The sequence below is a fragment of the Rhamphochromis longiceps genome, linkage group LG17 (assembly GCF_057381845.1).
Source record: "Rhamphochromis longiceps isolate RC_006_pf linkage group LG17, R_longiceps_female_GT1.1, whole genome shotgun sequence".
Classification (NCBI taxonomy): Eukaryota; Metazoa; Chordata; class Actinopteri; order Cichliformes; family Cichlidae; genus Rhamphochromis; species Rhamphochromis longiceps.
Window position 1 is genome coordinate 3,525,838 of NC_140573.1, and position 136,947 is coordinate 3,662,784.

Here is a 136,947-nt window from a genome sequence, read left to right on the forward strand (position 1 = left end):
CAGCAGAGTCACACACCGAGACACAGAGAGAAAGTCCCTGTTTTACATTTCTGGTAGAGGTGCTTGTTGCTGTTAATTAAAATGCTCTAACGTGTATGAAATGCAGTGTGCAGACAGGGCCGGCTATATTAGATAAGCTTCATGTGAGTATTTTTCGAATTACCAGGGACAGCTTTTATCTTTGACTTTGAAAACAGATGAGCTTTTTGTTTTTTGTATCTTTTTGAAGCACACTGCTTTTGGTAATAAGGCAGCAGTAAACGTGGTTTCCCAAGGGAATGATAGATTCCCCCAGTGAGCCAGTCAGTGACAAATATGTCACCTTGTTTTTGTTTGTTCTGCACTGCATGCTTGAAGGCTAGAACAGAGGAAGGCAGGATCTCAGCGCCTACTATATGCATAAATTTACCAAAATGTGTAGTTCTGATTCAATTTAGATGTTACAGGTTTTGCATTACACTACTCGACTGTTGAGATTTAGACATTCTTACAACCTGCTAGTAGAAGGAAGATGATGGGTGGAAGTTTTTTGGGTGACCCAGCCTGATTGATTCTGATATATATATATATATACATACATACATATAGATATATATATTTATATATTTATATATATATATATATATATATATATATATATATATATATATATATATATATATATATATATATATTAGGGGTGCAACGATATTCGTATCGATATTGAACCGTTCGATACAGTGCTTTCGGTTCGGTACGCATATGTATCGAACAATACAACATTTGTAATTTATTTTATCAACTTTCCTTCTGACGATGCTGTCTGTGTTGAGCGCTCAGTGAATCTGTGTTCGACTACTCCGCCTAGGCTGCACTGTCGAGCGCAGATCCACTGAGCGCTCAACACAGACAGCATAGTCAGAAGGAAGAGCGCAGGGCAAGCTAGCGAGACAGAAGTTAAGCTCTCTTTGCAACATGGACCTCCCCCACCCTCATTCAGATCTGGCGTTTGGAATTATTTTGGTTTTCATGTGACGTATGACCCTGAAGGTAAGCGAGTCATGGACTAAAGTAAAACAGTATGTTGGATGTGCCATGCAATGCTCAATTACATTGGTGTGAACTAGTGTGTTAGCGCAGTTAGCTTGTTAACGTGTTGGCCGTCTAGCCCCATGCACGGAGCGATCGGCGGTAGCTCGTTAACGGAGATTTGCCGTGTTGTGGCGTTAAGGTCATTTCAACGAGATTAACCTGAAAGCACTAGTGGGAACACAACGAATATGACTGCACATTTACGCCGACATCATCCTAGTGCAAAGACAAGTGGAAGCAGACAAAAAAAAGCAAGCATGCTACTAACTTTAGCCGAGTCATTTAGACCGCTGTTAGCACATGATTCTCCTTATGCTGCTGAGAATATAGCCCAGAAGAAGCTATAGTATAGCTTTTATTTTGGAAAGAGCCATTTCTCTGTAATAAACTCTCTTTTCCAAAGATGAGTGATTCCTCAATCAGATACAGGGCTCGCAATATCGCTAGCCCGACGTCCCGGAGCTAGCGATTTTTTTCAGTCGGGCTACCAAAATCTATCTCTGCCCTGCCCGTCGGGCTATTGTAGGAAAAATATATGTCAATGCTTTTGCATTCTTTCAGAAATGTAGCTGGGTAATTATGTCATTGGCATCGGTGAGCCACTGTCAATATGTGACATATTGAAATCGCATTTGAATTTGTGCTTGTTTTTTTGCTTTCACTTTGCAATCGTGCAAACTGTGTATAGAGAGCGACAGCACTGATCTGTGAGTGATGATAATTTGTGCACCAATTCCTCTGACATCGTCTTATTAATCGTTAGCTTACTATGCAAACATGACAAGTGAAATCTCCCGCAGCTTAAACATGTGAGAGGTTGATCGCGCAGAGAATCGCTGAGCTTATGTGAGTGCCTGTGTAAAAGCAGCAGGATATATATTTGACTACGATGACCTTCACAGACAGATATATATTTCAGTTCTGCTGAGCCAAATAAGACAGGTCAGGGTGAAGAAGTGACAGCCAAAGAAAAGCTTACCGCAAAACGGAAAAGTTATGACAAATCAGACTATAAGGCAAAAAGAAAGTGCAGCTTTATGGTTTCATGGACAAAAGAATTTCTGTGGCTGCAATATGACGAGCTAAATAACCAGGGCTGCACATAAGTGGTCCGCAGGTGCGCATTCGCTGTCAAAATAAAAAACACGCACAAGGGTTAGGGTTAAATTTAAAAACTGTACTTTTGAGTTAAAATATATATTTATAATTTTAATAAACGACAAATTAAAAATGCATGAACATTTTTTTGTATCGAAAAAATATCGAACCGTGACACCAAAGTATCGAACCGAACCGTGAATTTTGTGTATCGTTGCACCCCTAATATATATATATATATATATATATATATATATATATATATATATATATACACATATATAGGCTGCAATATGACGAGCTAAAAAACAACACGCACAAGGGTTAGGGTTAAATTTAAAAACTGTACTTTTGTGTTAAAATATATATTTATAATTTTAATAAATGACAAATTAAAAAGGCATGAACATTTTTTTTGTATCGAAAAAATATCGAACCGTGACACCAAAGTATCGAACCGAACCGAACCGTGAATTTTGTGTATCGTTGCACCCCTAATATATATATATATATATACAGGGAGTGCAGAATTATTAGGCAAGTTGTATTTTTGAGGAATAATTTTATTATTGAACAACAACCATGTTCTCAATGAACCCAAAAAACTCATTAATATCAAAGCTGAATGTTTTTGGAAGTAGTTTTTAGTTTGTTTGTAGTTTTAGCTATTTTAGGGGGATATCTGTGTGTGCAGGTGACTATTACTGTGCATAATTATTAGGCAACTTAACAAAAAACAAATATATACCCATTTCAATTATTTATGTTAACCAGTGACACCAATATAACATCTCCACATTCACAAATATACATTTCTGACATTCAAAAACAAAACAAAAACAAATCAGCGACCAATATAGCCACCTTTCTTTGCAAGGACACTCAAAAGCCTGCCATCCATGGATTCTGTCAGTGTTTTGATCTGTTCACCACCAACATTGCGTGCAGCAGCAACCACAGCCTCCCAGACACTGTTCAGAGAGGTGTGCTGTTTTCCCTCCTCGTAAATCTCACATTTGATGATGGACCACAGGTTCTCAATGGGGTTCAGATCAGGTGAACAAGGAGGCCATGTCATTAGTTTTTCTTCTTTTATACCCTTTCTTGCCAGCCACGCTGTGGAGTACTTGGACGCGTGTGATGGAGCATTGTCCTGCATGAAAATCATGTTTTTCTTGAAGGATGCAGACTTCTTCCTGTACCACTGCTTGAAGAAGGTGTCTTCCAGAAACTGGCAGTAGGACTGGGAGTTGAGCTTGACTCCATCCTCAACCCGAAAAGGCCCCACAAGCTCATCTTTGATGATACCAGCCCAAACCAGTACTCCACCTCCACCTTGCTGGCGTCTGAGTCGGACTGGAGCTCTCTGCCCTTTACCAATCCAGCCACGGGCCCATCCATCTGGCCCATCAAGACTCACTCTCATTTCATCAGTCCATAAAACCTTAGAAAAACCAGTCTTGAGATATTTCTTGGCCCAGTCTTGACGTTTCAGCTTGTGTGTCTTGTTCAGTGGTGGTCGTCTTTCAGCCTTTCTTACCTTGGCCATGTCTCTGAGTATTGCACACCTTGTGCTTTTGGGCACTCCAGTGATGTTGCAGCTCTGAAATATGGCCAAACTGGTGGCAAGTGGCATCTTGGCAGCTGCACGCTTGACTTTTCTCAGTTCATGGGCAGTTATTTTGCGCCTTGGTTTTTCCACACGCTTCTTGCGACCCTGTTGACTATTTTGAATGAAACGCTTGATTGTTCGATGATCACGCTTCAGAAGCTTTGCAATTTTGAGACTGCTGCATCCCTCTGCAAGATATCTCACTATTTTTGACTTTTCTGAGCCTGTCAAGTCCTTCTTTTGACCCATTTTGCCAAAGGAAAGGACGTTGCCTAATAATAATGCACACCTGATATCTGCCTATACAGAAGCCTATACAGCTTGGAGTAAGACAACATGCATGAAGAGGATGATGTGGACAAAATACTCATTTGCCTAATAATTCTGCACTCCCTGTATATATATATATATATATATATATATATATATATATATATATATATATATATATATATACACACATACATATTAGGGGTGCAACGATACTCGTATCGATATTGAACCGTTCGATGCAGTGCTTTCGGTTCGGTACGCATGTGTATCGAACAATACAAAATTTTTAATTCATTTTATCAACTTTTCTGGCGTTTGGAATTATTTTGGTTTTCATGTGACGTATGACCCTGAAGGTAAGCACGTCATGGACTAAAGTAAAACAGTATGTTGGATGTGCCACGCAATGCTCAATTACATGGGTGGGAACTAGTGTGTTAGCGCAATTTGCTCGTTAACGTGTTGGCCGTCCAGCCCATGCACGGGGCGATCCGCGGTAGCTCGTTAACGGAGATTTAACGTGTTGTGGCGTTAAGGTCATTTCAGATTTACGCTGACAGCACCAGTGGGAACACAACGAATATGACTGCACATTTATGCCGGCATCATCCTAGTGCAAAGACAAGTGGAACAACAAGCATGCATGCTACAAACTTTACCCGAGTCATTTAGACCACTGTTAGCACATGATTCTCCTTATGCTGCTGAGAATATAGCCCAGAAGAAGCGCATAGTATAGCTTTTATTTTGGAAAGAGACATTTCTCTGTAATAAACTCTCTTTTCCAAAGATCAGTGATTTCTCGATCAGATAGATTTATTATTTTATCGCTTTGTTGTTTCAGCAACATTAAATTTAAAAACTGTACGTTTGAGTTAAAATATATATTTATAATTTTAATAAATGACAAATTAAAAAAGCATGAACATTTTTTGTATCGAAAATATGTATAAAAAATATCGAACCGTGACACCAAAGTATCGAACCGAACCGTGAATTTTGTGTATCGTTTGCACCCCTAATATATATATATGTGTGTGGTGTTCCAGAGGTCGAGAGAGGGAGTGTGGAGAAGGGAAATTATTTTACTGCTATTGTTAAATAATTGTCATCAGTACCATTGCATTAAGAATATAATCTGGAGTTTATATTGCATTCAGGGGTTGAACAGTGTGTGTCTTTCAGAAAGACTAAGTTGCAGGCTGACAGGAAGTTGCAGGTTTGCAGAGTGTGCCTTTTGCAGAACTGAAACCGAAAGCAGAGTCTAAGTGTAGGTTATTTTGAGGAGCATTTGAGGACGAGACACAGACAGTTAAGAGGTGACACAAAGAGCATGTGAGGTCAACACATACACACATATTAGTTAGACTTATTTAGAGGAGAGATCAGTTATGTCTAGACAAGAAAGAGGAACAATTCACTTTGAGACAAGAACGGAAAGTACCAAGCCATGAAAATAGAAGATGATTTTCTGGGTGAAAAGTCATTCTGGTGTTGATCTGATCTATGTATAAAATGTACCGGTGACGCATGAAGGGGCGTCAGTAAACAAACCCTGATGCTATAAAATATCTGTTCATGCTTTGATTAAGTCGAGGACTACTGGCTGTCTGCGTACAGAGTGTCTTCCCACACGTGTGTTCATTAAAATCATTGTTTGACCAAAGAGCTTCTGGACCAAGGCTAGTTTGTACTCTCCTTCCTCAATTTTGAACCTTAACATTTGGTTGCTCGCTCTATTTTTCCCTTATCTGATCATCAACATCCTGTGCACAAATTGTCGCTGCTGCAAGTTCCTCTACTCCAAAAGATCCAAAAGAAAACAACCACTTTAATCAATTAAGTTTAAGCATATAAGCAATCACTCCTGTATACATTTCATCATAGCTAAATGCTGCCTTGAAACAACTCCTATGTGTTAACTTCATTTTAACCTCACATTTCCTATATTATAACCCGTTTTAGTATAGCCTTTTTATTTCATTTTGCTCCTTTAATGTAACCATACCCCCTAATTCTAGTTTATCAGACTTAACCAAAATATATGCTTTCCTTCCTCTTAGGTCCTTCTTTAAGTTCAGTTAAAAACTAAATGAATTTAAGGCCTTTTGCCTGGAATCAATACTGTCATGTGTGTTTCTTAACTCTGTGTCTGTAAGCGTGTGCAATCCTTCATGAACTCATATTATCCTCACAGTAGATTGGCTAATCATAGCGCTAGCCAAAGGCTCGTGACCCTCCAGAGACAAATTTGAGCCACAACTCCTTTAAAAGCACAAAATGCAATATGTATAAAAATCATTTCTCCGTATAAGCTCCCCCTTTATCCTAAAAATACCTCCTATGTAATATCTGTATGTGTAAGCCTACATTATAACCACTACTTCTAGAAATCAAAAAGAAATCAAAGCTGTTCTACCCCTTCAACCCTCACTAATTTTCCCTCTAAGAATTATTCACAGCTTTGAAAAACTGGCATTGTATCTTCTAAACAGGATTCAGTTCTGTCATGGTCCTGGGCCATGTTGGCTCAGTATTCTTGGTTCCTTGTATTTTCGCTCCTTATTTAGGCCAGGTTTTCTGAGGTGTCCTGTTGTGGTGTTCCCTAAGTGTTTTTTCCCTTTGTGACTCTTACCCCCTTGTGCCCCTCTGTCTATTTATGAGCTCTCGTCTCTCTTTGTGTTTATTCCATGTTTCCCCCAGCCTGTTATGTCTGTGTTCTCCCCGTGCTTTCTCTCCTCCTGTCTGAACCTCTGTGTACTTCCTGTTTTACTTTGACAGTCTCTCGTCAGTATGCGTAATGTTGTGTTCACTCCTGCCCTGTCTCGTTATGTTTATCAGTATCCCCTGTGTTCCCCACCTGTGTGTAATCTCCCTGTGTTCTCTGGGTGTATTTAAGTTGTGTCTTCTGTTATGGTAGTTGCTGGTTCGTCTGTGTCGTTTCCCCTCGGTCTCCCTGCGTCTCTTGTGTATTTCCCCGGACCTCCCTGCATCCTCGTTTCTGGTTTGTGTTATTAGCTTACCCAGTTTAGGTTTCCGGTTTCTTGTTTTTCCACCAGTGCTGTTTTGTGCCCACCGTTGTAAATAAATATTCACCTGCACCAGAGCTGCCGCCTTTTGGGTCCTTTTCTACAACTCCACACGGCTTGCCTCGCAAACCGTGACAAGTTCACTTTTAATCCTTTAACCTTAACTTAAAAATAACAGTTTCAGTTTTACCATATCCAAATGATCAAAAACCCAAAAGGTCCTAAAATGATCCTAAATTATTAAACAATTAAATTATTAAACCCTAAACCCCCCTTTATCTTGATACATTTCATGTGTCAAGATACTATACAAAACTTAAAAATGCTCAGTTTTCCCCACTCATGATCCAATCTATGTCATAAAAATAAACTTAAAACAGAACAGTTATCAGTCATGTGTTTCTTCAATTAATGGTAACTGAGTTACATCAAAAAATATTTCCCCTTTAGCATTTGGCATTCTCCCAACAATATACTATAATCCCATAATCTAACCCCAGTCAACAAATTTTCTCTGGTAAAAACAAATTGTTTGTCCACATTAATTCATCCTCACTCACATGCAGTCACACATTCACTCACATGCAGTCACACCATGTATTTGCTGATAGTGGAGCTTCCCGCACGATCAGATACTCCACCCTCAGCAAAATGAGCTCAGTCATTTTTTATTTTCCATAGGAAAATATTTCTTTATGCTTTTGGACTGGATTGACTCGCATAAAATCCTTTTTACAGGGACTTACGACCTTGATCAGTCCCCACAGGTAGCTCTCCTCAGCCAATTGTAATCTGGAGAGCCCCCTTATATTTTCAGCGCCGTTATTCACTGTTGCAGGCCTGCTTAAAACAGAAATGAAAAAATAGAGCTAATTGTTAGCTCATAAAAACAAAACAAAATCACCCGACAGGTTTTCTTTAAGTGCACTGTTACAAAATAATGGGCCCCTCCCAGACATGTCCATGTTTCCTAAAACTCCCTCTATTAAAACAAAAATAACAACAACAACCTAACTGACAGAATCAACCCCTCACCACAACAACCTCAACAACCTTAAACACACAAGTCTTGCCACCACATAATTTCACCTCCTCAATACACCGAAAGTCTCATTAAAACCACACAATTTGCACACAAAAATCACCCCCTTATGCTCTGTAACATACTTCAATTCAGCATAAAACATAACCCCCTTACAACAACATATCACTAAACTATAAATTTCCTACCCAAATCTGCACTTCTCTTGTCTGCCATGCTTCCTCTCCTGAAAGTCACTTCCTCAGTCACACACATACAGGAAGCTCCTACGTCACCACTCACTCCAGCTAATTTGCATACTGAGTCATCTCTCAAGAAGCTGTAACAACAGAAACATATGTTTAAACATTCCCAACTCATTAAATCATTTTATTTCTTTCTACAGTGATCACTGGTTTTGATCACTCAGTACGAGAGAGCACTCCTAAGTCACTCTTTTTAAAACTACTTTAATCACTTTTTGTTTTCATAACTCCCTTTGTCATATGGCTTCTTCTATTCCTCAATTACAAACTCAAATGTATTTTATTAAACATTCACACCATTCTATCATTCATACAAAATAGCAAGCTGTTCTTCATTGCATATGTTTGTGTTCTTAGCCAGGTTTAATCTGTATCTCTGCATTAAACTCCATGAGCTTGTCTTGTCTTTATAAGGTTAATGCATTTTCTGTTTGTGTATGTGAATTTGCATATGTTGCTTTTGCAGTGTGTCAGACTCCTGCACAATTCTCCACCTAAGCCGTCAGTTCTCTTTCCCAAATTTGCTAACCCAAATTTTAAGTTCCCACCTTATTCCTGCTCCTCAGCCAGAAGCTAGGGCCCACTTGTCAGGTTTATGGAGACATGGCGCTGTGAACAATTCAACCAGAAACTTGCCTTGGCATGTCCAGTCAAGTTAACCTACAGGTTTCTTCCGACCGCTGCACGTGGAAAATTGATCCAGATCTGTTTCGCCCCTATAGAAACACAACTGAGACATTTTCATTATTTTCATATGTACTTAAACTACCCGTTTCCCTTTCTCTGGTCAGAAATCCCAACTTATGTCATGTATATACGTGTAAGCAGGTCTTCATTGCTTTTCCTATGTATTTTGTTAATGTTCAGTAAGTGTAAGCTGCTTTCTTCATTGCCTCTATATGTTATAGTCAGGTTTAATTCATGCATCTTTTCCCTGATTTCTTAATTCAAAACTGTCTCACTTCTGATCCTTTCCAGAAATAATTTCACATGTAACACTTTGTCTATGTGTGTTTTCTATTCTTGTTTACCTCTTTGTTTGTGACGGTGGACATCTCTAAACCATCATGAGTTCAAGCTTCACTTTCAGTCCAATTACACCCTCTATTCTCACTGGTCACCGTCCTCTTCTCTCAGTGTCCTTTTGTTGTCTTGAATTCCAGCAAACACAGTCTGTTTCTTCTCTGTTTCTCTTCAGTATTTTCCTTTTGGATCAAGTCCCAGCCTGGCAAAATACCACATTCAGTGCCTTTAAACAGTCATGTCACACTGTTCTTACCAGCCTGCTGTCCACCGTGCATGTTTCATCACGTGGTTTCTTCTTTCCTGTTGATCCTCTCAGTCATCTCTTTCAAGATTACTCCAAGCATGGCAAATCTGACAATCAGTGTCCAGTGCTTTACCACCGTTCATTATCCCACTGTTCAACTACCCAGCCTGTAATTTACAGTACATGTTTCCACCTCGTGGTTCCTTACATGCTGCTGCTGGTGTCGTCAGTGTGGTTTCAGTTGCACTGTCTTTTGCCTGCTATTAATTCTTCTCAAGTCCACGATGTTCTGTTGGTCTTCATCAGGAGATTAACTGTCCTTTGAGCTTCTTCTCAGGATGGGGACAAGTGTGAGGTCAAGCTGTAAGATTTTAAGCCAAAATCTGGCCTGTTTTCTCCCAATTATGCTACTCTACTGGTTTTGACGCCGTACTCAAAATTCCAGGTTGAGAGAAGTCCACCTTTATTTATCTGTAATCTGTGTTAACACACTAAAGCATACGATTACTATCCTTTTCATTTCTTTTCTCAAAACCTCCATTCGCTTTATCTGCCTAGAGTTTAGCTCATCTGTTTCTCTCTCTGGGTGCTCACTCGTCACCTTATATGGGCATGCAAACTTCCTGTCACCCAAGGCAGCATTTAGCTATGATGAAATGTATACAGGAGTAATTGCTTATATGCTTAAACTTAATTGATTAAAGTGGTTGTTTTCTTTTGGATCTTTTAGAGTAGAGGAACTTGCAGCAGCGACAATTTGTGCACAGGATGTTGATGATCAGATAAGGGAAAAATAGAGCGAGCAACCGGACGTGAAAGCAGGGCTTAAAGAGTTTTAAAGGGATGAGTAATGTTGAAGAATATATATAAATACAAGTCAATAAGTTAAGAAGATAATTAGGATCAGGCTTTTGATTAAAGAGTCCCAGATAGGATAAGTTAGGGAGGTGCAGGAAAAGGTGTTTTGTTTCCTTTGCAGAAGATCTCGGCGACCACAGGAGGGGCGAGGATCCTGGAGATCTCGAGGTCCGACACCACCAGAGAGGGTCTGAGCGAGGACACAATGTATTGCGACCTCTGGTGTTCCAGAGGTCGAGAGAGGGAGTGTGGAGCAGGGAAATTATTTTACTGCTATTGTTAAATAATTGTCATCATTACCATTGCATTAATAATATAATCTGGAGTTTATATTGCATTCAGATGTTTAAACAGTGTGTGTCTTTCAGAGAGACTAAGTTGCAGGCTGACAGGAAGTTGCAGGTTTGCAGAGTGTGCCTTTTGCAGAACTGAAACCGAAAGCAGAGTCTAAGTGTAGGTTATTTTGAGGAGCATTTGAGGACGAGACACAGACAGTTAAGAGGTGACACAAAGAGCATGTGAGGTCAACACATACACACATATTAGTTAGACTTATTTAGAGGAGAGATCAGTTATGTCTAGACAAGAAAGAGGAACAATTCACTTTGAGACAAGAACGGAAAGTACCAAGCCATGAAAATAGAAGATGATTTTCTGGGTGAAAAGTCATGATGATGTTGATCTGATCTATGTATAAAATGTACCGGTGACGCATGAAGGGGCGTCAGTAAACAAACCCTGATGCTATAAAATATCTGTTCATGCTTTGATTAAGTCGAGGACTACTGGCTGTCTGCGTACAGAGTGTCTTCCCACACGTGTGTTCATTAAAATCATTGTTTGACCAAAGACCTTCTGGACCAAGAGTGGTTTGTACTCTCCCTCCTCAATTTTGAACCTTAACATTGTGTGTGTGTGTGTGTGCGTGTGTGTGTGTGTTTGTGTGTGCGTGTGTGTGCGTGTGGAGGGACAGAGAGAGAGGAAGAAAAATGGCCAAGTCCCTTTAACTGCCAGCTTGGAGACTGAAAAATGATCCCCTCAGCTGACTGGCTGATAAGAACAGAAACTGCAAGGGGAGGTCACCTTCAGATAAACTAACCTCTGCTGAATCATTTATCACAGAATATGATGGATGGAAAACTGAGACCTGGACATCAGAAATCACGGCACGCGACTAGGAAAACTAATGAGTGCTCTAACCCTGTTGGAGCTCCCTGCCAAAACCAAACAAACAGCCTGCAGTCAGAAAAGTGAGATGACTGAGCAAATTGAGGTAAAGTGAGTTGATGTAGAATCTGATTACTCCCAGTGAGGAATTAATTTGTGGATCAGTTATTAGCCCAGAGGGACGTGGAATGAAGAATAACTTGAATAAATATGAATTAACTTCTGGAACTGAAACCAAATGAACAAGGATGCTTTACTATTCAGACAAATGGTATTGGAAGCTGTTTGTGTTTAATGTTCACTAAAGGAAAAAAAATATTCCAAAGCCTGGTTTTCTGGATAAGAGGGTGCAGGATGGAAATGTGTGCACAAGACAGACTGCTGGGTTTTCTTTGGTGTGAAGGCATGAGGTATAAATTTCATTGTTATGGTTTATTCGTTCTTCTACTTTTATTATTCTGCATACTTAGAGTTTTAGGGAAGGTTCAGGTTAGCATAATATAAACAGTGAAGCTGGAGGATGAACGCTAACTTTTTTCCCACTTGATAAAAGTTAACGTGAGGGTTCCTGATGGTTAGGGACAAATGCAATCGCATGGCAGGATGCTGTAAACGGACCAAACATCAGTCAGGAGAACAACTGAGATAATCCATCCACAATACGAGGTTAGTGATTCATATACTGCTGCATGGGCTGGGCTGTAGTCAGTGTTGCCAACTCCTCAGTAAGGACAATCGCTATTGGTTGTCCTAAAAGTCGCTAGAAGTCGCTAAATGACGTCATCGCCTAATTTGCATAATTGGTCATGCTAATCTAATTGTAACCTATGTTGTTGGAGAGAGCAATAACATTGTGGAAGAGACATAAAGGGAGTAAAAAACGTCCTAAATGCATTTAGAGTTTATTTAGAACTACAAATTAAATTTCTTTTAGCAATTATTGTTTTTTTTAATGTCACAATTCCAACCCTGCTCCTTTACCCGGGCTTGGACCGGCAAAAGTGACCCGAAATAGGCGCTCTGGTGAAGTTACTTTGTGTGTGTGTTTATAAGTAGTTTTAAACCTTGTGATCCACAAAACAGCATAAGAGTAAAAGAAGAACTGACTGTGTTACAGCACCCGCTGCTTGTTGAGAGTTATGCGATACGCGCTTTCACGTCTTTTTTTAGCGACTTTTTTTTAGGAAAAAAGTCGCTAAGGGGTCTGAAAACTCGCTAAATATAGCGACAAAGTCGCTAAATTGGCAACACTGGCTGTAGCTACATCGTAAGGTTTTAAAAACTGAGCCTTAGAATAAATAGCGGTAATACAAACCGAGAGAGAGACAGTGATCACTGACTGTTTTTAGGGGCCTGGAAGCAGGACTCGTCACATCATCACTTAAAGACTGGATTATGGAATTTATTTATGGGCATTTCCAAAAGTGTTAAATGGTAAAATTCAATGTGTGGTTAAAAAAAAACATAAGATGGAAAACTCCTGCATTTGAAAACAATACACTGTACTGTATTTTTACAGATTTGTTTTGTTTTGTTTTACTCTAATGGTTACATGTTGATTAGAGTATCTAAATGATCCTGGTTAGGAAAACTTGTTGTATTTTTCTCCAAGTGATTCGGTTGGCTTATAAGTTCACCCTGTCATTCACTTATTTGCACTGGAAATCATACTGAGAAAACTGCTCAAAAGGCTGATACCATGAAGTAAGTTCCTACTGCTATTTTCTAGGATTACATTTTTGTGGATACCTTCCTGTTGGAATACTTAGCATACTGTAGGTGATTTTCATTAGAGATTTCTCTTTATCTGCTTCAACTTTCATTTTTGTCAGTGAAGAAGTGTATAGGGTTCACTAGAGTTTTCGGGAGGTCTCTGTGGATCATTTTAGCCCTGAGCACTAGCCGCTGATGCTAGGGAAATCTTAATTACCATGCAGCAAGATTCAGCATTCAGACCGTCCTTTTTCTCTCTCACACACACACATGGGGACACACTTTTCAGGGCTGCTGCCTCTGTCTCTGCTTCCTTCTCCAACGGTGGATTTTGGAGGTAGTGATATACCAGCAGGACACACCACGGTGCGTCCCACAGGCACAAAATGTTCTAGAAACTTCCACCGTCTCTCATCGTGGCTTCATTTACTAGAATGTACCGGTGTTCAGCTGCTAAAATAGGAACTACATAAACAGCATCCTTTTGGAATATTTGTAGAGCTAAACTGTCACTTTAAAAAAAGTGTACAAAGACGTGTGAATACAGAATTCTGAGTATTACCATTAGAACTTTATGCTAGAATGTTGATATTGATTTGTGGATTTAAAAGAAGTATAACCGGAATGATTACTGGGCCATCTCTGTCTGTCTGTCTGTCTGCAGCTAAAGTTGATAATAATAAGATGTGGTTTGTGGAAATGAAGTGTGTTATTGCTATGAAAAAGCTGCAGTAACAGTATTATGAGGGAGGTTCTATCAGTTTTTAAATATATGGTGTTGGGGGTCTCCTACAGAGCAACAGCATTTGATTGATTACTAACATTTCCATAAAATTTCTCATGTCCAAAGACATTCATAAACGGAGCCAACGGCCAGTTGAACTGATTCCTCTCTCACCTTGAATAATTTTTTCCAAATCTTTCTCTCGGACTCATCTCCAGACTGCCTCTTGGAGTTCATCATCTATGACAGCTGTAATCTGTTTCTTTTTTAGTTCATTTACATTTGCTTCATGGTTTATCTGTATTTAAAGATGTCAAGAAAAGATTTGAACCAATTTCTGAAGAAAATAGTTTTCAGGGCAATTAACTCACAATAAGCTGATGTCAGAATACCAGCTAGCCTTGCAAAATTAAGGCTACAAATACCTCTTAATGCATCAGAGATTTTGACCATAATTAGACTGGAATTCCATTTAGTAACAACAACTGACTAAGCAGTTACCTAGTCTCCAAATATGGTAACCAGTGTGCATAAATTCCACCTACTAAATGTTAAACACGTGCAACAGCTGCCACAGTAGACAGAGATGGTAGAAATCTGAAAGTAATTTGATACTAGGCTGGTCATTAGCTAGACATTAACTAAAGGAGAGAGAGGGAGAGCTTAACCCTCTAAAATCTGAAAACAGAACAGCAGCTGTTGAACTGAACGCCATCATCTTTGGATCAAAGCACAGTGGTAAGTCGCACAATGATGCCTCTTGTTTCCTTCTTTCTACTGAGAGCGAAGGACTCAAACCCTCACATCAACACACTGCCTCAAATAATGACAGCAAAATTGAAGGGCTGGCAGTGAATGAGAGAAAAGCACACATGGCGTAAACAGACTTTAAAGGCAGGCATTGATGGGCTGTGACATAACTGGACACTGAAACCAGATGAATCTTTTTTTAAGGTTCCTTTTTATTTCAGGACACAGTGATCCATGCTTTTTAAAGGAAACTGAAGAAAGTGTTCCAGGTTTCACATGCTAACACTTTTGGTGTATGTTTGCCAAGCTAGTGTTTTCAAACCGCAACATAGTCTCTATAATTTCTTTAATTATATTTTTTTCCATTGTTTGCCTGTAAAAACTAACCGTAGATTGCTCCCACACTGCTTGAGACACAACAACAACATAAAGTTACATAGTTACATATTATTTAAAAAATCTACAAAAAAGAAGGATGTGAAACATCTTTCACAACAACAACATATTTCGCAACAAGAAAGACTGGTGTGATCAAGCACAGATCAAAGATTCTGGAACCATCAGCTGTGGAATCACAAATACCTGCAAAAAAAGAGGGAAAAGACAGAAAAACCATCAAACGTGAGAGAGAAGACAATTATTGGCATATAAAGACCGAAAGAGAAGAGGTGCTCAGTGCATCATGGAAAGTTGCTTGGCACCCTGACAACAGCATAACTAAGGGATGCTTCAAAGACACCTGATAGTCCTCCATTATCTGTACCACTAGCAAAAAATTTTATTAACAAGAAAAGTTTGAAGTCTAATCTTGAAATGTAGAGACAGTGTCTACCTCATAAACTTGAATCTGGCTTACAAGAGAGGGACCTGATCACTGATCTCTGGATAGTATGAGGTCTTTAAGGTGTGGAAGAGCTTTGTCATTAAGAATCAGAATCAGAAAGGGTTTTATTGCCAAATGTTGAGCGGGTTTACAACATTAGGAAATTGCTGCGGTGCTTCAGTGCAAACATACTGTTATAAATACTGTTATAAATACTGTTATTAAGGGCTCATTATGTGAGGAAAATCATTGTTAATTCTGTATCAGAGGCAGCCAGTGAAGAGTAGCTAATATAGACGAAGAACTATAATTTCTCTCTCTAAGTACTTTCACTGCAGCATTTTTAGATCAACAATGGGCTTTCTGGAGACTTTTCTAAAAATGTGGATATTCACTAATTACAACCCTATTTAGTATGAACTACTTTTTTATCATTGCTGTAGACATGATGTTCCTAAATCTGACAATACAGTGCATGCAAGCAAAGACAGACTAAGATACTTGTTTTATGTGTGAGTTAAGAAAGAAATCCTAATCAAAAAATAATTCCAAGGTTTCTCACAGCAGTACTAAAATCAAAAATCCATTTTTTAAGTGTGTTTTGGAGCTTTTAGGGGGAAGTTCCATAGCTTCAGAAGTAGAAAATCCTGGGTCATCAAAGCCTTTATGTTTTAAGCCATCCCAGTTATTTGCATCACCTAGCAACATAGATAAATAAACTTGGTTATCATCTGCATAGCAGTGGAGGACTGTAACAGATGAAAAGTATCAGTCCTAAAACATGTCCATGTGGAACTCCGCGGGTAACCTTTGTGTCTGAGGAAGACACATCATTCAACAAACTGAAATCTATCACATAAATATGACTTTAGCCTCTAATCTCACTGATTTTTTGCATCTTTAGCAAAATGTTGGTTTCAAACACAGTTGTGAGATTTGATAGAAGAGAGAAACTTAAATTAAGTAAGGCATTTGGAGACACTTGTGCTTTTTGTACACTTTTTCATGTACTTTAAATCCTGGCTGAAATTAATTAACCAAAATTCATTTTTAAGGATTTTGCAAATATTTAAGAGGTTCGTTGCAGTTAAATGTAAAGTTTGCTATATGCAGCATATCAACAATATTGGATCAATGGTAAAACATCCTTGAGCAGTCCAGTTAGGGTGGGTTTAGACCAGCGGTCCCCAACCCCCGGGCCTCGTACCGGTCCGTGAGTCGTTTGGTACCAGGCCGCGAGAGGTGAGGCTCAGGCGTGAAATGTTTCGTTTTCAGGGTTTTTATCGGTTTTCAGCGTTATTTTGTTATCGTTTTTATCGTTAACTCGGTTTTCCTGGGTCTTTTCACGTGTGTTATGAATAAATCTTCTTTTTTCGGTACCGGTACTAGTTTTATTTTGTTGTATTTATCCGTGACACCTTAAAGGCCGGTCCGTGAAAATATTGTCGGGCATAAACCGGTCCGTGGCGCAAAAAAGGTTGGAGACCGCTGGTCTAAGCAATCGGCTTGAGTAATGGGCAGAACAATTACATTAACTTCCACTAGAGGGGAGTACAACTACCTGCTCTAATTAAATTGGTTGCCGACTGCCAGTAAAACAGAAGAACATGAAGAAGAAATTATATAATAGTCATGCTGTGAGTGAGACGACGCAGCACGTAATAGCAATAAATAAATATTTGAAAAGAAAAATAGTGAGTCTGACCTGGGTCCTTGAGAAAATTCCGACCCAGACGAAGGCCCTAGCATTAGTAGTGGTCAGAAGAAAGCAAAAAAAGGGTAGATTGGGGACAAACTTGTTAGTCCAATAATCACACAACTGCTATGTTAACTCCAACTTGAATGGTTGCCTTCTTTCGTTCCTCCACACAAGAAAAAACTGACACTCCAAAAAACTCCTACTTCCCCTTCCTGCCTGCGCGTAGCCATGCCCCCCCTTCACTGGACACTTGCGCAGTGGGACAGATACATCTAAACAAACTGAACCAATTCTGCTATACATGGTGCGCGGGGAAAAATTATCAATATGCTTTTTGTGACATTTTTGTTTGGTAGTATGTTGTGTTATTTTTCTAACGTGAAATATGTACCGTGGCTCCAAAAGATTGGGAAACACTGGTTTAAACTACAGAACCCAACACTGCCACCTTCAGAGCGATTGGCGCAGCATCTGTGAAAGTGACACTGCTGGTAGTTCTCTTTTCAATGATAGAAATGTAAGGAGACAGACGCTATGTTCACACTGCAGTCGAAAGCGCATCAAATCCGATTTTTTTTTTTGACCCTATGCGACCCATATCCAACCATGGTATGACAGTGTGAACGGAACAAATCCGATATTTTCAAATCTGATCTGGGTCACTTTCGTATGTGGTACTGAATCCAATACATATCCGATGTTTTAGAATGCGACTGCTGTTTGATGGTCACGTCGCATTAAATCCGTCTTGTACGTCACTGACACAAGACAGACGCCAATTATCAGTGCCGCAGAAGCACCCGAGAAGACATCGCGAACGCTTCTGGCCATCCAGTGTAGATGTTAGTGAAACTGTTGGGAACAACGTTGGAGAAACGTGAACATTTTATTTGTACTGTATAATCTGCAGATTCTGACAGAAATCTGCAACTATCCTTTGAAGCAGCGCTCCTCTAAAACAGCAATAAGGATAATTATTAGGTTATCTACATTATTATGTAAATAACAAAATAACTTAAAGCAAAATTGGGAAACGTAAAGTCCGAAGTCTTTATATTAAGGGCCATCAGTCAAACAATATTATTTGCTCTGGGTCTAAACAGAGCGCGTTGTGGGTGACGTCTTCTTTTGCGCATGCGGCCGCTTCGAGGGTTCACACTAGAGCACGTTTGCTGTCCCATTTTATTTGTAGTGTGAACGAGCAGACAAAAAAATCGGATTTGATCAAAAAATTGGAATTGAGCATTAACACCTGCAGTGTGAACGTAGCCAAAATAACCTGTCCTGACCCTCTCTGCGTTCAGGTGTCCAGCCATCCATCCTCCGTGCAGCTGCTGTCCATCCTTCAGGCCTTGTTGCTGGTGGGTCCGGACAGAGCTGAGGTCTGGTGTGCTCTGGAGCTGCTGATGGATCGAGCCACCCTGCTGGCTCAGGATGGTAAGTATGAGGGTGCATCCAACATCAGATCACTGGGTCCAGCTCTGATTCCGCCTCTTTGTAGAAGTGTCCTCTCTATATAAAAGATGACCCCTGTAAAGAGTCCCTTAAGGTTCAGATGCAGGCCCTGTTTTATGTCAGTTTGTATAAATGACAGCAGGCAGAGTATGATCAAAGCTGAGGGCATTTCACAGGATCAGGCGAAGGTGAATTCATCGGCTCTGTTTTTCTTGATCGCAGCTGAGGTAGACTCTGCAGATCACCTGCTGGAGAAGCTCCTCCCCTGAAAGACTTACTCAGCCAATCTTACCATCGACAGGGCGGTCCAGACTAGACTACCAGACAGTCCTCCCAGCCAATCAGAGGCACTCACCAAAGATGCTCCGACAGCCCCCACTGCAGCAGCACTGCCTCCGGCTCTTCCCACTTCCTATGCCCCCCTCTTCCTCCTCCCTTACCCGGTGCTATGACTCTTCCCCTTCCACCCCCTCCACTGCCGCCCACACCCTTGCCTGGTGCTATGGCTCCTCTCCCTCCACCCCCTCCACCCCCACCCTTACCTGGTGCTATGGCTCCTCCCCCTCCACCCCCACCCTTACCCGGTGCTGGACCTCCACTCCCCCCCTCTCCTCCAGGTGACATCAGAGCTGAGACAGTTCAAAGTCTGGGCAGGTTATATAGCAGCTCCGCTCCTAATTCAAGCCACACCCCCTGCCCAACACTGCGGATGAAGAAGCTGAACTGGCAGAAACTTCCATCCAGACTGGTGTCAGGTGAGGCCTGGTATTGGCCCAGGTCAGGTGCAGGATTCATCCAAGCTGACGTCACTCTGTGTCCACAGGCCACGAGTCTCTGTGGACGTCAACATCTTTGGACTCCATGGAGCCAGATTACTGCAGCATCGAGCACCTCTTCAGTCTCCCTCCGACTGAGACCAAGACCAGAACCAGAACCAAGTCAAAGACGGAGCCCAAAGAGGTGCCGCAGCTTTCTCTGCCTTCACCTTACAGGTGTGGCGTTACACGTTTTACCTTTTTCACATCCACATGTTCAATTCTGTCCACAGGTGTCCTTCATCGACGCCAAGAAGAGCCTTAACCTCAACATCTTCCTCAAGCACTTCAAATGGTGACTGTTCTTTTTCTGAGTCTTGCAGCCAATAAAAACACCTGTGCTGTGACATCACCATCCCTGTATCACCTGACCTGTCTCACCTGCAGTTCCCACGAGGACTTTGTGGATCTCATCCGAAGAGGAGACCGATCAAAGTTTGATGTTGAGGCCCTGAAACAGTTCATCAAACTCCTCCCAGAGAAACATGAGGTCACCTGCGCTTCACCTGTTCTCCACCTGTCTCTCACCTGCCCCTCACCTGTGCTTCAGTTGTCCTTCACCTGTACTTGACCTGTATCTCATCTTTCCCTCCTCAGGTAGGGAACCTGAAGTCTCATCTGGCAGAGCAGGACAAGTTGGCATCAGCAGATCAGTTTTACCTGCAGCTCATTGATCTGCTCAGGTGTGAGGACAGCGCCAGCTGCAGCACACATCAAGCACAGATAAATAAGCACAGCTCACCACAGATCCACTCACTCGCAGTGTGTGTGTGTGTGTGTGTGTGTGTGTGTGTGTGTGTGTGTGTGTGTGTGTGTGTGTGTGTGTGTGTGTTGCAGTTACTCTCTGAGGATTGAGTGTATGTTGCTGTGTGAGGAGAGCAGCTGTGTGTTGGAGACTATGAGGCTCAGACCTGAGCTGCTGGACCGCGCCTGCCAGAGTGTGTATATACATGACAAACACACAGCAGCTACACAACAAACACGCTGGCTGCACACGCACGTTTGGCTGCTGTGGTGGTGTTCTTGTTTCTGTTTGTGTGTGTTGTTTTGTGTGCAGGTGTGAAGGAGAGCGCTCGGCTGCCAGTCTTCTGTAAACTAATCCTGAGTGTCGGAAACTTTCTCAACTATGTGAGAATCTTTTTTTTACTCCTTGTAATCTGATTACTTTGTGTGGCATGCTCAGTGACGGTCCTAAAGCAGTTCTCTTCCCGAAGACTCAAACCACACAAACAAACTCTTCCATCTATATGAATGAGCGATATTTTTTTTTTATTAAAAATTTGAACATAATTCAACACAAACTCTTGTGAAGGACACAAAGTCAAAGACTTCCAAGCAGAGCGCATCGGCCAGCACAACACAGAGTTTGGGTCCTTTACGCTAAGCGAGACAGGTGGAGAACAAGCTAGCGGTCAGTGTGCCGCATCCTATGCGAAAGGGCCTTAAGTTCTTGGCTAGTTTAGCATCAACATGCTGTCTGTGCAGATGTTAGCAGTATAATGCAGCTGTTTATGTCCTGGATGCTGGTTCCACTGCACCATGATGCTTGTCCTTTCGTACAAGAAAAATAAGTCATGTCCGTGTCTCTGCTGTGGAGTGGGCCTCTAGCAACTGCTGGACTTCACCTCAGCTAACTGGAGCCTCTGATGAAGTTTTTATGAAGTTATCTAAGCAGTAATATCACAGCTGTGAGGTTGATTGCACTAACAGTTCATCCGAGGATTGTTTTGTTTTGTTTTTTTGTTTTTATTTGTTTGCACATTCAGGCAGGTGTGACTCAGCACCAACTATTAGCTCAGCACAAATCTACCAACAGACTGTCTACCAAGACAGTTCATTTAGTTGCCAAATCATAAATCAGTCTGTTATTTAGCTGAAATAAAATGTAAAGGCTGGTAGTCTGATTTAGTCATGTGATGTATGGTCCATCAGGGAACTCACACGGGGAATGCTGAAGGCTTTAAGATCAGCACTCTGCTCAAACTGACCGAAACCAAAGCCAACAAGTCGAGAGTCACGCTGCTGCACCACATCCTGCAGGTAATGCTGGGAATACTACGAATACTGGGGAATACTGCAGTATTGGGGCAGGGATAGCTCAGTAGGTAAAGTGGTCGCCCCATGATCGGAAGGTCGGCGGTTCGAATCCACTTAACGGCTACCCTGAGGTACCCCTGAGCAAGGTACCGTCCCTACACACTGCTCCCCGGGCGCCTGCTTAGTGGGCTGCCCACTGCTTCACTGAGTGAATGGGTCAAATGCAGAGAAAAACAAGTAATTTCCCCATGGGGATCAATAAAGTATCCATTATCATTATTATTATTATTCTCATAATAATTCAGTTGCTGCTGTTTGTGACCCTTAGGAGGCTGAAGAGAATCACCCCGACCTGCTCAACCTGCCCGATGACCTGGAGATCTGTGCAAAGGCTGCTGGGTAAACACATATAGGAGTTCAGTCACGTACAGACTGCTGGGTGGAGTCTGTGACGTGGTAGCTCAGGTGTTTCGCCTGCAGCGGTGTTAAATGTTGCCCTCTGACTCCACCTGCAGGCTCAGCTTGGACTCTATTCAGTCTGAAACAAACACTCTAAACAAACGGCTGAAAAACTCAGAGAGGAGCGTTTCCTCCTCATCTGACAACATGAAGGAGCAGTACCTGTCCACCATACAGGTGAGTCACTCAGGATGAGGCTGTCACCTTTACGGGCAGATAAATCCAGTCTGTACACTCACTGACACCGTTTTAGTGGGACAGACCTGCTGCTCCAGGTGAACTTACCTGTTGTTCTTATGTGGTGTTACCAGGAGAGCCTGCAGGCTGTTGAGCAGCTGCAACTCCTGCTGTCATCTGTGGAGGAGCAGAGGAAGCACCTGTCCGCCTACCTCTGTGAGGACAGCAGCAGCTTCTCCCTCGAAGAGCTCTTCAGCACCATCAAGGCATTCAGAGACCTCTTCCTTCGAACCCTCAAGGTCAGCGCCAATCGCAGTGCGGCTCAGTCTGCAGGACTCATACCCTGCCGCACGTTTGCATGTGTCATTTAAACTATGTCTCAGCCAGCCAATCGGCTCTGACTTTAACCGTGACAAAGTGTGGTAGCTGCCACACATTAGTCCTGTTTCCCTGTAAATGTTAAGCTCCGCCCTCTCTGGGGGGCCGGTTAGCCTGCTGAAGTTTGAACTGTGTGTTCCTTTTATTCTTCGATCAGGAGAACGAAGGTCACAGGGAGCAGGAGAAGAGGAGGAAGAGGTTGGAGGAAGGGAGGAAACTGAGAGAAGAAGCCCCCACCAGAAAGATCAGTAAGTCAGACACCATTATTTCACCTTATATCCTCCCTCCTTAAATGGAGAGACAGGTGAGGGACACCTGTCTCTCCAGGTGTGGCAGGTGAAGGACAGGTCAAGTACAAGTGGAGGGCAAGTGGAGAACAGGTGAGACATGTGAAGGGCCGGTGACGGACAGGTCGAGAATCAATAGCTGACATCAGCAACATCGTCGACAACCTGCTGGCCGAGATCAGGAAGGGCTGCAGGCTGAGGAAGACAAGGCCACGGGCAGAGCCGGACGGTGGGGTCGAAGGTGAGAGCCCGGCAGGACTTCTGCAGACTTTCTTGTCACTACTGCTCGTTTGATCAAGTTCTCCTTTTCAGGTCACCCCGGGGTCACGCAGATGTCACCGGCCCAAGACAAGCCAGATTTTCCCGAGAAGCCTCGGGAGGAGGTCCGGACTCCCACACATCCACCTGCTGGAACCAGACCAGAACCAGAGCCAGCAGAGCCAGACAGAGCTGCCTCAGAGCTCCAGGCCCTCGGTGAACGCCCCGCAGCTGAGGTCCAGGGTCCGGAGTCTGAAGTGGACACCAGACCAGCGCAGCAGGAAGTCCAGCACACAGCTAGTCAGCAGGATGTGACCCAGGTCAACAGGAGCAAAGATCCTAACCCGGAAGATTCTGCTCCCCAGAACGCATCAAACACCTTAGACACCAGCCCAGCAGGTAGAGTGAGGCGCTGTGCTCTCTGCTTCAGGCTTTGAGCACGCTCAGTGCTGCTGTTTGTTTCTGAAACATGGAAATTTTAATGCTTCCTGTCCCACAGCCCACCCACACAGATCAAGTTGTGTTCAGTGTTTGCAGCAGAGTGACGGAGACTCGGCCGCAGATTACAGTTGAGTCGAGTCGAGATTGCCATACCATGGTGATGTAGCCGGGTCAGTCTGGCTGTTGTGATGTAGCTCTGAGTCTATGAGGTCACTTCCTGTTCCTGAACATTAGTGTTTCCTGTGACATGGTGAGCTGAGGCTCAGGCTGTAAGGTCTCATCAAGACGATGATAGAACATCCTTTAGTGTTGATGATGAAATAAGCTTTATATCTAGAAACCGACCAATCGTATCCTCTCTTTGATCTCCAGAAGGCAGTGGTCACACAGGAAGAAAGCGTTTGAAGAAAAAGAAAAAATGCATCCTTCAGTGAGGTGAGCTCACCTGCAGCTGTGCATAAATCCACGTCAGCGGCGATTCACTGCTGTCCTTCACTCTAAAGCATTTCATTGGTCGAAATGTTTTTATGTTGTGGGATTTAAGGTCTTTTTTTAAATATCATTTATTATTTTATTCTTCTATGGTTCCAGGTACATGGGTCAGGACTTGTTTCTGTGGCGACAGGACTGGACCCGCAGGAGAACAAAGTGTTTAAAAGGGAAACACAATCATAAAGAACGAGGAAGCAGCAAGGATTCTGGGCGGAGCTTCCTGTGACTGACTGATCTAACCCTCGCTCACCTCTCAGTGGCGCCGAAGTAACTGCGTCCATTTGTGATGTCAGCAAGGTTTCTGTGTGCACTTCCTGTCAGGTCGAGGCGCTGCACTGTCTCTGAGCTCAGGTGGTCTGATGTGGGTGGGGCTCAGAAAGCACAGCAAATAAACTCTTTCCAGGTTAATGCCACCTGCCTGCTCACCTGGTTTCTTGCAAAAGACCTTTTAGATTAAAAGCCTCGCATTGTTCCCGTGCAGGTGTTCAGGTTTTAGACTTTTCTGTTCTTATTGTTGATTAAAGTTCGCTGAGACTTTTACTGTTAGAATAAATGTTGTTCTAGCTCTTTGATGAGTCCTGTTTTTTGTTTGTTTGTTTGCTAAAGTACCGAACGGGACAGAAAAACAATCAGAATTGTCTGAGGGCCAGGAAAGATGCCCAACGGGTTTATTTCTTCAAGTGGAGAAAACGTGTCAATGTGATATTGGTCCACTTGATTGATCTTTATCATTATTATTATTTATTTATTTTAAGTTACTAAAATTGGACAGACAATTAGACAGAAAAGGGGGAAAGAAAAACAGAGGGGATCGGGGGACAGTAAGAGAAGACACTGAGAAAATCCATTGGGTCACCTGTTAACAGAAGAAAAAAGAAAACAAACAACAAGAGAACAACACAAAACAGAGGTCAAAGCAACAACCTATCTACGTGTAAGTAACAGTAAATACTAAATATTGAATGTTGAGCAGCACGCAAGATCAACAGCGCACGATATGCTTTAAGGTAGCAGCCAAGGAAGATATAGTTTGTGTCTGTGAGCACCCATGTGTACAACCCCCAGACCCAGGAGATGTTACCCTTTTCCCTGGGGTGGAGGCAAGCAGCCCGCAGCCACAGGGAGGCCAAGCGTCCTGATGGTGTACAGAGAACAGGGGTTGTGAAGACCCCATACCTCACTCCGCTTGCTCATATGTCGTGTTGCTGCGTGCTCTTCTAAGCGAGCAGCTCCTGTGCTCACCTGACGGTCACCTGCACCAAGGAGCTGCTGTGATTGACGGAGCAGCAGCTCTCCGAGAACCAACATGTTGGACTTTCAGTTCCAGGTTTTGAGCCACAAAGTACTCATTGCCATATGCAGTAATCTGATTGGTCAAATCTGAGCCTGTTTAGAAAAAATAACTCCCAGATGCATCCACCCATGATGGATGTTTCTTTTTCAATCACTATGTGCTAAAAGACCTCCCTGCACTGAATCATACTTGTTATCAATCTCTGGCTCTCTTTCACAGCATGTCTTTTGTACGGTCTTCCTTCTCTCACCCTAACCAGTCGCGGCAGATGGCCGCCCTCTCACTGAGCCTGGTTCTGCTGGAGGTTTCTTCCTGTTAAAAGGGAGTTTTTCCCTCCCACTGTCGCTAAAGTGCTTGCTCATAGGAGGTCATATGACTGCTGGGTTATTGTAAGGTCTACCTTACAATATGAAGCGCCTTGAGCTTGTATAAATAAAACTGAATTAGTGTACACCCCCCCAACATACACACACACACGCACACAGCGCAGGTAAGCAGCTGAGTCACATGTGAGGTAGACTCTTCATCTGCAGCTCACAGACGGTCACACGCAGAGCCATGAACCGGAGACGTGCACGTGCTTATTCACGCGTTTACTTTTTTTCTTTTCTTTTTTTTACAATAGATGACGTCATCATCCTCATCCCCGTGTCAGCGTTGCGGTGACGTCACGCAAAACCGGCGCTTCCCGTACTGAAGCGACGGCGCTCCAAATCATGTGACCTCTGCCCGGCGCACGCTGAGCTGATCGATCAGAAGAATCTGTGCTGATTACCGATGAGCGGGTCTTCCGAAAACCCTCACACTGCCGAGCGCGCGACCGGAAACCGACCCGCCTTCACAATAAGAGTAGGCCGAGGGCAGCCGTTCCGTCACGGTCACACCTGCAGTCAGGTGTGCTGTGACGAAGTTACTCGCGTGGTCACACTTTTTACTCGTACATGAGTTATCCTCCATCATCGCTCCTCAGCAGACCAACGCTGAGGGGGCCGTGCTTTTCCGTGCTCAAGTCTTACAGTATGTAAAAGGGACTCTGAGCTGCTCTCCGGTTTAAGTCTTGCTGGATCATGCAGGTCTGACTTGCCACTTACACAGCCATTCGACTCAGTCGTGTGAGGTGTGCACCGCTGGATTGGCTCAGCACACACCATCCCCATCGGTACAATCTGCAGAATCCTGCCTACCACGTGACTTTAGCCAGCAGGTGAACCACTGTTTCATTTTAATCAATGGCTAGTTTTGTGTGAACAAAAACAACATGAAAATTCAGTCTGACTCACCGAAATTACAACATAGTGCCTCTGAGTCTAACTACTGACCACTGCCAAGCCAAATGTATGATAACAGAGCTCCACAGCGCCCTCTGCTGTGGCAGTACCAGGTAATTTGACAGCCAGCCCCGGTGTGCCTGCCTCAGACTCGGTCAGTGCTGCAGTGGACTGTAATATTCTATTTTTTCTAATAAAACCTGTTCGAACCTCACTGGGCATGTTATCAGGTGCGGGCTTTAATTGTGAAGGTCTCGGCAGCTCTTCCGGTGCGGTGGTCGCTGTCGCGGTGCGTGTTGACGCAGCGGGTGCGTCAGGAGGAGATGTTGTAGAGCATCATCGGAGCCGAGCCCCCTACGGTGGCCCCTAGAGACAAAGCACGTACAAACTCCAAAACACGTACAAAATAAAAAACACATGCAAAAGACAAAACACGTACAAAATACAAAACACGTGCAAACTCCAAAGCACTTACAAAATCCAAAACACGTGCAAACTCCAAAACACTTACAAAATAAAAAACACATGCAAAAGACAAAACACGTACAAAATACAAAAAACATGCAAAATCCAAAACACGTACAAAATACAAAACACGTGCAAACTCCAAAACACGTACAAAATACAAAACACATGCAAAAGACAAAACACGTACAAAATACAAAAAACATGCAAACTCCAAAGCACTTACAAAATCCAAAACACGTGCAAACTCCAAAACACTTACAAAATAAAAAACACATGCAAAAGACAAAACACGTACAAAATACAAAAAACATGCAAACTCCAAAGCACTTACAAAATCCAAAACACGTGCAAACTCCAAAACACGTACAAAATCCAAAACACGTGCAAACTCCAAAACACGTACAAAATACAAAACACGTGCAAACTCCAAAACACGTGCAAACTCCAAAACACATGCAAAATACAAAACACGTGCAAACTCCAAAACACGTGCAAACTCCAAAACACATGCAAAATACAAAACACGTGCAAAATACAAAACACGTGCAAAATACAAAACACATGCAAAATACAAAACACGTACAAAATACAAAACACGTGCAAACTCCAAAACACGTGCAAACTCCAAAACACATGCAAAATACAAAACACGTGCAAAATACAAAACACGTGCAAAATACAAAACACATGCAAAATACAAAACACGTACAAAATACAAAACACGTGCAAACTCCAAAACACGTGCAAACCCCAAAACACGCGCAAACTCCAAAACACATGCAAAATCCAAAACACAACGGAAGTGCTCCAGGACGCTAGGGGCAGTGTTGAGCTTTTGTTACCTAGTAACTACACAAGCCAGGAAGTACCAATGACCGGATTTGGGGTCTGCAGCCTTAAAGGCCGCATTTTAAGGCCGATTATGTCACAGCGACACGACAAAGACTGTCCCAATTCAAAGGCTGCTCGAAATGCGGCCCTCAAATGCGTCCTTAATTTCCCTGAATTTTAAGGATGGGTCTGTGTAGCCTTCATGGCCCAACATATCCCAGACTTCATAGCGCGGCGGTGGTTTGGATAATTTTGCCGAAAAAAAACGGCGGAAGCGGAGCGGACGAAGAGTAAACTTCCAGAAGTAAGTACTGAATATTATGTCACTTATTTATGCGCAAATGTTTTTATAATGAAGAACATTAAAACATTACTGTTGGCAACATGTCGGGAAAGTTATGTGACATTAGCGACGTTTGTACTAACTTGGTTTTAAAGCCTTTACTTCAAAATATTCGCCGTTCAATAGCTGACTTTAATCTTACAGAGAATGTGATGATTTTATGCGTAATTAAAGTCAGTCATGTCAGTCAGCTGACGGTTCACTCCTTAAGCTGAAAGAAAGATGCTTTAATCACAGGAGTCACACATGTGTCCACTGTACCATCTGGGAACTCTTCTTGTTTAGCACTCGTAATGACACAAACACTAAATCCTCCTTCTCTGGTGCTGTTTTGTAGCAGTGTGTACACCTGAGACTGTCACCTGTCTGTCTGTCCTGCACTCTCTCTCTGTTTCTTTCTCTCTGATTGTGGAATAAAAGTATGAACATGTGTTTATAAGTTACACTTGTGTTTGAATCCTGCAGCTTATCACACATTTGATTTCTATGTGTGACACCTGCAAGTGTCCAGAGTGAGGACAGGCTGAGGGACCCACTGCTGCACATCATCTGTGAGGCTTTGCAGCCCTGATGATCCACCAGGACAATCTCAGCAGTATGTGAGGAAGAGGAGGAGGAAGAGCCAGCAGCAGCTGACAGATGGAGAGAATAGACAGACTGTTCCCTGTTTGTGAAGGACTGCTAGAAAAGTTTAAAATAACTAATTGTCTGTCCTGAATCAGTCTTATTAGGTAATGTTCAAATAATTTTATCATTCCAGTGTTTCCAGTGTGGGAGAAAGTACTCAGGGCCTTCAAGTTACACACTATGAAAGGCAGCAACAAGTTTGATGTTCAGAAACCTAAAGTCTGTATCAGCAGCAGAATGGAGCTAAAAATAAATGTTGGTTTCAGTTCTATGAAGCTTTGAGTATTTTGGATCAGTAGCACTGCTGTGTTTGTTGCATCATATTGCTGTGATTGTTTATATGCTTTATATATTCTGAGCTAAGTTGATCTATAGTGTTACATCATATTCTATAAGGATGTTATGTGTTTGTAGACTTTCTGCCCAGTTTGACCCATTTAGCAGACGTCAGCCTGTTTAAGGCTCTGATATCTATTCTGTATGACTTAAAGCAGTTATGACATGGTCTGATTTTCTCACCCAATACAGGAATATTTAATACATCAGTCTACTCTTCATTTTATCAGAAACATATATATACTATTATATGTAGTATAATATGTATATATCTCATGTATATCTCATGCACATATCTTTCCACGTAGCACTTTTAATTCTTATCCCTACTTTTATTTTTTTCCATGTCTATTTAAGTGCTATTTATGACACTATGTTTGCACTGTAGCACCGCAGCAATTTCCTAATGTTGTAAACCTGCTCAACATTTGGCAATAAACCCCATTCTGATTCTGATTCTGATATATTGTACATATATTTATTAGTTTCAGATGTAGCCATTCTTGTATTTTGCTTGTTTACATTATTGTATTTTGCACAACTCTGTTGCTTGTGAAGTATGGAAGAAATATAGTATCATCAGAATTCAAGTATTTTTAGACATTGAATTTATGACACTGAATTTTTATCCTCCAAATTCACCTGCAAAAATTCACCTGCAAAAAATTCACCTGCAAAAATTCACCTGCAAAAAATTCACCTGCAAAAATTCACCTGAAAAAAATTCACCTGCAAAAATTCACCTGCAAAAAATTCACCTGCAAAAATTCACCTGAAAAAAATTCACCTGCAAAAAATTCAGCTGAAAAAAATTCACCTGAAAAAATTCACCTGCAAAAATTCACCTGCAAAAAATTCACCTGCAAAAATTCACCTGAAAAAAATTCACCTGCAAAAATTCACCTGCAAAAAATTCACCTGCAAAAATTCACCTGCAAAAAATTCAGCTGAAAAAAATTCACCTGAAAAAATTCACCTGCAAAAATTCAACTGCAAAAGTGATGAACTTTAATGACCCAAGCCAGAGCAATCAGCACCAGATCGAGTCGAGTGGCTCTCAGCCAATTAAATTACGCTGTTTGATCACATGACACCGTTAGCCAGCAGTGTGTCTCCTAAAAGAGAGCTGTTTAAAGGTGAGTGATTAAGTTTTTCTCCTAAATAGAGATCATTACAGAACGCCTAGTCCTACTTAAAATCCCATTTATTTTTATTTTATCATCTACTCGAACTAAGGAAAACGTTTGACTAACTCAAAGACAATTTCCACGCCTCCCCTGCCTGACTGCAGAGGCAGTTTTGAATTTAGGAGCGCCAAGATGGCAGCGGCAAACCCTGGCGGCTCTCCGGTGAGTATATATATTTTTTTATCTTCAAGTTTGTCTTTTGAAACCTTAATTTTATTTAAATCCGTTGCTCACGTATAAAGTACACAGACGGGGTCTTTGCTCAACTCGTCTGAGGCGTGTCTCACTAAGCGCTACATGCTAGCATCCTGCTAACCGAGCTACCCTTTACATGCTGTGCTTTAGAAAATAGGATACTCGTTAAAAAAAATACTCCGCAGATATTGATAGATAGACGAACACTGCAAATATAATGTTGGAAAAGAGAACGGCCTTTGGTGAAGGGGTAAAATACACCATGAATAGAGCCATAGAGTGAATGGCTGCCATGGTTGCAGAACAGCCTGATTTAATGACAAGAATGGGGAAGAGTGAGGTGAAGTGAACCACAGCCACAAAACACGGTCAGACAAGGCGGCAAAAGGGCAGTGATCTGTCCGTCAGTATGAAGTTGGTGTGTGCTTTGGTGAACAAAAACTCCAGACTGGTAGCAGGAAGATGGGAGACTCGTGTTTCACTGGAATAGTGGTGAATTAAAACATCCTTTGTTGGGGACATTTCGGTGTAAATGCATCCATACAGGCAAGACAGAGGCAGACTAGACAGTGAAGAAAACAAGGCAAACATTAGAAATATAAAAACGGAAATATAGGATGAGTCGGGGATGAGTTCCTGCCCCAAGTGGAGGAGTTCAAGTATCTCGGGGTCTTGTTCGCGAGTGATGGGAGAAGGGAGCCGGAGATCGACAGACGGATTGGGGCTGCAGCTGCAGTAATGCGGACGCTGCACCGGTCCGTCGTGGTGAAGAGGGAGCTGAGTGTAAAAGCGAAGCTCTCAATTTACCGGTCGATCTACGTCCCTACCCTCACCTATGGCCACGAGCTGTGGGTAGTGACCGAAAGAACGAGATCGCGGATACAAGCGGCAGAAATGAGCTTCCTCCGAAGGGTGGCTGGCCTCTCCCTTAGAGATAGGGTGAGATGTTCGGCCATCCGGGAGGGGCTCAGAGTAGAGCAGCTGCTGCTCCACATCGAAAGGAGCCAGCTGAGGTGGTTCGGGCATCTGACAAGGATGTCTCCTGGGCGCCTCCTGGGTGAGGTGTTCCAGGCATGTCCCACCGGGAGGAGGCCCCGGGGAAGACCCAGGACACGCTGGAGAGATTATATCTCTCGGCTGGCCTGGGAACGCCTTGGTATTCCCCCGGATAAGCTGGAGGAGGTGGCTGGGGAGAGGGAGGTCTGGGCCTCTTTGCTTAGGCTGCTGCCCCCGCGACCCGGCCTCGGATAAAGCGGATGAAGATGGATGGATGGAAATATAGGATTAATATAACATACAATTAGGGAAAATGTAAGGAACACAATGTAAATGATATTGTAAAGTCATTAAAACAGCATACTCTGATTAAAAGAAACACATAATTGGGTAGGATAATAACAATAATAATGTTAAAAAACATGTGCAAGATGGGTATGTATACTTGTAGCCAGAATACTATAAAGTTGTAGCATGCCAGACCATCTTGATTGAATGTAACTTCGCTCCACACAAGTTTTATGGTAGACATATTCATATTGGTATCTAATAAATGATTAATTCTTAGATTTTATCGAACGTTAATTTATAAATTGTTTCTGTCTTTATGTGTTTGTTTCAGATTATGCAAGATGAAATTATTCAGTCAGCAAGACACTTGCTGCAGTTGCTGACATCATCCAACTGAACTGCTGCTGTGATGAATCAGAATACAAGGTTTACTTTAGCAAGACTTATGAGTTAATGCTACATTTAACTAAATTGTTATATATTTTTTGTGTCCAATATTGTCTCCATATGATTTTGTTTTTTGCAACATCTTGCAGAGAACAGAGTCAAGGTACCAGCTTGGTCAACCCTAAAAGACCATCTGTTCAATGACCAGGTGAAAAAGTCATAAACTAAACACTCTGCATGAGCATGGAATTTAGGATGCAACTTTATATCTTACCTGCTCTACACTCAGGGCTTGAATTACAACAACAGTCAATCACATAAAAAAAAATACTTTTGGTAGTTCTGTGTCTCTGTCTCTCTCCTCCAAACCCAGATGGCTGCTGGTACTGAACCGGGTTCTGGTTCTGCTGGAGGTTTCTTCTTGTTAAAGGGGAGTTTTTCCTCTGCACTGTCACTTCATGCTGCTCAGTGTGAGGGATTGTTGAGGTTGAGTCCATATGTCCTGCGAACAACTGCTGGGCAATGACACCATGCAATCTTCTGGGATTCCTTGGATAGAAAACCTGTGAACTGCACTTGTCCTTGGTCTTCACAGCTCACCTTTTTACTGTTTATTGAATCAAAATTCTCCAGTGACATGGATTCTACATTGTAACTGATGTGATGTTCTATAAAGTGGTTTTAATAAAAAAAAGGCAAAAATTAGTTTGTTTCTTTATTCAATTTTTGAACAGTGATACTCATTCAGTAAATGCAAATTATTTACATGGCAGTGCACTATAGGCATAAATCTAGACCCCTAGATAAAACATGATGGCATTATAGCAGTGACGACTCCTCCACAGCAGCAGGTGGGGTTTTTCTTTTTTGAGGACGGCTCCTTTTACCTGTCACTACAGATGGTCTGTTTATGTTTTGATCAAGAGCCTTTTTTGGGCAGCTGAAGAGGAGAAGTCTATCTTATGGCCAACCTCTGACTGTATCTTGGTCACATTACCCAGCAAAACCCAGTATGCAGGTTCACCTGTAACAGTCCTTGTGCCACAGATCAACACTGTTGCTTCTACATTAAACAGAAGAGCAGTGACATGGGTGCAGGTCTCCGTGACTCCGGCCTTACAGCTGGAGTGGGCGGCTTCAACCTTCCCTGTGATGCTCACAGTGACCCATGGCTGCAATGCTGGTTCATTCAGTCTTTGAGAGTGCAGTACCTGAAACACACACACAAAGTTCTTGTCTTTAAATGAACTATGAGCCAAGGCTGACATAAATGTTTTATCTACTTAATCATTAATGTAACAGTGTTTAGAAAGTTAGCACATGTAATTTTTCATTTCTTTATGTGTCCATCTATAGCATGTTACATTCTAAATCTGCCTGTTCTGTCAGAAACCTGCCTGCAGAAAATGAACCTAAAGGATGTAATCACTTTCAAGATGGAGAAAGCATAAAGTGACAATTATGAATCACTTAATATGATAAGGAGATTCTGCAGGTCATTAATCAATGTATAAAATTAAAATAAAATGCATTTTTAGTGACACAAGATACAAATATGGAAGCAAGATGTATAATCGCTCAGTTTGGGGAAATTGTGGGTAGCCTGCAAGAGCCTCAACTTCTCCATACCCACAATGTGCAACAAATGGGCACAGCTGATCTTCAACAGTGGAACATCGGCCAGTTACTTCCAACTTTAACGCAGCTTGTAGTCTTGGAGAGCAGCACACCAAAACTGCATGCACAACTTCTGCTAACAGTGGAAACGGATTAAGAAATCCATGCAAACAGATTCATAAACCGAAAGAATATTATTTTACAGGATTAATGATCATATCAGCCGCTGGCTGATCACAAACCTTGAGGGTGTATACGAGAAGCAGAAGAAGCAGAGGGAATATCCCGTTTAAGTTTAGAAAGTATTTGTAAAGATATTGACCATATCCTTTTCTGAAAGTGTGGATATAATGGATGGGGTAAGGTACTGACATGCTACAACTTTATAGTTGTTAAATTCTGGCTACAAGTATACATACCCATCTTGTACATGTTTTTTTTTATTATTATTATTGTTATTATTATTATTATTATCCTACCCAATTATGTGTTTCTTTTAATCAGAGTATGCTGTTTTAATGACTTTACAATATCATTTACATTGTGTTCCTTACATTTTCCCTAATTGTATGTTATATAGGGATGGGTATTGATAAGATTTTAACGATTCCGATTCCATTTTCGATTCTGTTTAACGATTCGATTCCTTATCGATTCTCTTATCGATTCGTTTTTTTAAAAGGAGAACACTAAAGTCGATTAGCTTAGAACTGTGTTTTATATCTTCTCTTTGAACAAGATAGAAATTTAGGAGTAACATGGCCTTACAAACCCAACAGTGAGATCTTAAGAGATCCACAGCCTACGGCTCTTCAATGGGGTGTCACAGGGTCCCCAGGAAAAAAAATGTATATGTAAAATAATAAAATAAATATTCTCCTGTAGCAATAACAAAGTTTAACATAAATTATTCTGTAGCAATTACACAAGAATATCCAGTAATGTCCCTGCCTACAATTAAACACATGCACTTACCAAAGTGAAATCGGGGGCATCTGCTGTGGCAAATGGGTGCAAGCCTTTGACCACAAACTTAGACACTGCTCGGTGACATTCGTCTATCTTGGCCTGAAAGGAGACGCTACCGGTAGACTGCAGCGAGAACTGCCAGCATCTGAGCCAGACTCTGTCTCTCTCATCATGGTTATCTAAATGCAACGCACAGTAATAGCAGGTTTTGTAATAAGGTAAATCGCGCTAACATAATGTGCAATGCTAATTGATTAGTTACCTGCAGTATTAACGGGAGAGGACGTGGAAACGCTACCGCTGCTGCTGGGTTGAGCTTCGCTAGTCCGGAGCGGATCAAAAACACGACATTCGTTGAACGCAATCGCGTGTTTTTTGAGCAAATGCTTTTGCATGTTCGTAGTGTTTCCTCCCTTTGATGAAATCTCTACTTTGCAAGTATTGCACGTTGCCCTGTTGTCATCCTTTCTCATAAAGTGTAACCAAACTTTTGAGCGTTTGTGCCGCTCAGGCGCCGTGTTTCCTACTGGGTAAAAGACGCTACTCAACGTGATGACGTCATTCGGGGCGACTGGAATCGATAAGGGAATCGTTTATAAAAGTGGCAAACGATTCCAAGGAATTGAAACAGTGGGAACCGGTTCTCAACAAGAACCGGTTTTCGATACCCATCCCTAATGTTATATTAATCCTATATTTCCATCCATCCATCTTCATCCGCTTTATCCGAGGCCGGGTCGCGGGGGCAGCAGCCTAAGCAAAGAGGCCCAGACCTCCCTCTCCCCAGCCACCTCCTCCAGCTTATCCGGGGGAATACCAAGGCGTTCCCAGGCCAGCCGAGAGATATAATCTCTCCAGCGTGTCCTGGGTCTTCCCCGGGGCCTCCTCCCGGTGGGACATGCCTGGAACACCTCACCCAGGAGGCGCCCAGGAGACATCCTTGTCAGATGCCCGAACCACCTCAGCTGGCTCCTTTCGATGTGGAGCAGCAGCTGCTCTACTCTGAGCCCCTCCCGGATGGCCGAACTTCTCACCCTATCTCTAAGGGAGAGGCCAGCCACCCTTCGGAGGAAGCTCATTTCTGCCGCTTGTATCCGCGATCTCGTTCTTTCGGTCACTACCCACAGCTCGTGGCCATAGGTGAGGGTAGGGACGTAGATCGACCGGTAAATTGAGAGCTTCGCTTTTACACTCAGCTCCCTCTTCACCACGACGGACCGGTGCAGCGTCCGCATTACTGCAGCTGCAGCCCCAATCCGTCTGTCGATCTCCGGCTCCCTTCTCCCATCACTCGCGAACAAGACCCCGAGATACTTGAACTCCTCCACTTGGGGCAGGAACTCATCCCCGACTCATCCTATATTTCCGTTTTTATATTTCTAATGTTTGCCTTGTTTTCTTCACTGTCTAGTCTGCCTCTGTCTTGCCTGTATGGATGCATTTACACCGAAATGTCCCCAACAAAGGATGTTTTAATTCACCACTATTCCAGTGAAACACGAGTCTCCCATCTTCCTGCTACCAGTCTGGAGTTTTTGTTCACCAAAGCACACACCAACTTCATACTGACGGACAGATCACTGCCCTTTTGCCGCCTTGTCTGACCGTGTTTTGTGGCTGTGGTTCACTTCACCTCACTCTTCCCCATTCTTGTCATTAAATCAGGCTGTTCTGCAACCATGGCAGCCATTCACTCTATGGCTTTATTCATGGTGTATTTTACCCCTTCACCAAAGGCCGTTCTCTTTTCCAACATTATATTTGCAGTGTTCGTCTATCTATCAATATCTGCGGAGTATTTTTTTTAACGAGTATCCTATTTTCTAAAGCACAGCATGTAAAGGGTAGCTCGATTAGCAGGATGCTAGCATGTAGCGCTTAGTGAGACACGCCTCAGACGAGTTGAGCAAAGACCCCGTCTGTGTACTTTATACGTGAGCAACGGATTTAAATAAAATTAAGGTTTCAAAAGACAAACTTGAAGATAAAAAAATATATATACTCACCGGAGAGCCGCCAGGGTTTGCCGCTGCCATCTTGGCGCTCCTAAATTCAAAACTGCCTCTGCAGTCAGGCAGGGGAGGCGTGGAAATTGTCTTTGAGTTAGTCAAACGTTTTCCTTAGTTCGAGTAGATGATAAAAAAATAATAATAATAAATGGGATTTTAAGTAGGACTAGGCGTTCTGTAATGATCTCTATTTAGGAGAAAAACTTAATCACTCACCTTTAAACAGCTCTCTTTTAGGAGACACACTGCTGGCTAACGGTGTCATGTGATCAAACAGCATAATTTAATTGGCTGAGAGCCACTCGACTCGATCTGGTGCTGATTGCTCTGGCTTGGGTCATTAAAGTTCATCACTTTTGCAGTTGAATTTTTGCAGGTGAATTTTTTTCAGGTGAATTTTTGCAGGTGAATTTTTTTCAGGTGAATTTTTTTCAGGTGAATTTTTGCAGGTGAATTTTTTTTCAGGTGAATTTTTGCAGGTGAACTTTTTTGCAGGTGAATTTTTGCAGGGAAATTTGGAGGATAAAAATTCAGTGTCATAAATTCAATGTCTAAAAATACTTGAATTCTGATGATACTATATTTCTTCCATAGTGAAGCTCGCACACAATAATTTCACTCACATGTGCTGTACCAATGTACCTGCACATGTGATGTGACAATAAAAGTGATTTGATTTGAAACGGTTATCACAGCTTGTACATTTTCTTTTTACACATGTATGTAAGCATTTGAGCCAAATTTAGTAATGCCAACATACTGAAGGAACAACATTTGTCTCTTATATATGATACACCTATATATGCACTGTCAATATACATTTTGAACCAGCTGCAGATGTCAGAGTAACAACTGACTGACCCCCACATAAAGTGCGTTACAGTAGTCCACAGGGGAAGAAATAAAAGCATGGATCACGGTTTCAAAGTGCTGCCTAGAAAGAAAAGATTTCATTCTTGCCAGTCGCCTTAAATGATAAAAATGGACTGGTCCAACTTAAAACCAAGGGCAGTAACAACAGGTTTAAAATAAACCTCCAGCGGTTCCAAATGAAAAGAAGAGGACTCACAGGGGCCACTGGGTCCAAACACCAACAAATCTGTTTTCTTTTCATTCAAATTTAAAAAGTTTAGAGCCAACCAAGCTTTAATGTCATCTAGGCATGTCAAGAGAGGTTTTATTCAGATGCCATCCTTCGGCTTCAGTGGCAAATAAATTTGGCAGTCATTCCTATATACTTGTCTTTGAGTGAAGATTTAAGGTGGTAAGACATGTAAATAACTGCAACTTGAATCTGTACTGAAGCTCAGTATTTGACACAGAGTTCATGTTCACTGCTATAATGCCTAATAATGACTAATATAATAACCATAATATTGGCCATATTATATTTACATTACCAAAGTGATATGACTTTAGTCTCATGAACAACATTAGCTAATTGTTATTTACTAGCTAATCTTAAATGACTGTTCAGTACAGAAATGAAGCCCAAAAATCATGTTTTACTGTCCTGTGGTCTCAGCCTCAAATACTTATCAAATCACACAAAGCTCTTGTAGAAACAAACAAACAAATGAAAAAAAATATGTTCTCCTTCATTTCTGTCAAAAAAAGTTGTATGACACGTTTCCAGCTGTTAGTATCATAGTTGCTAGGCAACCTGGGAAGCGCAACGGAGACTAGAGCCCATGTGTTTGCAACAAACTTGCCGTTTATTTTACAAATCGAGCTCAACACTGCCCCTAGCGTCCTGGAGCACTTCCGTTGTGATTTGGATTTTGCATGTGTTTTGGATTTTGTATGTGTTTTGGAGTTTGCATGTGTTTTGAATTTTGTACGTGTTTTGGATTTTGCATGTGTTTTGGATTTTGCATGTGTTTTGGAGTTTGCACGTGTTTTGAATTTTGCACGTGTCTTGGATTTTGCACGTGTTTTGGATTTTGTACGTGTTTTGGATTTTGCACGTGTTTTGGATTTTGTACGTGTTTTGGATTTTGTACGTGTTTTGAATTTTGTACGTGTTTTGGAGTTTGCACGTGTTTTGGATTTTGCACGTGTTTTGGATTTTGTACGTGTTTTGGATTTTGTACGTGTTTTGGATTTTGCATGTGTTTTGAATTTTGTATGTGTTTTGGATTTTGTACGTGTTTTGGATTTTGTACGCCTTTTGGATTTTGCATGTGTTTTGAATTTTGTATGTGTTTTGGAGCTTGTACGTGTCTTGGATTTTGTACGTGTTTTGGATTTTGTACGTGTTTTGGATTTTGCATGTGTTTTGAATTTTGTATGTGTTTTGGATTTTGTACGTGTTTTGGATTTTGTACGCCTTTTGGATTTTGCATGTGTTTTGTATTTTGTACGTGTTTTGGATTTTGTATGTGTTTTGGAGCTTGTACGTGTCTTGGATTTTGTACGTGTCTTGGATTTTGTACGTGTTTTGGATTTTCTACGTGTTTTGGATTTTGCATGTGTTTTGGAGTTTGCATGTGTTTTGGATTTTGTATGTGTTGAGGAGTTTGTGCGTGCTATTTGGAATTTGTAAGTGTTTTGGAGTTTATACATGCTTTGTCTCTAGGGGCCACCGTAGTCGGAACCGGACAGGAGGAGCAGCTCTGGGCAGCAGCCGCCGAGAGGCGCTGAGGCCTGGAGAGATGCTGCTGAAGAGCCGCTCCTCTCCTCCAGCATCAGCTCAGTGTCTGTGGTTGTCTGTGTGTATGTGCATCTGAGTGTGTGTTGTGCACACTTGTCCACATCATGAGCAGTTTTCTTCACTGGTTCTATGCCGTGATGAAAAACAGGAAGATCCCCCCCTCCCTTCCCCAGACTTTTTACCTATGGAACCCTTTGGAGTGAGCTGTCCAATCACCTCTGACCTCCTGAGAAGGGCAGAGCTTCACAGAGTGAGCTCCAGAGTGGATGTGAAGTCTCAGTGACTGATGGAGGAGCTGATCTACTCCATGTGTGCCCGTGTGTCAGCCTCTGATTGGACAGAGCGTCTGTGGCACTGCTGTCTGTGCTGCAGAGGAGCTTCATCTATCCTTCAGCTGTGTCTGCAAGAGCTCCTGCATACAAAACCCAGTGCTCAAACTCCAAACTCTCACTTCATCTGTTCGTGTGGTTCACACAAAAGTATTGACAGTACTGATGATACTGCAGTATATGTGCAGAAAAACACTAAAACTGAAGTTTTAATGTCAGTGACTCTCACCTGTGCGAGTGTGTGTGTGAGATCATGTGGTCATTTGACAGTTGGATATTTCCTGTTAGAAATAGGAAATATCTTTAACCCGTTCCCAGGAAACAGAATCATCTCTGAGCCGTTATTTCAAATTAGAAGTTTTATAAAGCGCTCGTGTTTTATTTTCTGCTGGTCAGTGCTTTAGTTCAACTTTTAACTCTAAAGATGAAATGAACAGTTGATTTGCTCATGCTCTGTGTTTTTAATAAATATCACATATTTGACTGCATGACCCCGTTTCTGTGCCGAACCTCTGTAATCAGAGCACTGTGAATAAAAATGTCTGTAGGAGTTCATTCAGTGCTTAATTGAAAGTTGAAGGTGTTTGAACCTCAGACTCAGGCTGGTGTGGACAACCTGCAGGTCCTTTTGGACCTGACTACACACCTGCAGGTGCCTCAGCTGTCAGGATTCAAACACACACAAATCAGTAAGAGCAGGATCGTCTGAAATTACTCATTTTGTCTGATTAAATATTTAAAATCTGTCACGGTGGCACAACAGGCCCGCACAAACCCACCTGTATCACCTGCCTCTGTCTTCATTTCCCAGGATGCTCTGGGGTTTCTCAGCAGGCCTGTGAAGATGAGTGTGACATCATGGTTCCTGGTAAGCAGTTCGGGGACTCGACACTGCCTCCCCCGAGAGATGATTTTTGTGGGCCGAGAGGACTGCGAGCTGATGCTTCAGGTGAGGCTGACCTGTGCAGGTGTTCGGGTTAGTAGAAATTGCCTCCCTCTAGGTTGGTCTGAAAAAGGAAGTTGTAATGGTGTCTTGTTTGAGTCGCAGTGAAAGTAAGCAAAAAGAGTTGTATGTGTGTGTGTCTCAGTCTCGCAGTGTGGACAAACAGCACGCTGTCATCAACTACAACCCGACCACTGATGAACACCTGGTGAAGGACCTGGGCAGCCTCAATGGGGTGAGCCATACACAACATATCAGTACATTATCATAGGTATCCACCAATCAGCAGCAAACACAGGTGGGGGGTGGTGATGCCTAAAGTCACAGGTCACAGGGTGGCTGTAGCTCAGGTGGCAGAGCAGGTCAGCCCCTAATCAGAAGGTCGGTGGTTCGATCCCAGGCTGCATCCTGGCTGCTTGCCAAATATCCTTGGGCAAGATACTAACCCCGTGTTTGCCTACTGGTGGTGGTCAGAGGGCCCGGTGGCGCCTGTGTCCGGCAGCCTCGCCTCTGTCAGTGCGCCCCAGGGCAGCTGTGGCTACAATGTAGCTTGCTATCACCAGTGTGTGAATGTGTGTGTGAATGGGTGAATGACTGAATGTAGTGTAAAGCACTTTGGGGTCCTATGGACTAGAAAAGCGCTATACAAATGCAGGCCATTTACAGTACAAAGATTTTTTTTTTTTTTATTAACTTAAAAAAATTTAATTCCACTTTAATTTAAACAGGCAAGAACTGTAAAATCACAAAAGAGTGAAAACCTTCAGAGTGGACTTCAGGATCATAATCAGAAACTTTCACCTGGACGTTTGTTTGTTTGTTTCCTGCAGACAACGACCTTCGGATTCCTGATCAGACCTACATCACCCTCAAACTGTCCGACATCATCCGCTTCGGATACGATATCCTTCAGACGCACACACGCACTGTTTGTGTGTGTGTCTGTGCGCGCGTGTGTGTTTCTGTGCGTGTGTGTGTGTGTGTGATAATTTTAATATTTTTCTGAGCTGTTGTTCACATTCTCACGTCTATGTTCTGGAGAAAAGTCAACACAAAGTCCCAGAGGAGGCCCTAAAGGTTGGTGTTTGTGGGTGTGTGTTTTCTATTGTACAAATTACTGCATAGAGGGTGTTATTTAATTTCCTTGTTTAACTGCATTTAGTTTGCATTTCCAAAACTACTCAGAGCGTCATGAATTTCTCATGACTACACACAGCATGTACAGTACCGTGAGCACATGCAGTACCGTGAGTACATGCAATTTGCAGTACCTTGAGTACGTTTGCCTCATTCTTCTGTTTCAGCATGAGAAGTACAGCAGTCAGCTGCAGATGAGCCTAAAGCCTTCAGAGGGGAAGAAGAGTGACGTGGATGAGCGGGCGAGAGGCGAGAAAGCGCAGAGTACCAAGAGCCTCGCACAGGGTAACAATAATACAGCAACAGTACTGGCAGTAAATATACTGTGTATCAAATGTACTCCTAACAATACTGGGCGTAATACAAGCAATAACACAAAATTTTGACATCACACAGGGTCAAAAATATACTGCACTGTACAAAACATAATGTATCACAAAACCCTGCACCAGACCTAGACAAACCACAATACACAATTGAAGGCATGTGCTTGTATTATTTTGGCCAATCTTAGTAGTGTTTCAGCCTCACTGGATGGAATGCTAAGCAATTTTCCTCTCATTCATACACATGTGCTAACATGCATGTCTTGCCTGCAGAGCTGCTTGGGCGGCTGAATGTCTTGCTCAAGGCAATGTGGACTGGAGGAACCAAGGACTTAAACTGCCATCTACTACTGTCTACTGCTCTACCTGCTGAGCCACAGCTGCTGAAAGACAGCAGGAGAGGCAGGTGGAGCCACAGGAGTGTTACAGCGTACAACAAACACACACAAGCTCAGGCACACTCAACCAGCCAATATACAAGAAGGGCCTCCAGTACACTAGATCTTCATTTCCCTCTGCTTTTAATTTAAATTCCTGTACTCTAAATATTTCCTGTCATACCACAAAAATAAAGATCCAGTGCTTTGGCCTGTAGGGCTGTCCATCACATCGCATCATATCACATCACAGTTTTGTCAAATATCTCCTTCCAGCACCATCTGTCCTTGATGCCCAGACAAGCAAACGTGGCTCCATAGGAGCTTTCTCTTCACTGAGACCAGAATATGATCAGAATAGGATAGCTATGCTCTCGCTGTCCACAGCCTTCAGTCACAAATTGTTACTGTCACTCACTTCTGAGGAATTTACCACCGGAGAATCAGAATCACCACATCCCCATAAGTCATCATCTTCTCTGTAATTCTGTTTGTGGATTTATTGGCTGTGTGTGTGTGTGTGTGTGTGTGTGTGTGTGTGTGTGTGTGTGTGTGTGTGTGTGTGTGTGTGTGTGTGTGTGTGTGTGAGAGAGAGAGAGATTAATGAGGGTGATAAAGGAACTGTAGGCCTCCATATTTCCTGAGTGATCAAAGGAGCTGCTCTGATGAGTCAGAAGGAGCCACCGTCCCCACTGTGCAGCATACTCAGCGTTTCCATACATCTGACATCCAGCTGTGTTTTTGTCATTTATTTTGGGGGAGTTTATCTCATTAAAACAGGTCTCAGGAAGAGTCAGCACTGATAACAGAAGGACTCTGTCACACACACACATGCAAACAAATATATTTGTACATGAGTGATGCAAAAATTGTTCTACAACTCTCCGCTTTAAAACAGAACTCACAAGGCCTCGGTCAAAGTTTAGTTCATGTTAAACAAAAGGCTGCAATGCTCACAAATACACAGGACACAAAGGTTTCAGCAATGTTGCGCACAGTCCTCGGCCTCCTGTGATGTGTGGTGCAGTCTTGCGGTGTAAACACCCGGTGTCCACATGTTTTATGACTGTAGCTGACAGTAACTGTAAACACATGCTGCTGCTTTCTTTTATGGAGTCAGAGACAGGCTGACTGGTAGTGGGAGGAATAAGTACAAGCTTCCACCTTTAGCTTCCGTCCAGCTTCTCATTATGTTCTCAGGTGTCTTCTCTGCATATAAACTCCTCACACTGCACTGATGGCAGGACAAATCGTCTATCTCCAGCTGAGAGCGAAAAGTTCAGCTTCACGGTGCTGCGAAAAAGTATTTGCCCACTTCTCAATGTTCTTTTTTGTTTGTTTGTTTTTTGTTTTGGGGTTTGTTTGTTTTTTTTTGGCATATTTGTGACTCTTACATGTAAAAAGGAGCATTAGGTTCACAGTAAGAGAAAAAAGCTGAAATATGGAGATTTTAGATTTTATTTTAGATCATTAAATCAAAGTTACTATTAGACAAAAATAGCCTGAGTAAATACCAAAGGCAGTGTTTTTGTTAACTCATAAATGAACCCTGAATGACGTTTGTTTGGATCCCTGAGTTCAGTTTCAGTAGCCACACCCAGATAAACGAGACACGCCTGACAAAGCTAAGTAGGTTAGAAGAGCTCATAAAACATCACAGCACAATCGAAAGAAACAACCGAGAAACAAAGTAACTTCTCTCGGCCTGGAAAGGGTCACAAAGCCATTTCCTCGAGGTCATTACTATCATTTCTGCTCCTGACAACAGAAGTTATTTACAAATGTTGTTATTAACAGTTTCATTACTAGTCATTTCCTACAACTGCTGGAGACTGTTACTCAAATATGAAGAATGTTGTATCACAGTTTTGTTTTTCCTTGAAGTATTTTTAGCTGCAGGTCCGTGTATTTCAGTGTGGTTTATTATACTGAATGACTAAAAATAAACTACACTGTGTTTTTCTGATACACATCCAATTAAACAGCTAGCTCATTAATATTTTTTTAATTTTTTCCGGGTACAAGAGATACCTGGTGCGCAGATGTGGGATTTTTGAATTTAGGATTGTTTCACACATTTCCAGAGATAAGAAACATTTTGTCAAACTGGACTGTCAAGCACAAACAATTCCATGCCAGCTACAAACAGACTCTTGGCAAATGCAAATACAGTCAAGGCTTTCGTTTTTGATGCTTTTTATAGTCCCACTGTTGCAAAGTGCAAATGGTAAATGGACTGATTCTTATATAGCACTCCTGGAGCAGTCAAAACGCTTTATGCAATATGCCTCATTGACATAAGCTCTTCTTCTTATGCTTGAGTGATTCCTAACATTCACACACATTTATACTCCAGTGGATGCATCGGAGAGCAACTTGGTGTTAGTATCTTGCCCTAGGATATTTGGCACACAGACTGGACAACAACAACAAATGCTTGCTCAAAGAAGCTCCTTTGATTGTTGGGGTTTTCTCCAGTGTAAGGTCTTTACAATATGAAGCATCTTAAGTGTTCTGTGTTGTTGTGATTTGATGCAAAATATGTATTGCCTGGACCCTTCTTCTATGAAGCCCTACTGTTTTAACAGGTCCAGCATGAGGTTTAGGGTTGTCTTGTTGAAATATAGAAGGCCTTCCCTAAAAAGGAGCTGTCTGTGCTGGAGCATGTGTTTCTCTGAAACCCATGTGTATTTTTCAGCATTTTGCTGGTGACGTTCCACATGTGCAAGCTGCCAGTTCTATAAACACTGATACACCATCAGAGCTGCTGGCTATTTAGCTGAGTGCTAATAACAAGCCAGATGGTCACTTTACTTTTCAGTCCGGAAGATGAGGTATCTATGTTTTCCAAAACAAATTTCAAACTTTGGTTTGTTTGAACAGTTATCCATTTTGCTTCAGTGTTCCTGAGTCCATGCAGTGATTTCCATTACAGAATCATATCTATCATTACCAAACTGATTCTCATTTTGTCCTGTACGCACAGAGATTCCTCCAGGTGCTCTGAATTTTTGATAATATTATGTAGTGTAGTTAACACGGCATTCAGAGTCTTCCCAGTTTTATACTGACAAACATTATGCTCGCATTTTTCACAGACTGATGAACCTCTGTCTCTCTAAGATGCGCTTTTTTATATCCAATTATTTTGCTGTCCTAATGTAAGTAGTAAGTACTGATTATGTCTGTGAAGGTTCTTAGTCATCCAGGTCATCGTAGTCAAAGGAGCTTGCAAAGAAAAGCGTCTGGACTTCTTTAAGTTACTTTAAGATGTTTCACCTCTCATCCGAGAAGCTTCTTCAGTTCTAAGGTCAAATGGTGGAGAGTCCCAGATATAAACCTAGTGGGAGTAACCCCCCACAGAGGGACAAAAGGACCCCCTGATGATCCTCTAATCGCCTGAGCCAAGGTGTGAGTAAGTAGTTATTTTATTAATTAGTTACATTTTAAAAACATGACGCACAACCTGAATACGTAATAACGCAACAGACATTTCAGCTCAATTCAATTTTTTCTGCTTAATCCATCATATAAAATTTAATCAAATAAAAAAGTCTCTTTTTAAAGCTTGTTTTATTAGTTTGAACCTTTTGGCTTTATGCAATATGCATAAAGCCAAAAGAACAGCAGTGATCAGTGAGATGCTACAAGTTGAACAGCCACAAGGGGCAGTATCCTCCATGGAGAAGGAGGCTAGAGGCTAAGATCAAGGTAGCACGGAGGGAGGTTAGCCAGCTATCGGAGTTGCAGAAAGGCGCGATGAGGATGGTGCCTAAGAAGTACAGGAAGCTGTCCACACCTGAGGCCCTGGAAACTGCCAAGCAACGACTTACAGCCTTGGCCAGACGCTTGAAGAGGTACACCAGAGAGATAGAAGGCAGGAGAATAAACCAGCTGTTCTCCACAGAACCAGCCAAGCTGTACTCTCACTGGCAGGGGAACAATATGAGAACAGCACCACCAAGGCTGTAGACAGAACAATACTGGAAGAGCATATGGGAGAAGGACACAACCCATAACACAGAAAGGGATGGGCAAGAATACCAGAGGCGCAAAACACCAGCTACTGGCAGACCAAGCAGTCAGCCGAGACTGCAGGACCAGACTGACCAACCTGTGCACTGCCTGGATTGATTACAATGCCCCACACCTGGATCCTGGAATGCCTAGAACTATATAAGATCAACAGGACCCTGAGAGCCTTCATCAGGAACTCAATGGGGATGTGGCGGACAACACTGGAGGCCAACCTCAAGCCCATAGCACAAGTCACCATCAAGTGCGGGATCTACCACGGAGATGCTCTGTCCCCACTGCTGTTCTGCATAGGCCTGAACCCCCTCAGTGAGATCATTAACAAGATACCGACGACGGAATGGAGAAGTTGTCAGCCACCTCCTGTACATGGATGACATCAAGCTGTATGCCAAGAGTGAACGAGACATCGATTCACTGATCCACACTACCAGGCTATACAGCAATGACATTGGAATGTCGTTCGGACTGGAGAAGTGTAGTCAAATGGTAACAAAGAGAGGGAAGGTAGTCAGAACTGAGGGGATTGAACTACCAGAAGGCAACATTGCAGACATAGAGGACAGTTACAAGTACTTGGGGATCCCACAGGCGAATGGGAACCATGAAGAGGCCGCTAGAAAAGCTGCAACCACCAAGTACCTGCAGAGGGTCAGGCAAGTCCTGAGGAGTCAGCTGAACGGGAGGGAGGGAGGGAGAGCCTTCAGTTTTCAGGCCCCTCTTCTGTGGAACCAGCTTCCAGTTTGGATTCAGGAGACAGACACTATCTCTACTTTCAAGATTAGGCTTCAAACTTTCCTTTTTGCTAAAGCATATAGTTAGGGCTGGACCAGGTGACCCTGAATCCTCCCTTAGTTATGCTGCAATAGACATAGGCTGCCGGGGGATTCCCATGATGCACTGAGTTTTTCCTTTCCAGTCACCTTTCTCACTCACTATGTATTAATAGACCTCTCTGCATTGAATCATATCTGTTATTAACCTCTGTCTCTCTTCCACAGCATGTCTTTATCCTGTCTTCCTTCTCTCCCCCCAACCAATCACAGCAGATGGCCCCGCCCCTCCCTGAGCCTGGTTCTGCTGGAGGTTTCTTCCTGTTAAAAGGGAGTTTTTCCTTCCCACTGTCGCCAAAGTGCTTGTTCATAGGGGGTCATATGATTGTTGGGTTTTTCTCTGTATCTATGAAGCGCCTTCAGGCGTTTTTTGTTGTGATTTGGCGCTATATAAATAAAATTGAATTGAATTGAAAGCCCTCAGCCAAGTGGCGGAGGGCTTTCGCTTTGGTGGCCTCAGAATCTCATCTCTGATTTTTGCAGATGATGTGGTTCTGTTGGCTTCATCGGGTGAGGGCCTCCAGCTCGCACTGGAACGGTTCGCAGCCAAGTGTGAAGCAGCGGGAATGAGGATCAGCACCTCCAAATCTGAGGCCATGGTTCTCAGCCGGAAAAGGGTGGAGTGCCCACTCCGGGTCGGGGATGAGTTCCTGCCCCAAGTGGAGGAGTTCAAGTATCTCGGGGTCTTGTTCGCGAGTGATGGGAGAAGGGAGCCGGAGATCGACAGACGGATTGGGGCTGCAGCTGCAGTAATGCGGACGCTGCACCGGTCCGTCGTGGTGAAGAGGGAGCTGAGTGTAAAAGCGAAGCTCTCAATTTACCGGTCGATCTACGTCCCTACCCTCACCTATGGCCACGAGCTGTGGGTAGTGACCGAAAGAACGAGATCGCGGATACAAGCGGCAGAAATGAGCTTCCTCCGAAGGGTGGCTGGCCTCTCCCTTAGAGATAGGGTGAGAAGTTCGGCCATCCGGGAGGGGCTCAGAGTAGAGCAGCTGCTGCTCCACATCGAAAGGAGCCAGCTGAGGTGGTTCGGGCATCTGACAAGGATGCCTCCTGGGTGAGGTGTTCCAGGCATGTCCCACCGGGAGGAGGCCCCGGGGAAGACCCAGGACACGCTGGAGAGATTATATCTCTCGGCTGGCCTGGGAACGCCTTGGTATTCCCCCGGATAAGCTGGAGGAGGTGACTGGGGAGAGGGAGGTCTGGGCCTCTTTGCTTAGGCTGCTGCCCCCGCGACCCGGCCCCGGACAAAGCGGATGAAGATGGATGGATGGATGGATGGATGAATTGAATTGAATTGAATTGAATTATATAATGTCAGTGCTTCCCAGCTTTAAACACTGAATGGTTGTACTCTCTCCCGCACTCCATATTGTTGTTGATCTGACTCGTATGTCATTGTCATGAGACACTCTCACAAACAAAATCACGGTTTAGTAACACAGTAACGCAGTGTGCTAAAGGGAAAGTAACAGTAATCTAATTACTTTTTTGCTATAGTAATCCCTTACTTTACTCATTACTTGAAAAAGTAATCGGATTACAGCATTTCTGCCTATCTCCGCTGTCCACTGGGTAGCCATGGCTCAGGAGGTAGACAGGTCATCAACTAATTGGAAAGTTGGTGGTTCGATCCCTGACTTCTCCAGTCAGCACATGAAGTAGATAGAAAACACAAAGATGTAGAAAAACGTGTGAGATCACAGGTAAATGAGGGATGCTGTATAAAACACTTTGTGTGCCCAAGCACAGTAGAAAAGCACCACATAAAAATCAGCCCGTCATAACCTCTAAACTTGTTTTTCATCGTGTTTGAGAATAGACCAAAGCATGGACAAGCTCATTTTTATTAAATTGCCAGGCCCAGCTCCACTCAGCCCTCTCGGATTCATGGAGGGCTCTGGTGAAATATCGATCTGAGGCCTGAGCTGACCGCTGCACAGATGACAGTAACTAAATGATGAGTCTTTTGATAGAATCCCTGAAGAGGGTATTTAAAACAGATATCTGCTGTCTTCCGGCCACAACTAAGTGCCGGCAATGGCCTCGGGGATGTTAACTCTTATCTATGATGTATCAAGGTGGATTCGTGATTCCTAGCAAAGTGTTATAGCCTGTGTTCTGGCGCCCCAGGTTATATTTTCGCAGACTGTTCGAGCTGCAGACGTGTTCCTCAGATCTGCCTTTTTCCTCCACTCTCCTCCCATCTACCTGTCAAACACTGCAAGCTCCTGCAGTACAAGCCAACACAAATGCCTGGTTGCTGCTGATGGATAGAGACAGCTATAGTGCAAATTCACACACACACACACTGTTTATAGAGGGTGCAACCAGAGCCCTGGAGCAGATTAACGACTTTACTTACCAATTAGCCCACTCAGCAGTAGAGGAAATGGCTCTAACTGGCCTTCTGCTTCCTTTCTTCTGTGTTTGTGCTTCCCCCTATGTAAGTATGAGCGTGTCGGCTCTGTCTGATCTAATTCTGGAGTGTTCGCCGCTGCTCCCTGACAGCTGCCTGCTGGCCAGTGGCTGTCACATGTTGCCTTCACTTCCTGTTCATGTTAAAGCTCTTCAGAGGCAGAACAGGTCTGGAAGCCGGGGAGGGGGGTTACAAGTTGGATGTATATAAATGTGTTTGTGTGTGCCGTGTGACACACAGTCACACAGCAGTGGATCTTTTCCAGTATTTGATTATTAAATTATTATTGACCCTGCAAGACAGAATCTTTACTTTTTCCACTGGAAGTTTTTCAAAAGCCACATTTGTAGTGACCTAAATAGCAGATCTCACACCTAAGCCAATCATGTGCTAGCTGCTAAAAAATATAGAAGCAGCTTCCTCTTTCAGCATTTCAAAAAGGTGGTTTTTTATTGCAGGTAACCAGTGGTGGGTATATTACTTTTAACAGTAACTTACCACATTACACTGTAACAAAATACTTTTAAAAAGTCTTCAGAACCTACTGAGAAAAGCAATTTGTTTGTGTAATGAGCACTAGTGGTGTGCAATACTGCAAATACCAAGTACCGAGTACCAAGTAAATACACAGCCAGTATTACTTGTACTAATACTGATACTATTACTTTTAATTTGTCATGATTTATGAGATGAATCATCATCACTTTGCCAAATCTAAACACAATTTAATGGCATCCATTGGAGTAGGAATGCATGTGGATGTCAGATAGAAAGAAAAAAGTTATTGTGTGAATAGGTGAATGGGCCAAGTTGTATAAAGTGCTTTGAGTGCTCAGATAGAGTAGAAAAGCACTATGTAAGAACCAGTCCAACACATTTACCTGTGATTTTCACTTTCCATAGACATAAGTTAACACATCTTTCAGCTTTTCATGTATTCAAAGACCTGGAATGTAAATGTGCCTGTCTTTACAGCACTTTGAGTTAACGTCTGTTGATTGCACATGTTGACAACATAAAAAGGAAATTACATTCAGATATTTTTAAATATAGTTGTTTCTATTTGGGGTAATTAATTAATTTCCAATAAAATAACTTATTTTAATGTAGTAAATTAAAACAATTCAGTTGGTTGAATATATTCATTGAATTTCTATGTAGAATCAGCTGTAACAACTATGATGAGCAATAACTAATGCAAGTAAGAGCTACCTGGTTATTCTTTGCCTCTCTGTCTCTGACTGTGACAGTGGGCTCTGTCTAATTACTGGGGTCTGTGTGAGGGATTTCCATCTTCCTCTCTTCCTTTCTTTGCTGTTTGTTCTGGGCAAAACCCTCTTTCTCATGGTCTTTTGTGTCTTTATACAAGTCGATGGTGTTTCCACAGTGGAGAATTTCCTTCCAGCATGTATCGTTGTTTCCAGTTTTTTCCTTTCACATCCCTGAAGCATAATGCTTTGCTTTCTCACTCACTGGAGCCTACTGGCGGCTCAGTGCCACTGAGTCGTGTGGCCGCACAACTAAACACAATGAAGCAAACTATGAATACATGGGAGGAGTGGTGTTTGCACAGACATGTCTACTTTCTGATGAATGGGAAAATACTACTGAACTTATTGGAAGTAAAGTATTGACCCTATGGTGCTAGTATCGGTCTGATATCATCATTATTTGGCTCAGTCGGCCCACCCCTAATGAGCACCTCTTAGTGGTTCTGCTAGAATAACCGTTAAACTTACTGACTGTGCTACCCATATCAGTAGCATTTCTTTAGAGTCGCAACTTTAAACCTCCTAGGACCTGGCGTCCACATATGTGGACATCACATTTTGGGTTATTTAGACCAAAATACTGAATTTTGCTCTACAAGGGCCTGATGTCCACTTACGAGGAGATAATGCTGCCACTGTTCTATCAAAATTCTAACAAATATCCTCATTTGTGGCTCTCATTTTTCTTAGAAACAAAAATCAGGTAAAATAAAAATAACATTTGATAATTCTTTGTTTTTACATTCATCGGGCCCCAATATGCCCAAAGATCAAAGAGAAATTAAAAATGCATGCTCTGGAAGAGTTCGGGTCTTAGGAGGTTAAATGAGCTAAAAGCTCTCTTTCAGAGCTGTAGCGTCATTATTCTCTTCTTCAGTAGGCCGTGCCACAATTGTTATGGAGCTATTTTTAGCTCGCTGGTACTTCTCCAAATATGAAGTATGACAGAAATCTGTATGTTATTCTATAATATCCTGCTTTTGTTTTCTTACACGTTTTACATAATGTGACTGTTTCCGTGACATGCAGGCTATCCTGTCAGAGTTTCATTTTTGTGGGCTTCTGTCACATCATCGTAATCGCAGGAATGCCATAATTGATATCCCACAATACATCTGCAGAGGAGGATATGTTCAGCTCTCTTAATGGTGACAAATTTAAAGGAGACAAACTTTTTGACTACAGAAAAAAAAAATCAGATCTGCATTTGTTGAATTAGAGAGCAGGTAGAAGCAAAAAAATAAAAATCCTCTGAGAGCTGCTCTCTCTGTGGTGCAGAGAAGCTTGAAAAGCCACTGATACACTTCCAGTGTAATATAAGCTCAGCCAGAGTTAGCAGTGCTCAGGCAAGTCATGCTTCCCAGTGACTCATATGCTTAATTTTCATTTCAACAGTTTGTAGCGACTGTGTTACACAAACACAGTGGTGTGTTTACTACAATAAAGAAACTCATTAAGACATCTGTGATCATAACAGATGCAAGTTTGTTCTGTGCATATGTTGGCAGCACAAAGGATCAAAAACGACTTCAGAAATTTACAGACTGCACCAATCTGATGTTCATTTCAGAGCTCTCTCTCTCTCTGAGACCCCCCCCCCCCCCCCCCAGTTTGATTTTAACTAGCTTGTTATCAAGTGGGCGGATATAAAGCTGAGAAAACTGAGGACAGGGGGGGGGAAGAAATAAAAGTAATTAAAAGAAGACTAGAGACACTGCTCAAAGAATTGACCACTAGAATAGGAAACAAATTGCATCTGCAACACAATCTGAGCCAAGGACTAATGTAAGAGACATGTAAAGTCTAGCTGGTACCGTGTTCTCATCATATTCGTCTTGGGATACTTGGAGTTTGTGAGTGTTGCAGGTGTAATCACTCTCACACACTGATATTTGCAGAAAAAGTCCTGTGAACAACTAAGTACACCCCATGATTCTGCAGCTTGGAGAACCTCCTTTATTGCAGTAACACAAAGTAAGCCTCTTACATTACTGTGGAAGAATAGTGGCCTATGCTTCAGTTCAGTGAGCTCCATTTATGCATAGGTCTCTGAGGTCAAACAACAGCATTTCAGTCAGACGGCAGTCTGGACTTGGACTGGGCCTTTCCACCACCCTGAGTCTTTTGTGTGTGGGTTCACTGTCCTGTTGTCCTGCTCAGCAGAGCAAAGGGCCTGAACATTGTAACTACATAGATCTAAAACATCATCTTTAGATAAACATTTAAATGTATTTTGTTTTCATAGAGCATTTTAGATTTATAACCACCATAACCGCCACGTAATGCAGAATTAAAATTTCTAGGGTGAAGTTTAGTGTGATGATAAGCAGCTGGATAAGCAAGTTCCAGTTCTAGCTGCACTTGATGAGACGGGTCGGGGGAATGAGTTTTCACTACTGCTGACCTTCAAAGTGTTCTGTTTATCGCTCCACTCCAAGGTTCTTACATGTCTCAAGTGTTTTAGTTTACATTAAAAACATCTGCTTGACTCCTGCTAACACTCTGGGTTCTCCTTTCTGTCAGACCAGCACCAACTGCTGCTACCAACTACGATCAAAACCTCATGCCATTCATTTGAGGAAGTGAGTCATTTGAAGAACCTGGTAATTTAATTGGAAACTGCAAATTATTAATTTGAGGGAACAAATTGCTACTTTGTGCACGCAATTATAAAAAATTGTACCCTTGATACCTGATGGGCTGTGTACTTTTCAGCCTCTCTGTCTCGCTTTGATAATTAGCCGAGTAAAAGTGCAAAAAGACACAGCACTTTGATATTAACATGTCTGCAGACTGTGATTTTTTGCTAGGTTTGCACTTCCACTGAGCACTAGATCTATTTATATGATATAAAACTGAGAGTCAGATTTGACTGATATTGCATAAGGTCGGCAAAGAGCTTAGAACAAGCTTGAATCATGCAGCTCTGTTTCTCCTGAGCTCTCTTTCTCTAACCAGTTCCCTGTTTTCTTCCTCCTTTCTGTCCTCCCTGTGGGTATTCTCCTACCTCTCAACGATCCCAGCCGCTCCTGTGCTGTCTGCTTGACAGTGCTCTGTCAAGCCCCAGCATCATCTTCCTCCCCTTTAGTTGCCATAGAAACCGATGGCTGTGGAAAAGTACAAGTGAGTGGATTCTCTGGGTAAAGGACAGCGATATTTGGCCATGCCACACTGCGAGGCAGCTGTGAAAAAGGGTCTGAGGATCCTTGGGGTCTACTGCTGATGTCCAGATAATCAGAAGGTTCTGGAGGTTTTAGAACATTAAAGTATGAAGTAATAACAGTAATAACACTTTAGCCATTCCCTTCCACCCGGACATCCAGGAACAGTGTGTAGTGCAGAAAGTACACGGGCAGTTTAAATGTTTCAGGCACAGTCAGGCTTGTTTTGTATCGGACAACCATTGCATGTCTACAGCTAGGAAACTAGAGCTTAGCAGCCCAATACTCTCCCATTTTTCTGTCACATGTTTCCACTAAATAAATATGAGTAGGGTAGAACTGCGTATGATCAAGATAAGAAAAAAAATCTGCTAAATTACATTTGCAAAACCAAAAACAATTCTGGAGGGAGATGCAACACAAGCTTGCACATTACAACGTTGCTGTTAAGCTGAGCATTGCAACTGTTTGTATGTGTTTTGCTCGTAGATATAAAAGATGGACATAGGCAACAATTTATTAGTAAGGTTCCATACTGAAGCCTCACCATCTCACAGTCTTGTTTTTATGCTGGCTCTTACTGAGGGGTACTGCAAGCTCAGAGTGGATTTGTCAGTCATCTAAAAGGATTTCTGATCAGTAACAGGGACCATAATTTAACTAATTAACAATTCTGTGTATTCATTTCAAGACTTGAAAAGAGCAATTAAAACATGCATTCTGAGGGCTGGTTGAGCTGACCAGGCAGAGCAGATGACCTACATGCCGTAAGGCTCAAGTGTCATTTATGCCCCCACAAAAATGTGTCCGTCTGCGTATGTTGGACAGCAAACAAAACTTGGTCCAGTGTAGTCCTCCGAAATCCCATCACAGATCGCTGTGAATGGGAGAAACAGGAAAACAACATTAAAATAAATGTCAGCTCTTCTTTCCAGCTGGCTGATGGACCGACACCAGCACAAGTGAGACCAGCACAGACTGGTTCCAGATACTGATAGTATTCATACCAGTGTTAGTACTGGTAGGAATACTACTCTGATATACTTGCATAGTGACTATCTTTCCTCACTCACGATGTGAGCCAAGTTAACATACAACTGACTGTGGTTTGTTGTTCTCTGCCAGACAGTGAATATCCAACTATCGCATTAGTGTGGGGAGCAGTTTGATACACACCCAGGGCACTGCTGGAAAAGTGTAAGCCTGTTATGTCGAATTTCACAGCATAAATAAAGGTTTCGAGCTTTGCCACCAAAGCTTTTGTAACACAACAAAAGTCATCGCAGTGGTCCCACTCCTCTGCGTTTATCCTTGCACTGCAGGCAGCTGGGTTTTGGGGAGATATGCCGTAAAATCGAAGCTCAAATTTTAGCCGCCTGTCAGTCACTGGTTTGTTGTAAGTTCTCGCTGAAAGGAAAGCAAAGCCTTTTTTTTTTCTTTGTTCAAAGACTCAAAAAGAGTCTTTGAAGAAGCATTAAAGCAGCAAGCAGGAAGGGAAAAGAGCGCAACATAAAGAGCATATGTTATTAACACAGGCAAAAAGGAGGTAGGCAATCATGAGCTAACTGGCTAACAGAGCAGAAATGAACAAATTAAATGGAGAAAAGGGGCTCCTTACTTTTATCGAGTTGCAGCTAGGTGTGACATGTTGCTCTCATTCATAAAAGCTGCTGATGGCAGTGAAGTCTCATCAGTGCCTCACAGGCTACACATTTGTTATGCAACCACACAAGCCTATTTAGGGCATCTTCAGAGGGACGGGATCATCAATAATGAATGGCTTGCCCCTGTTTCAGAATACGCTGGTTTAATTTTGATCACACACTCACAGTCGGAGTGTGCACGTTGTCTGAGAGCTCATTTACCAAACACTGCCTGCATCGCAAGTGTGTAGCAGCCATGCCCAGAGCACACACATGCTGCATTTACAATTTCACAACATATGAAGTTGTGATGTAACTGTCGCTTGTCCTGTTTCCGCGTCTTCATTTCCCCCCCGCCGTTCTACAGGAACGCTGAAATAAACAGAGCACTTCAGTTACAGACAATGAGACGTCACTTTCGCGTATTTGCAGCAGGGTGCGCTTGAAAACAGAAATGTTTGATGCAGCAGCCTAAACAGAATGAGTTTAAAGTCAGATGTTGATAGATGTGCAGAAAAGGCTTCAGAGAGGATGATGAATTATACATGGGGTATATGCGCACTGACTGCATGTCAGTGTGTCTAGGGCTCCCAAATGTTTTAGATTTTCAGAGAAAAATGCCATAACCATTTAGAGTCATTACTGTTTCAAAAAGGTTACAGCATGTGGTGGGGAAAGAAATCAGCTTGCAGCTAGAGAGTTTCAGAATAATTCACGGATGTAAATGTGAGCTGAAATTCATCGATGTCTTGCTGAAGAATTGAGTTTAAAGCAGCATGAAATGGGATTTTTGCTGAAAGAACTTGGAGATGTACGAATGACTCCCACAGACTGGTTCAGGTTCAGTCTTTTACTACAGGATGACTCTTGCATGTGTCAGCGTTAATAAGTGGTGCTCGAGTTCTCTAAATGCTGACTGCAGGAGCCTCGCTCCGTCCTGTCTTCCTTCTTGTTTTGCTTGAAATTGGAAGATACTTTTTTGGTAAAGTTACAAAAATTCAAGTTTCTCATAGCTCGGTGCTTCCAGTATGTGATGATCAACTGAGTGGTGAAACTGTTAAACAGTTTAAGAGTCCAGGTTTCTTTTGATTTGTCATTGCAACAGTGGTTCATCGCAGACTAGTTGCAGTTTGGACAAAATTTAAAAGCTGGAGAAAAATGTAAAAAATAAACGGGAAAGCTCAAACTTGAAGATGACAAAACTAAAGATAACTAAGAAAACTGTGGACTCAGTTGGGTCCAGCCCCAAACACATTTCACTTCAATCCAGTTCAGTTTAATTTATATAGCACCAGATCCCAACAACAGCTGCCTCGAGGTCCTTTATAATGTTAAAGTAAACACGCTAAAATATTAGAAAAAACCCCAACAATCAGTCAAACCCTTATGTGCAAGCACTTGGTGACAGTGGGAAGGAAAAACTGTCTTTTAAAAGAAGAAACCTCCACAGAACCAGGCTCAGGGAGGGGAGGCCATCTGCCACGACCGCTTGGAGGTGAGGGGAGGGAGACAGGACAAAAGGCACACTGTGGAAGAGAGCCAGAGATTAATAATAACTGAACTACTTTTAGTAAACACATGTATAAATTCACACATAGAAATGATGCTTTTCTTCATAATAATAAATGCAGAGTGGTATATAAAGATATAGAGAGGGACAAGAGGTGAGTGAGAAAGACAGACTTCTTCTTCAGTTCGGTGCAATTAGACACACTCTGGATTAAAACTGGTAAAATCAAGCAGTTCCGGGTCAGCTGCTCTTGACTGTCACTGGCAGCAGCCCTCGCAGTGACAATTACTTTAATTTCACACAGACGGCCTCTTTTTCGCTCACGTACCTCACTCTGCAGTCTGTGAACATTCATAAATGTGACAGTATTGCTGTGAGAAAAATGCATGTACCTGTCTGTGAGAGGGAATATGAAGAGGGGGTATGTAAGTGAAAGAGAGAGAGGAAAAGAAATAAAGCGGGGGAGGAGAGGCAACGATAAAGTGTGTTGGATTACAGGGTGACATTGAAAGACGCCTCTCTGTCCCTTTTCACTCCATCTTTCTATCCCATGATTCACTCTCTGTGCACTCTTCACTTCCCACACATCATCCATCTCAACATACTGACTCTCGCCCCATCTCAATTTTTCCCCATCAGTGAGGGTCCCCCAGCCATCCAGTGGCATTGCACGAGTACCTGTCAGCACTCGGGAGCGTCAAACATTTTTCCAAGGTGGGCGTGAATGAGATCATTGTCCTTCGACACAGCGGCGTACAGGAGGACGGCCTGGGGAGGGGTGAGGAGAAGGAATGTGGAATGAAAATGAAAGGTGAACTAACAGGAATCGGGAGGGAATGAGACGACAGCGAAGAAGGAAGAGAATTGGAAAATAGGAGAGGATGAAAAGAGGGTAGGAGGAGAAAAACTGCAATGGCGGATAGAAAAGATGATAAGTCTTCAAAGGAGAAGAATAAGGATGGAATAAAGATTAAAACGAATGGTGGCAAGGAAAGGTGAGAAGACGAGAGGAGGGAAAGGAGAGGAAATGAGGAGAAAATGATGAACAATTGGAAAGAAGGTTAGGGGAGCTGAGCAGACAAGAAATAAAACGAGCAACAATGACAGGATGAAAAATAACAGGTATTACTTTGAGGAAGAGAAAATGGGGGGGTGTAAGATTAAAGAATAAAAAGAAAGGTAGAAAAGGGAACATGGATCAGAGATGTGTAGATGGAGTAAAGAGTAAAGACACACACATCAGATCATCTGCTGGTGTGTGGATTGCTGTTTGGCAAGTGGGCCATCACCATCTTGATTTTTCCCCCTTTTTTGGAAATAGACATGAACATATTTGGACGTTTTGGGACAGCTGGTGAATTATCAGCTAGTTACTAAGGTGCAACCATAATACAGTGTAATTAATTCAATTCAGTTTTATCTATATAGCGCCAAATCACAACAACAGTCACCTCAAAGTGCTTTATAATGAACAGTAGACCCTACAATAATAGATACAGAGAAAAACCCAACAATCATATGACCCCTTATGAGCAAGCACTTTGGCGACAGTGGGAAGGAAAAACTCCCTTTTAACAGGAAGAAACCTCCGACAGAACCAGGCTCAGGGAGGGGCGGGGCCATCTGCCGTGATTGGTTGGAGTGAGAGAAGGAAGACAGGATAAAGACATGCTGTGGAAGAGAGACAGAGGTTAATAACAGGTACAGGTAATTGGCATTTAGATGCTGATTAATCCTGTTTCAGTGTCAGTGGATATTTTAGTACCTACAACAAAAGCGCCCTTTGAACATCAGGAACTATGCTTCCCTAAGCCTTTTGGTCCTCTTTCTCTGCCCTCTCCATTGCATCCACCACCAACCTCATCTGAGTTTTCTTGGCTTTCTGGTGAAGGAAACAAACGAGAATCAAAGTAAAACTGCTCTCACCTTCTAAATTGTCCTGTACAAGTGAATCTCCAGTGGGTACTTTAATGGTGAATTTAATAAGGTCACTTTTCTGGAAAAAGACATATGTACTGTACACACAACTCTAGTATTATGGTTCATAATACTATATATTATTAAAGGGTACTATTTGGCTGCTGTTTTTGCAGAGACATTTTAAAAGCCATAGACAGCAGTCTGTTGCTCTGAAAGAACTGCCCTGATTGCTGAAATTTTCTGTCACATAGAGATCTTAGTTTAGGGGGACATTCAGCGAATGGCTTGAGCTGGATTCTTCCATATCTGCAACAGGCCCTGAAGTACTTTGAATTACCATGAACTTTGGAAGTCTCCCAAAGTTCACTGCAGCATTAAAGGAAAGGACACACTAAATATATCTTGTAGGAATGAAATTCAAGTACCTTTGTGACTTGTTGTGGCTACTTTTCCAGAATCACTTTTGTAAGGTCAGACACTGATGTTGGACAAGAAGGCCTGGCTCACAATCTGCTCTAATTCATCCCAAAGGTGTTCTAACAAGTTGAAGTCAGGCCAGTCAAGTTCTTCCACACCAAACTTGCTCATCCGTGTCTTTATGGACCTTGCTTTGTGCACTGGTGCACAGTCATGATGGAACACGAAGGGGCCATCTCCAAACTGGAAGCATGAGAATGTCCAAAATGTTTTGGTATGCTGAACCATTAAGAGCTTATTTCACTGGAACTAAGGTGCAGAGCCAGCGCCACACCATAATTTCCCCTCCACTAAATTTTGAACAAGGCACAATGACTCATCCATCAACGTTCCAGATTTAGAAGCAGAGAAAACATCTCCACTGCTCTAGAGTCCAGTGGTGGTGTGCTGTGGAATATTTGGCTTAGGGAGGAAATTTAACAGCTGGACTTGCACAGGTGGTACCACACTGGATTTCACTGAGTTCCTGAGAGCAAACAATTCTTTCACAAATGTTTGTGGAAGCAGTCTGATAACACTTAAGGACATCAAGAGAAACAATGAACAGTTCACTGCAGCCACTGTCTCTACTGTTCATGCTGTATTTTTGGTCTTTCGTGTTGTTTTCATACTGATCCCATTTCTGTTGAAGTCTGCCTTCACTCCCTTTGTGAAGGGAGTGAAGCCCACTTGTTAACCCAAACAGCATTCAGCCGACACATAGGTCATCCACCTCAAGCGGAGTGCAGCTGGAAACCCATTTTAGCAAGCTTGGGAACAAAGAAAATAATCATTCAAACTGACACACATCAAAAACTATTCTTTTACTTAATTTTATTTCTCAGAAGTTGATACCGTTCATCTGGACGTAGTGGTTTCAGTGGGAGAAACATTAATTTTATTCATTTATTCTTTTTATTTATTGCCACTGTATCAAAATACGATAGGGTTTGGTTTAGGATTACCACCTAAGACTTAGCCTTCAGAAGAAGTTAAAAAAATCATCATTGGACCTGTTACAGCCTCAATTTTCTTCTAAATAACTCTATATAGGTGTATTTAATCTGTAACAGATGGCAAAATCTAGAGCAAATGTAATGGTGTAACACATAATTTACATCATATGTATATACAGTGGCACTCAAAGATAAAGATAATCAACAAGCTTATCTGCACTGTTATGAAATGAAGAAGAAATGAATCTGCTTGATGCCAGTGTTCAGTACCAGGATGCTGATAGTGTCGTCTGAATATTAAACACTCTACCAGGCTGGAACAACAATCACCCATATCAGCATTACAGGCCTGATATCAGATGCAACAGCAAACAAAGAGTTGAATCTGTTTCCACGACGTTCTGTTTGCCTTTGAAAGAAAGACTTTTATTGTTCCACATTATCAGATGACAGCCTGGGAGCTTCAACCAGTTCTGAACTTGCAACAACACGTAAACTTTCAAAAAATACAAAAGCAACTTTTTTCTTGAGCAGTTTTTTATATGACTTAGTCATACTTTATATGACTAAGTCATATAAAGTATGACTAAGTTAGTATGGCTTAGTCAACAGGTACTGATACCCACTGAAAATATTATTAGGTTATATATTGTAAGAAGACTCATGTATAATCTTTATTTATGTGCGCATAAACTCTTGCCATTACTCCAAACCTTTAGTATGTATTACGTTAGCTGAGGAGGGAAGATTTAAAATGTATTGGCATGGTGTTGCTAGCACCAGGCTAATAAACCTCTTAATTTCCTACTACTGATTTATGTAGGGATGGGTTATAAGCAACCAGTTTTACAAAACGTTTCAGTGTTTGGAACACCCAAACATCAAGAAAACACAAAGACCCCAATGAACGAGATTTAATATAAAAGGTAAAATATTGAATATAGGACTAAAGCAAAGCCATTTCTGGTTGACTTTTAAGGTGGCTTTATTCTTACTTACAGGATCAGTCTTTTAGTATTGGACAGTCACTGCCATCTTCTATGAAGATGATCTGTGGGGTACCTCAGGGCTCTGTACTCAAAACTCACCTGTTTTCTTTTTATGTTACCCATTTATGTCATGTGGATCAAGGCAGGTGAACTCAGTCACAGACTTGGAAGGGCAGTTCAGTGCGTTTATTTGAAGAGTGCTATACAAATACAGTTGTATTATTATTATTGTTGTTGTAAGGTTGCCAGAGTAATGAGTTCAGAAAGTATGATTGGCAAAAAGGAATATTTGTTTATATAGACGTCAACAGAAGTGCTTGATTATTCTGAATATATGAATTCCTGCTTTGTAACTATAAAAAAAAAAACAAAAAAAACTCTTCCCTCTTTTCTGGAGCAGAGTGATCTTGTGGTAAGACTCGACTTAAGCGGTCAAAGAAGTGCAGGAGACTGATGCTGTCCAGTGTAGCAAGTGATTTATTCACCATTCTGTGGCCCAAGAATATTTACAAAGAAACAAATAAGAAACTCAACTCTATAATTAACTCAATTCAAATAAACATAACTGAACTTAAATCAACGGAAATTAAGGTCAAACTGCACACAGCTACACTGACCTGAACCCTTCTTCTGAAACACCTGAGTTCGTCTGCTTAAATAGTCCCCTTAATCAAACACTTTCTCCTCTGGACTATTCCATTCAGTAGGTAGGTGAGATGAACATGATTATATTCATCCTCTACTACTCCTCTTGACTGGCAACATAAACTCTGGTGTAATCAATACATATCACAACATTAAATCTATTTCTTTATAAACCCTTTAAAATCAACTTTATTAAATTATAAGAATTCTTCCCCTCCTGCCCTTGGTCTCTTCCTGTGACCTCAGATGAACCCAGAAGGTATAAAGCAGGAAGTAGAACTACATTTCCTCCTTTTGCTTCTGGAAGACAGGTAGGTAAAGGTAAGTTCAAACAATACAAATTAACAGTTGAAATAAATAACATGTTAACTTAACAAACTTGTATGAATTGATTTAAACCAAGATGTTATATTATATAATCTGTAAAAGTGCAGAACATAAACCCGGGATAGTAGATGTTTGCCTATTGCAGATTACATGTGAAATATGGTTAAATCAAAACAAGAATGTTAACTAAGAATGTAGACAAATGTCTTCTCACCCACTTTGTCACACTCCCCCCCCCCTTAAGACCGTTACTCCTCTGAGTCACGGGACAGGAAATCAGCAATGACATTCTTATGTCCAGGTCTATACTGGACCTGGAAACGAAAAGGCTGGAGAGATAAATACCATCTTGTTATCCTGGCATTAGTGTCTTTCATATTATGAATCCATTGCAAAGCACGATGATCAGTCTCAAGAACAAACTCTTTCCCAACAAGATAATATCGCAAGGTGTCTAGAGCCCATTTAATCGCCAATGCCTCCTTTTCAATGGTCGAATACCTCATTTCCCTTGGAAAAAGTTTGACTGATGTACTGGACAGGCAACTGCTGCCCTTCCTCTCCTTGCAGTAAAACAGCTCCCAGACCCACCTCAGAGGCATCTGTTTGTACTGTGAATGGAAGGTTAAAATCTGGACACTGCAAAACAGGTTTCTGACACAAACAGTCTTTCAAATCATTAAATGCATTCTCAGCATCTTTCGTCCACCTGATCCTTGTAGGACTAGATTTTCTTGTCATGTCAGTCAATAAAGCTGCTCTTGATGAAAAATTTGGAATTAGTCGACGATACCAACCTACTAATCCCAAAAATGATCTCAACCTTTTCTTTGTGTTTGGCAAGAGTGCTGCAGCAACTGCATCCACTTTTCCAACCTGAGGGCGAATGCCTCCACCCCCTATTACATAACCCAGGTACTGCACCTCGGGCTTGGCGATGTGACATTTCTTGGCATTTATGACAAGTCCAGCATTTGCGATACGTCGAAACACATCAGCAAGATGTTTCAGATGATCTTCCCATGTACCACTATAAACAACAACAATGTCATCAATGTAGGCAGCTGCATATTGTTCTGCACCCTTCAACACTCGATCCACCAACCTTTGGAATGTAGCTGGTGCTCCATGCAAACCAAAGGGCATCACTGTGAATCTAAACAGTCCACTCGGCACTCTGAATGTTGTTAAGTCCTTAGATGAGTCTGTCAAGGGAACCTGCCAATAACCTTTACAGAGGTCAAGGGTAGTCAGAAATTTAGCATTTCCCAAACGATCAATTAGTTCATCAACCCTCGGCATTGGATAAGGATCAAAAGCAGACACAGAATTTAACTTAGAAAAGTTTACACAAAATCTAAGCTTAGGATCATCTTTCTTTGGTACAAGCACAACAGGGCTACACCACTCACTGTGCGATGGCTCAATGATTCCTGCAGCCAGCATCTCCTCCAGCTCACTTTTCAACTCAGGCAATAGCTTAGCTGGGATACGGCAAGTGGTATCTCTAATTGGCCGTTGGTCTGGAGAATGCAAAGTGATTTTGTGTTCAATGAGGTGTGTACGACCTGGCTTTAGACTGAAGAGTTCTTTGGTCATAAGTGATTGCACCTCCTGACGTCTTTCCAAAGGCAAATGGTTTAAATCTGGAAACACAGTTTTGACAGCTGAAGAAGGGAAGTACTGCTCCTGAGGCTCTTCCTCATCCACAACTGTACGTGCCCACATGGATGTTGAGTCCTGTGGCTGGTCAGTCCACTCTTTCAAAAGATTGACGTGGAACACTTGATGATTCTTTCGACGGTTTGGTAAATGAAGCTCATATGTGACTGGGCCTGTCTTCTTTGTGATTTCATATGGCCCCTGCCACTTTGCAAGAAGACTGCTCTCAGAAGTTGGCAAAAGTAGAAGAACTTTCTGTCCCTCACGGAAGACTCTTCTTCTTGACACTTTATCATATCTTTGTTTTTGCCGCTGTTGCGCATGGGCCAGATTGTTATTAGCAAGTTCTTGGAAATGTTCTAGCTTGTCTCTCATTTTGAGGACATGTGAGAGTTCACTAAACCTCTGCTCTGACATCGAACCCTCCCAAGCTTCTTTCAGAACATCCATTGGACCTCTGACAGGATGCCCATAAAGTAGCTGGAATGGTGAAAACCCAGTAGAACTTTGTGGAACCTCTCAGTAGGCAAATAACAAAAATGGGAGCCATTGGTCCCAATCTGACCCTGTTTCATTCACAAATTTCCTGAGCATTGATTTTAACGTCTTGTTAAATCGCTCCACAAGGCCATCAGTCTGTGGGTGATAAGGACTGGTCTTGACACCCTGGATCCCTAACAAACTATATACTTCTTTAAGCATCTTAGAAGTGAAATTGGTCCCCTGATCTGTGATGATTTCTTTTGGGATACCTACTCTGGAAAACAACTGAATCAGGCAGTTAACAATCTGACGAGCCTTTATTTTCTTCAGGGGGAAGGCTTCAGGACATTTTGTGGCATAGTCACAAACTACAAGTATGTACTTATGACCTGCTTTACTCTGTTCTAGTGGGCCAACAATGTCCATGGCAATGCGTGAAAAGGGTGTATCAATGATGGGCATACTGATAAGCAGAGCTCTATCTGCTTTCCTGCCTGGAGCTGTTAACTGGCACTGTGGGCAAGCTTTACAGTATTGTACCGTATCACTGAACTGTTGGGGCCAGTAAAATCTGGGACTCATTCTAGAAAATGTTTTAGATTGTCCCAAATGTCCTGCCCAGGGAATGTAATGACTCATTTTCAAAATGGTAGATCTCAAACTCTGGGGGATCACCAACTGGTCACCAATCTTGCTACGGCGATGCAACAAATCTCCCTTAACCACAAACACTTCCTGCCTTCCCTCAACTGTAGTTGACTCTGGAACACATTTAGAGAACAATGGTTTAAGTGTTAGATCCTCTTTCTGAAGCCTAGCAACCTGACTAGCACTGGGGAGAGACTCAGTCTTTAAAGGATCTAAAATGTGTTCAGCTACTCTTGTTCCCTTCACCTTTTCATGTCTTCTCTGTCTCTTGCTCTTTTTTGGTTTAGAACGAGTGCTAGACTCGTCCAATGGGGCATCCTCATTTGCAAAAGGCAATTCATCCCAACCCAAAGCATTAACCTGTAGCTCCTTAGCTTTTGACCTTGTGACCGCTAACAAACTTTCAACAGTTTCAGTCTGACAGGGATGCTTGGCTATTAGCTCTGTGAGTATTGGGAGATCACGGCCCAACACCACTTGATAAGGCAGCGTTTGCAGCACTCCCACTGAAAGAGTGTAACACTGGCCTTCTACTTCAATTGCAACTTCAGCAACTGGGTATGATACCTTATCACCATGAATACAGCACACATCCACTGTTGCTCCTGAAAAGATCACATCCCTGGGAAGACTGTCTTGTCTAACCAGAGAGCGATTACTTCCTGAATCTAACAGAGCTACACAGGGTTTGTCTTCAACAAATACCCCAATTGATGGCTCACGTTGCTGACATTCAATTTCATTTTTGTGATTCTCACTGACTTCAGTTTGTCTAGCAGAACACATGTAATTTTTACTAACAGACATCTTTGTACACTGAGCTTTAAGATGACCTATCTGACCACACAAATGACATGCTTTATTGGTTTTATTTTTTGTCTCAGATCTGGCAGGATCTGAGTTATACCAGTTCTGTCTTGTGTGCTTAACTTTCAAGTCAGGGCCACCACCTAACTTGTTGAATGGCACGTTGGAATTTGACTTAACTGGTGTGAAGTCTTTTGATGGTCGACGAGCTGCTAAGAAAGCTTCAGCCAGTTCTGCTGCTTCCTTGGAAGTCTTTGGGTTACGTTCCTTAACCCACGTCCGAAGATCAGGATTCAAAACCTTGAGAAACTGTTCCATGATGATGGCGTCTCCGATTTGATCCTTTGTCTTTGTTTCAGGATTCATCCACTTGATGTACAACTCCTTTAGGCGGACCTGCAGCTCCCTTGGTGTTTCCTCTGCTCCAAAGGTACTAGAACGAAACCTCATTCGATAGGTGTCAACACTTATTTCATATTTCTGCAAGACAGCACACTTTACTTTTGCATAGTCCATAGTGTCATCAATATCCATGGCTACATAAGCGGAACGTGCTTTACCAGCTAGCAGTGGTGCTAGGTGAAGAGCCCACTCATCTCGCGGCCACTGGCAAGCATGAGCAATTCTTTCAAAGGTGATTAAATAATGTTCAATGTCCTCACCTTCATTGTAAGGTTGCATTTTTGGCCCCTTCCAGCCTGAATGTCTCACCAGTGTTGAAAGCTGTGCCTCACTGCGTTGATGTGCCGGCTCCAAGTCAAGCCTATTTGATTCTTGTGTGCTGGCAGATGGTTCTGGAGTAGGTGCTCTCGAAGAAGCCGATGTAGATGCTTGTACTTCAAGTAACTGATGCTCTAGATTGCCATGCTGCATCTGCTGTTGAAGCTGGGCAAACTGATGCCGGATTTGCCTCCATCTATCATCCTGGCGCTTGTGCTCTTGCTCCAGTTTAGCATCACGTTCAGCCTGCTGTTGCATCAGAGTTTGCAAAAGTTTGGACAATTCAGCCACATTCTCTTGTCCAGAAATATGGCCACTTATTGCCCCTTGTTGGTCGCTGCCATCTTGTAAATCATCTGCTTCACATTCTGGAACATGCCCTCTCTTTGCTCGGGTAGACATCTTCTCCACTCCTTAATTGGCCTGGAATCCCACTGCTGCTGCCACCAAATGTGGTAAGACTCGACTTAAGCGGTCAAAGAAGTGCAGGAGACTGATGCTGTCCAGTGTAGCAAGTGATTTATTCACCATTCTGTGGCCCAAGAATATTTACAAAGAAACAAATAAGAAACTCAACTCTATAATTAACTCAATTCAAATAAACATAACTGAACTTAAATCAACGGAAATTAAGGTCAAACTGCACACAGCTACACTGACCTGAACCCTTCTTCTGAAACACCTGAGTTCGTCTGCTTAAATAGTCCCCTTAATCAAACACTTTCTCCTCTGGACTATTCCATTCAGTAGGTAGGTGAGATGAACATGATTATATTCATCCTCTACTACTCCTCTTGACTGGCAACATAAACTCTGGTGTAATCAATACATATCACAACATTAAATCTATTTCTTTATAAACCCTTTAAAATCAACTTTATTAAATTATAAGAATTCTTCCCCTCCTGCCCTTGGTCTCTTCCTGTGACCTCAGATGAACCCAGAAGGTATAAAGCAGGAAGTAGAACTACATTTCCTCCTTTTGCTTCTGGAAGACAGGTAGGTAAAGGTAAGTTCAAACAATACAAATTAACAGTTGAAATAAATAACATGTTAACTTAACAAACTTGTATGAATTGATTTAAACCAAGATGTTATATTATATAATCTGTAAAAGTGCAGAACATAAACCCGGGATAGTAGATGTTTGCCTATTGCAGATTACATGTGAAATATGGTTAAATCAAAACAAGAATGTTAACTAAGAATGTAGACAAATGGTCTTCTCACCCACTTTGTCACAGATCTCCAGTGGTGGACGGTCAAATTAAAAGTGACTGTAGCTCAAATTTATTGGTAAACAGGACAAGCTGACATTTCCAACATAGAATTTGTTGTAAAACATTCCTTCACATTTTACATTCCCACTCAAACAATACAACTCAGCGCAATAAGTGCAATTAATATAAGTTGGTGACAAGACTATACCATGTTATAACGTGCTTTAATAAGACTCTAAGACTTAAAAGATTACATCATCTTCAGTAAGGTACTGTTTGTGTTGTATCAGCTTATTCTTATTCATATGAAAATATCAGTATTCATTACCATCATATTTTTTTATTAGAGAATCCATAACAAAAGACAAACAGTCACTGGAACAAAAGGAAACTTTGTCCTGGGGCTGTTTTCTTTCACCACATTGTTTAGCCTTGAAATATACACAAGGTAGTATCAAAAGCATCAGTCTCATTACACACACACACATACACACACATTACAAGCCTACCTGTGTGCTGTGAAAAGCCACAGTCAGACTACTTTTGTATCAGCTTGGGTGCTGATTCACAGTGTGCGTCACCGCTTATTCGCATTCCTGGAGACTGAACAATGTCTGTGTTTATCATGACGATATGTAACACACAGGGGGGCCTCCTGCCAGGAAAAGCAATAAAGATTAGCTGTAATTGGAGAGGATTGAGTGGAAAATGTTGTTGCTTTTTAAGGACAAACGGTTGGGTATTCATACAGATTTGGCAAATGTCAAGTCGACTACTGTTGGTACACCCTAAAATTACCCCTAATCTCCTGTGTCTTGTTCTGTGTTTACATCTTTGAAAAACAAAAAACTCACAGTCCCACCAGGAGTCACAAAAAATAAGATGCGATTTAAGCTAACGTTAAAATCTCCACAGATTTAACAAAGCTTTACGGTGACATACAGGTCTGAACCACTTTTTGTATCCAAAGTACACTTCTAGCTGCCAACTTTACTAACAAACCTTCCAAGCACAGTACAAAAAGAACATTTGCTTTCCAACAAGGTGACATCTCAGGGAGCACTTGCAAACAGGCTATGTATCGCTGCAAAAAAGTATTTTCAGCGTGTTAGTGGAGCACCACCGCACGGTAGCAAATACTAATGTTACCTGATAGACTCAAGTAGAAGCAGACTGTTTATATTATGATGCAGACCTGGCCAGTGCATGTGCACGCACTTTCTTTACGAAAACTAACTGATAAGGTAGATTATAGACTGATGAAGGTGGACAACTATGGGTATCTGTAATCATATTACGTTTCTCAGTCATGCTATATTGTAATGTATAACTGTATTCAATTTGACAGGTACTTTACTACTTGTCTTGCAAAGTTTCTTCAGTTATCCGCACACCAGGTGGATAAAAAGGAAAAAAAATCAACAAATATGTTTTTTTTCTTCCTGTTGCACCACAGTCAGCTGATTTAAGTTAATGTGCAGATGGAGGAACATGATGGAGCGGTCACAGCTTTGTGGAGTGGCGATACGGGCACGCTTATTTTTATTGCACAAAAGGGTAAGAATGCGATGGTGAAACTGTGTCCAGGATGTAAAAAACATAAACCTGCTATTACAACTTCAGCTCTCTTCAAGCATCTGCATAGATCCCATGCTAAGGCAAAGCTAGATGAGAACCCAGAATCATGCAGGTCTGTACATTTTTCTACAGCAGAGTCATTGTGGTGATTTAGTGTCAGCTTTGTGTGAAAATGTGTGAAAAATAAAAGATTGTACACGTGTCCTTATTAGGATAGGGATTGTGTTGGTGTGGGGGACTGTAGCCTATTTATATTGCTAACTGCTACTTATGTGACAGTGCGTTTCAGGTCATTTTGCACTGTAACAAGAAAGTAATGTAACAAGTAGTGTAACAAATTCCTAATTTACTGCACTAGATAAGGTCTAATACATTACTTTTTTCCTGTAATAACCCAACACTGGTCGTGACCTACTGTTTTCTGACTTAGGATTTGATGTTGTTTGTGAAGTAAAGCTAAGGTAATGTTGCCCAAGCCTTCTACTTTTGAGCCTACTTTAAAAACATGTCTGAATTTAAAAAATAAACAAAAAAATAAACAGACAGTTTTGAAAATTAACAGAAATCTCGCTGCAACACAGCCAAGCTAGTAGCCCCCGAAAGACGATGGTGAATTAACCGGTGCACCATTATGAGGACAGTCAAAAGTCATTTCAGTTTGATGGTTGGTTGCATTCATTAAAAACGGGGCTAAATCAAATAGAAAATGAGGCTCAGAGGCACACATAAGACGGGCTGATCTGAAAGATGGTGCATGTTGGCTCTGTGCTCACTGCTCTGCTGCAAAGAAGGAGACCTGCTGATGCCAGACTTATCAAATAATATGAATGAGAGTAATCCCGGTTATGGATGCCTGACGACCACGCTACATGGACTAGTTGGTATCTAACATCAGTGCTCATCTTAGAGCTTTTTCTTCATAACATAGGAGTGTTGTGGCATTTATTGATGACAGCATAGCATGCAGCATAACGCGCACACACACCTTTAACATCTGTTAAAACTGGCACAGATAACGGTATGAGGGGGGTTAAGCAGATTAAAGTGTCTTTTAATCCCATGGTTGGATGCTCACGTCTTGCGCACTTTTTGCGAGTGGGAATTCCTCCCACTGAAGTAAACAGCATCACAGCACTCGCACATTTCCTCCTTAGATCTACCACGAGCCACTATTAGTGCTCAAGGTGAAGATATGAAAGTCATATTAGGGAAATCATACCAACTGCTGTGTGTTAGAATAAGATTCTATATAACCAATGCATTAAAGTGCATCTCAAGCACTGAGAGGGATTTTAATGAAGGCAGGACATTGATGGGGCCCAGCTTCACCTTCTTCTTTACCTGATCGTATAGTGTTTGAAACAGAAACATGTCTGTTCACTTGTCTCCAGTTTTGTTTAGAGCAATTTCATGGTTCTTCACGGTGCATGAACCGCAAAAAGTATTTGATTATTTGATTAACAGCTACTGCCAATATCTATAAAAATAAATCCTGCCGTTGTAATCATGAAAACGTTGTATCTTTAGTTGCCAAACTGGTTCTGGCCAACATATATTCCCAGATTAATTTACCTGCAAAGTGCTTTGGTGTCTCAGTTTACATTATTCAGAAACTGCCATTTGGCTACTGGCAGAAGATAATCCCAGTATAACAACAACATTATCTCATGCAAAAAAGGAACTGTGCTTTTCACACAAACAAAGGAGGTACGTCATTGGCTGAGACACAGCTTTGCCTGCTGTTGCAGGCCTATCGCTGACCTTGATGGTGCAAGGAAGGTTGAGTCAGCTCAGCTGCTGGACTGCTGTTATCATAGGCAGACACGGTATAACCTGTGTGTGTGTGTGTGTGTGTGTGTTTTTCCCTGTCAAACAGACTGTTGGTGTATATTTGCATACATGAGTCTAAAGCTTACACCAGCTGCATATTCATTCTGATAAAGGAATGGATACTGTGTGTGTGTGTGTGTGTGTGTGTGTGTGTGTGTGTGTGTGTGTGTGTGTGTGTGTGTGTGTGTGTGTGTGTGTGTGTGTGTGTGTGTGTGCGCGCGCACCCAACTGGCCTCCTGCCTACATTAGAGGACATAAATGTCACATAAATACATTTGATCGCTGTTTTGTAGACCTCGTGTTTTCGTTACCACTCAGCTAAAAGGGAAGAAAAACACTATAATTTTCAGAAGGATTTACTTCATTCTTCTCACCCATGTACGCACAGTACTGGACAAAACACACACAAAGACGATGCAAAAAACATATTTTGAGAGTTTTGCTATACTATTAAAAATAAAAGAGCACACTCTATAATATGACACTTGCTGTTCAGCTCTACTCCATTCTACTTCTATCAGTTCAATTCAGTTCTCCTATATAAGCAGCCATTTGCAATAACAGTCACCTCAAGGTGCTTTAGGTAAACCTCAACAGTCAAAGCCCTATAAGTAGTCACTGGGAAACAGTGGGAAGGAAAAACTACCTTTTAACAGGATGAAACCTCCAGCAGAGCCAGGTTCAGGGACAAGAGAGGGAGTGTCATGGCCCCGGGTCTTGAACCCCGAGTTTAAAGTTGTATGGGTTTGTGATTTCTTTTGGGTTTTGTGTGTATCGTGTTTTTCTCTTGCTCTCTGTTATTTGTGCTCTTTTCACTATGTTCCTCCAGTCCTCTCCTCTCAGTGTAAGCTGCTTCTAGTTTTATTTTGATCATCTCTGATCTTGTGTGCCTTGTATTGCATTTAATTTGTTTTCCACTAGTCTTATTACCTTGTGTTTATGTTGTCTGAGTGCCCCCTGCCCTTTGCCCTTCCTCAGTGCTGTGTGTCTACTTATGACGGTTTTTTGTTGTTCAGATCTGCAAACATTTTGGACTTTCTATATTTCAATATGTCAAAAACCTGCCTATGTGAAAAAAGCAGCCAACAAAAGAAGAAGAGACAGACAAGACCAAACATGTACCAAGTGATTGTATTTTCTTTATTACTGCAATAGTCCTGAAATGACATGATTTCATATCAGTGTGGTTCAATAAATCTTCATTCATGCAGATTTAGGGATGAAAAGTTTTGTAACGCTCTTTTATTTAAACCAGTCTGTATGACGCAGCGCTTACAAAGGATTTAAATATGTGTGGGGAGAAGGTCAACAGGTTAGTTAACTTCAGTTCATTTGATAAATATCACCATGAGACTCTGGTAAGTCAGTGTGTTGACCTAGATGTGTCAGTAAAAATATCTCACTATGTTTCTCGTTTTTTTTCCCTTCCCCTAACATCCACTCAGTCATGGCCAAGGAGCAGCCCAGGAGCCGAAAAATAAAGCCAGCACCAAAGTGACAAAAGCTGCAGTTCCTCTAGTCACAGCCCATGGCCTCAGCAGCACTTACACGCATATCACAGTTTTGCTTTCTGTGGATAGTTTCCTTCTTCACATTTTGATTGGGGTGATTATTTTGTACTTTTTCCCCCTTAATTGCATAAGGGCCACACTGATTAACCTAATTCAGGAGCCGGTTGGAATCTGCTTTTTCAACTCACTAAACTGAAATACTGATTTTGTAGCCCTCTTACAAAATGGCTTTGATGAGACAGATCTGTGCTGAAGCTAAACTGCAAGTTCTGTGATTTCTGTAACTCCCAAAGGTCGGTTGGTCATAAAAAATTTGATCTCATAAAGTTCGGTTTTACAGCCAACACATCTCTGTGTCTGTAAACCCTCACTCAGGATTTTATGGAGTTTTTTAGCAGGAAGAAGGACCAAAGTGACATTTCTACTCTTATCACCAACTTTCTTCTCTAATCACTGAGAAAGGAGAGCCGAGCCAGCTGACCAGCTCTGCCTCTGCTGGGTGGTTTGGCAACAGGTGCTGCTGTGTGTGGGAGGTCATGTAGGACTAAAGCCAGCAAGTACGGAGAGGGTTGAAGTGCAGAGACAGGTAGCAAAGCCAAATCTACAGACGCTCCAGACTCAACACATACACAGAGTAAAGAACAGTTTGAATTACACCAACACCACCCAGGGCTGGAGCAAAAAAACACCATCTTTTCCTATTTAAGGACACAGTATTTACTTTTTTTAGAGGGCATGTCAACATCTAACAAGGTGCAATGACTGAAAATGCATTTTGGTCCAAATATAAAAGAAACAGGCTTGAAAACAGAGCAGCACGAGTTTGAATAGAAAAAGACCCACAGGTGCATTAACGGTCACCTGACTGTGTTGAATTTTAGAAATTACATTTGTCTGAGTCGATAAAGAAAATCTACTTCCTTCTGGCTTTAATTATTCAATGTGCCGTGTCATTATTCAATTCTAATCTAAAATTCATGCTTTTTTTATTGATCGCATGAAAGGCCACTAAACTGTTGCAAAGCAGCGTGGCTTTTGGGAGTTCCTTTTTGCGACACAGAGAAAAGGTGTATTTGAGTAGCAAACATAAAAGCAGAGATAAAGGCACGGTGTTAAATATTAAAAAATAATAACTCCTTTACACCCTCTGGATTTCCAAAACACTTTGATTTTCAAAAGAAATATTTGGCACCATCACATGCAAGTTACAAAAAAGTGAATCAACAAGAGAATCAAGCTGATGACAGCAACCCAAAAACACCCGCAAAATTAAAAGATGCATTTACTCCATTGTTGTCCTAGCACTTACTTGGCTCGCTCGCCTCAACTTGACTCAGTTTTTAGGGTTTTCCATTAGGTAGTAGTTTTTAGTACTCGGCAGGAGTAGGTACTAGTGGAAAAGGGCTTCAAGTGTTCCTAGTTGAAATTCAAAGAAAGCCATACAGTTTAGAACAAGCTTGGCAGAGGTAGGAAAGGAAAGACTTCAAAGACTCTGGAAGGAAAACTAGTGAGAGAAGTCTCTAAAGACCCCGGAATAACTGCCAAGACAGTAGTGAGTGACTTTGTAGTGTCACAAAGATGTTCACCAGAACCCAGCACGGGAATGGACTGCCAAAAAATCCACTTCTCCAGATGAGACACCTTTGGGGGAGGCTGAAGTATGCCAAGGACAACCTGGAGAGTCCCGTGACGTCCTGTGGGGTGGATCATTTTGTTTCTTTCCGCAAAATAAAATAAAAGTAAAATATAAGCATGTGAAATAAAATCAAGATGTTTGGAAAAGCAGAGCTCAAAACGTCCTGCTCTGTTGAACAGCACTTTTTAAATGAATTTCACATTTTACACGGAAAGCAGACTAATGATTCTGTCCTCATCTGTAACCAGCTCACAGTTCTAGTTTGGAGCAATCAATGAAACACTGTATTGAGATGTAAAAGCAAAATAATAAATATTCATTTTGTTGCCGCACATATTTTTCACAGCCTGAATATCACAACTCAAACTGGCAGCACTGAAAAGGCAAATATTGCAAAACTGCAGTTTGTCTGAAAATGCTGGACTCAGCTGTTTCCTCTGCTTTGATGAAACTTGCCTTGATAAGTCACATTTTGAAGTTTGGGCATTGAAGAAATATATCTTGGCCATGGTGCATGCTTCTTTTCAGTTTAGCAACTTTGTGAAGCCTCTGTGTTCTGTCCATGGCTTTCTGACGATGCACAGGTTGACCAGGTTGCTGTTCACTGCTGTAATTATGAGGGACAGAGTACACTGCAAAAGCTGAAGTGCTAGTACCGTATATGGGACGTTAAAATAATGCATAGATGCAAAAACTGTTTGTTTGTTTTGGATCAGGAGGTAACCGTGCGACGTTTTAACGGGGATTGATTGCTTTTGGAGCCAACCTCAAGTAGCCACTAGAGCAACAGCTATTTCAAACACTTCAATGTTGGCTTCACTTCTCAGCCCCAAAGGTTGCTGCTTATTTCTCTTTTATCTTAACCTAACATTCTCTAACAGGAAAATCTGTGATATAACTCAAGCAAAGAGGCTATAAGGAATACAAAGCTGTAGCTATCTGATAAAAACCAACTAAACCCCAAACACGTCACAGTGTCTATGAATCACAGAGAAGCCCAGCGATGATTTTATATTCCACGGCACTTTTGCCTGGAGACATGTTTGCATAACTGAAACTCCAGTCTGTGCCCACACATACACACATGGAATGAAATGGGCAAACTGACAAGCTGAAATACTTTCTCAAAGAGCCAGCTTGCCTTGCTCATTATAATTATTATTTTTTTCTTTCCATTTGGGTCATTTACATAGAAATTATAAAACACACAGTTTATGTACTACTAAACAGATGGTTCAGTATTCCTGGATTCTTTATATGGCTTTACCACACTGCACAGCCGGCTAATAGCTAATCACATGAAGCATAATGGTTTAAAAATGCTCAATAGTTCAAATGAAGGTCTAAAATATGGCAGCATTTATTTTGCGTTCCGACTACAGAATAATGAAACTTAGATTAAACCAACAAAAAAAAACAGCAACTTGAGTGGAGCACTCGCTGGTGTGCAGTCCATCAGGAATACAGACAAAAGCTCAAACAAGTTGGCTCTGATTGTAACGTGCAGCATGAACAAAGCACCGTATAGCAGTCTTACACCTATCTATCTTCCACCCACACAGCAGGGAGAAAATAAAACAGCTACTGTGTGAACAATCTGCACTCCGTTCTCTCCGCTGATGAGCTGTTTCCCCGTCTGACGAAGCCCGTGGAGTCGGGCTGACGCCAGATGTCCCAGAATAATGGGCCTTTCTTTGTGTACCTGTTATCGCTTCGCCACTTTGAATAACGAAGCAATCTGAGCGGCTGCTACACGAGCCGTGATACGACGTTGATGTAGCACAATAAGAGTGGCAGCTGAGGATGATTATGGCTTTTAGACAGTGGTTAACAACACTTGTGGACCAAACCTTTTTCTATGATCAAGCAAACAAATATCAGAATAAAAGCAAAACAAACCAGGAAATGTTCAGAGCAAGCGTAAAGCAGTAGAGCATTTGACTCTCAGACTGCTTATGAAGAAAAGCACAATACTGCTCGTGAAATGCTGTCACTTGTAAAAACCATGCCATATTTCTGCACACTGTATAAACAGTGAGTTAAAGTATGCTGTGTGCGTCAGATAACAGAGGCACATTAGCAAAATCAAAATGTTATATGAAGGCGGGGCATAGTTACTACATGAGGAAGAAAACTGGTTTGCTGGTCCAGTGGCAGGATGTGTGGCTCATAAATGTATAATCAGAGGTTGCCTGGTCTGCTGACCTCACCTTTTCATAACTGCTGAGCATAAAGAAAAAAAATCCTTAAAAACTAACAATCGAAGGGAAAAATATACTCTATGTATTAAAGTATGAAGGTGTCAGAGGTGTTTCAGACGCCTGCTGTGCAAAGTCTAACAAACATGATGACTGCATGCAAATCCACACTCCTCAATTTGCAAATGAAATGAGATTATTGTATCCATGTTGCATATCTTTGTATAGCTGCAGCATATCATTTAGCTGAACATTATAGTAACCCCAAGATGGACAGTTCCAGTCTGGCCTGTTAATCTGTTCAGGAAGTTGAGCCAAAATCGGGGAGCAGTCCCAGCAGGCGACAGGGTGCACCCTCGTTTCCCCTGGGAAGAGTGGGCTCAAGGAGCTGGGGCAGCAGAAGCCTCGGATGAGCACAGGCACGGAAACTCCAACAAGCTGCACAGCATCCTAGGCCATCGCGGGCAAGAAAACCCAGAAACTAAAACAAAAAAAGAAGAAGAATGAAAAAAAGAGTCCCCCGGTGTGAGCCTATTCATAATCCTTTTTTCATCACCGAGGACCCCTCATTTTTGGACGGGGCACAAGAGGCAGCGGTGGAGGTGAGCTGGCACTTAGGCAACTTTTCAGAAGTACTTAAGGTTTTGTGAGGGTACAAAACCCTGTTTACTCTTTCCCTCCTAGGCTCCTGGACGTCTGATTGGCCAACATTTTGTTTTTAGCGTTTACATGGTAAAAAAACGGAGATATTTTTTCAAAACTGCACGTGTGGACGGGATATTTTTTTTAAAATGAAAAGGGAAAATCTCAGTTTTCAAAAATACCCGTGTACGTGTGAATGTAGCCTCAGTGACTTGTAGCAAAAACAGGTTACATAATCGTTCGCGACACAAACTAAACAGGTACTGAGTCAAACTACCTTCAGCTAGGAACTGCGATTGAAGCCACAACCAATGGGAGTAAAGAAAACCACTGACTGGCATATATTGATTGGCAACCCTCTAAAAGAATCGGAAGAGTGTGTGAAGTGACTTACTCTTTTTGTGGACAGGAACCAGTGCCACCACTTCCAGTAAGATAATAGCAAATACAGCTAAAGAACATTATGGAGGAAACAAGTTTACTAATAGACGTAAATTCATCTGGTGGTCAGAAACACAGCTCCACAGCTTTTACTCTCCTGGAACTGTGTTTCCTTACAGAGTTGGTGGCAGGAGCAGACAACGCCCGACTGTCTGCTAAAGTAAAACACAGACAATGTAGCAAATTTGTAACAACTTAAGTGGTCACACCAATTTAGAATACTAAGTTATACTAAGCTAACCTGAACTATAGCTTAGGTTAAATTAAATCGACTTTCTCAACAAGCGTATAAGCTACTGTACATGAGTGATATGCAGTCTGAGGATCAACGACTGCCCGAGGCACTCATATACTGCAGTTCTCACAAAGTCATTTAGCCTAATCATATAATAGTGGATCCAGGGAAGGTTGCTGGTTACCCGGAATATTCTGCAATTTATGGACACATGAATTCACTACTATAAAATCAACAAGGCCTGACAATTTTTATGCACCATTTGAGTGCCAGTATTGTGGCATACATACAAATGGTCTGCTTAAAGATCCCGGGCCAGAGTGTACCTGCTCCAAATGCAATATATAAGACTCAGCTTTGGAAGGGATCTCGTAAAGAATGTACTTTTAAGACTTGAAGCGTTGTAGGCAGAAAATCCACCACAAACTAAATGCAACAGATAAGGACACACAGACACACTAAGTGATGAGTTTATGCTCTTTTTACATGTTTATACTATAGAAGGGAAGGGGATAAAGACTTCTAGGCATGTCTGCCAGCTGAACTTCATCACAGCATCACCTGAAGCAAGCAGGCTCCATTCAAATGTAACATACAAAATCCTGCACTGTCTTCATCCATCTTAACCTGTGCAGGTGGTCGGACATGAAACCAACCTTTAAACATATATATATTTGTCTGTGAACTTCAAGTCTGGGAAATAGACCTGAATATCTTAGACTTGCTGGCTTAGTTTCTACCTTTAAATCCTATTAGCTGTTCTTTTTTTAACATATAAAGACTTTCAACGAGCTAGTTTAGTGTCTTACTCTCTTCATTCTTAAATTGTTATGCTGCATTGTTTATTGCATTGCTTGTGCAACACCTTAAAACTTGTATTATTCATCCAAAAGGGTCTTATGAAATCGCTCACTGTGGAATTAACTTCCATCAGCACCAAAGATGAGCTTCAAGTTTCAGTACAATGTGTGTGATTTTGTTCTGTTTCGTGCCCTTTTGTCACAACTGAAATTATTCATTATTCCCAAATTTGTCTGTGCGGGATACCTGTAGGAAAATACAGAATACAGAGAACTCTGGTGAAGGTATTAAAATGTGACACTGATATACTGATTCAATTTATATCACAGTCAACTTTTAACTTCTGGACTTGACATATAAAGGATAAGCCAGAATCCAGTCGCCCAAAATAGTCTTGTTTTGAATCAGCTTCTTGTTTGGAGATATTGAGTGAGCATCTTGATAAATAGGCTGGATACAGAAGAAACCTTTTTTTTTTTTTAATTGTCCTTTCCTGTGAGTAGCCCGGTGGTGGAACAATGGCAGCGGAGTATCCCGAAGGGACCCCACAAGTTTGGATTAGATGCTCTTCCTAAATCACTCGCAGCCACATGCACCTATATGTGGCACGATATTCCTCCATATCGTGAAAACCAAGTCCCCCACATCATACTCCAGATCAAAGAGAGCTGCTGATGGTGAGGAATGAGTTAGCGCTCATCCTACATGCCAAGACGGAACTACAGAGGCTTCTTAAGTAATGTTTGAAGAGCAGCTGCCGCGGCTAGTTCAGAGGGGCCGGCTGCCATGTTGGACGGTCTCCAACAACAGCAAGAACTGTAATCGTATCCTTGTTGATCCTTTCTCTGCTTTGTAGGACAGTCTGAACACAGAGCTACAAATGAACACAGAAGCTAACCACTTTTGTTAGGTTAAGAAGAAAACATTGACTGTGATGCACTTATTGTTAGCAGTAAAACTCTGGAATTAACGTGTTACTGGATGGAAATGAACAATGCGATCTCTTTAACTAGAAAGATCATTCTGGATACTTGTTAAACTTTATTCTTTCCTTCAGCAAACTGAGTATTTTCAAAACTGTATCCATAAGTAGTGCCAAACACTGAGTTTGTTACCCTTTTCTATCTCTTCTTGTTCAAAGTTGGTGTTCAGAATAATGTGTAAATTGCCAAAAACAACAACGAAAGTACAAGTTCGGCTCAGAAGCAACAGAACCTTTTAACCTAAGTATTTTTGCTGTTCCAAACTTGTCCTGGTATGACCAGTGGGCTAATGTCACAAACTTACTGATAATTACGCAACCATTCTGCCTGTACTGCTGTTGTCACAGCTTGTAGCACTGATCATCAAGGAAATAAAAACATACTTAGCCTTCACCTTAGAGCCTCTGCTCTGTTTGATAAGAACATTAAGTAGAACAGGTAATGAAGGACATGGTTCACACAGAGTAGTCCAGCATTCCTGTGTTGGAGAGAGTGCTGCCTGTCACATGCACCATGTTTAATGAAATTAACTCTGCTTTGAACAGAGGAGGAGCTGGAGCCACGTGCGCTTTTGACATTACACGCTCAGTTTATCTGAGCAACGACAACTGCCAGTGAAACCCAATTCTCTCTGTGGTTTCTACTTTTAGAGCAGGAAACATGGGGTGAGAGGTTCAGGGGTTGTAAAGCACTGAAAGGCTGGAGACGGACAGAGCAGCAGCTAGTTAAACAGGTCACGGAAAAGTCCCTGCAGGGCTGACATTCATCTGCCGCTACAGGAGAAGAAAGCACAGGAGACAACAGACTGAGTTTGGTTTGGTTTTTTCTTGCTTTTTTGTTTTTTTTAATGGAATGTATCTTGTATCGAGGTATGAAAATAGATCTCACGTTGAAATAAGAAATTGAACAGTGGCTACAAAGGGCACAGCTATAACTGTGTGTAATGATGGCAACAGGAAGGAATGTCAGAGAAGCATCACACCAGTTGCATTAGATAAAGGGCAAAGCTGTGACCCTGTGTGGGAGATGACAACAACACGGAGACATGTGCTGGTCTGCCGGTGATACGCTGGCAAGTGGGGATAGCAGAGGGAAACTGCCAGCTAACAGGAAACGACATGAGCCACAGTGAGATAAAATGTTTCCTGACAGCACGATATTCCTCCATCGTGAAAACCAATCAAGGACATTTCTGAGCCCATTACCCAGCATGTCCCTGTAAATGTTGCCATGTACCACACCGTTTCAAAGTATTATCGGTCTGTTTGCTTTCACATGAAAAGTATGTCATGCCTATTAAAACTTTGCAAACGAGTGTTGTGGTTTTACAAACATTTCTCAGAGGCAGAGCTGCTACAGAGACAGAAAGAATCTCAGTGGTCATGATAAATGTCTGTTAGCACAGCGAATGACGGTGCTTTAGCTTTACTTGGATGGCTGGCTAGCTTAAATTCACAAACTCCTATCAAAATACAGCTAACTGGGAAAACAAAACCTATCAGGTCTAAATGCCACAATATTTTGTTGTGCAACATGGACATTAGAGAAACATTTGTACAACTACAATGCTTGTTGATACATTACTTACTGATAGTAAGTATCACAGTGAACAACTCAAAATCTGGACCTGCAGCACTTTTTTCAATTTCTCCGTCTTTAGCAGTGATTTGAACAAATGGTAAAATGGTAAATGGTCTGTATTTGTATAGCGCTTTACTAGTTTTTACTAGTTGATTCTTTCAGTTACAAAGTTTCTAAAAGAATCAAATTCTGATGACCATTAAGTTTTACACGGGCCAAGTAGGTTTAACGTGACACATGAAACTAATTGCAAGTGGAGAAGGTAACATTGCATTTGGGGAGACTATGAATATGGAAATCAAAAGAGCTGGCATTTAAAATAGGTCTTTTTTTATGTATAAATGTCAATAATCTCTGTATGAGTGTCTGTGCAAAGTTTCGTTCAGATCGGCCCGCCCCTGAAGGAGGAGGTAGGGTCCATACAGACATACTACAATCACTATAGTAATACTGTTAACCCAATCATGCTTATGTAGTCACTTAATACGCCAAGTAATAAGGACTTGGATTTCCTATGAACCTGAAATTTCAGAAGTTGGTAAGAAACTTAATATAACTTAAAAGCCACATGAGCTCTCTGCAAAGACTCGCTTGGCCCCTAACAGGACAGTAAAACTCAAAAACAGAAGCTTTACAATCTCTGATTCCACACAACTCTGAGAACGTTGGGACTGTCTGCTGTTTCTTTAAGTTTTCCTTCTCTGTTTCAGCCATGCCAGAAAAGATTTAGCACAACCACTGAACCTGTCTCAGATTGCAGCTCAGATTCTGCAAACTGGTGTTGTAACTCACACACATCCACTTTACTTTGCACTAATAATCTTCTGCTGTTACTAAGCTCTGCTCTGTAACCACTGAAAACCAGCTGAGTGTGATAAGCTAGCATCTTCTTTAGTTTTAAGACTCACATAAAGCAAAGATATCAGACAACTTCTGTATCTATGAATGCAGCAAAAAAACAAAAACAAAATTACGATCGATTTACACCGTAAAACACTCCCATATACTGCCGCTATACAAATGAAGAGCGGAAAATAATGTTTGTATATACTGAGCAGGTATATCAGCTTATAGACTCCCTACAGATCTTCAGTATTGTGAGTTATAACACTGCACAAGCGAAAAAAAATTGTTTTGAAATGAGTCTTTGGTTCAGTTGAAAAATAAAACAATGGACAGTGACACATTCTACTAATAGTGAACTGGTTTGGCTAACCTACGATATCCATCCTAATACATATGCAAGCTTATTTCCAATGGCCTTGTAGGCTATGAACCGCAAAGCCACTCCTTCCTCTTCCATTTATCAACAATGTAACATTTTTATAGAAAATATATATATACACTTCTAATAAATAAGAGATAAACCCATCGCATGGTAGAACACAGCTCTTTTTTTCTCACATGCTTTTTGTCCATGAGTCTTTTGTGAAACAAGTCTCTGTACTGAAAAAGGGCGAGGCGCAGGTCTGTGGAAACCACCGCATGGAAGAGGGGTTCTCCTGGAGAATGGAGGCTCGGTGGGGAAGCGGCAGGGAGAGATGCACCTCGGGTTCAGATTCATCCACCAGCTGAGTTAACCTGCAGATGCAATCAGTTAGTCAGGCTATTGCGCGTGTATGCATTATTTATATCATTATGCTTTTGCATGGAAAAGAAAGAAATAAACACAAATAGCAAAATATACAAAAAGTCATATTTCTGCTGAGTTTTTCTGCTGTCACATAGTCTAACAGTATTAGCATCAGCAAATGCTATAATCTCCAAATAATGTCCTCAGTCTCCTCCTCTGCAGTGCACTTAATTAAGACCACAGAACAGCAAAATCCTGATCTATGGACATTTACTGTGGGGGAAGGATCGCTTTTGAAATCTATTCCTCTTACAAAACCAGTGAATGTGTTTTAACAGCGGTTTGGGTTTAAACTAAAGATAATGCACTCTAATGACTCTTCAGTAAGAGGGTTTGTGCCATATTTGTAATTGATGCGGATTATTTTTCACCGTGAATTGGGAAAAACAAACATCTGTGTTGGTTCAGGCTGGCTTTGAGTGTTTGACTGGACCAAAAGCTGCACGTGCTCCGTCCAGCTGCTCCTACAGAACACTTTAAGACGCATTTGTGGGCTTCACGTCATGTGCGCGCGCACCTTCACGAATACGCCTGCAAAGTCTGCGCATATCTACGCGTAATTTGGCACGCGATGTTTCACTTCAGCTTTACTTAAACTTTAGTGCATGAATCTTTACACCAGTTTAAAGTTAGCTTAAATTTAGATTTAGACAGATGGACTACTATTTTAAATCGCACACGAGTCTTTCGGTTATGTATGGATGAAGTGAATTGTCGGAATTACTTAACTGTAAGTGATTATGTCAGGGGCATCATTTCATTTTACGGTTATCAGAGCGAAAGGTAGGTTTTGGTGAGAAACCCTTTTATAAAATGTCAAACCTGCCGTCGAAGTCTCTTTTCTTGCGAGCGAATTCACCTCCACGAGGGGGGGTACAAGGAGGCCTAAAGCGCGCGGGGGGCTCCTAAACTTTTTTTTTTGTTTCACCAAAATAAATCCTGGTTTCGTGGGATTAGTTGGACCACTGACAGTAAAACACGCGTCCCTGCTCTTGGTTCAAACATCCAGAAGATAAACGCTTTTTAATTTAAAGGGTACCCCCGGGTGGTCCGCGGACCCGGGGGAGCCCCCTCCACCGCTTTCTCCTGTAGCTGTCTTACCGCAAATCGTGCACCAGTGTCTGCGGGACTCGCCGCAGGTCACGCTACGTTCGGAGAGCTGCGCACGGTCTTTTGTCCGGGCATCTGCACCACGAGCAGCTGCTGCTTCTGCCGGGTGGACTTGACGGCCAGGATCGCCTGCCGGTTCTTGTACTGGACCATCTGCAGAGTGATCTCCGCGTTCCAGCCCTCGTCTTGCGGGCACCTGAAGTCGATCTCCTTCCCCTCCGTCATGACCACCGTGAAGTACACGTATTTACCCTTCCGCTCCACGCAGTCCACCGTCTTCATGTTGGCGAAGTGGAGCTCCTTGACTTTGCCCGCGTCCCCGCCGCCGCCGTGATGCTGCTGGTGGTCGTGTTGCTTGGGCGGCAGCAGCAGCACGCCGTCCTCGGTCAGGACGCAGTGTTTCTTCTTCCAGAGCTGCAGCAGCCCGTCGCTCCGTTTCTCCAGCAGACCCTCCTTGAACACTTTCCTCCCGTTTTCCAGCATGTTTACCCGGACGCCTCGGTGCTCCTGCCCTTCGTGGCTGCTTCACGGACTGGACGCGTGTTTTACTCCCAAGCAGGTGAAAGGCATGGGATGCTGCTTGTGACTGCGGCTCCAAGAAGCGCTGGCTGTAGTGAGAAGGCTGCCAGCCTGCCTGTCTGCTTGCGGTGTTTGTGTGTTGTGTGTGTATATGTGTGTGTGTGAGAGAGAGAGAGAGAGAAGTGGGTTGGGGGCGGGAGGGGTCTGAAGAGGTGCACCGCCCCCCTGAGTAACATCCAGCCTCCTGGGATGAGCACAAAGCAGAGTACTGATAACGTCAGTATTTTCAGTTTAGTATGGAAGAAGAGATTGAAAGTCTGCCAGTATGTGCAGACGCATCAGAGGTGCTTTAAGTTGCACTGCGCAGAGCTGAGATTTCGCCTTCATGCATAAACACTGTAACACCGCCTAGACTGAAACGCAGGCAAATTATTGTAGTCAGTCATTCAGATTCACTGCCCTCCAAGTGAATCACAGTGACAGTAAGCACCTGCAGCCTGCTTTACATGCACTCAGTTTTCATTTGCATCACTACTGCTGCCCTTCACTCTCCATTCAATTGACCTTTTGGTTCTTGTGTGGGGTTCTGTGTGCTCATGTTCAGTTTCTATTACAAACCGCACTCCCCGGGGGACATGGTTTCAAATGTTGCACAACTGCGCCATCTGCTGGAACAAGCACTTCATAGGCCACATTCCCAGTGTAGTTTGAAAAGTAATTTCTGGGGCTTGTGTTTTTTTTTTTTTTTTATTCAGTGTGTTTTCTTGGTAATCATAATGAGTGGGTTATTTATAACACAAAGAAATCACCTGCTTTTCAAGTATGATGGCTTCATTATAACCAGTCCAGTTCTTTTTTGGTCCCTTAAATGACATTTATAAAACTGCTGTGATATTTGTTATTCAGAATTTCTGACACTCTTGGCCAAATCTGTTTTGACAAAAGACATTTTTTCATGTCAATGAGACTTTAACAGGATAAATGAAGGAAATACAAGTCACTTTCCCAAAGAACAGGTATATTCAAGGCAGTAAATGAAGCCGACTCACGTGCATAAGACAGTTTAAATTGGAACACTTATTTTAAACACAACACTTTGTCAGGACCATTTGTGATATTTTATGATGCACGACTACAAGTTTAAAAATAAGTGTCAGGGCATGCAAATATACTTTGATGGCAACCTAATAACCATGCTGTAGTTTCCGGGTGATAACAAGCAAAGCATTGTAGAATATTTCAATCTGTCACATCAACACAAACAAAAACTTGATGGGGAGGAGAGAGAGAAAAAGTCAGCCATCACATACATGTTTAACCAATTTATTCATGAACATACACGTACAGTTATTGAGTACATTAGTATTTTGTAGCATAGCATTTTGCCTTGACAACAGCTGCTCAGAAGGACGCCCCCACAGAAATCCAGTCAGTCCATTTCCAATGAACATGATCTGGACACTCCCTGCAAAATGCCAAGTACCCTGGATCTCCACAGTGGACATGATGATGCCCCAATGACAACCAACAGATGGCTGTTCTCACAACCGAGGGGAGAGAAAGGGGGGGGGGGGGCGCTAAAGGACTGGGGGGAGCAAGGCTGCTGTTACATTTCAGTTCCTCTCCTGGCTTTAAGTATTGCTCCGACAACCTTTTCCAAGGCATTCTGGGTAACAAAGGAAGCAGGTTTGGGTGGGCAGGGTGGTGGGTCATGAGCCAACACAATGGCCTTATCACACTCCCCCATTTCTTTCACAGTGATAAAAATGAACCGTGACCTCAGCTACTGGGCTCAGGTTCACATGCGACATGAATTGGTTACATGATGGGGGTGAACAAACCGAAGAGGGAAAAAGTGAGGTGAGCCCAATCTTGACACTCCACCCCTCCCCTTGTCATCCACCGTGCTACATCTGCCCAACACTGTTCCTATAAAGCTTCCCTGAATGGGACTAGTGTGCCTCCCTCGACAACAACGGTAATGCACTTTAAACCAAATAGCACAACTTGAACTCTGCAGGGCGGGGCTACAGCAGCACCCCCTCTCACATCCCCCCAGGTATGGGGTGGGAGGAGTCAAAGGGCTGCTCACATTGAATAATTGGACAGGACACCACTGGTACACCACACAAGTAACAAAGTGCTATAGAAAAAGACGACAGCCACACTACTGCGAGCCTTCGAGGAGCCTGAAGCGTGAGGTTACTACGCCATCCTGACAAACTGTCTCACCCCACCTTCCAGAGTTTTCTTAAGATAAGGAATGTTCGAGAGTCGGCTGTAGAGAGCCACAGGAGCGAAGAAGTCACTGCAAACCTCAGTTTTGATATCATTTTAACAGTCTGTCCGGAGGAAGAATGGCAGACTCTTTAAGAGGTTCACTAATGGGGCCAGCCAGTCCGTTTACCGGAATGTTTAAGCGGAAAGCAGTGGAGCACAGGTGGCACAGGAATTCCCAAAGAAGTTGTGGGGGAGTGGGAAAAAGAAAAGTCAGGTGAGGGGGTGGCAACTGTGGATCCCACAGAATAAACTGGACTGGACACTCAGGTGCAGCTAACACATCCATCCTGTCTGGAAATGCTACAGTGCTTTGTGAGTTCTCTTTTAAGTGCTCAAGTCCCCGCTAAGAGTTTAGAAAACAAAAGCTAAAATAAATCACTGGGACAACCTGGAATTTAGCTTGGAGGAGAGGATATATAGATTGGTGTCGCCGCAATGCCAGTCTAAACCACAGCTGTTGTCTAAGAGCAAATACAACAAAAGACTTCACAAGAACCCAAACTAGTTTAGCAGTGAAGAAACAAGTTCATGCTTTTTGAGGGAGGTTATCTTCCTGCAGTCTAACTATTGTACAGAGAAGGAAGAGAGGGGAAAACAGGTCTAGTAAAATACTATGTATATCGAGCCACACTGCTCCCAGTATATTACCATGAGTTTTTGTAACAAAAATCTTGAAACCTTTTTTTCTCCAAGTTCTCTACCAAGAAAAATACAAAACATTATAAGGCGGTAAGTAACTATTTTTTTATTTTTTTTATTTATATATTTCTTCTTTTGAGAAGCTGTTACAGTGCAGTTGATCCTCGAGGCAGCCGGGTCAGGCTTCACTGCTGCTTGCACTCAGCTGGGGGGGCTGCATCCTTCTGTAAGAAACAGGATGGTGGGTGTTAAGATGAAGGCCGCTCCATACGGACTCATTCAAACGGCACGTACGCAGTCACGCCACTCCACCACTCAAGCAGCTACAAACTCAAACTTCTCACCTCAGCTATTTTTAAATGCAACAGAAATGACAAGGATGTGATGACTGACACATTCACATTAGACAGACAGCAGTATGAAAATACTTTTTGTTAAACAGTATTGATGCAAATAAACATCAGGCCAGGGATTCTTTAGGGTGCTGGTGAGACCATTTGAAAGTGACATGACTTTCAGAGGATCGAGTGCACTCCCGTGGGAAGCTCCAGCAGCAGGTTAGCTTAGCAGTAGGCTGGCTCTGCTAAGCTAACATTTTTTTCTAATTATCATATGCAACTTGTGACCTTTAAGTGCTTCATATAAATCTTTCCCCATATGTCTTTGTATCAGCATGAGGCAAAATAGTGACAAACCTTAGATGGCCATTTCAAGTTTTTCTTCTGGAGTGTAAGTGTAAGAGCACTCATGATGAAAGCTAAGCTGACCACAGGTGTGAGGGAGATAAAGTGCTTAAATGGATAAAATAAAGCCCGATGTGGATGGCTTGGAGTTTTATAGTGCCCTGAGCGAGCTGTAGGTATTGCAAGTTTCTTTTACACAGCTAGGAGGTTCCTGTCATTTTTACTTTACTGCAGTCGTGACTGGGAAACTTCAGGGGGCTGTGCGCTCATGTCTGAGTAAGGACCACGTCCCCACCCACCAGCCTCTACTGCACAAAAACCATCAGCTGCCAGCATCCCCAACATGCCAGCCTAACATGCTAGTTTCAGCAATATTACGGTTCCTGCTTTAACGCACATTAGTTGGCATCTACCAGGAGCATGTCAATCTTATGCAACTCTTAAAGCACCCTCAGACATCTTTCAGCACTCGCATGTTACTAAGCACTTCAGAAATCAGTGTGAAGGGTTTCCAACATCATAGAATACACTTTGATTCTCTTATTGTCAGCTGTGCCAAAGGATTAAAGGATTATTCTGTTCCATTTATCAGCACATTCATCCAGTAAACACATTTCTACTCGTCTACTTGATGCATTCTGAGCAACCAGGAATGACAGGTAAAGGTAATTCCTCATGAGATAAACAGTTTGCTCATTTTTCTGAGACTTAAATGTTGCCGTTTGAGAACGCCGAAATGTATCTTGGTGCCTTAGGAAATGACAACTTTCAGATCTCTCTGAAACATTAACGACATGATAGATCTCATTTTAAGACGAGCTGGTGGATCTTCTTGATGGGGTGTGTCAACAGAACAATCTGCTGTCCTCAGTTTGACTTATGGTGAGGAAAGAAACTCGCTCAGTAATCTTCAACAAATGCAGACAAATACTGGAGTTTCGAGGCCTCCATCACTGTGTGAGATAATCTCATAATGAGTCCTGTGGAGGACAAAATAATAATGATTGTTCACTAAAACAAAAAAAAGAAATCAGACATTTCTGTGTAACTTGTTGATTAGAGGCTGATATACCAACATCCAACCAGCTAACTGCCAGAGATTCAGTGACTGAAAATTTAGCTTCAGAATCTCCGCTGGTTAATTAAATTAACAATGGCTGGGGTATATTTTTTTTTAAACCAGCAAAGTTGAATAATGGGACTCCGTATCCACAGTACAAACTTGGGAGAGACCCAAACATCTGCCATAGGAGCCCATTTTCCATTAGCCCTTTCAAAATAACAAATGTCGACACTTTAAACATAAACTCAAGGACTTCAGATCAAATCAATTAGCTGCCAAATAAATGAAACACTGGGGCAACTTAAGGTTTAAAACCACACAGAGGATCATTAAGCCCCCGGCACACTCAGGGTGGGACATCCTTGGACATTACACACTTGCAGAGGTGATGATGGCACGCTGCAGCTGTTCAAGGCTTGATGCCACACACATTACTACAGAGTGAGGTCGTTGCTGCCACCGTTCAACACATGTGGCTTTTAATGAGCGACTCAAAGTACACATTCAAAAAACGAATGCCCTGTCTGTAACCAACACCACTGCTGCAGCATCTGAGCTTCTTTCTCCATATACTACCAGAACTCCAGTTTCTAATGGATCGTAACAGGCCCTTTAGAATTAAAAGCACTTTTGGGGACATTTGAGAGCCATTTAACCAGACATTAAGACATCACAACAGCCCTGTATTGGGGGCATGTAGATGAACAGAGGTCATGAAGGAAAACAAAGGACGTTCATGGACGAACAGACCAATGACATTTAAATGGGAACTCACACATAAACAAAAAGGACATTTTTGCCAAACAAATCATCACCCTGATGAACTAGCCTGTGTTTGTGCATGGGAAGAGTTCAACATGGTGGGGACAAAACAAAGAAGGTTGGGCTCGCTTCAACATACAGAAATGATACAGGTGCAAATGCAGAGCTCTAATATGGGTTAAACTTCATGAAAGAAAAAATAAAAAAGCCAAACCAGTGAGTTAGGATAGTGTTAACACAGCAGCCGAGGAAGGGTGGAGAGAGACAAAGATGGAAAAGCCATAACCCAAAATCAAAAGGTGTGGGGGTGGAGGGTGGTGGGGGTGTGATGGTGGAAAAGCTGACAATTAATGAGCTGTACCTACCAGGATAGGGTTATTTTTCTACAGTCACCACTTAAACCTAGTGAGGAAAAATTTAAAGAGTAGCTGACAAAATATGCCAAAGTGACAGGTGATGAAGACACATCAATGAATAGGAGGGAAAAAAAAGAAAAAGCCAAACTCGCAGAATACAGAATGTCAGATGTTTTAGTTGAGCAAAGCAGCAGCAGAGCTCATGCTTGTTTACATGCTGTGGTGTCAAACTCAGCTTCTTCAGTTTGGTGTAATTCAAAGTTACTAGTCTCAGGCCAAATGAGTCAACACGCAAGGTCATGCAGGTAACCCCTCAAAAACCCAACCGTACAAATGTGACTACCTACAAAAGGACACTTTGAGTCCATTGATCACAGACGTTCATGCATCTTGCTGCCGTTTCCAGTGCTTTTGTTTACTCAGTTTTTTCCAGCTGCATTACCTTCATCAAGAAGGATGCAGAGAATCTCAGTGAACAAAGAGCCCCGCAGGAGACAACCTGTTATTTTGTGTCTCGGGGGGACTAGGCCAAATCTCATCAGATTTGCACTTCATTTGGTGTGTGCATGCCCACTTCTATTCAAATGGTTAAAGATGGGCACAGAATTTCTGGCCCATTAAAAGCTGCTGACCATGACGGGTGGTTCAAGCAATGTTAAACTGATAAATACTGTATAATGTTGTCTTTACATTCCATGCATTTTCAAGTTTATTTCTAATGCAGTGAATGTTTGCTGACAGGTGATGAAGGACCCCTGGCTCTCAGTCACAATACTTTACAAAGTGGTCTGGCTCATTGAGTAACCTGCTGAGTAACCATAATGTAGTAAAGATACATAGTAGTAATTGGACTGTCACAATAAACACAGCTGGTGTGTTCAGGTTACAGTAAATTTGGAATCCTGGGACGTAGGCAGCCTCGGCAGTTCTGGGTGAGGGGGGAGAAAAGCACCTACTTTAACTTGATTGATGACTTTAATATTGCAGTCATTTGTGACTTAAATTAATGTTTTATATCCAGTCTAAGGTTTAGACCAGGGGTCGGCAACCTTTCTGATGGCGAGTGCCATTTAAAAATTCCTCAGAAGTCAGTGTGCCATATGATTGCATTAAGAATAAATTTAATAACACTCTATGAAGTTACACAATAAAAACAAAGACACTTTTTATCCATAACAGCAAATGAACTGTACAACAGAAAATACAAACGCTATTTATGGTCTCCTCACAACAACAAGAAAAATAAACTGGGCCAATTTGGCATGTTTGTTAATACAGAGACATGTTAATGTGATCTCTGGTCTCCCACTCAGACACACAGGTCTCCGGGTGTCCAGCGGACAGCTACCTGAGGACACTCATGTGAGAGAAAATCTGCTCACACAGATATGTAGAGCCAAATACTGTCAATAAGGCCTCTGCAATGTTCTGAAGACCAGCAGGTGAACATGCAGCTCCATGAACACGCACAGCTGTGGATTCCAGCTGCTTCGATGTTGCATTAACTGGCATTACCTCAGCCAGTTAATGCGAGACAAATCCAGCTGCTCATTAAAGATTTCTGGTTTGTTCAGAAAAGAAAACATTGGTCCAAACGCCTGAAAGTCCCAAAAATGCATTGTGTCTCGAGTCTACGGATGTATCCGTGTATTTCCATGGTGCTGATGCTGTGCTGAGTGGACAGCTCCTGAAGCTTTTGAAGTGTCGGAATGTGGAAAGCTAACAACGTCCCTCTAAGTTATTTTTAGCCAAATACAAGTTGAATCTGGTAGTTGGGGTTGTTAGCTATGATACCATCATTAAGAAGCGACACAACTAATGTGTCTATGCGAGCTAATTTGCGATGTGCACCGCTGGCCCAGCCATTTATTTTTTGATGCACCTTCTCAGATTAATTCACTGCGTGTCGTGCTCAGGGCTGGACTGGGACAAAAAACACAGCCCAGGCTTGACTAAAGACCGGCCCACCAGGTATTAAAGCCATAAAGCCTTTGAATGAAAACAAATGCTGCTGTGACAGTGATGTACAGTCTTGTTGGTATATGTATGATTTCTATACATTTTACATCAGATAAACACTTTGGTTGTAAGCTTCAGATAATTATTTAATAACAGCGAGACATTTTAAATGAGAATAAGAAAGTATTTCTTTGTGCCCCCCTTTCCCTGTTAATGCCCTCCTTGGCCCCCTGGCAAAACTTTCCTAGATCCGCCCCTGCACAGTTACCAGCTGTCAGCTACTTAGAAAAGGATCCTGGTGTTATTTAGCTCTCAGAAACAGCTCATAACTTCAACTCATTCATGAGAGAGAATGAGAGAAGAAGCAGCTGAAGCGTAACGACAGAATAAATCCAGCTTTGTGTCTTTTTCATTGTAGCTGAAGTCCGGGACAAACTGCGTCTCTTCTCAGCTCAACACGAAACGCGTAATAATTTCTCTGAATGCAGGACGATTCTGTCTTTTTACGGGACGGTTGGCAACTCTACTAACTAACCTTATGAATAAAATAAAGTTCACTATCAGTAACATCACAGCACCCACCCAGCTGTATAGAAACTCCATCATGCTAGCTAGCACGCAGTACGAGTTATTGTAACTGACTGTAAAAAGTCAGCACAACAAAAATAAACTGCACCTAAACTTGGTTTATATCTGACCAAGATAGACTGCAGGTCATAATTTCAGTTCACCTGACACTCAGACCGGCGGCCGCCTCGGGTCTCTCCTCCTCCTGCCTCTCCTTCCCTCATCCACCTGCTGGCCTCCACCAAAAATCTGGCCAGTCCAGCTATGGTCGTGCCATCAGTAAACCCTTCGCGTGCCGTGCCTAGGGTTGCCGACCCCTGGTTTAGACTAAGATTGACGTGGTTTCCAGATGAATTTGTTCATTAGGTGATGAAGTAAAGATAAATGAATGAAGATAAATTGCTTACTGGCAGATAGATTTTGATACGTTTCTGGGCAGTTACCATAAAATGAGGTAAAATCGTGTCCAAATGTGGCAGAAAGCCTATTGGCTAAAATTCTGTACAAACTTGAAGGACTTTTTTTTTCCTTGTGTCCTTTTGTTTCTGGCATACTGTATCTGTGTTACTTTAGCTTTAACAACAACAACATGCAGCATTCAAATTTCAACAACTTGTAAAAGTCAAGCGGAAAATGGAGCGCTGAAAAGACAAAATATCAACTGGATGCATTTTCTGTCTTAACCAGAGAACCAAACCAAGGTCACAACAGAACAGAAGCTGAAGCAAATTAAAGCTGGTGTAAAATGAGATGCATTTGTTGACAGTATGTATTCTGTATGTTGAAATCAGCTGTTCTCCACCTGCAGCTCAGGATCCTCAGGTGACAGAAAATTATGCAGAAAGATTCTGAACGCAGTGACTCGTGAAGCTATCCATCGCCTTAAGTAAGAAAATCCTGAGCCATCAAAGTTGAGAACTGCTGAGTAAGGTCTTTTCTCACAGCACCAGAGATCTTTACAGACATGTTCTCTCACCTTGGGATCATAGTCGGGGTCGTTCTCCTCGTCAGCCTCCTCTTCACCTTCCTGAACACACAGCACAGGGCAACTTCAGTCTACAACTTCCAAAATGTAAGCTTTAGTGGCCTGTGGTAGTTTTTTGGTGGTTTTACCTCATCATCTGCCTCCTCTCCCTCTTCATCATACTGTAAAAGAAAAACATTTGTTAAGAGCCAGGATCATGCCAAATTAAAATGCTTATCTAAGTTGAATTAATTCTTACAACTCAATCACTTTGTAACCCCACCCAAGATATCAAATGCCCACACTCACATCATCGTCATCATCCTCTATGGCCTCTCCTGTGAAATACAGCACCGCTCGGGGTACGATACGTTCGCGGATGAAGTGGCCAATTTCAAAGTCAGCAGCCAGAATGGCTTCCGAATCCTCATCCTGAAATCAGACAGTTTATTCATGCATTTCCTGAACAAAGTGAGAAAGCAACCAGAGCTGCCCCTGATTCAGCATTTCTATACAAATGGCATCTGAAGTGCGTTTCCTCCTTGGAGGGAAGAATGGGTACAAAACTGATTACAAATCCTCTGGCCTGTCAGGCACTAAGGTTTGCCTTTAAGATGTGCCAAGATGCAGCTGGAGTTAGTGTGTGATAAAATTTGAATTTTGTCAAAATCAAAAGTTGAGAAAACAGTTTGTTGCCAAGCTGTAGTGGCTTTGCTTCTAGTATTACTCAATATTAAGATTCACAGACCAGCCCCTCTGGCAACCTTGACTGTAGTTACTTATCTGGGTCACCAAATCATGTTTTTAAGTCACTACATGATGTTTGAGGTTAATGGAAGTGTGCGTCTCATATAAAGAAGTTCAAGTTAATATCAAAAGACATCCCAGGTGAAATGGTGTGTAAAAGCACCAACTTACCAACTCGCCATTTTCTGGGACTGCAAAGAAAGCACAGATCAAAATGAAACAATGCAAACAAACTCAGACTGGAGCAAACTCTGTATAGCAACGGTCAACTTCTCTGCCATGTCACTCTTACCCTCTGGTGGGGTGAAGAAGTTGAAAAAGGAGTCGTTGGGGACCGTTTTGGTGACCGTCCTGACCGTGCCACGGCCCTTGTGCTTTTGTTTCTTTTTGATTGTTTTCAATGTGACGTTCTTGCCCTTTGTCCATTCAATCGTGCAGCTGTTGTCAAAAACAAGGAGCAATGGAAACAAGGTCAGGAGGCAGCATTTGAAGTGTCAAATCTAAAAAACATCTGGGATGTACGAATTATCCAGTAAGGACTTTCAATTATCCTCTGCCTCTCTGGTTGGAGAGCAATACTGGTGGCCACCAGTGCTCACCCACAACCTCCAAGTTAATACGAGTTAATACGAGTTAGGTATACATTTGATTTATAAATTGTGACCTCGAGGTCACAGAGTTCAGACTCATCTCAGATATTTGGTCGGTGCACCTATGGTATGACTTTCAAAGTCCTATGTCAGTTCACAAGCTGCCACGTTGCCCACTCAACAGCACCACTCCATCAGCCTGTGACAGCTGAGGTGCAAAACTGAAGAAATGATAAGCTCTTTGGCAGCATTTCATTATGTGCATCAAAAGTTGCTTAGAAAACAAAAACCTGAAAAGAAAAAAAAGAATCGCCGACACTCACCCTGTGCAGCTCATGATCTCTGGCCCATCGAAGGAGAAGGGGTCGTTCTCATCGGGCTCTGACCTCATCTTGTAGGTTTTTGTCAACACTGTGTTTGTGAAGAAGTCGTTTGGCTCAAACTGGAACTCTAATGTGAAGCTCTGGTGAACACAAGAGGCTGATGAGCAAACAGTCAGACTGGTTTTAGCCATTTAAAGTATGAGAAGCACACTTACCATTGGCTGTCCTGGATCTGAGAATTTTACTTTAATGTCTTGTAAATGCTTAAGGATGGGTTCATCATGTTCCTGAGGGGAGGGAAGAAGTGGTTTAGAAGCAAACACAGAAAACCACACGAGCCAGCCTATACAGCTATTGGCCAGGAGGTGGAAGCAAACCCTGATTATTGAATTAGAGAAGTAGTCGCTGTCTGTGACCCATTTTCTGTGTGCGTAAACATACCTGCAGCATGTCACTGAGCAGATCCACATTTTTGAAAACCGTTAACCAGAATTCAGGAATGCCTTTGGGGTCTTCTTTTTCCTCATCCTTCTTCTCTTCCTCCAACTTGGCCTTCTCCTTCATCTCATCCTGGTTAAAAGAGGTTTTCTTTTAAGTATTTGTATGTGTGTTTGGTGAATAAACAAACCAAAACATTTTATGCCCCGTCCACATATACAACCACACAGCACTGAACAGTAATGACCAAAAGGGGATGTTAAAAACAAAAAACAAACAAAAAAAAAACCTAGCTTCACATGCAGCACCATAGTACAGATTTAATCCACTCTGAAAAGCAGTTGTCTGAAATCAGTGATGGTTGGATGCTGTGCTGTCACTTTGGGAAGACAATTTGGTCCACGTATGAAATGTGAAAGCAGAAAAATGCAGAAAGCCAAGTATTTGTACAGTAAGCATGCAGGTGTATTTGTCATTTGTCCCTGCTTACGTACCGTCAGCTCTTCCTCTTCATCCGCTTTCCATTCACATTCCTCATCTGTGGGCTCATAAGCTGCTTTCACTATGTCACTTCTCTGTGAGGAAACGAGAGAACCATCTGAATTACATATTTACACATGCATTTATTTTATACTGCAAGTTATACCACAGCAAATCAGTTCTTACAAAATAAACAAATCCTGCATTCTGTGAGTTGTATGAGAACAAGCGATCTCTGGATTCAAATGGCAAAGTAGTCATTTCAAACAGTGTTACTTTACAGGAAAAGGTGCCTTTAACACTGCATTAGTGACATCAGAAACACCCAGAACAGCAGCTTGAAAGCAGTCCTCACTGCAAAGGTGAAGGATCGTGCTAGGGCTGCCCAATTAATCGAATTTTAATCACGATTACGATCTGGGCTTTTAACGATCATTAAAAATGACTGAGCCGATTATTAGCCCCTCCCTCATTTATCCGCGACACCTTAAAGGCCGGTCCGTGAAAATATTGTCGGGCATAAACCGTCCGTGGCGCAAAAAAGGGTGGAGACCGCTGATTAAGAGGACCCGAGGGAAGCTCGGAAAGCTAAGCAGAAGTTATTTGGAGAGTGACTGCCGTTGGTTGAAAAGAGAGTTTAAAAAAAAAAAATTTCAGTGGTGTTGCACACTATTTTATATTATTTTTTTAAAGTCATTGTTAACCCTTTAAAGCCGGTCAGAGCAGCACGCTCCGTTTTGCGTAACTATTTTTAAATCCCTGTAGAACCTGAACCGTGTAAGCTAGCGCAATAATTTGTTTTGCATATGAAACCGGAGGAGTTGTACTTACATCTGATGCCATCAGCTTGTCCTCGGTCACAGTTTCGTTCCACATATAGCTTTGCAAAAACTGCATAAAAAGCTCTTGCAGGAACAAAAACATAATATTCCAGAAACAGGCTTTGCCGTTCCTATCAGCTGGTCGTAACACTTCCCACAGTGAAATGATGCACCTGCTGTTTTCTTTGCAAATTTGCATCATAGGATTGTTTTTTGTTTTTCCTGCAGTATATAAAAATTGCTGTATCTCCAAAATAAAACTATGAAGACACTCAAAGTAAATTTCCTGTTGTTGTAAACTATTTTTTGCAACTTTATTGTATTTAAAGTTTTGAGGGATAAACCTCTTAAATTTCTCCAAGTAGAAATATATGTAAACAAAACAAAAGCGATTTTCAATTTTTTTTAGTTTATTGCACTTTTTTGCAATTTATGTAATTTACTATGGACTTAATGCATACATATTATTAAAATATGGGCTATAACAGTTGTATTGATGTATAGCAACTTGAAATGCTCCCACAAATGGCACTACAGCATGTAAAAAAAATAAATAAAAATAATATAAGCTCTGGTGGACTTGGTTCTATAGTAGGTCTTAAAGGGTTAAATAAATATCGTCAAATAATCGTGATCTCAATTTCAGTGAAAATAATCGTGATTATCATTTTTGCCATAATCGAGCAGCCCTAGATCGTGCACTTATGTTACACGCAGTACAACAGTGTGATCCAAATCCATAAAGGGGCTTTTTACAACCTCTTCTTTCATCACCTTCTGATGCAACACAAAGCAAACCTTTCAACACAAGTCAGCTTAAAGCATTTACTTGACTATCAGTTAACATTTAAGAGGAACTATTTTTATAGTTGAGAAAACAACTCATTTCATTTCCCAGAAAAATTCTGGTCCCAGATTATCAAAGGTTTGCAGCATATCTGAGAAAAGCTGCTTTCTTGGCTCCACCACAGATGGAAGAATGATGAAAGAGCTATGGTTACTATAGATACACTGACACACATGGAGTGTGCTCAAACAGCAGACCAGAGCCATACGTTTTCTATGCAAGCTCCAAGTTCCCTGAGCTGCTTCTAAATCCTGATGTAGCTTCACAGATTCAAGAAAGTGTGCACTCGAGACAAATGATGCTCAAGGAGAAAGCGTCAAACACATCAGTATCAATGCAGGTCTAAACCTACTCATGTCCAGTTACAACGTGAGAGCTGCAAGTCTTGTTCAAATCGAGCGCTTTGGCCCTCAGGAAGCGCTCAGCAGATTCTTGTATTTAATCAATGTTTAGGTAAATGTATATGCAACCTGTAGGCTTATGAGAGTTTCTTCTGAAGAGCAGAATTTGTGATTCAACCGTTCTTCAAAAAAACAAAAATAAATAAATACATTCTAAAAAGAGTTTTTAAATTGTCATTTATGTCCTAAGTCTCTGTAAAGGAAAGAGCCATACAAAATTAGGCTTCTGGTCTTACTGTGAGTGACTAAAGAGTGGCTGCATCACACTGGAACACATAATACGCAGTAAGTTTTACTTTGTGGTGACAAACCATGACTTCTTTACAAAGTATACACAAGACCAAAAACATACTTTGTCGAAGAGGGGCTGGTAGAGGGCAGCATACTTTCTTTCCAGCTCATGTACTTCCTCGTAGAACTTCGCTTCAATGTGGGCACATTTGACCTGCAGGTTCTTGAGAGCATTGACACGTCTCTTTACGACCTTTGGTAAACTGAGGGAGGACACATGAACAGAAGACATGAGGACAATCCTGGTTATTGAAAAGTAATATTTAAACTCCAAATAAAAAATGTAAGTATAAATATATATATACTTGATTGTCATTCGTTTTCTAGCCCTTACAAAAAAAATTTAAGTCACAGGGGGGAAAAAGTGATTGAGGCAAAGAGCGGCCCCCTCTTCAGAAGTTAATCTGCAGAGAGCTTTAGAGAATGGCAACAAAGTGCAGACATACTCTCCCCAGAGGATCCATAGTGAGTCAGGATGGCCTTCCAAGAAAACATTTTAAAAACAGTAAAAAAAACTATGCTGAGAACTGCTTTTATTCAGATTTGCTTCATTTAACACCAGCGTCAGTTTCTTTTGCAGATTTACTTGGTGGACACTTGGGGAACTTGTGGCCTGGGTCTTGCTGTAGATGAGAGAGGGGTTCCTCCTCATGTCTTACAAGGTCACTTCCATGTTTGCTTTTAATGACAGACAGTTTATATTTTTAAAACGCAAACTGAAATGAATATGAAACCATTTCATCACATCCATGCTTCTCATTTCCAACTCATCGCAGACTTATTTTGTAGGATGCTACCGATTCCATTCAGCTAGCTTTCAATATAGTGCATTTATCTGATGGTGGAATAAATTCTCCTGTAATGCAAATCTGCTCTTTCTGCTTGTTCTTTCACATCAGACCCCATGTTTCTGCTTTTGAAGGTGCACATCTCTGCGGTCCCATTTGGACACCCTGCAACTTTAACATCCTAATTACATCTTTAGAATCTGTTGAATGATCAGTTAACCAGACTCAGAAGTGCAGAGAGACTGCACCCAGTCAAGTTTCTCTGCAGTGTGGTAAATTAGAGATGCCTGCACTAGTCTGGCAGGGGAATGCGTGTTTGAGTCCCAAGTGCTGGGATGCAACCGGTGAGTTTGGTGGTGACTGCCAAACACTTGACATGTTGATTAAAGAGCTGCTTGCTGATGGTTTTGCTGAAGAGAGGAGCAGTGGGTGGCTCAGCCCTGTAGCCAAGATGCACAGCGACGCTCACAACCTAGCATCTCAGAAGCCCCAACCACTGACTGAACTGTCGCCGTTTCAGCAAGCATCCTTCAGTGTGGTTTTTGTTAAAAGTATCTCCTCCACTTGGATTGTTTTCGTTTTAACTATGACTCACGTCAGCTGCGATTACATTTCCTGGACTCAGGCAACAAATTGATCCATGTTAACTCAAGTGACTACACAAAATAAAGTCTTTGTGCAGCTATTCGCCCACTAAAGCAGCCCTCATTATTTACAACTGATGCCAGTACTATGCCCTGAAATGCGGTGCCCCACTGTCCTTTTTCCACAACATCATTGTATGCATTTATTTTAAAGGCTCTCTGGTATGCTGTTTTATGAAGGACACCAGGTGCTCACAGCCACTTACACTGAGAAAGCAGAGCTAGACTTTGGATTTTGCATTTTAAAACGAACAGACAATTTTGTCTTGTTTGAACTTCTGTTTAATGTTTCACTGCCTACAGTCTGGAAGTGGTCTGTAAGACATTAAATGGGTTTTCCTATTACCATACATCTCACCTTTATGTGCCTCAGCATACCCAATTTAAAACCAGCTGTCCTTACAAAGTGATGTTTGAAACTCAACATGCGTTCTTCCTTCATCGCATCCGAGACGATAATAGCTGACCTCGCCAGGGGCTGAGGCTTCCCACTTCAATGTAAGAAGCCCACCTGCTTCACACTGAAACCCGGTTGTATTTCTTGAGCCATGTAGTGTCACACCGGTAGATGCTCATCAACTCATGACTCGCTGGTTTTGACTGCACCGTTGGTGTTGACCTCAACTTCAAAGTCATTTGCATTTCTACTCAACAAGGTGTCGTCACCATTTCAGATACTCATCAGTATGCTGAAGCATGTAGATTGTAGGTGGATGTTTTTGATTGTCTATTTGCAAGGAAGTGATTGCTGTAACTGATGGAAAGCCCACAGCAACAGTTGCCAACAGCCAGACTTTTAAAAAAAAAAAAAAAAAAAAAAAAAAAAAAAAAAAGCAGGATCTACTGAACAAAATTTAGTGAATACCACTCTTGCATAAAAACCTTAATATAAAAACAAAAACGAAGTCTGTACATTATTCTCAATTCAGAGCTGCCTGTGTGCTGCTCAGGCAAGACAAATGAGCCATCCCTCACCTCTCCATGTACCCTGATGGTGAGCCATTCAAACCATCCAGCCTCTCCTGCAGCGCAGCCAGGATCTGTGGATTCTGCATCATCTGGACAGTCAGCTGACGAGCTGAAGAGAAACATACAGTGAAAAGAAATCTATGAGCAGAACTTGAGCATCATCTCAGAACTGATGTTGAGCGGGATTCACTTAAAACTACACTCAAATATACTGATTTATAATTGAAACCCAAATCAGGAGCTGCACAATAACAATTTCACGATTGTTTTTGTAACCATTCCATCACTGCTCGGTGGAGTGCTCTTAAGTACTTTGCTTGTTGTATGCTTTAAAGTGTGGAAACAGAGGTTGATGTCTGGTTATGTGCATTATGAATGTTGCATATACATATATGCTCAGCAGTCAAAGAGTGCTCTTTGTGCAGCCAGACAGGTGACAGATGGTACAACCCAAGTGTCCGACACATTGCTCACACCTATCAAAGCTCAGTCAGATTGCTGCTGGCAGGTGAGAAGATTAAAAAGACTGGAAGTCACTTTTCTCTGCTGGCACATCCTGGACATTTTCCTTGTGTTACAAGCCAAAAATCAGCGAGCTGTCTGGGATGCTGCACCGAGTCAAATAAATAAGCTTCTCTGAATTTAGACAAAATCAGCTCCTTAAGCAGATGCTTTAATGTAGAATTCTGTAGTAGACCAAAAACACAAGAAGGGGGCTGTTATGAAGTGACAAAACAAATGTTGCTCCCCTTGTGACAAGGGGTCACCACAGCAGGCAGCGCCACATGTTTTTATTTGGTATAGTTTAACCCTGGATAACCTTTCTGAAGAAACCTGAAAGTGGATTTGTGTCTCTGACTGAAACTGAACCACTGAGCTGTGTGTAAACCACCACATTAGATTGTTTTAGAGAAGCATCACTACACCTTTACAAACTGATCCCCCTGTAGTCTTCAACTGTTACATTTGAGGTTTTAAAGCTATACACACTTAAACCGGGTCACTGAGGGGGATTTGAATTATGTTAAAACCCATTTGCAGCACTGTCAGAATTAAGTTAACTAGCAGCTGTAGCACATTCCTCAAGTTATGTAAATGCAGGGGCAAGTTGAGCAACTATAACTGCCCATGTTGTTAAACTGACACCAAAAAAAACAAAAAACAAAACCTCAAGTCAAAGTCTATCGGCTCAGCTTACTGGAACGACTGTAGGTAGGGCTGCTCGATATAACGATATATGTCGGATGACGATATAAAAACATCTATCGTTTCATTTTACGCTATCGTTTGTTTCGTGGTGTTGCAAAATAAACTGTTTACGGTAATGTTTTTTCATGGTTCTGATGTCCCTGTAGTGGCTATATTCATTTCTTAAAGTTCTCTCTTTCTCTTATATTTAATATAACCACACAGATGGACAAGCGCCTGTTTTTATGCATCGTCGATGCAACAACGACGGTAACACCATCGCGTGTCCACTTGTTTATTTTCCACATAAACCTTTCACAATAAAGCTCAAGATCCTGTTGAGACTTTTCAAAATAAACTGAATCACGTGAAAGATGCAGAATGTTTACGGATGAGAAGTAAAAAAGAGCCGCCAGGTGCTAAAAAATAAACCTTAGACTCAAACGTTAGAACAGGCTTCTCCCCGCAGCACGCCGTGTAATAAATACTCAAAGAAAACGGCGTCGTTACAACTCATGTCTAAAAATGTATCGTTTCATGCATCGGCTAAAACACTCGACTCCAGCTACGCGCAGCTGGAAACACTTCACGCAAGTCGAGCTGCCCGAGATTCACAGAATTTACAGAAAATGTTACATTTTTGTGATTTATATCGTTATCGGACGACAGATGTTTTATATCGGGAGATGAGATTTTGGTCATATCGCACAACTGTAGTAGTAACTGAATTTCAACCAAGGTGCCGCTACTACACAACCAGCAATAAAAACTTGTTTTTAATCATTACCAAATCTACCAACCACAGGAACTGCTCTATAGTGCATCCACACACTACAGAAACTGTACTACACCACAGTACCTGTGCAACTGACGCTACAGCATTACTGAAACCCTACAATAAAGCAGAGGAGTATCTGCAGGGCGTGGGGTGCTTCATGTAATTAATAGATTTACATTCATCTCAAACATCAGTTAAAAATCTCAAATGTTCAGAGCTTGTGATTCCCAAGTTACAGGTGTTCCACAACAGCCCTCATGTGTGAAATCTCAAAAGATTTCTTAATGAGGGTCTACACTGCATGTTAACGCCAGCAGGCTGCAACCATGTATTACTCATGCATTTATAATCCTCCCCCAGCTTCTAGGTCTTGTGTACAGACTTCCTTAAAGTGTGGCCGCTGTGACAGATCAGACGTAGGCAGCCAGAATCAGTCTTCTTTCAAGTCTGGCTTTTAAAACACTGCTCAAACTAGCTATAAAAAGATAGGCCCAAGCAGCAATCTATATCTAGCCACAATAAGCCGGGAGTAGGCCAATATGTGAGGAGTCGTCAGAACCATTGAGGATCAAAGAATACATAAACAGCATCGAGATCCCAAAATAAAACGGATCAGTGCTCCCAGCTCTCAACTGTTAAGTCTATTATGCTGTATTCAAGTTTATGTGCCACTTTGTTCACCCACTGATACTGAGTGTTTGAATTGCCATCTTCTCAATGTTATCACTTGGCTATTGATATTCCTTTGGCACTGGCTAAATAGCTTTTTTTGAGGGGGGGCACATGTGACCCCACATTCCCCCACTTCTACATTTCACCTAAACCACAGAATATGCGCAATTCAACTCTAGACTGTAAGTATACTGAGACTGCCTTACCTTTGCTGTTTTCATCTTCTCCCGTCTCCTCCTCTTCCACTTCCTCAACATCCTCCATATCTGCTGGGTCCATCTCAGCCTGATCTTTGCTGCTCAAGGAGAGAGGGGAAGGACAGAGGGTGGAAATGTTAGCCAAAACAAAGCAGTACTTATGAAGGAACATTTAAGATTGGCCAAACACTCCTGCCATCTTTTGGCTGATCACTGACCACTATGCCAGCCACATGTGGCAGTAATAGCATGACTAACAATGAAGAGCCAACTGCCATGCTGACACACCTTGCCCAAGATCATCCTGATACTGAGTGAGGGCCAGCAGTGATGCGGTGCAGCTCTAAAAATTCACTAGTAAACAAAACTGGAGTCTGCCTTTACCCATGATGCTGCTCAAAGCAGTGAAACATGATGCCCAACTTCAAGATGCAGCACTATCACAGTTCAATACCGAACATAACACAGCTTCACTAGCCCGTCTCATCCTTCCACCAGGCTGCAGACTATTGTGAAAAATCAATGCCCAAGAGTGGAAGAATTTAAGAGTCAAAGAGACAGCTTCCATCCGATTGGGCCATTGTTACAGAGCCATACATGTTTTAAAGGTGGCCTGTAAAACACTCATTTAAAGGGGGAAAAAAAGTAACCCTAGGTGTTGGAGAGGTGTGTGGAGGAGCTCCTACTGCACTGCACCCTTAGATTTAACCTGAGGGGCACTTTCTGAATCTGAAAACTCAGTACCAGAAACTGCAGTTCCTCCAATGACCACATGAAGCTGGCTCCAAAAACAAGTCCAACTACTGTAGGCTTCATGTTAAAAAGTCCCATTTCATATCATAATGAGTGTGCAACTATAAATCACTGCCTCTTTTGCAACAACGACACAGGAATTTTAGAATAAAAGGCTGGGGTGTGGATGCTTTGACAGGTGTCCCACCTGCAGCAAACCCTTTGTCAGGCTTTACCGCAACTAATCTGGACCTCTCCATGGTTCTGCTTTTGGTATATTCAAGGTTTACCTTATAAGCACAAAAAATGTCACCTTCAACTTAGAAAAGAAAAAAAAAAAAAAAACGAGTTGACAGAGAGGCCCAATGTTTAATTTTAGTTATCAACACCACATAATGTACTTACTTGTCGATGTCTGCCATATTAACCGAGTCTCAAGTGATGCTAGAAAGAAAGAACAGAACCAGTTAGCTTAGAAATCCTGGATTACATGTTATTGTTACCAGAGGGGTGCACTACACAGGCTTTTTGCAAAATTGTTCAGCCTAAAGGCAAAGCTGCATCCATCCTAACCAGGTTAGGAGATGGCAACTTATTAACACAACCTGCTCAAAATGACTAGTTTCAGTTTAAAAACTGGCTGCAAGAGCCAGAGTAAATCATTTAATGACAATAGAAATTTCATACGCACAAAGGTGTAGTGCAATTTGTATAAGTACCAGAGGGCACCGAAGACACATGCATGAGGTTACGCATGATTGAGCTAGAGCACACTTTATGTTATGCAACTTCTGTTCTCACAGTGGAAAGTTCAGGAGTAATGACCACAACCAAAATGCGGCTCTTATCAGTAGTTCATCCGTCTGTTGAGCCTCATCTCTACCTTTACACATCTTTTTCTAGTAAGCAGTTAAAGGGTGAATACCACCACTCTGAACAATTTTATGTAATATACTTAAAAACAAAAAGCCTGGCATGTCCACTAATATTAAGAACTTGCAGAAAGGAAAGGTATCTGCGGGGGCATTGAGGATATTAATGTGCATTCATGTTTTTAATTAGTACACTAAGATTTCTGTTGAACACCGTTTACAACCAACTTCTAAGCTAATATAAAGATACTGGTTTAAATTTAACAGTCCTTCATTGTGTTGTTAAACAGCTACTGGAATGTTACTGAGCACCTCCACAGTAAAAAAAATAAATAGAAAAATTTCTGCAATAAGCGCCCCACAATGTTGTTAGAGAACGCTAATAATAAACCACAAAAACTCGAGTTACTTCATATCAAGTCCCTTTCCCTTCTTATTACCACAAAACTAAAATGATATAGTTTTTATTGTATAATTTTAAAAATGTAAAACTGCAGCCTCACCATTTTGATGCAAATGAAACTAAACTGGCTGTATAAGTAATGCTACTCCTGAAAATAGTGCACACACAGCACTACCCTCCACTCCAGAGGAAATGCATGAAAAATGCATATAAAAGGAACCCTAGGCTGCAGTCAACACAGCACTGACAGCATCTCACGAAAGATCAAACCAGAGCCTTATGAGGCATTCACACACTGATTAAAAACAAAAGACTGAAAATGACTTTAGTGCATATGAATGTCATCTTTCCCTCATTAGTCCTTTGCCGATCAGTACAGCAGTCTGTTTAGCACTGTGGCTACTATTACCTGCTATGATCGATATTCAAATAAACTTTACTAATCTCTAATAACACGCCCATCCCCAAATAATTAATAAATAAATAATTAACTTCTTTTTCCAAAGAATTTTTATTAAACACTCAGGATTTGTCTAAATCCATCACATGCTTATTTTAAGAGTCCCATCCCAGTCTACATGGGATCAACCCTGGCTGTTAGTCAGTCACCCCCTTGCCACTCAGCCAAGGCCACCTTCCCCTGAGAGACTGATTAGGGTGGCGGGTCCTTGATGCAATTCAGTTGCCTCTCCCTACAGACATATTCCAACTCCACCAGCTGGGAGTTTAGCTGCTTGACAGCAGTCCCTTTTCTACTCCTGTAGCCTGGTACAGTTTGGTTTAGCACTACAGGAACCAGTTCTCCACCAGCTCTAGGATGAGACTTGCATGCAATTGCTGCTAAAACCCATAAAGGATGGACCCGAGACTCACTGAAGAGGCAGCTGAGTGCCATGGAGGAACACATGAGCCAAAGTATTTTTTTTCCCCATTAAGAAAAAAAAAAACAATTATTCAATTTTTTAAAAGTCTAATGGACTTTGACTACCACTACTTTATCATGACAATGTTACAAGACACATTTTATATGAATCATCACTGACCTAGCAACACATGAATGACACGACGGCATTTCAGCAGAGTGCAGATGATGGTAAAAGGTCCATAATCCTTTTCCTGACTGCCATGTTCTTGCTGCTGTCCCAACTCATTAACTACATTCAACTGTCATCCCAGGGGCAAATCTGTCCCTTGTTAGCCTGTAACACTAGCAGCTGCAGGGCTTCAAGAACTAAAGCCCAGGAGCTTATAATCTATTACACTTAACTTTTGACAAATTAGAATCGAAACCAAAAATCTATGTAGGTCTTTCAACAGAGCAAGGAAATTATTTCAACAAAGCAGCATATCATAACTGTTTATCTCAGGTGGGCTATATTCAGCCAATACGCCAAGATTATTCAGCTGCAGAGCTGATGTGACACTTTTAGTTTGGAAAAGTCACATGACAGATCAATAATGTGTTTCTTCCCTCTTGCAGAGGATAACTGATTTAGGGAGAAGCCTGCCTTGTTGGCTGGTTTGTGACTTTAATTACATCCCATTTCTCAAATGAAACCTGCAGTCTGCCACTTTTGGAATAGCAAGAAACGTTTTTAGGCTTTCACTTTTTAAGTTTACACTGACAAATGAATAAATCTGAAAGTGTCTAGGAATAATAAAAGCACATGTGCTTTGTTACTCTAGGATGACACCCACCATCCCTACCACCTCTCTATTTCTCCAAATTATTGATAAGTACTGGAGAAAGCTCTTAGGACAAAAAAAGAAAAAAAAAAACTTCCACTGTGCAGAATGAGATGACAGTGTTTTTAGTTGGGGTAGTTGACTTATAATGCACGAAACAAAGACTTGGGTATATTACGCACAGGATAATACCAGCCTGGAGCATTTTCTATCAAATTGCCGAGGCCAACCTGCGTCAATATCAACAGCATGCCTCATTGTTTAAGTCCCTAAAATACCTCAACTTGTTTTTTCATTGTGAAAAGTGATAACAACATCAGCGCTTCCAGAGCTATATGTGGCGATTCATTTGAACAAAAAAGATTTAAGCTGCTCCCACTTTGTATGGTGTGTAATTGCCATTAAAAAAGAAAAAAAAGACAACTTAAACCCACCTACGTGTTCCCTAGAGAAGACTAATTGCAACACGGAGCAGCTAATTGATTACATTCTCCTAAAAACATCAAACTGGCCCAAAGACAGACCCTTACTCAAGATAGCCATTTCTTCTATCCCTGCCCAGCGACCACGTGTTGCATGCTGAAGTCATGTCGACCCATTCATGACTAACAAAAAGCCCCGGGTGGATGCCTGCCTGCTGAAACCACATTTCGGCTTCATTTGGCAGCCAACCTCTTGAAACGTTTACTCATTTTACCCACATAAAACAAGCCGGACTCCGGCTAGTGTACAGACCAACTTTAGCCGGCCTGCCTCAGTCTAGTATCAAAGAGCTCTTGTGTGTGCGCTGCTAGTTAAAGCTAGCTTGCGTGCTGCTAGCTCGATGCGCACTACTCGGGGAGAGCAAGTGGGAGGAACAGCTTCGACAGACACGGTGCTGTAACTAGAAAATATGGGCCAGTTAGGAAGTGGTGTCAACGCTCCAGCACCACGTTTTAACCAGCTTCCCCTTATGTAATAGAACCGACTATCCAATTCAACCAAACGCCGCGTGCCGTTATCAGTAAAGCTCAGTCTCGTGAACAGTCCCCCGTCCCCCTCCATCTCCACCCACCCATCCTCCACAAAAATAAAAATAAGGTCAAGTCCAAAATTACAAGAAAGGAGACACGTGTCAACAAATGTCGAAAAACGCCGACAAGTGCCGGACTTAGCCAGCGTTTTGTCCTCTCTGCGAATGCAATGACTGGTCAAACAGTCCGGTGGAAGCGGACGAACATAAACGCTGTTTTATTGTTTTTTTTTTCCCAAATCGCGTGTAACGTTAACACACATCATGGTGGAGCCAGTCTCAATGGCTGCTGCCACTGTCTGACTTGACTAGCATTAGCAAAAGCAGCGCTGTCACCCTCTTGCCACCGTTCGCTCATACAGTGGGACTGAAATTCAACTTCGGGGACGACGACCAAGTTTGGGGCGTTAGCGCCGAAGCCATTCCCAACTCCCGTCTCTTACCTTCGCTGTCTAGCCGGAGGCTGGTTTGGTTAGCGGCGCTACGCAGTGAAGCGGTCTCGGGGAAGAAAGAGACTCCGCTCCGATGGCGGTAAAAGGGAGAGAGATCCCGCCGCCTGCGCTCATATACATCCGACGTCATCACGTAAACCGGCAATCACCGAGGCAACGCTGTGCATGGGAGGGGCGGCGGTGAGGTTGCCCCTAGGGGGGAAAGCAGAGGATGAGGAAACATCGTTCCAGTCCTCCTTATAGTCTTCTAATCATCTGGTTGCTGCTCTTCATCACCTCATTCATTCATTATCGTCACAACTCTCTCTTAATCAGCGTCTTAAACTTCTTCACCATGTCATTTCCAGTCATTATCTTATACCACGATTGTCATGATCGCAGCTACCAGCTCCATTGCCTTCATCGTGCAAGCAGTCGTCTTCATCATCACTGCCTGGGGAACTGATTACACTCATCATCAAATCAAATCAAAATTTATTTATATAGCACATATTAAAAACAACAGTGTTGACCATAGTGCTTCACTGTCAATAAAAACATGAGACAGTTAAAACAAACAATAGAAGAGGACAACAAACAATAGGTAACAACGCAACAAGCTAAAACAGCCAACTAGACAGAATCAAAAGCCAAAGTAAAAAAATAAGTTTTAAGACGTAATTTAAAAGACTGGATAGACTCGGCAGTGCGAATATGAACGGGGAGGTTATTCCAGAGTCTGGGTGCCACGGACGTCATGGACGTTGTGACGCTCGTCCTTTTGCCATAATCTTCATTCTCAGTTTCCCCAGCAAGATTCGTGCTCCCCCTGTTATTAGCATCAAAATCACCATGTCTTCACCAGCATCCCCAGCCACTTTGACTACAACAAACCACACTTTGGGACCTTTTGTTGGCGGTATCTATTTTAGTCATAAAAACTCTCAGACTTCAATGCTAATGTGTGTTTCAGCTGTTCTAGCTATGTTTTAGCTTTTCTGTGAAGCACTTTGTGGTTTTTATCTTGAAAGGTGTTATGCAAATAAAATGTTACTTACTTTTTACTTTACTTACATGGTGACCCAACAACGTACTCACACTTTATGGTGGTTTGCTTAAAAATGAACTGTGTGTACACCGCTGTTACACTGAACAATAGCACACCCAAAAAAGTTTTTTTTATAGATTGAGGACTTAAAATCTGAGATAGGTAATGGTTAGCAATGGTTAGCACTCTTGCCTGGCAGCAAGTAGGTGCTGGGTTCAAATCCACCATCTGGCCAGGGCTTTCCTGTGTGGAGTTTGCATGTTCCCCTTTGTCTGTGTGAGTTCTCCCTCTGGGTGCTCTGGTTCCTCCCACAGTCTAAAGGCATGCAGTTAGTGGGGTTAGGTCGAGTGGTGATTCTGTCCATCAATGTCCCACCATATAAGCGAAAATTTATCAGGTGGTTTTTGAGGGAAAGTGTATGCCGCCGGTTAAAAAAAAATAGCCTACACACATTTGAGTGATGACATATCTCAAAACAGAGACAGCCGGATAGAAAACCTCTTCCTAGTGACCCGGAATGAAGCCAGAAGCAAAGACTGGAAGGATTTCACTGTGATTCATCCATCAGGCAGCACCGGACTCAGTGTTACTAACACCAGGCACACTGCTTGGCTTCTACCCTCCTCTGAGCAATACCTGGCACCAGCCCAGAGGTCGGATCTCTCTCATTCCACACTTTCCCAGAAGACAAAGCCTTCCCACATGTGTCTTTGATGGCACAAAACTCAAAAGTGAATATTTCCCTGAGTCATGCCAGCCAGAAGCACAGGAACAGAAAGCAGATAAAAACAGTGAGAGGAATTGTTTTCCAGCTTTCACATTATAGGTCCACGTGAGAGCTGCCAGGTAAACCCCACTTTGAAACACGTGTATTTTTATTGTCAAAACCTACCAAAAGCCTTTTCCCCCCCAAGGACACCTATATCCATTTCTGTTATATTAATTCATTTTTATTTCTAGTGTTACTTTTTTCTTGCAAGTTTTGTGCTTTGCTTGTGTTTTCTGTTTCTTCTCTCTTTTCAGTGACTTCCTTCATCTTTTGAAAAGTCACTTACATTATGCATCTTCTGCGCTTTTCCTTCCTGTCTCTGTGTCTGTCCCTGTGTCTCTGTTTTTGTCCTCTTATGTGTCCTTCTATTTTTCTGCCCTGCTGACTGCTTTCCCCCCAGTTTGTTGTCTTGTGTTTCTGAGTTACTGCTGAAGACTTTTCTTTTTCCTGTTTTGTGCAGTGTCTTAAGTTACTAGTTTTATACAAACAGTTCACACCAGGGGCCTTAAAGTTGCTCCCTGAATGGAATGGAATCACCATTAATGTTAGCAATTACTTCTGCCAGAGAGGTTGTGTTTTTGGTAGTGTTTGTGTGCATGTGTTTCATTCTGTCTGCAAATGTGGGATTTCAAAAAGTTCTAAATTAATTCTGGTAAACTTTGTAGAGTGGGGTGATGTTAAAACTCCATTAAAATTTGCTTTACATCCACCAAGGCCTTCAAGGGCAGCGTAACTATTCATTGGTCAAAAATTGACAAAAAGCCTTAAACTTAGAAACTATGAGTGTTTGACTTCTTATCTCTCCTTCAAGGTCAGCAGATTAATCCGAAGGTCAAAATGATTCTATACAAATTAGATGTAAAGCTATTTAATTCTTACTCCCATAGTTTGTAATTACAACATATAGGCATAAGGCATATAGGGAATATAGTGGGAATTTAAATATCACATTACTTTGGACCTCTTACCTCTACTTCAAGGTCAAATAAAGTCAAACTTTCATGAAATGCCTTTTATTTTTAAAACATTAGACATGATTTACATCCAAATATCATGTCACCTTTGACCTCTGACCTCACTTTTACATTTCTGGCTTCCTGTCATGTTGATCCCAAAATGTGTCATATCTTTAAAGAGAACCTTGACTAGAGAATGAGCTGCTTAGAAATATACTGTAGTATCATTTTATGGGTAAGGGTTAACCCTAACCCTAGGGACAGTTATTCATGTCCAGTTATTTACAAATCAATATTAAGTTCCTACTCCTACATAATGTTTATATACGAAATATTCTACTATTGCCTTAAAAGTAAATAAAGCCGAGCGAGTGAGCTTTGAGCTTTGATGTCAAAAAAATGGTCATCATTAAAAACTGTAGTCAACCAACCAACAGGGGCTGACCCGCTGGCTACCCATGATGTCTTATTCCATTGCACTGTTAGCAGCATTTCTATAAACAATAATTACATTTCATTATATTTTTATTCATCCATTTTATGTTGTACAGGAATGATTATTCACTAACATTTGAATATATCACCACATGCTCTTTTAGCTGGAGTGTGGATATGGGACTCCAGACTGCAAATCTGCTCCAACAAATGGGAGCTTCGCCTGCTGCAAAGAAACTGCCCTGTTCTTGTCATCGTTTTTCACACCACTGACTGTTATCTGGTGACATATCTACCAGTCAATAAGACCCAAACCATTTTTTAGCATTTTTTCCCAGTCAGTAGGAATATAGTATTGTGAAAAAGCCAGCCATCATTTCTTCATATCCTGCTTCCAACGAGACTTTATTTTTATGTCATTAGCAGCCTGATGCAAAAACACATAATTTGTTCCCATTTCTTCAGTTAAATCTTTTTTTTAAGACTAAAAATAACAGAATTTGACAGGCATAAAATAGCATTGTAGCACCAACAAGATGATTCCCAAAGAGCTTCTTGATAAAAACTTGACATATCTCATCATGGGTGTGCAGTAGAGGACAAAAGAAGAAGTGGCAGGCCTAAGATTCTACAGCATCTGAGAGTCATGGCATTAAGAATCGGGAAAAATCTCAGCAAAGAATATATATAAACAAGAGGTCTTAGCAGAGAGTGTCTACAGATGTGGTGAAGGGTCTGTCTGCATTTCAGTCAGTGATTTTGAGGGGATCTTTTAAAATTGACAGAATTATTAATGCAGAAAAATACAATCAGATTTTGAGCCACCATGCAGATCCAGACAGTACAAAGTAAACCCATAGACCACTGACCCCACCACATGCTGTTGAGAATCATTCCTCTAGAAAAAGTAAAAACAGGCAAACAGGCTGAACTGCACACCTGAGCAAGTCAAGTCAGCATCAGACACGAGTTAGAGGCAACCACATTTTTACTCTCTAGCTTTTAATTGTGACTGAGTTTTGTTTTGTTCTTTGTGTGTGTTTGATCTACTTTTTTACTATGTACAGCACTTTGGCCAACCTGTGTTCTTTTTAAATGTGCTGATTGATTGATTGATTGATTGATTGATTGATTGATTGATTGATTGATTGATTGATTGATTGATTGATTGATTGAACCATAAGATAGCTGTGGTTGATCTGCCCCCAAAAAAGTATTATTCCAAAGTATAACATGTACCTTGACCAGAGATGGGGCACAGTAGCATCTTTATGCATGGGATGGTCCAGCTTAAGACTTTAATTTGTGGCATTTCTGAATTTGAATGCATGTTTTTCCAGTAAAAGCACCAGCAGATGAACCTGACTGTACTATTTGAAATGTTGAAGCCTTAAGTTTGGCATTTTTGTCTGTTTCTCCCAGCAGTCTTTCCAAACAACCCATATTCGTTCAGACCTTTTCTAGTTTAACTGGGGCCCTCAGAATCTGAGAGGTAGCTCTTAGGTATTTTGCAGTTTTTCTAAGCATTGCACAATCTTACCTTGGGTTGGATTTGCAAGAATGTCCACTTCTGGAAAGATTATTGCCCTGTATTTAGACACACCTGAATACACCAGCTGCTACTTTTCCTCTTAAAGTGAGGATGTGCTTAATTTTTCTAATGTTATTTTAGTAAGGACTATATATACACTGTAACCTTGGGATGCATTGCACACAAACAGATGCTAACATAGTTCGTGAAACTAACAGTTATTGAGTTGATTTTATTCACTGAGAAAACTTCATTAAGTTAACCAGACAAGCATAAAAAGATGCCGTGGCAAATCAGGGCTAACGAGACAAGGGAAACAAAACCAGATACATTAACATGAGACACGGACTTTCAAAGTAAAACAGGAAACATAACCCAGAGACGTGGACTTGACAAGGGGACACAGCAGACAGGGGAGACAGAGCAACTAAGAAACACAGACAGAAACCAGAACATTAATAAAGAAACCAAAAGACTAGAAACAATAAATAATGGCAGAATCAAAGTACAATAGTAAAGAAAACTCAAAACTCTGGGTCAGCGACCCAGGTCTCCTAACGACTGGTGACCGAGGCTACCAACAACTGCAAGGAGGCTTTGCAAGCAATTTCACCCTAGCAACCGCCAATAAACGTCACTGACGGGTATCTATGCCTGTGTGATAGGGCCCAAGTTAAAACCTGGGTAATTTATTTTTAACAATTCATTTTAAAAGTTACTTAATAACTACAGATATACTATACATCTCTGAAACTTGTGAGTGTTTTATAGGGGCTGAAGCTATTCAACTCTTGAGCCAGATAAGAGTGCTGTTCTTGCTAGAAGTAATTATATTACTGCTTATTGGAGAGGAATAACGTCACAATTTTTGCACACTGTCAACACGTTATTCTTCATTTGATGCATAATTAGCTGCCGAAGCTTGCAGGCGTGCCTCCTCTCAGTCACACGGTGTCCTTCCTCTGTTAGTAATACTGTGGGGAATTGGTGGAAATTTTATTTTCAACTTGAGTGCATTTGCAGTAACTAACTGGTGTGCACTCCCCTCCTCACACAGTCAGCTCACTGTCAGTGTGTGTACACAAAGCAGGACTCTTCATAGACATAACACTTGATAGCTCTGTTGAATTGTCATTAACAATATGATAGTGGATCTAAAAAAAGAGAAGAACTGGCTGAAGTACTGCTGCTGTGGCATTTCTCACAACTTCAGAGACCTGCCTAATTAATATGGTGTGTTTCTTAACCTAGTCCACTTAGAAAACTCTAAAGAACTGCTCTCTTAATAGGCCTGACTCACTCTTCTACGCTGCTTTGCTTCCCAGCATGTGTCTTGTCACATGTGCTGGCCCAGATAGGCAGTTTACAGCTCAAATGCTGCTTATTTACTATGGCCTCTTAGAAGTGACACAGTGATGCTTTTTGAAGTTTCTCCCTGTATTTTTGTCTTTCATTCTATTGCTAATGCATTGCTCTACAGAATTTTGTACAAAAAAGTATTGGACTATAGTTGGTTATAAGAAAAAATTAAGCTCTCTTTAATTATGTGAGAAAGAATAGTTAGTTTGACAAGTTGGCCTGTGATGTGAACCGTTTCCTCCCATGAATTAATTGCTATTGGCTTAAAGCAGTGACCCACACCAAAATGGTCTGCTCCCTGAGCAAAGGGCATCTAACAAGGTGACCCTGACTCCAGGCTTCGCTTTGTGTTCATTTTCCCTTCACTACTACTCACCATGACATTTTTCTGGTGGCTGTGGAGGTCAGTCATGCATGACACAAGATGATTTCCTAATGAAAATAACCAATAGAAGCTGGGTAAAACATAAAGGCATTGATTAGTATTTGGTGCAAAACTGGTCATCCACCACATGATTAGAACTCCATCCACTAACTGAACTATTCGTACAGCACAAATTAAGATGTATCAGACCAGGCTGGTACATTTGTCCAGTCTTCCATTATCTGGTGTTGCTGACTTTATAGCAACTGTACCTTCAGTTTCCTGTTCATATCTGACAGGAGTGGCACCTGCTGCTGTTGCCTACCTCCTTAAGGGTTAAATGTGTTGTACATCCAGGTAGGCTCATTGGCATCAATTGACTGTAATGAGTGTAGCCTTTCTGTCAGCATAAATGTGTCTCACCATTCCTCTTTCACCTCCACCACCAACAAAGAGAACCACCACTCAGTGGATATTAATCTGTAAGCCTTAAGTCCACTAAATGCATGCTGATTGGCTGTTTAAATATTTGCTGCCACAAGTAATTAATAAACTGTCTGGTGCAAGCATATTTCATTTAAAACATTTTTAACTCATTGCAATTATCTGAGATCTGTAGTTACTTTAAATGATTAGTTCAAGTACAAAACTTCTGCATTAGATTACCCAAACAGCACAGAGACCGTTTAACTGTGCTTACACTCATTCTCATGGACACAGGTGTATAAAAATCAAGCAAACTGTTTAGCAAATATCTGTGAAAGAACGGGTCGCTGTCAGGAACTCAGTGAATTCCAGTGTTATAGGATGCCACCTGTGCAACAAGTCCATTCATGACTTCTTTTGGACTCCCAAATTTGTGGGAACAGTGTGGGGCTGGCCCCTTCCTCTTCCAATATGTTCCTAATACACATCAGTGTAAAAAGCAAATGTCCTTAAAGACATGGATAAGAGAGTTTGGTGTGATGTGGAAGAACTTGACTGGTCTGCACAGAGTCCTTGTCCTAAATCCGATACAGAATAACTTTGGGGATGAATTAGAGCAGAGACTGTAAGCCAGGCTTTTTTTGTCCTCATAACTTCATTATTTAAAGTTTCTGGATGCCTTCTTGACCTCATTAATAGGCTTCTGGATGAATGGTCAAAGATTCCCACAAACACACTCCTAAACCTTGTGGAAAGCTTTCCCAGAATACTAGAACCTGTTATAGCTACAAAGGGTGGCTGGCATCATGCTAAACATTATGGATTAACAATGGGACTCAAATTCTGCCACAAGCACACTTAAAATATAGAACTTGGGCTATTACTCGAATCTAGAGGAAGATAGTACAAAAGCACTGTCATAGCCTGGCTGTAGTGCAGCTTTATAATATATTTATTAATGCTAATTAGATGACATCATTATCAGAGGCAGAATTTGTAATTGTGTCCAAAGTGCAGCCTGATATTAACCTCTCAGACTAAACATTGTTCCCAAATGCTAACTGTGAAGGCTTCATCAGGAGGAGAAATGCCATCAACTTCTCAAGGTCACCTGGTAGAGCAGCGCAGGAACGCACCCCATGGCCATCAGACTGCAAATTGCCACGAAAAGTCTCCTGTCCGCATAGCAAGGCTTCCTAATGGGCTGTTTAATGAGACCATCAAATGCAAATGGGACCTTAGTTGTGAGTCTTGAGCACCCAGGCAAAGCATTCTGCTTGAGAGTGTGTGGGGGTGAATATTCCACCTCTGCAATTTTCCATTCAGCTAGTAGACATAACACTTGGCTCCAGAGTGATTACTGTGGGAAGCACAGACTGGTGTTATTGCACAATGATAAGCACTGCTGTCACAGTAATCATAAAGGAAGACTCAAATCCCAGCTGATCAATAGCTAGCATCTTTCTCAGTAGCCTATTTGCGAGAGTGTGTGTGTGTTGACTCTCATTTGTAATATTTAGCAGTGCTAATTCTTGACACAGTAATCCACCATCTGCTCACAGTCTGTTTAGAGTCAGCCTTCTATTTTTCTTACCTGGGGAAAAAATGCCTCATCGAGTCTGTATAGATAACCTCCCCACTGGAAGCTTTGCCAGGCCAGAAGCACTTGTTCACTTCCATCATGTATGAAGACACAGACATGTATATTAATTTATTATGTTAATTATTTTTATGTTCATTATATCACTGTATATAGTGAGAGATGGCAACAACTGCTGTTCATAAAAATCAAACAAATAAAATAAAAGTTTGATTTTATTAATCTGCTGAGATGATGGTCTGTACTTGTCATGATGCCTTAGACCATGGGGGCCCCGGCAGTACCCATCTAGTACTGAAGGTTGCCTCTTGGTGTACTGGCATGCTAACACTTGCTTATTAGCTCTATTAACCCAATGTTCAATTCCATTAAATAACATTTTATCTATACAGCACCAAATCACAACAACAATTGGCTCAATGACCTTTATATTGTAAGGTAGACCCTAAAATAATACATACAGAGAAAAACCCAACAATCATATGACCCCCTATGAGCAAGCACTTTGGCGACAGTGGGAAGGAAAAACTCCCTTTTAACAGGAAGAAACCTCCGGCAGAACCAGGCTCAGGGAGGGGCAGGGCCATCTGCTGTGATTGGTTGGGGGGAGAGAAGGAAGACAGGATAAAGACATGCCGTGGAAGCATACACGTGTACAGATGATAAAGCTCAGAAGATCTCTTGACGTTAGGTAAATGGGTAAAATAACACAATAACAGCTATATCCATTAAATATCGAAGCAATATTATCTTAACCTGACTTGTTATCAGCATTGCTGCTAATAATGACCTCTTATTACTTATTTAGGTCGCTCTAAATGAACAGCAGCTAATGGTTAAAACACAACTCTACTTTACAAATAACTGTGGGCAAATAAACTGATATAAAATGTATGCATTTCCAACATTTCTCCACAGTTTGTAACTATAAGCCAAAAATTGACTTTGTATGCCATGTTTCTGTCTGTATATCGACGTCTTGGCAAGTAGTGAACAAAAATGAGGTATTTGAATTAGGTTTGTACCCAGAAAACAACCTTAACTGCATGTTAATTATTGTTACCATGGCATCAAGGTAAGCTAAGTCCAACATGTTTTAGTGCATTTTCACAATTATAATTTCAGGACGTTTCAGGATACAAACCCTGACACAGGGTTATGCACAGGTCAGTCTTGGTAAACAGAACTTATTTTTAGATGTTGTAATTCTCAGTTTCAATGGTTCTTGGTCTGCAGGATGGAACTGATGACACCACTGTCATCGAGTGCAAAGATGTCACTCGACGTCTTCATGGATGCTGTAAGGAGAGATGGCCTTCGACGAGGCATATTTAAATATTAATGGCAATTAAAAGCTCCCTTTTCCCCAGCTTTCAACGTCCTCTCTTTCCCACAGCAATAATAGATATTACTGGCCTGGTGAAAACCTGTTATTTGCTGAATGAACAAGCAGGAGGTAATGAAGATGGTGCTATGTTATCAGCCTATATCAGCAGCCCTATAGTTCATTAATGGATGCTAAAAAAACAAAAAAAACAAATGGACTCTTGGAAAAATGAAATAGATTTTCTATATAATATCTGGACAAAGTATCTGCAAACTTATTCAGATGGATACCAAAAACCACAAGGCACAGCCAAGCTGACTGAACACTTATCTCATTAAGATGAGTGACAAGCATCCACCACAAGAATTCCACCCACTAAGGGCAGGAAAGGTTGAATTGTAGGACATGCAGATTTTTTATTATATTAAGGTTTGCCTTGAAAACTACATATTGAAATATGTAGATATGGCCAAAGTTGAACTTTTAAAAGCTTCATAGACAATAAATTAACTTCATTTTATTCTTAGTAATTAACTTTATTTGGTTCATTAATGGAGATTAAGACTCAACCTTACAAGTTTAACAATGGAATTGTGCCTGAACTAAAAAACCAACAAAGAAACTTACACACAGATCAGAGTGTGACCACAGGGTGCAGAGGCTCACCTAAAAGGCAACGAGCACATCTCCCCCAAATCCAAAATCTCAACAATAGCAGGGTGGTATCACAGTCTAAAACCTAAAAACGACATAATTTGGTAGTGTTATAATAAGCCAAGAGGTCACCAAAGTCAGAGATAGTTCATCTCAGGACTTCACTAAGTTCTAGAGCTATTAGGACTAGTGATAAAGTGAGTGACAAACTCACTCACTATGTTGGGGTGGGGGTGGATGAATGGGTCAACAAAACATTGAACTTCAACAGAGAAGGTGTTTGGTCTCCCATTTAATCATGAAAGCCTGTAACCTTAACCACATCGTGGTAAATATGACAACACGTGTTCAGTATCTTAACCCAAACCTTGACTGATCCTTCATTTTCTTCCATTTATTTAGGGTTATAAATTGAACAGGTGGAACATATGCCAGCTATCATGAGGCGAAAGGCAGGGTAAACCCTCAACAGGTCAGGAGTCTGTGACAAGCAGGCAACCAGTCACACGTTTATATCTATGGTCAATTTAAACTCCAATTAACCAAACTTTGATCTTTCCTTCATCAGTAACCAGGTTGCTTTTGTGCCTACAGTACTGTGCAAAACTGGACCCATCCCTCATTTTTTGATATTTTGCTAGGAAATGGGAAATACAGGGAGTGCAGAATTATTAGGCAAATGAGTATTTTGTCCACATCATCCTCTTCATGCATGTTGTCTTACTCCAAGCTGTATAGGCTCGAAAGCCTACTACCAATTAAGCATATTAGGTGATGTGCGTCTCTGTAATGAGAAGGGGTGTGGTCTAATGACATCAACACCCTATATCAGGTGTGCATAATTATTAGGCAACGTCCTTTCCTTTGGCAAAATGGGTCAAAAGAAGGACTTGACAGGCTCAGAAAAGTCAAAAATAGTGAGATATCTTGCAGAGGGATGCAGCAGTCTCAAAATTGCAAAGCTTCTGAAGCGTGATCATCGACCAATCAAGCGTTTCATTCAAAATAGTCAACAGGGTCGCAAGAAGCGTGTGGAAAAACCAAGGCGCAAAATAACTGCCCATGAACTGAGAAAAGTCAAGCGTGCAGCTGCCAAGATGCCACTTGCCACCAGTTTGGCCATATTTCAGAGCTGCAACATCACTGGAGTGCCCAAAAGCACAAGGTGTGCAATACTCAGAGACATGGCCAAGGTAAGAAAGGCTGAAAGACGACCACCACTGAACAAGACACACAAGCTGAAACGTCAAGACTGGGCCAAGAAATATCTCAAGACTGATTTTTCTAAGGTTTTATGGACTGATGAAATGAGAGTGAGTCTTGATGGGCCAGATGGATGGGCCCGTGGCTGGATTGGTAAAGGGCAGAGAGCTCCAGTCCGACTCAGACGCCAGCAAGGTGGAGGTGGAGTACTGGTTTGGGCTGGTATCATCAAAGATGAGCTTGTGGGGCCTTTTCGGGTTGAGGATGGAGTCAAGCTCAACTCCCAGTCCTACTGCCAGTTTCTGGAAGACACCTTCTTCAAGCAGTGGTACAGGAAGAAGTCTGCATCCTTCAAGAAAAACATGATTTTCATGCAGGACAATGCTCCATCACACGTGTCCAAGTACTCCACAGCGTGGCTGGCAAGAAAGGGTATAAAAGAAGAAAAACTAATGACATGGCCTCCTTGTTCACCTGATCTGAACCCCATTGAGAACCTGTGGTCCATCATCAAATGTGAGATTTACAAGGAGGGAAAACAGTACACCTCTCTGAACAGTGTCTGGGAGGCTGTGGTTGCTGCTGCACGCAATGTTGATGGTGAACAGATCAAAACACTGACAGAATCCATGGATGGCAGGCTTTTGAGTGTCCTTGCAAAGAAAGGTGGCTATATTGGTCGCTGATTTGTTTTTGTTTTGTTTTTGAATGTCAGAAATGTATATTTGTGAATGTGGAGATGTTATATTGGTGTCACTGGTAAAAATAAATAATTGAAATGGGTATATATTTGTTTTTTGTTAAGTTGCCTAATAATTATGCACAGTAATAGTCACCTGCACACACAGATATCCCCCTAAAATAGCTAAAACTACAAACAAACTAAAAACTACTTCCAAAAACATTCAGCTTTGATATTAATGAGTTTTTTGGGTTCATTGAGAACATGGTTGTTGTTCAATAATAACATTATTCCTCAAAAATACAACTTGCCTAATAATTCTGCACTCCCTGTAGGTGGACCTATTTATTGAAACATGTTCAAACATACATGCAAACACAGATTATCAAGCAGAAACTTCATTTAGCAGTTACTTTTCTCGGCTCCCCTAATCACAAACAGGTAGGTCTGCATGTTTCATCTGGCTGCACTTACCCTTCATGGCACAACCCCAAAGTCAACATTTGGTTTGACCACCTTTATTCTTCAACACAGCCTGAACTCTCTTAAGCAAGTAACGTGTAATTCTGTCTTGACTTTACAAAACTCTTCTTTGGATGTTGGCTTTGGTTCTGTTACCTCACAAGATGATCCAATCCTGTTTCAGTAATGTTGAGCCCCGGTCTCTGGGGTGGCCAATCCATGACCGATGTTCCATTATCCAAGTATGTGTTTACTCCATTGCCAGTGTGTTTGGAATCATTGTCAAGCCATGGACAAACAGACACTTTCCAGATGGTATTCCACAGTGGATCAAAATCTGACTGTACTCTGTGTTCCCAACTCTATTTAGAAAGGCAGCCCCAAACCATGATAGAGCCTCTACCATGCTTTACACACAGCTGTAGACTCTAACTGTTGTACCTCTCTTCAGACCTCCTCTGTACATATTGATGATAATTTAAACCAAAAAGTTACATTTGGATTGATCACTTTCTGTTACCACTGATTTTTAGTCCAGTTGCCTTTCTTAACAATTGCTTCTTGACAGCTACTTGACCACTGAGACCATCACTGATGTGGCTTTAGCAAAAAGCAGATGGATGAGTGGAAGGGCCAGAATCATCTCTTAGGTCCTGTGTCAGGTCTTTGCTGTTTTTTTCCTATTTCTCTCAGATATTGTTCTTCTGCTATAGATGTTTTATTACAGCTATCTGTTCTTCACACTGAAGACCGTGTTGACATACATTAGGTTTTCAAATAAATACTATTTAGTGGCTGTCAGACTGTGGTATCGTTGGCATATTTTATAGATACAATGAAAGAAATGGGAAACATTAGAAATTCTATTTATTTATTTATTTATTGGCAGGCTGCTAGTAACAATGTTCCTAAAGATAGTAGACAGAACATTGGTCCATCCCTTGATTAAGGTGCCCTTTTAAATACTTGAATCAAGGTGGAGGGGTGGTCTTAAACCAAGTAAAGAAGGTGTTTAGCTTCTCAGTGAGTTTGAGGCTGCTTTGGAGGATGCATGGCTTTGGCCTTTGCAGTTGGTGAATGCTTGGATGCCACTCCACACTTGGTGGGGGTTGTTATCAGTGAAGAACCCCCCTGTCCTCCTCCTGTAGGCTTCCTTTGCCTGTTTAATGCCCTCCTCAGGTTGGTTCTGGAAGTGCTATACAGAGAAGTACAGTGTTTTTGCAAATAAATGTGGCATGACTCAAAACTTGCACAGTAATGTGCTAGATGAATTATAGCCACATCATTCTCCAATAGTCTTATTTTGCAGGTACGGACACACAGTCGTTCATGATTACCTAATTCTGATTGATGCACAGAGGTATGAGAGTTATAAAGTGAGTGAAAACACTGAGTAGAGCCTTAAACTAGCCCATTAACAACTTAGTTCTGTTTTTTTTCTCTTCTTTGGTCAACCAGGCTGCCCACATCTTTACAAGACAGTTTTAATTCCTCTACAAATGCTCCTATAGGACAACCTTAGTCCTCACCTTGCTCATACTGCATCAATAAGACAGAGCCGAACCCTGGGGATGAGTTTTACCTTCTCACTCACTGCTCTGCCCCTTCTCCAAATGGCTCTGCTGACAGGACTTGTGATGGGTATAATCCACTGATCTCTTGACAGACTGGATCCTGGCCTGCTCTCCCCATCTACCACCACAGAGCACAATGGGAATTTCAGTTTGATCTGCCAGCCGAGATTTTCATCACAAACCAGCGCTATAAAAACCACCTTGACTTGTGGCAGCAGAGGAGCTCAATCACTACTTGTTAGATTTTCTGTCTCGGCTTCTACTTGTCCCGTGGTGATTTACAGCTGGGCTTAAGCTCACATTATGAGGAACGTGGCACATCCCTCAGAGGATGGCAGGTTAAAGTTATGATGCTACATCAGAATCAAGCATTATCATGAAATATCACATCTTGAGTTCAACACATGCGGCAGCACACACCGCAGCTGAATTGGAAGATCTGGTGGTGACATCTGGGTATCCTGTAAACACACACATAGTCAGCAAATAAGAAGAAAAATAGATCGAGCTTGGCAGGAGATATAGAAGAGAGAGAAGCAACTGGCAGGTGCATGCCATCCGGAGCTTACACAAGAAGCTTGATAAATACTTAACTAGCTTGTAGCACATGGCATAAACCCCTGTTGGGTAACAATCAGTGAATAAGGCACGGGAGGCTGACAGCATGGTGCAGGTCAGGGACGAGGAAGAGGGGGTAATGTTCTGAGAGGTTACATCTACTGTGTCACATCCTCTGCCTGTTTGTGTCTGTGCAGAGCTTCCAGCTGTGATCTTCAGGACATTATTCTGATGTTGCATCACAGCCTCATGCCTGCACCACGATAATCACCAGATTCTCTGCAGCAGCACAAACAAACCTAACAGGTACAGAAACTAAATAAGAAAAGCCACATGTAATGATCATGTAATGTCCACTTAAAACCAAATTCCCAAAAGTATCTATCTATCTATCTATCTATCTATCTATCTATCTATCTATCTATCTATCTATCTATCTATCTATCTATCTATCTATCTATCTATCTGATCATGAGGCCTGTTGGAAATCACACATCACTCATGTGAGGGGAAAGTTAGCTCGGGGCATTGCTGTCTTGGGGAAAGCAAAACAATTCCTGGATAGGAAAACATTGTACATGTGATATTGTGCTTTACTATTACCATACATGAGTTATTGTGTAGAGGTTTGGGGAAATACATATAAAAGTAATATTCAGACTATAATCATAATGCAGAAAAGGGCTATTAGACTAATAAATCAGGAGGGGTATAGGGCTCACACAAATGCACTCTTTCTTAAGACGCAAGCTACAAAATTCCAGGATCTGGTGAAGTTTAAAACAGTGCAAATAATATATAAGGCAAGGAAAGGGATGCTCCCAATCGAAATAAGTAAATGGTTCTTAGAGTGAGAAGGGTGGTATAATTTAAGAGTGAAGTGGAATTTAAAACTACAAAGAGTAAGAACAACATTGAAAAGGATGTCTGTTTCAATAGCGGGAGTTAAATTCTGGAACGAGTTAGAAGAAGAAATAAAGGTCAGTAGTGATATAAACTAGTTTAAAATAAAACTCAAAAAAGAAATTTCAAATAAGTATAAGAATGAAGAAAATGCAATTAACGCAACACAGCAGTCAAAGTGATGTTTATTTTCTTTTGCAAATCAGTAAATCAAACATATTTTTATTTGAATATGAGGAAATATTTTTGTGATGTTATGTTCTAAGTTGAAACCATTGTTTTAGTTTTGTTGTTCAAATTTAGATGATGAGGAAATAATTAAGATGTAAACAGGAAGTAGGGCTAAACACTTCTGCCTTTTCAAACAACTGCATGGAATGATATTATGAAATGTTGGTGAACGTATATGTTTGAAATAAAAATGAACTCTGTCAGGGGCTGGATCTGTGACCCAGTGTTTTGTGTTATTTTGTATTGTTGATCTCTTGTGTTAATATTATGTTAAAATCATGTGCTAGTATTCTTATTCCTATTATTAGTTTGTCTTGGCTGAGTTTTAGACTGGTTTGTTTTTTCTATGCTTCCTCATCTATATAGGTTCCCCTTGTGCCGCTCTCCTGTGTCCCTCTGTCTCTTGTGTCAAGCTTGCGTGTCCCAGTTCATGTCTCTTCATGTTTCCTGTTTTATTTTGAAAGTCTTGTTTCTATGTTCTTTGTGCTTAGTTTTACTTTTCCCTGTGACGTCATGATTATTTGTGTCAGCTGTGTTTTCCCAGGTGTTTCCACTTCCCTTATTACCCTTCGGTGTATTTAAGTCCTCTGTCTTCCTCTGTTCAGTGTTGGTCTGTCTGCTTATCTCAGGTCACAGTAGGTTTCAGGATTGTTTTCATGCGTTTGTTCAAGTGTCATGGTCCTGGGCCATGGTGGCCCAGTATTCTTAGTTTTCATGTATTTGTGTATTGTTCCTTATTTAGGCCATGCTTCCTGGGTTTCTCTGTTACGTTGTTCCTTATGTGTTTTCCCCTTGTGACTCTTACCCCCTGTGTGCCCCTCTGTGTATATGTGAGCCCTCGTCTCTCCTTGTGTTTTATTCCATGTTTTCCCCAGCCCGTTATGTCTGTGTTCTCCCCGTGCTCTCTCCTCCTGTCTGAACCTGTGTACTTCCTGTTTTACTTTGACAGTCTCCCGTCAGTGTTGCATTTACTCCTGCCGTGTCTTGTTATGATTATAAGTGTCACCTGTGTTCCCCGTGTGTTCCCACTTCCCTCGTTAACCCTCTGTGTATTTATGTCTGCGTCTCCCTCAGTTCGGTGTCGCGTTCTCCCTCATGACTGTGTGCCCCTCCGTGTGTTTCCTCGTAAGTCAGTTCCTTAGTACATCCCAGTTTAGTTTCATGTTATTTTGTATCGCTGTCATCTTTTGTCAGCAATAAAGCTGTATTTTGAGTTCAGTCCTGTTTTCCCGTGAGTTTGCGTTTGGGTCCTATTTCCTGCCTGCCACACAGCCTGATCATGACATCAAGTCCTTGTTCATATTTCGAATCACAGTTTTCATAGGTGCCCGTTCAGATTGACATCACGGTCATGTCAATGTGTTCATGTTGAGTTTAGTTTATCCCAGTTCAGGTTTTAGTCTTGCCTTTGCTTTAAACTTCAGTTCATCTTTCTAGTGTCTGCTTTTGGGTCTGTATCACAAACACACCGGTGTACCCCACCGTGACAAATTCAGTCTATGATCTATATTTCTTGTGTATACTACTGCTTCCAAGGAAACTGACTTTCTTGTGTTTCATGTTTACAGTGGTGTTGAGCAATAGTTCTCCAGGCTTTTATTGGCTTCTTTTTCACTCATTTTCAGTGAAAAAGTGTTTGTTTGTGTGCTTGTTTACTAAAGTGCTTAACACTGACATATGAATCATTGAAGCATTAAAAAAAATCCACTTAACTAAAATGATAAACCAGTGTTATATCTACATGCACTACAAGGATGACAGCTTAACACAGAAACAAATTGTGTCACAAAACACATCTTTTGGTTGTTGTTTTGTGGTTTTTGTTTAGCTGAATCTATAACAAATGCTGAGGGTAACACAGTTTGACAGGCAACTAACGTTTTTGCACCAACGGTGTTATTCATACATTATTGTTGTTGTATAAAGCACTTCGAATGCTCAGAGTAGAAAAGCGTTACATAAGAACTGGTCCTTTTACCACTTTTCTCCCCAAAAGCGTCTTATAACCCCACTGAGACACCGAAATAGCAGTAAAGATAATGACTAACTGATGAACATAGTCTAACATTTAGCAGCTAAAGACCTAAATTCTTTCAGGGGTTAAAAGGAAATAAAATATTGATCTACCTAGAAGCCTTACCTTCTGTATACTACATCTCCAGCACTGAAATATATGCAGAAAGTTAACAATTACTGAATGAATAATAAAGAAATTAGCATTTAATTAGAATCTGTTGTTGGCAACAGGTAATAAACTTCACAGTATAGGTCAGAGCTGTAGTACATTTGATGATTGTACCGGACACAAGTGCAAGAAATGCTGATGTTGCTTTGTTCCTGCCTAACGATAATAAGCAAATGTTGGCTGATATTATCTGCTAACACTGTACCAGTTTGATCTCACTGCTCTTTTGTGCATACTGGCATGACTTTATCAGACACTAGATGCCATTATGTCCAATGTTTCCAATCCAATGTTTCTGAGTTTATAAGAAAGAAAAATTGACTAATGGCAACAGAAAAAATCCCTTTTTTTTCACTGTCATCTCTACAAAAACACAGCTTTCATAATCATCAAAGGACTGCGCTCTTTGCAGGCAGGTTTGACAACACTTAAAAATAGCTCTTCAGTGAAATGAAAAAGCCTCTCTTCCAGAGCTCTGGTTTGTGCCATGAAGCTCCTCTGTAATCCCATTCACCACTGTCACTACAATAAGTTGCCACCATCATCGCTGGCCAGCGGAATAAGAGGCCGGCGTCACTCCTGTAAGCCCTGCTCCACTGACATTAATCTGTGAAGCCGACAAGGATGACTGAGAATATTAAAATGACCTTATGGATGTTGCTATTTTAAAATGTCAAGCTATGATTGAAGTGTGTGTGCGCGTGTGTGTGTGCGCGCGCATATGCATATTATGTACTTGAGAAGGGTTTAAGCCATTTCAGCTCGGTTATTTTCAGCTGCAGTGTGAAGACAGACAAACCAGTAAGAAGAAAACATGATTGATTTGAAAAGCAATGGAGGGTGTGGTGACTGATACTTGCTAAAAGCCCTCATATATCAGTGTAAATAATAAAAGAAGACAGTAAAGCGAAGAATCATTTGATGATGGCAAAATGTATCTGGCATTTTTAACAAGAACATGAAAATACTTTGGACAAAAATCTAAATATTTTTTAACTCTTATATAAACATTAAAAGTTCTGCCTCTTTACTTCTTCAAAAGCAGTGTTTCAGTAAAAACCTTGAAGCCGGAAGTCATTTTTGAATCTACCTCCATGCATTATTCATGGCCTGGCTGCTGCCATTGGACTGCTCGTGTGCCATGGCCTATTTAGAGCCACTCGTGAATCCATTAGCCGTGAATGGTGAAGTGCCAAGGCTCATCTATAAGCCGCCTCACAGGCACATGAATCCATTCATAGCCTCTTACACAATAACAACAATGAAGAACAGCTGGGCTTTTTTTAACCTGGCTGTGGCTGATTAATGGATCGTGTAATTATAGTGTTGATAAAAATATAAGCAAAACTCATACCAAGATTAGATCATTACATTTGGATTACTTTTTAACAAGCAATAACCTCGGGATGAAGAAAACGTCAGTGAAACTGTAGTTCCTCAACAATTAAAACAAAACTGACACAAAAAATATAAAATTTATGCTAAAGTTTGTCCCCACAGCCAAGATGTTAAAATAATCTTTACAGTAAAAGAACAACAAAAAAAAACAAAACAAAATATGCAATCTGATACAAAACCTAAAAAATCTATTTTCCCCTTCTTACAAACTGTATGTAAAATTAAGTGTAGCTGCTGCTTTTAGTCACACGTCAGCTACCCAGAACTAGCGCTACTTGATACCATCTTATCCAAATATAGTCACATTTGGTTATAAAAAACAAACAAGCATGAAAAATAACCCCAAAAAACGATGGCAGCTCCCAAAGCAGCAAGCTGAACAATAGTAGTAGTAGTAGTAGTAGTAGTAGTGTATATACATAGATATATATGTGTGTGTGTGTGTAAATTTCCCACTCGCCCTGTGGACGCTCGTTATCCTTCAAGCGTGTGCACTACCAGAAGCCTAATTTTATGCATACACTACCAGTCAAAAGTTTGGACACACATTCTCATTTAATGGCTTTTCTTTATTTTCATGATTATTTACATTGCAGATTCTCACTGCAATTCTTCAAAACTATGAGCAGATATGAAAGTATGTAGTAAGCAAAAAAGTGTGAAATCACGCAAAACATTTTTATATTGATATCTGTATCACACAAAGACACCTCAGGTGGAACCAAAGATCTCAAATTTGGACTCATCAGACCAAAGCACAGATTTCCACCAATCTAAACAAATCTCTTCTGCTTGTTGCTTTTCCTTAGTATTTAGCAGCTATTTGACCATGAAGACCACATTCGTCTCCTCTGAACAGTTGGTGTAGAGATGTGTCTGCTACTGGAACTGTGTGTGGCATTTATCTGGACTCTAATCTGAGGTGCAGATATGGAAAGATGGAGCGCCCCTTCCAGTTCGGGAACTAATTGCTATCCAAAGCGGAAAAGTTAAAGTATATTGAGGTCTTGTTCAAGGAATGAGGGGAAAGTGAAAAAAGAGTTTGACAGATAGAACCTGCCATTTCTGAGGCTGGTGACTTGGATGAATTTATCCTCAGCAGGAAAGGTCGACTCTTGGTCGTCCTTTCCTGGAGCGGTCCTCGTGTGAGCCAGTTTGATGGTTTTTGCAACTTCACATGAGGACACGTTCAAAGTTGTAGCAATTTTCCGACTGACTGACCTTCAGTTCTTAAAGTAATGATGGACTGTCGTTTGTCTTGACTTAGCTGACTGGTTCTAGGTCATCATATGAATTCTAACAGTTGTCAAATAGGACTGTCAGCTGTTTACCAACCTGACTTCTGCACAACACAACTGATGGTCCCAACCCCATTAAGAAGACAAGAAATGCCACAAATGAACCCTGACAGGTGACTACAACATGAAGCTCATTGAGAGAAGGCCGAAGGTTTGCAGCACTATCAACAAAGCAAAGAGTCGCTACCTTGTGGAATCTAAAATATAAGACTTAGAGTTATTTATGAATTTGTTTTTGCTACATAATTCCATATATCTTGCTTTATATATTTGATGATATATTGTTAGCGAATTGTAAATATTCTAACTACAATTCTTGAGCCCAGAAGGAGCGGAAAAAATGAAGATATCCATGCAGTGCAGCACAAAATCAGGACAAGTTTTGTTTTCATCTGGTCCAGTTTGTCTTGTTAATCAGTGGAGGAAGATTTGTTTTTCTTCTTCTGCAGCAGAAAATCCAATCTCTGCATGCTACTACTGCACTACTACTACATTAATACTGGGATGTTAACTTGTTAGCAAGCATTTAGCTGTACCTAATACTACACACAATTCTGTCACAATAGAAGGAACAGAAATATATCCAAACATTCTGACTTGGAAGTCAATTTTACCCTCTTTAGAAACGTTAAGCCAAATAAAATACACAGCAACACTGTATCCGTCTACGGCTTTTCCACTGATCTTATGTGATGTTATGTGTGTTGTGTGAGTTGGATGGGCCTCTGAGGAAGCGAGGGACCACTGGATTCTAATCCTCATGTTCAATGAAAAGCGCTTCATCGGCTGGTTCGGGCAGAGCGATGTCATTGTCAGTGGCATGTGGGTTGTGGTTGGTTGGGAGAGAGTATTCTCACGCTACATCCAGAGCTGCTGCTGAACACTGCAAACATGCAGGCCGTTGTGTGCGCCATCAGGCTAAGTAAAGTACACAAAAAGGCTCCTGAAAAAGGATCTGAAAAATGCATAAGTATAGGTGCAATTTTTGAATCAACACAAAAAAGAATAAACTTCAAGGCAAAGTATAAAGCTGTGTAATGCAGGAAGTGAGTGAGGTCAGTGTCAAACAGGGAAAAATGAGTCACTGTTTTCACACAGATGGCACAGCTGCCCACCAAGGCCTTTTCTTTTATGAAAAACATCACTTATCGTTTCAGAGATAACACCTGAGAGCACATTTATCACTGTTATTACTGCTACAAACAAAGGCTAATGATGTTCTCTGATATATTCAACGTTCAACAAAGCAGCTTGCAACATGTGCTCTCACTGACACGTGATGCCCATGGTTTGTTTTTCACTTTTAGCCATCACTGTGGTGTAAATATTGTACGAAATGGCAGTGAGTGGTGGAGGCTGTTGTGCTTACATGTCCACAATGACCGATTCAGACTGGCCTAAAGTACAGAATTCTTGTGGACTACATTTTTGACCTGAGAAAGACCAGGATCCTGTGTCTGCTTTTTTGAGGATAGTGTGGTTCTGTTGGGTTCATCTAGCCACAATGTCCAGCTGCGTGAGAAGTGTTTGGGATAAGAATTAGCACCTGGCTTGGAGATAGCGAGAGAAGCTGCGTCATTTATAAGGAACTCAGAGTCATTCCTCCACATCCAAGGTAGGTAGTTCAGGCATCTTACTTGGATGCCTTCTGGGACCTCCTAGGGTGAGGTGTTTCAGGGATGTCCTACCAGGAGAAAGTCCAGGCCAGACCCAAGCCACACTGGAAAGATTATATCTCTTGACTAGTGTTACGCCCCTCTGCAGCCCCTAATCTCCTCAGCGTGTTCAGATGGTGCTAATTGATCACACCTAGTCAGGTGTGGATAAAAGCATACCTGAAGCAGGCTTTCAAGAAGGCTCGCTGGTCTTTGCCTTGGTGGGACCAGCCATTTTAGCCAACCTGCTATGCATTTTAAGATAAAACCTCTTCTCACAGATACGCTGGTATTCGTCTCCTTATTTGTGTTGCAGCTTTTGAGCCGGGTTGTAACAACTAGCTTGGAAATGCTTAAGTGTTCCCCCAGAAGAGACTGATGAGGTGGCCTGCGTTTCTGCTTAGACTGCTGCTCCCGCAAACTAGACCCAGATAAACAGCAGCAGATGGATGAAAGTGTATTATAGTGTCCTTTAAAAGAAATCTTTTGGGATAAAATGATTCTTCTTCCCTGTATATGTACTATACACAGCAGTAATATGTGGTGCTGATATTTCAGTAATGCGAAGTTGTTAAATTTATTTTTGCAGCCTTTAAGCCAAGCACCTACATATTCAGCTGCTAACGATGGATTTGTATCTGTTTCCACAACACCCACCACGTTAAAAATAGTTCCTGCTATTCCAAACCAACACTTCTTTTTTCCCTTCTTTTAGAGTTGCTGTTATCTTTCCCTCAACCTGCCCATCATCAGTCACCACATACTGCATAGCGTACCACCCAAACGAGACACACGGATAGTTTAGGGGTCTGGAACTTCTCTCTATTGTATCGACACCCACCTTCTGAAACTCTCTGCCCTCCACTGCCTAAAAAAGGCTAAAATTAATCAAAAATAATATTCAGATTCTTAAATTCTAACACTGATACTGCTGAAACATGCTGCTGTTTGCTGCAGGACTGTAGAAGCGTCTGGAGCTTTGGTAATGAAAAGCTTCCCTGGTCCACAAGCTCTCAGGAGTGTCCTCTCCCAACCTTTCCTCCCACATGGATTTCCTCCACTCTGACTGAGTCATCCTGCCATTGAGCTTACAGTGTTCCACCTACAATGGCAGATCTCTATATCTTTTTAATGCAAGTAACAAACATACACTCATTCAACTGAGAATTCTGCAAAGAAAACTGTTTAAAATGGTGGAAAAATGTATAGGTTCTTGTTAATCAAGGTAACAGATGCCATAACTGTGCATAGTGCATATGTGCATAGTCAACCACCAAAGGCCCATTTTGAGCCAGGAAAAGCCTGAACACGATGTGTTGGGAAATGACCACCAGGAAACACAAAAAGACCAAAAGAGATTCACAACCTTTCAAGTGCATGCTGTGATTAATCTGCACAGATCCTATCAGCTTTTTCATCACGAGATGTAATCACAAACCTAGACTTTAAACATGGGAATCTATGCAGACTCACTTGGTTTTGGCCTTCTTGAAATCAGAACTTGGCTGGATGATCCTGCGAGCCTGTGCTCTGAGGGAAGTGGTGCAAAGTACAGAAAATACAGTGGGGTTAGTTTAACTGGTAATTTTGAGTTGTGCATAAGTGTGAATGTGGGTGCGAGTGGTTGTCTGTCTCTCTGTAGACCTGCGACAGACTGGTAACCTGTCCCGGGTGTACCCCACCTCTCACCCTATGGAAGCTGGGATGGGCTTGAGCCTATCTGGAGGAGTGGAACAAAAGGAGGGATGGATGGATAGAAAAGTATGTTTGCTAAATTCGCTATATTCTGGTTCAGACAGCAGAGTCACTCAGAGTGTCACTTTAAATTTGCATTCTCTCTTTTGTGTCTTAATCTCACCACTACACCTTACAGGTCACTGTCTCAGGTGTTTTCATCATTTGTGGAAAAGGACCTTGTGGTCAGAGTGCAAAAATTGCATTTGTTGAACCCACTTCTAATGTAATCCAAATTTTAATCAAAGAAAAGTTAACTGAACACTTGTGTCTTACACCTGGGACATTCCTGGTGTAGCACTGTCTGGCTCCTTGCTGTCAGCACCTCCCTCATGGACACCTGTACAGTAGTTTCATGGAATTCTACCACCTGCATTGTGCCTGTCGTTAACAGGCACAAAAAAACACCATTCTTGCAACAAGTCCACGTCTTTAGCAGTCTTTTCTCTCCTTGTATCAAACATGAATTAATAATGATTTCACAGCCTGACAGGTGGCACCTCGCTGTTGAATATCTTAGACAGGAGAGTAGACTGAAAAGCTCACACCATCTTCTTCTTTCACAGGTTGTCAGCTTGGTGAGAAAAAGAAAGGTGGTTATGTAAACATAACTCTGTTAGTAACCATGGCACCTGGGAAATAACACTGTGCACAGAAAATATGCTCTGTGTGTATGATATGTGATATTTTTCATTCTGAAGCCAGCCAAAGCAGAACCTAAATATAAAAACATAGATACTCCATACACAGACATTGTAGTGGAATCTGGATTACATAACTGATCATAGTTCATGTTTCCGTTAAATAGACTCAAATGAAAGGAAAACACATGTTGTATATGAAGGCGTCAATTACTTTGTAGCTACTATGAGGATATTAAATACTATGAGGAGTACTACACTGCATTTCTACTGACATTTCTGCTAAAACAAGATGTTTTGCCAGTGTAGTGGGTCAGACAAAACCTTTAAGTTAAAACTTTAACTTTATTGTGTTGTGTTGGAAGTAAATTAATTCCAAAGAACAAGAAATACTTGAAACAATTACTTGAAAAGTAAGTACTTGAAAAGATTATCCATGTAATTATTAAATAAAAAGCTAAGTTTAGCATTTCATGCAAGGCACACAGCTCTGGCTGTGAGCACAGAAACCCAACCCACCTGTTGTTTAAATCTTCTGTTTCCGAGGAGTGACTTAAGCCAACTTTCGTATTAGATGAAAGTTGGCTTAAGTCAGCAATTAATTCCTCAGGCAAAACTCACCCACAGTTTGCATGGGAGACGCTAACTTGTTGGCACACTCTCCAAGCTGTAGTGAAATTTGTAAAAGTGTGACAAAAACAGAAATCGAGCAAGTTCGCCTTCAAAGTAAAGCTTGTGCCTTACCATTACAACCAAAACATTTCAAAAGGTACAAGCTTTATTTTGAAGGTTCCCTGTTTCTGGTTTATGCCACACTTTTCACAGTTTCAGTACCAATTGGGGATTAATTAGTGAGTATCTGCAGACAATTCATTGTCTTGCATGCATTCTGCTGGTGACCAAAGGAATCACAAGGAAGTTTTCTGTGCACCACTGTATACTTTTTTGGAACCAATTTCATCCAAGCAAATGGAAGTCTCAGTTAACTGCAGGTTTCCCCAATCTTATAAAAAGTACATTTGCATAATGATTGAAACTAGCACTGCTGAAGGAACAGTGTACTGGGAGGTCAGTTCCTTGATCATTAATATGCAAATTCTCTGAAAACGCTACATCCAGATGAACAGAATCAACTTTTGAGCATTTACTTACCTGGATGATTGAGCGTGCATCAAGACGTTTGTAAGGAAGCTGGAGCATCCAAAGGAAACTCTCGCAGAATGGCCACAGGCAAAGAGGAGGTTAGAACCCAGAAGCTTCACATGCCAAGGTCACAGTGCTAACCCCTGCACCACTGTGCTGGTCCAGTTTAAGTTTATATAATATGGATTATTTTCAATGGTACATAATGAAGAGAATAAAAAGTTCAGACCTCTAAAGTTGACCACCTGCAGTTCTTTCGAACTTCCCAGGACTGAGTGTTTAAAAGATAGGTCATGAAAGAACACTTTGATATTTTCACCACCCCGCTGAGGATTCCTTAAAAAGATCAATACCACTCTAGAAAAAAAGTAGAAAGACAGGGTATGTTAGCATAAAAAGCATAATGGAGTAGCCTGGCCTTATTACCACATTAGTGAACATTTACATTGTACAAAATGCCAGTATGTGATTTTGTCCCCACAGCATTTCTTAGCTGATGACAAACAGTCATTTTTAGTGTTAGTGTTAGTGTGTGAGTTATACACAGAAGACTCAGTGTTTGAAATAGTGAGTTTAAAGGTGCTAGCAGGTGTACTGTTGATCTATGGAAAAGCCAAGCTAGCTGTTCCTAGCTAGCTCCGTTTATTATGCTAAGATAAGCTAAGATAATTACCTTAAAGATCCATCTCTTTGTGCTTAGATGGGAGAGCAATCTTTTCATCTAACTTACTGCAAGAAATGTAATCACATTGTTTTTTACAAAAGGAACTTAAATATTGCTAGCCTAACAATGTTTGACACCAAACTAAACACACAGATAGATGCACCGATACTTAATGATAACATGCTGTGTAATGTCTGGACAGCAGTGACAGATGTAGCTTAGAAATTTCCTTTTAGGGTCAGCCTAAACTTTATATGAGCATATGCAGACGATAACATACATCATATATTCCTGTATTTATAGCAACACAGTTGGCTCCTAAATTGGTCCAAAATGTGAGCATGCAAGAAAGGACTGTCTGGGTCGGGACAGAGCGTAACCAAACCGAGCCGAGACCAACCA

General features: G+C 41.6%; 3 protein-coding genes and 2 long non-coding RNA genes across 7 annotated transcripts; 2 read left to right on the forward strand and 3 right to left on the reverse strand.

The window, feature by feature from the left end:
• The first annotated feature begins 20,503 nt into the window (after positions 1–20,503).
• On the forward strand, positions 20,504–24,719 carry LOC146649098 (inverted formin-2-like). Its single transcript, XM_085387494.1, has 11 exons — positions 20,504–20,511; positions 20,610–20,772; positions 21,577–21,684; positions 22,010–22,080; positions 22,197–22,317; positions 22,452–22,616; positions 22,853–22,943; positions 23,107–23,223; positions 23,295–23,639; positions 24,054–24,116; positions 24,273–24,719. Exons 1-10 carry the CDS (start codon positions 20,504–20,506, stop codon positions 24,113–24,115), a joined length of 1,251 nt encoding a protein of 416 aa, XP_085243620.1. The 3' UTR covers position 24,116; positions 24,273–24,719.
• Positions 24,720–30,314: 5,595 nt separating this feature from the next.
• Positions 30,315–33,101, forward strand: LOC146649099 (uncharacterized). Of its 2 annotated transcripts, none has more exons than XR_014908179.1 (5): positions 30,315–30,476; positions 30,577–30,689; positions 32,341–32,435; positions 32,546–32,612; positions 32,770–33,101. It is a non-coding gene; the product is annotated as an uncharacterized LOC146649099 (long non-coding RNA). The 2 variants fall into 2 exon arrangements; XR_014908178.1 differs by having other exon boundaries at positions 30,316–30,476; positions 32,546–32,604.
• Positions 33,102–33,294: 193 nt separating this feature from the next.
• Positions 33,295–37,257, reverse strand: LOC146649100 (uncharacterized). The gene is made up of 3 exons (XR_014908142.1): positions 37,208–37,257; positions 36,989–37,101; positions 33,295–33,607 (listed from the first exon to the last, which is right to left on the reverse strand). It is a non-coding gene; the product is annotated as an uncharacterized LOC146649100 (long non-coding RNA).
• A 41,871-nt stretch (positions 37,258–79,128) lies between these two features.
• On the reverse strand, positions 79,129–85,318 carry phlda1 (pleckstrin homology-like domain, family A, member 1). The gene is made up of 2 exons (XM_085386670.1): positions 84,635–85,318; positions 79,129–83,481 (listed from the first exon to the last, which is right to left on the reverse strand). Exon 1 carries the CDS (start codon positions 85,124–85,126, stop codon positions 84,674–84,676), a length of 453 nt encoding a protein of 150 aa, XP_085242796.1. The 5' UTR covers positions 85,127–85,318; the 3' UTR covers positions 79,129–83,481; positions 84,635–84,673.
• Positions 85,319–86,469: 1,151 nt separating this feature from the next.
• Positions 86,470–109,876, reverse strand: nap1l1 (nucleosome assembly protein 1-like 1). 2 transcript variants are annotated; one of them, XM_085386666.1, is made up of 15 exons: positions 109,758–109,876; positions 105,747–105,785; positions 104,619–104,707; positions 101,781–101,883; positions 99,435–99,576; positions 97,028–97,108; positions 96,537–96,665; positions 96,311–96,382; positions 96,096–96,235; positions 95,475–95,620; positions 95,354–95,373; positions 94,745–94,867; positions 94,585–94,617; positions 94,448–94,498; positions 86,470–88,305 (listed from the first exon to the last, which is right to left on the reverse strand). In XM_085386666.1, the coding sequence occupies exons 2-15, from the start codon at positions 105,761–105,763 to the stop codon at positions 88,267–88,269; spliced, it is 1,185 nt and encodes a 394-aa protein (XP_085242792.1). In that variant the 5' UTR covers positions 105,764–105,785; positions 109,758–109,876; the 3' UTR covers positions 86,470–88,266. The 2 variants fall into 2 exon arrangements, with proteins under 2 accessions (XP_085242792.1, XP_085242793.1); XM_085386667.1 differs by lacking the exon at positions 86,470–88,305 and adding an exon at positions 90,819–90,991.
• Between the last annotated feature and the right edge of the window lie 27,071 nt (positions 109,877–136,947).

Coding starts and splice junctions, on each gene's coding strand:
- LOC146649098 (XM_085387494.1), top strand. Junction 22,081..22,196: donor ATCTGTGCAAAGGCTGCTGG/GTAAACACATAT, acceptor CTCCACCTGCAG/GCTCAGCTTGGACTCTATTC. Junction 22,617..22,852: donor TCTTCCTTCGAACCCTCAAG/GTCAGCGCCAAT, acceptor TTCTTCGATCAG/GAGAACGAAGGTCACAGGGA.
- phlda1 (XM_085386670.1), bottom strand. CDS start 85,126: ATGCTGGAAAACGGGAGGAAAGTGTTCAAGGAGGGTCTGCTGGAGAAA.
- nap1l1 (XM_085386666.1), bottom strand. Junction 96,666..97,027: donor ATGAAGAGGAAGAGCTGACG/GTACGTAAGCAG, acceptor TCTTTTAACCAG/GATGAGATGAAGGAGAAGGC. Junction 96,236..96,310: donor CAGATCCAGGACAGCCAATG/GTAAGTGTGCTT, acceptor TGTGTTCACCAG/AGCTTCACATTAGAGTTCCA.